The sequence below is a fragment of the Engystomops pustulosus genome, chromosome 1 (genome assembly GCF_040894005.1).
Source record: "Engystomops pustulosus chromosome 1, aEngPut4.maternal, whole genome shotgun sequence".
NCBI classification, from domain to species: Eukaryota; Metazoa; Chordata; class Amphibia; order Anura; family Leptodactylidae; genus Engystomops; species Engystomops pustulosus.
Window position 1 is genome coordinate 228999290 of NC_092411.1, and position 144179 is coordinate 229143468.

At 40.1% G+C, this 144179-nt stretch overlaps 2 protein-coding genes across 4 annotated transcripts; one reads left to right on the forward strand and one right to left on the reverse strand.

Moving 5' to 3' along the window:
• Positions 1 to 1960: 1960 nt before the first annotated feature.
• Positions 1961 to 47604, reverse strand: NPY5R (neuropeptide Y receptor Y5). Of its 3 annotated transcripts, none has more exons than XM_072120365.1 (2): positions 46326 to 46436; positions 1961 to 5530 (listed from the first exon to the last, which is right to left on the reverse strand). In XM_072120365.1, exon 2 carries the CDS (start codon positions 5519 to 5521, stop codon positions 4142 to 4144), a length of 1380 nt encoding a protein of 459 aa, XP_071976466.1. In that variant the 5' UTR covers positions 5522 to 5530; positions 46326 to 46436; the 3' UTR covers positions 1961 to 4141. The 3 variants fall into 3 exon arrangements, with proteins under 3 accessions (XP_071976466.1, XP_071976452.1, XP_071976460.1); XM_072120351.1 differs by lacking the exon at positions 46326 to 46436 and adding an exon at positions 47315 to 47604 and having other exon boundaries at positions 1962 to 5530; XM_072120359.1 differs by lacking the exon at positions 46326 to 46436 and adding an exon at positions 47319 to 47603 and having other exon boundaries at positions 1962 to 5530.
• Positions 47605 to 48885: 1281 nt separating this feature from the next.
• NPY1R (neuropeptide Y receptor Y1) lies at positions 48886 to 90949 on the forward strand. Its single transcript, XM_072120375.1, has 3 exons — positions 48886 to 49202; positions 87318 to 88143; positions 90293 to 90949. The coding sequence occupies exons 2-3, from the start codon at positions 87454 to 87456 to the stop codon at positions 90707 to 90709; spliced, it is 1107 nt and encodes a 368-aa protein (XP_071976476.1). The 5' UTR covers positions 48886 to 49202; positions 87318 to 87453; the 3' UTR covers positions 90710 to 90949.
• The last annotated feature ends 53230 nt before the right edge of the window (positions 90950 to 144179 follow it).

Consider the following 144179-nt stretch of genomic DNA (forward strand, 5'->3'; position numbering starts at 1 on the left):
AGTGACTACTAACACCGCTGCCTCACTGACCCCCTGTACCACTGCTTACTTGGACCTCGGAAGGGGGTTTGTACCCCGCGGCCGGGTTTGGCTCCCGTCCTCGCACTGCTGCCATCCTGCTGACTCACTGCCACAGCAACGACTTGCTGCCTGCTCTGCTGCCTGGCGCGCAAGCTGACACTCTCTTTGCCCGACGATGATGAATCCCTTGCTACACCTGGATCCCAAGTGCAATCGGCTACATCATCAATTTGCGTTCCCTGTCACTGCTATTCTCCTCAACGGTGTCAGTATGCACAGCCTGCCTACTGCACGAAGCAGGGGATGTCTGCCCCACGTCTTCACTGCCAAGCATCTGCTGACTGTCATCAAACACTTCGTCCTCACTTTATAGTGCCACTGAGCCCACTGAGTAGCTCTCTGGCTGAGGGAAAAGAACAGAACAGAGGCTGGTTGAGGATAGGTGAGGGCCGCTGACCTGCTCCTGGGCCATGCCAACTAATTGTTGTATCTGACGAACCCACAGACTCTTGGCTGGGGTTGTCAGGTGTTATATTTGAGGAATTGGGTGACAACCAATCAACAACCTTTGGTTTGTTGATCAACACACTGCTGCTAGATGACAACGGCAGTTCTGGCCTCACAGATTCACCCCTGCTGCGATGTCCCCTTACTGTGCTGCGACCTTTGCCTGCTCCACCTACCACCTTTCTGTCTGACATAGTGGTTAATCAACTTTGTGGATTTGACACATATTTCTTGCTCTCAACTTTAGCAACACAAAAAATATGGGAATTTGCGTTATACAGAAACCCCACAACAGACACCCTGGAAGAGGAGCAGAAATCACTACAGCAGCTGTGCGGATATAACACAGATTTCTTCCTAGTGGCTTCAGTAACAAACAAAAAAAAAACAGCTTTTTGGGGTTTACAGATCCCCCTTAACGCACACACTGGGAGAAGGGCAGAAATTACTACAGCAGCTGTGTGGATATGAAAGAGATTTCTTCCTAGTGCCTTCAGTAACAAAAAAGAGCTGCTATTTGGGGAATAGAGATCCCACTAAATGCACACCCTGGGAGAGGGGCATAAATCACTACAGCACAGTATAGTAGAAGCAGCTGGACATTACAGACAGCACATGCAGTGTGAAATGCCAAGATTGCAAATGGCTGACAGTTTTTATTGGGCTGTGACATCACATAAGCCTGCTGGTGGCTAATTGGCTTACAGGTCTGCATGGGTGTTTCTTTCTCCTTCCCAGAGTTCTCTGCCCCATGTAACACGTTGTGCTCGTGACCATTTAAAAAAGACTTCGTTCCCACGAATCAGCGTAAACTTCAGATTCATAACGAATTGAATTTTCTGTGAAATTTGTATTGAATTCCACTTCATTCGAATAAATTCGCCCATCTCTAATAGACACATAATTATTTACATACAAATATGCTATTACATACATACACAGCGGCATGCATTAACATCCTCAACACACACATAATACACTTAAATACATATATTCTACCACACGTGAACTCACATACACAGACACTTAAAATATACATATACATACATAATTCACATAACAAGATAAAAACAATTGCAGCTGATAAACAGCTGATGCAGAAATTGAAAAAGGGAGGAGAGAGGAACACAGTTTAGTGCTGTACTTACAGCTTCCTAATTCCTTGCTAATCACACAGAGCATGTGCTGTGACCCCTGCCCCTACAGCAGGAACAAGAGCAGCAAGAAGTGGACAGAGATGGTCAGAGCCTCCTCTGCTGCACCTGTAAATCCCGCTCTCTCTTCTCCAGCTCCACACACATACTCTGATACAGGAACGGCAGCCAGAGTCTTAACTAGATGATTATGTTGGATGGCCATGGCCTCCAAAATGGACTAATGAGGACTCCTTTCCCATGCTCCTGCTTTCTCTACTAGCTGCTTCTATTACTTGATCTCTGGCCATTTACCCATCTATCCAGCTATTAGTGAGTTATCATTCTTTTAATTTTTTATTCAATCATTTAGGTTATTGACACATTTCTTTTGCTTATGTATTGTTTAAAATACTCAATTTCATAAACTATCTTTTCCTTCCTGCTTAAAGACAACAATATGACAAAATTGCTGTAAATGAATACATGTCCTCTCATGTCATATCTTTTCAATGAAACAAAGAATAGATAACAATATATCTAAATACAAAAGTGGTTTATGTGTTCAACCATTCACTTTCTAAATCATAAAGTATGAATCTTCAGTAGTTGTTTCATTTAACTGTAGCCTATAAATGTAGAAATGTTTTAACCAGATAAATGCTCTTTTGTTGTAGATTTTCTTGAAATGAAATACTCTCTAATTAACTATTGTGTTAATATAAAGCAACATGATCAAACATGAATAGTGAAATATCTAAGAAAAATTGTCTTACAATATTACAATATATATAATACATTTTATTTATTATTTTCACAGCAAAGCCACATAAACTAAAATATATTTAAAGCTTTTTAATACAGTATGAAATAATTGAAAAATATAAATTACTATTTGACAAGCGCAATTATTTATTCACAATTACAAATGAAGTTCACCCAGTAATGCAGGTTAGAACATTGTTGTTTAGCTAGCAACAAGTCTCATACCATGTAAACAAGACCAATGAAAAAATTAAAGCTCCACTATAAAATGTTGCTTTTTTGAGGATATGTATGTCTGAGTTTTTTGACTCATTAAAGAGAACCTCACATGTAAATTAACCCACCCAAAATTAGTCCTTTATAAAAAACATGATTAAAAATCATTGCCCTGATCCCTAAATGGTTCCTTATCATGGCTGTAATGTAAAAAAAAATCTGTTTGTAAACTTATATGCAAATCACCTGGTGTGAGTCCAGTGATATTAATGGAGTCCTGCATATTAAATTTGACTAACATTGCCCTGCCTCCTTATTCTTGATTGACAGATCTCACTGCTAGGGCATTCTGCTGTATAGAACTTATACTTAGGGAGTGTCTGCCAATATTGAACTACAGATGTATACAGCTCTGTTTACTTATTATTTGATGTTAAATGTTTTACACAGTGCCTTGAGAGAGAGTTTTGTTACATCATTGAGCACTTCATGTCATGAGACCAGGGTGATGTCAAGCTAAAGTATGATGCTATTTAGTTAAAAGGGCTCTATGTAAACCTGTCACTAGCTGTATTTGTGAAAATCTTATGACAAATCCCCTTTAAAACTAAATATGAATAAAACACTCTTTGTAATCCTGTTATATTTACTTTAAAGTTGTTTTCTTTTATTCCTGGTTAAAGATGAGATTTTGCCACTTGGCTTGGGCTCTATTACCAGCATTTATTGCATTACTGCAGCTTCCTGGCCCTGGGCATCCTTAAACTGGAGAGGGCCGCAACTTGAGAGGGTGCAGTCACAACCGGGCCCAAGAGGCTTAGGCGGCCCATAAGAGGTCGCTTTCCCATATGAGAATGCTAGTACGATAAAACATACATTATTGTCGGGTCCCGCCACACACTTTACACTGGGGTCCAAAAGCTTCAAGTTACTCCAATGTATACAGAGTTTTATCGGCATCCCCTGTGTAGGGAGGGTGTACATAAGTTGTGACATCATCCTTTATACTAACTGATATTAGTAGTAATAGTGCTGTTTTCTATGATGTTGTATTATTATCTGTGGAGTAAATGTCTCTGCTGTATAGAAATCATCAACAGAATTGAAAAAAAAATCTTAAAAATATGTTTAACACAAGAACATTTACCGGTAAAACATTCCCTTTAAGTGGTAGATCTAAGGGTGAATGCTTTAATTACATGAAAGGAGATCTTATATAGAGCTATGCCACATATACAGATTATATCAAAGGTAACACCAATTTGCAGAACATTGTCTCTTTTTACAGCAATAAAGAGATTAAAAAAGACCTCATAGAGATCATATGCAGCCTGGTAACACATATACAAATATATATATTTAATATGTAATGTTAATTTTAGCTGAAACCATCCACTTACTCAGTTCTCAAAATATTATGCCATGAAGTAGAACTCAACTTCAAACCCTGTATCCAAATGATATGTTTAAAGAGAAGGAACTGCAACAGCTGGATCAGCCTACGATATCTGGAAACACTGGATGAGTGACATTAAATCTGCTTTTATACCATCATTTAAAAATCCATAGAGTATGGGATTTAGACAACAGGAGACCATGCCAAGCAGGTGGCAGATGCAATAAACTAATTTAAAATGCCTATTGGAAATTAGATTGGCATTAAAGTCAGTTACAAGGTGAAAGAGGTGGAGTGGCATCCAACTGACAGCAAAAGCCAAGATCAATACGGTTAGTCTACAAAAAACACGCCTAGACCTCTTCTTTATCCGAGTGATGGATTTAGATACAGAGTTAAGGTTATTTAGCTCAGAATTCTCGTCAGGCTTCATCTCAAAACATATGGGGACTCCTGGTAGATAAACACTTGAAGGTAAAGTGTGGACACTAGTGTGGATGCTCGTGGGTAAGGTGTGGCTCCGCTCGGTGGTAGATGTTTCGGGGATGTCCCCAGTATTACTTTCTTGGTGTCGTCTTAATATCGCTGGGACAACACTTGCTGTCTTTTTGCTGTAACGTTTTCTATGTTTCCGTACACAAGAATAGCTCCACTTCCGACTGCTACAAATTTCTACCTCTGATTTATTTGTTTTTGGTTGTTGAAGAGTCAAATTGATCATCTCATTATCTTCCACTTTTATCTCTTTGTTTGGTAATCTTGAACTTATGCTCCTGCAAACACTTGTATGACTTATTGTTAGGCAAAATAATGGCAGAATATATTGTACCAGTAATAAGGAAATGGTGAATGCAATTCTGTAGGAATCAGATGGCCATGACTCGACACAAAGATAACTATTCATCAGTGGTTCTAAATTGAATGCTTCTCTCAGGTTTATAATTTTATGAAAGACTGGTAAAGGGGAACATATGGTGAAACCAAGAGTCCAGACAGTGGCAATCAAAAAGTATCCATGATTTGCAGTTAAATTTGTTGAAAGGGGATGTTTTATCATGTGATACCTCACCAAGGCTATAGACATGAGCATTAGTGTAGAGATCAGAACCGAGACACACTGGAGGAAGGGCACAACGTGACACATGACTTCACCAAAGATCCATTGGTCAAGCAACACACATGTCAAGGTAAACGGTGAGCAGAACAGCACAACTAAAATATCTGAAAAAGCCAAATTTCCAATGAGGTAATTAATTATAGTTTTCTGCTTGCGTTTTCTAAAAATAGCAAGGAGGATTAGGAGATTTCCCATAAATCCAAGCAGGCTCACAAATGTATATAGTCCAATAAGAAAGTATCGTATGTCATCTACACTGCTGTTGTAATCCTCCCAAGCTGGAAAATTAGTTGCTGATGTTGCAAAGGTGCTGTTTTCTTCTTTCATAACAGTTCGGTTATTAAAGTCTTTTATGTCCAAATCCATTTCACAGTCCTAAGACACAAAGAAAAGCAATTACTAAACCCATGTACAAAAAAAACCATTCACTTCTAAAAGCTGAAGGACTATTGATTGGTTTTGGGTTCTAGAGTTACAAAAGTCCAATTTCAATAAGATACACATAAAACACAGTCACAGAGAATAGACATAACAAATTATAATTAGGATGCACAAAGCAATACAGCATGAAAAGATGTACACAACCATAGTAACAGTTTAAAAAAAAAGTATTTTAAGCCTAAAAAGTGCACTTATCAAGGAAATTGCTATAACAACCTACAGGGTCAATTTATATAGAGAAAGGATTAGCTAGTGATAAGGCAATGTTAGAGAACAGTCAACATAATGAGCTAGATAAAAAATTCACCTATTCGGGATGGCTGACTGTAGTAGTGAGCTGACCATGTCACACATACAGTATTACAAATCAGTATTTATAAATCTATCTATCTATCTATCTATCTATCTATCTATCTATCTATCTACCTATCTATCTGTCTTGGGGGGGGGGCACACAATTTGGCACACATGTTTGTGAATTCTGTCATATGGGGTCTGTGCTTGGCACCCAATTTTTTAATGGCTTTAATTGTACATGCTGTTAGGTGTTATGCATCTAACGACATCTCTAGTGGGCACACACTTCACATCAGAGAATAACATTTCAACCTTTAGTGGATCAAAATGTGGAGGTTTCCCAAAGTACTCTATTTATTCATAAATACATTTGACCTCCAATCGTGTTTCTCTTAACCTTTTCCCTGCTGGGCGTTTCTGGAAACTTTGTTGCATTATTGGACAGAGCAATATTTACCATTTCAACGTGTACAAATAAAACCAAAAGTACAGCATAAAGAATAATACTGAACCCCAACTTAAATACATTTTCTGAAAACAGGCACTTCTCTCATTTTCAGAATAGCATTAAAGAGTTTATAAACATAGGAACCTTCATACAATTTGCTCCATACCTGCTAATAGTAATAGATGAACATGTGAGTTCACAGATACACAAAATCACTAAAACTGAAATAACCAAAAATTAGATTTTTCACTAGAAATGTTAAGAGCGTTTCAACCTGCAAAATATAGCAAATTAACAGATTAAAAAGTAAAGGCACCTGTAAATCCTATTGTTTTTTTAAAAAAAATCTTTTGATTGCATTTGTTTTTTTTAGACAGTTGACAGCATCATGCAACTTTGTGACAAACACAAAATATTAAATAAAATGCGTCATCAATGCGGAGGGTGACACACAAATACGAATGTAAAACTAATAAGTCAGCAAATTTAAGGAATGTAAATATAATAAGTCAGCAAATTTATAAATACCACAATTCTCAAACTATGAGAATTTACACCCCCAAAAATGCTAAAGTAAAAGCCATTAAATTTTGGATTGCAATGCACAAATGTGTTAAAAATATATACCACACCAAGTAAAGAGCTCCTATCCTGTCAAAATCATATTTTATATGATCACAGCCTACAATGTATACAAAATAATTTTTTTTATTAATACACACAACCACCTTCATGCATCTTTGCAGTAAACTGTGATAAAATGCAAATATTGCACAAAATGAAACATTTCCACTTAAATATATGGACAAATCCAGAATACTTATATAAAGATCAGGTCCGTTTCTTCCACCAAGCCGGAGGATGCCTATATAAGGGGGAGTGGGGGGATTCCTATATACTGGGGGGTGAGGGGGCTGCCTATATACTGAGAAGTGTGAGTAGGAGGTTGCTTATATACTGAGTAGTGGGGGGCTGTCTATATACTGGGGGTAGGGAGGGGTCTTTATACTGAGGATTGGTGGGGCAGCCTATATACTGGGAAGTGGGGGGGGGGGCTGCCTATATACTGGAGAGCAGGAGGAGGCTGTCTACATTCTGGGGGCGGCTGCATTGGCTGGAGCTGCCCGTATACTGGGGGGTGGCTGCTGTGTGCTGGCTCCCTGTATACTAGGGGGGCTGCAGTGTACTGGCTTCCTGTATGTACTGGGGGAAGTGTGTTAGATATCTGTATACTGGGGGGGGGGCAGTGCACTGGATCCCTATATAATTGGGGGGGGTTAGTTTGATTTTAAGCTGCCGTTCTGAATATTTATTGTTTTATTAATTCTCTCATTTTCTCTCTGTGGTGGTTGGGTGCAGATCTCCCATCCTGCAGGGTGATGCCTTAGTGGTAAACAGCATGGGATCAATGATATAAATAAAGATGCATCATGTATATATATATATATATATATAATAGAGAGGGGCACAATGTACCATATATACTCAAGTATAAGCCAAGGTACTTTTAACGCAAAAAAATTGGGAGAATCTATTGACTCGAGTATAAGCCTAGGGTGTGAAATGCATTGGTCATAGCCTCCAGCCAGTATATAGCTGACCATCCCATATTCTCCATTATATAGCCTGCCAGCCCCTGCCCCCCAAAATATAGCTTGCCAGGCCCCTGCCCCCCCCAGTACATAGCATGTCTATCCCCCTAATATATATCCTGCCAGCCCCTGCAGATGCATCATGTATATATATATATATATATATATATATATATATATATGTATATGTATATATATATATATATATATATATATATATATGTATATGTATATATATATATATATATATATATATATACACTCACCGGCCACTTTATTAGGTACACCATGCTAGTAAAGGGTTGGACCCCCTTTTGCCTTCAGAACTGCCTCAATTCTTCGTGGCATAGATTTAAAAAAGGTGCTGGAAGCATTCCTCAGAGATTTTGGTCCATATTGACATGATGGCATCACACAGTTGCCGCAGATTTGTCGGCTGCACATCCATGATGCGAATCTCCCGTTCCACCACATCCCAAAGATGCTCTATTGGATTGAGATCTGGTGACTGTGGAGGCCATTTGAGCACAGTGAACTCATTGTCATGTTCCAGAAACCAGTCTGAGATGATTCCAGCTTTATGACATGGCGCATTATCCTGCTGAAAGTAGCCATCAGATGTTGGGTACATTGTGGTCATAAAGGGATGGACATGGTCAGCAACAATACTCAGGTAGGCTGTGGCGTGATTTGAGTCACTGTTGCCTTTCTATCAGCTCGAACCAGTCTGCCCATTCTCCTCTGACCTCTGGCATCAACAAGGCATTTCCGCCCACAGAACTGACGCTCACTGGATGTTTTTTCTTTTTCGGACCATTCTCTGTAAACCCTAGAGATGGTTGTGCGTGAAAATCCCAGTAGATCAACAGTTTCTGAAATACTGAGACCAGCCCTTCTGGCATCAACAACCATGCCACGTTCAAAGGCACTCAAATCACCTTTCTTCCCCATACTGATGCTCGGTTTGAACTGCAGGAGATTGTCTTGACCATGTCTACATGCCTAAATGCACTGAGTTGCCGCCATGTGATTGGCTAATTAGAAATTAGGTGTTAACGAGCAGTTGGACAGGTGTACCTAATAAAGTGGCCGGTGAGTGTAGACTCCATGCTGGTGCTGTATTTATGTACTAAGCTTTGTTCTGGTGAAGTATATATGTAAATCGCTAGTATAATAATTAATGGAAGACAAAATTGTATAATTTGGAAGACATTGTACATTTTAATCAAAGGGGGGCACTGTATACATTAGAGTTAATTTGGGGGGAGCACTTTCTAATGTAACTTAGTGGGTTAGCATAGCATACAATACAATCCGTGCATAAATACATGTCTCTAATAATTTTAATTTGTGGGGGGCTGTTTATAATAGAAATCGGGGCACATTGTATATATTTTAATAACCTCAGGGAAGAGAGGGCTATTTTTTGAGATTTGCCCTGTACAAAAATTACCTAGAAACAACCCTGATAAAAAATATGTGCTTTCCTAAAAACGGTAAGATGTAAGGCGTTCATATACGAGTATACCCCACATGTGTATATTCACTAAAATATGCTAAATATGTTAAATCCTTGGCCGCGCTAAACAAATTGTGCATGAAATTGCACCAAGCTTCACACAGACTACTGTACATTCCCTTACACAACTATAACCCAAATAAAAAAAAAAACGTTACAACATAAATTTAAATAATGGAGGCATAAAATAAATATTTTATTTAGGAATATGTATGTTTTTCTTGTTACATTTTGGACAAGTTCTGTAGCCACCTTACTCAAAGAGGATTTGTTGTTCATTCTCTCCCTCCATTATGTATAAAATGATTGCTCAATATATGGGAGCACATTGTTAGGGTTACTTTTTCCAAATTTTAGCTACAGATAAAGTCAATATTTGCTTTATCTGTGAGCTGTAAGCTCCTCTGTGCAGCCTACTACAGATTCTTCCTACAATCTGCTGACTTAGAAGCTAGAGGGGAAGGGGGACATTTCAGAGGTCTGTAACTTGTACCTGGCACTTAGAAACACAGAGATATAAACTATTAAAGTGACAGTCAGGAGTGATTTCTATATATATATAGAAGTCACACCCAAAATTGTTACTTTAAACATGAATGTCTCCAGATCCCTGGCACCTAGAAACATTAGATTCTAGGAGCCAGAGATTCAAAGCTATGTCTTCTAGAAACCCGGACATATCTCAAATGTCGTTAGCCATAGAGGCTGTCTTACACTTTTCTCAGAGGATCTATAGCTGATACACACTCAAGGAAGTATCTGTGGCTGGAAAATACACATTTGAGGCGGAATTACTGATTTGCATGCATAAAAATACTCCGGCCAAACAATACGTTCTACTTTATTTATGGTTCAATGTTTTTCATCTTTTTCCTTAAATTGAATTGAATAAACAATTACTACTATACCTAAAACACAAAATGTGTAATAAAATAACAGATTATGTTGTATAGCGGTTTTCTGTAGACAGTATTGGTAAACCTACTGCAATGACAATGTCAAATATTTCCCTAACAGATATTTGGATAAACTTCAACAATGCTCGATAATTTTTGCAGTAACCAAGCAACATTTTTGAGCCTACATCAACTCATGAACAAAAATATGTTAACAATAGCAATTTTTATAATGGATTCGGTTATGATATCTTTTCTCACAGTTACGAGTCTATAAATTTGCTTAAAAATATAGACGAGTAACTTCCTTATCATTATAAACATTACATAGAATATGTTACATACAAAAGAATTTCATAAAATAGTCTATTGAAGGAAAAAAAAAGATAGAACCAGCAATGCACATGTCATATACTGCGATAAGGAGGTAGGTTATTTTAAGTACCAAGCGTTAATACATTGCTTTCTCATGTTATGTAGCAATTGCATATACAGGTCCTTTTCCATTTGCAATCTAAGAAATTACACAGCACTCATCAATCCATAGTAGAAATTTTCTTTATCAGATACTCATATGGTCCATATAAGCAACACACCTGGATGAAGCGTCAAGTGTGACGTTTGTGAAATGGTTGTTTTGTCGACTGGCAGGAGCATGCTACTGTCCTACATACACTCACCGGCCACTTTATTAGATACACCTGTCCAACTGCTCGTTAACTGCTCAGCTAATCACATGGCGGCAACTCAGTGCATTTAGGCATGTAGACATGGTCAAGACAATCTCCTGCAGTTCAAACCGAGCATCAGTATGGGGAAGAAAGGTGATTTGAGTGCCTTTGAACGTGGCATGGTTGTTGGTGCCAGAAGGGCTGGTCTGAGTATTTCAGAAACTGCTGATCTACTGGGATTTTCACGCACAACCATCTCTAGGGCTTGCAGAGAATGGTCCGAAAAAGAAAAAACATCCAGTGAGCGGCAGTTCTGTGGGCGGAATTGCCTTGTTGATGCCAGAGGTCAGAGGAGAATGGGCAGACTGGTTCGAGCTGATAGAAAGGCAACAGTGACTCAAATCGCCACCCGTTACAACCAAGGTAGGCAGAAGAGCATCTCTGAATGCACAGTACGTCGAACTTTGAGGCAGATGGGCTACAGCAGCAGAAGACCACACCGGGTGCCACTACTTTCAGCTAAGAACAGGAAACTGAGGTTACAATTTGCACAAGCTCATCGAAATTGGACAGCAGAAGATTGGAAAAACGTTGCCTGGTCTGATGAGTCTCGATTTCTGCTGCGACATTCAGATGGTAGGGTCAGAATTTGGCGTCAACAACATGAAAGCATGGATCCATCCTGCCTTGTATCAACGGTTCAGGCTGGTGGTGGTGGTGTCATGGTGTGGGGAATATTTTCTTGGCACTCTTTGGGCCCCTTGGTACCAATTGAGCATCGTTGCAACGCCACAGCCTACCTGAGTACTGTTGCTAACCATGTCCATCCCTTTATGACCACAATGTACCCAACATCTGATGGCTACTTTCAGCAGGATAATGCGCCATGTCATAAAGCTGGAATCATCTCAGACTGGTTTATTGAACATGACAATGAGCTCACTGTACTCAAATGGCCTCCACAGTCACCAGATCTCAATCCAATAGAGCATCTTTGGGATGTGGTGGAACGGGGGATTCGCATCATGGATGTGCAGCCGACAAATCTGCGGCAACTGTGTGATGCCATCATGTCAATATGGACCAAAATCTCTGAGGAATGCTTCCAGCACCTTGTTGAATCTATGCCACAAAGAAATGAGGCAGTTCTGAAGGCAAATGGGGGTCCAACCTGTTACTAGCATGGTGTACCTAATAAAGTGGCCGGTGAGTGTAATATAACTATATGAGTAGCTAATAAAGAAAATCTCTCCTACAGAGAGTACCACAAGTTTTTTCTTATCTTCTTGCAAATTAGAAAGAAGTTTATGAAAGCCAGCTTTACAATAGTCTCCCTGGTAATCTCCTCCATGCCAAGCTAAGAGTTTTGTTGGTAGCACACAGCTCATATTAAACCATAAGATACGTCAAGGGGTGATTTTTTAGCAATTTTTTTTAATCCACTGTATAGGGTATCTTTGCCTGAGGCAATCGTGAGAAAAAGGTTCCTTTTCCCCTCTGCATGAAGTAATAGTTTACTAATGCAGGATGCCACTCAATTCATTCTCACAAAAGTGAGTGGCGCTTGTATGCATGTGCAGACAGCCACTCCAAATTATTGACGTACCTCTTTAACTATTCCACATTGCTCTTCTCGCAATGATTAGCAGCCAAGAAGCTACAAGAGAAGTCTATCAACTTGTGCAAGTTCCACTTCGATGATATAAAGTGTGACTAAAAGGAATTCTCTCATCCGAGACAACCGTCAGAACAAGCCACAGAAAATCAGCAGATAGTGGTGGCTGAATACTATAAATATCTGATTTTCTATGTCCAGCACAACTGTCTGAAGCTGCCACTCTCAAAAATCAACCTCATGCAATCCCTCCAAAAAATGATTTCCTAAAGACACGGTTAAAAGGTTAATGTGGTAAAGTGGATCTCTTAGAGTGCTTTCAGAAGAATGTGCATAGGCGTAAATGGGGACTGTGGTACCCAGTCACCATGACCCTGCACAGAGAAATATAGGATGGCTCCAGCCCTGCACGTCTCTATGGAGAGGGGAAGGCTGAGTAGCGCTCTCCAGTGTACTGACTTGTGCTCACCCAGACATAGGAACATGTTCATCCAAATGAGACTTTAAACAAAAGGGACTATCAGAAAAACTTATATTTCTTGCCTCACAATTTTCAACCCAATGAATGTTGTAGAAGTTACAGGACACCGTTTACATAATTAGATCTATTTTTTTTTATCAATTATAATAATTTTGGCAGAAGTCACGGTGAGTACATTTTTGGCAATGCTTGGGAAGACACCAGTTTTATGGTAAAACTGAACTCAACATGCTGAGCCCTAGTGCTCTATTTTCAACCCTTAGTTTGGTATTTTCTTTTTATTTCATTATTGAAGTTCTATATTCAGCAATGTGTCAAAATATGTTGTTAAAGAATGTTCTCAGTGTTTGAGAGTAGATTAATGAACGAAAGCATCAATTTTAAACATGACCACACAGTGTATGTACTGGAGCTGCTAAAATGTTCAAAACTGGCAAACAGCCAGGGCAGTTACTGAATATTGGAGACATTAGCAGAGCTGGCAGGTGATTGCAAACACAGGCTGACAGTAGTCATCTGCCAGATGGATATATGAATGTACAAGAAAAGCATCATAAATTTTATTGGATCATTTACAAATAAACTAAATGTTTGGCGGCTACACAAAATCATTGCTAGCTGCCACAAATTTAGAAGAAATTAATAATATCTTAGAGCATGTAATAGTTCCTTCTAGAACCCTATCTCTGAATACCAGAAGATTATGCATAGAGAAGTACCATTAACATAAGGCACATGTGAGCAACTCATTCGTTCAGACCATTGTCCCTTACCCATAAAATTACAGCCGGTTCCCGACTTAAGGACACCCGATTTACAGATGACCCCTTAGTTAAAAACGGACCACTTTGCCCACTGTGACCTCTGGTGAAGCTTTCTGGATGCCTTACTTTAGACTCAGGCTGCAATGATCAGCAGTAAGGTGTCTGTAATGAAGTTTTATTGATTACCCATGTACACATGACACCACAAAATTTTGATAATCCAATTGTCACAAGGGAAAAAAACAATTTTGTCTGGAGCTACAAATATAAAACATTCCAGTTCTGAAATATTCAACTTAAGAACAAACCTAGAACCTACCTTGTACGTAACCCAGGGACTGCCTGTACCAGAGTTCCCTTTAGACTATTTAACACTTACTAAGTTAATGTATTTAGTGTCCATACAGTAAATGTATTAACAGGAAGTTCGACAGAGAAATACAGAAAAATATTTTTGAAACATATACATTTTTAAAGGTATTGAAACGTACAAAAAAATCTTTACATCTGTGACTGTACTGACCCCAAAAATAAAGGGGTTATGTTATTTAAACAAGTGCAAGCTGTTAAAACTATGCCTTCAAGAAAATGACAAAATTGCTTATTTTGGATTTTTTCCACAGGTTTCCAATACATTGTATGGAATACATAATAGTGAACCTGGAAGTATTATTTATCCTATAGATAATAAGCACTCAAAGAGCTTGGCTTTTACATGGTAGCAAAAAAGGAAACACACAAACAATAAAAGGGAGTCAGCCATTAATAAATTAAACTTTATCTAAAGAAAATTCATCTCCAGTTGATACTATTAACAGTCCTCTGCTAAAATGTCAACTTCTTAAATCCATCTGTAGAGAGACATAGTGGAACGAGTATTTAAAGACATGAGTGAGGAGCACATAAAAGTAAGATATTTGTCCTCAATCTACACAGTTCATTTATCTTATAACCTTCTGTAATATCGCTATAAAATGGCTTTTAAAACCTTACAGTTCTCTGATTCAGCGTCTCCCTACATCTCTTGTTGAACTCATCCTAGACAAAATCAAATTGAGATTAATGGCTATAACCTGCCACCACTATACTGTTTGATCAAGATAATTTAAAATTGTTTGACAGATTATTTGGAGACTTTCCATAAGATTGCCTGTATTCCTGGTATTTTCTTATTCAGCGTAATTAGATAGGAAATACTAACTAGAGGGCACATAAATATGGTAGGAGTTGATTACAGACAATAATTTCTATAATTCAAAGCAACATCCACATAAAATTGGTCTGGCTCATATTCACTCTGTGTTGACAATGTTCTACCTTGTTTGCAATTTCTTTATTTTTTTGTCGAAAACAAATTCAGCTGCGGGGCTGTACATGATAATGTGAATCCAATGTTTAGTTAAAGGAAATCTACCACCAGGATCAGGGATTGTAAACCAAGCACACTTACATGCAGGTTTGTGTCCTCCCTGACAGGATCTTCTTTTAGATTATGCCCTAATTTAAAAAAAAAGGCTTGAAACATTATTACCTGCAGGCTCATTTGCATATTTTTTAAATCTTTTTTTTTTTGTAAAAAGGAAACAAAAGAAGCTAAAAAGAAGCTAAAGGAGTGGAGGGGACACACAAGCGTGTAAGTGTGCTCGGTTTACATTCCTTGATGATGGTGATAGATTTCCTTTAAAGTCAAATTCATTGGATTGTTTAAACCTGCAGAAATAAATTCTCTAAAAAGTATATCCAGTTTATGCGTATTATGTACTATGTAAGTAAAAACAAATGAATAGTTTCAATACTAATATACTCCATGTTGTTATGTGCACAAACTTTGTACAGTAGCATACAGTAGACATACAGGTCTGTAAAGAATGTTTAGACACACTGGGAGAGATTTGTTGAGCCAACCAGACTTCTGGTGTAATTTGCACCAGAAAATGCTTTCTGGCACATTTGTCATGACTCTAAGACCTGTTTTTAACTCTTTCCCGACTTGTCCGACTAAAGGGGCGTGGTCTGTTAAAATGGGGCATGGTCTCTTGGAGAGGTGTGGTTGGGCAGAAAAGAGCCTGTGAGGCCATATATTTTTAGACTTTATGCAACATTTTGCACAGTTTAGAACAACTATATGAAGGTGTAAAGTAGAACATGAGAGTTTTAAACTGCACCAGAATTTTACATCAAAGTGATAAATGTGGGGAGTGAGCTGCTTATTGTCCCTTGATTGAGATCTGGTCCATGCCAGTGATGACCCAATCAAGTCTGTTAAGCAGATTCCTTAAGAGTCATAAAAGACATAAATCCCTGTGACACACAATTTATACTCCCAGACCGTACTTCCTCTCTGAGATTTGAAATTGCCTTTTAATATGAGGACTTTAAAATCTTTCATCTTGTGGTCAGGGCTGCAAAAGTGTTTTGGCATAGAAAAATCTGTCCTGTTTTCTTTTATGTTGTGACGGCGAGAGTTCATCCTTCTCAGTTGCTTCCCTGTTTCACCAACATATAGGCCTCCAGTATGACATCTGGTACACACAATTATATAGACCACATTGTGTGAGGTGCAGGTGAAGAAACTTGGGATGATGTAATCCTTACTGGAGTTGGGAATCTTTTTCCTGTCAGTAGTCATTATGTCAAGACAGGTTTTACACCTTGTTTGGATGCAGGGTCCAGTACGACAGATCTATATAAAGAAACTGAATGCTGTAATAGTTTCCAAAGGTACTAAACATGGAGTGTAAGAGGGTAAATACTTGAACAGTAGAATTATTTTCTGAAACAAGATCAGTTTTTTTCTTGATTATCAACAACTACATTCTATTAACTGTGATTGCTTTTGCAAAGCTCTGTCATGTCAAAGCTTTAACATGGCACTAACAGAAAACTTTGACATCCAATAGTACCTTGGTATCTGTACACATGGCTTACTTTGTGATATTCATGGGAGAGCTTCAACTATCTTCCAATATCACAAGTCATCGAAATGTTTTTTTTTATGACCCTACACAATGGGGCTCATTTACTAAGGGTCTGTTGGACGCATTTTCGTCGGATTTCCAGACGATTTCCGTTAAGTGCCGAATTCCCCCAGGATTTTGGCGCACGTGACCGGATTTTGGCCTATCGCCACCGGCTTGCACGCGACAGAAATCGGGGGGGGCGGGTCGTCGGACAACCCGGCGGATTCGGACAATGCACAAGATTTAACAATTAGAATTGTGTTGCACCAGGAAGAAGCAGGTGAGCTCCGGTTGACCTCGGTGCAGAAGCGATGGATGCAGGAACTCGGGAACACGAACTTAGTGAATCGCGGCAGACCCAATCCTTGTTGGACAATGCACCGTGGGATCGCGACAGGACCAAGTAAGTAAATCTGCCCTCATGTCTATATTGTACAATTTCATAGTGTGAAACTTATAGACATCTATAGCGTCTCAATGAACTCACATATACAGTAGGTACCAATACACATTATATGACAACTGGCTATGGGAGTCTCCCAATCTTACTTGTTGACATATATCAGGGGAAAGAGGGATAATCCAGGTTGGATTCTAGCATGTCCAGTCCTTTTGTTCCCCAGAAGATAAGCCATGGTCATAAATTACTGACAGCAGCCGATTTCTCTTGTCTACTCAGCTAAGCCAAGCACACAACTGTTGGGACAAAAGGACTGGAGCATTATATGTCATACTTGGATTATGGCATATTTAATTCAATTTCATATTGTAATGTATTATGGAGATGCCATACAATATTACTGATATTTCAGTTCCCAATAGTACAAACATATGTTCATCCTTACTTCAAAGCTGTGGTCACAGATTGTTAATGCTCTTATCACAGCTAAACAGCTGTTTTCATGAAACCATATGACAATAAATTGTTAAAAATAATCTATAGCTTCTTGTAGTCAATAATGATATAACATATCCTTATTTGTTGAAAGATTAGGACTGACACCTGAACAACTAAAAGGGAAATATACCAACAAGCGACATATGCTGCAAATATTTAGATTCACATATATCTCACGTCATAGTAATATGAGTAATTTGTAACATTATATAACTAAAATGTTTTTAGCTCAGCATTGAAGAAAGAAAAAATGTCATGGTTTTGTATAAAATAATTATAGAATTAGGTAACTTTATATTCAAAATTTAACCTGATTATTAATTTTACTTTTTCCACCAAAACGATATAATAGACAATAGACATTGGAACATGTTTCATTCCCACAGAGGAAACTATGCCAGGTCAACAAAGCAATAGTAATGTCAGGTCTGGATATCTCATCTTAAATGCTATTCCACAGAGGATTAAACCAAACATGCCTCTCCAGCAACTGTGTCCAAAATCATCACCACGAACATTAAGCAGGTCATAACATTAGGTCTTTCTGCATGTCAGGTACATATTTTATGAGCAGGCTGTCCTCCAGTCACTATGCAGAAGTGCACAAGTGGAAAAAGTGCCTGAAAAAGTTCTCTATCTACGCCAATTACTAACCCAAATACACAGATTTTCCCATAGTCCCCACAGTCTCATTTTATATACCAACATTTTATGTAGTACAATATTAAATTCCTTGGAAAGTCCAGATGTGCAACATCCCCCAGGTCTAGTCTAGAACTTCCTTCCTCATAGAAGCCAGATTAGTTTGACAGGACCGATCCCTCATAAAGCCACGCTGATGCTGGGTTATAAGGTTATGTACAATGAGATGCTCCAGAATAGCATTTCTAACAAACCCATCAAATATTTTACTCACAACTAAAGTTAAACTCACAGATGTGTTGTTTTCAGGATCACTTTTTGATCCTTTTTTGAACATTGACACCACATTTGCTAAGCACCAGTCTTGTAGAACAGAACCTGTTTAGGGAATCTTCAAATATTCAAAACAATTGGTGGTCTATTACAGTACATAATTCCTGTAGTATCTGGGGATACATTGATTGAAAATGGGTGAAAAAGTTGCAATTGGCATATCACTGACCAGGTAGACAGATTGTTGGGTGGGGATGCGGAGGACAAGTGGTCATGTTGTGTATTGGCAGCAATTATATTACAAATCTAGAAATTGATTTTAAGAATTTAAAGTCAAGGCAAGAACCTCAAAAATAGTGTTTTCTGAAATATTATTCGTTCCACATGTCACACGCAAGTGGCTTATGAGCAGGTGAAGGAAGGAGATGTTTGGGTTCCTGGAGAACTGAGTTGACTTTGCCATTGATAACAGGACCTTTGTATTAAGCTAATACAGTTTGGTAGGCAAAAAATAATAAAAATAACAAGAAGGTAGAAACAGAAAACAAGTGTTCAATGGTTATAGGGGGAAAATAAATTATGTAAAAGACAAATACAAGTAGCAAAAATAGAAACTGAAATAAATGGAAATGAAAAGTAATACATTATTTTTCAAATGTATTTATAAATAAATAATTATTTAATGGTCTATCAGGGAAATCCTATAAATTCCAATATACAATTTCCTATTTTACTGAAGAACTTGGGAAGCTTCACATCAAACCCACTAAATTAGCCCAATCACCAGGTGCAAATGGCATACACCTCTTTGTTCTAATAGAATTAGGTGCAAGGGAAGACAGACCCTTATTTCGAATAATTTAGGATTCCATGAAGATGAGTTCTGTTCTACAAGACTAAGTCTTGGCAAATATGGTACCAATATCTAATATGGGAGAAAATGTGAACTCAGAAGCTACAAACTTTAGAGTTTAACCTCTCTTGTGGGAAAATATTTGAGGGGTTCCTTATATAGAAGATTGTAAGTTCCCCTAATACAGCACTTGAGATGAGATATAAAGCTTCCCGTCAGCTAATGCAGGCTCAAGTTGTCTCTCTCTGAACTCCTACTTATTTGCTACCCCCCCCCCCCCTATTGATTTCTATGTACTTATATGTAATATGTTCATTATAGACAAGGACATGTTCAGCATAATGTGGTTGGAGAGGGAAAGGAAAAAAGTAGGTACAGGGATACAATAACATTCACAAAAATATACAAAAAGCTTCTTATGTTGCTTAGGATATTGATTCATGCAATGCTTTCTGAAAAGTAAACTATTTATTAAATATTTTTGGCAATTGTTTCCTATCTTTGTGATAATGTGCATAGTTCAATGATCAGGTAACTGATACAAGTTTACATATGTTATATATTTATATTGATGTTACTTTATATTGTATTTATACTTACATTCAGTATCCTTCAATGAGCATTATCTAGATAGAGCTGACTACAACCCCAATGTGTTTGGTATCATTTTCTAGATACTGCCTGAAAAATGATTATGTACCTCACATTATGTGACCAGTACATAGTAAGACAAGTACATTCACTGCTAATTGCCCTGTTCTGTGACCTACAGTTCTTCAGCAGTTTTCCTGCTACTCGTTCTACTCGAAGTGGAGGGTGTAAGAGTGGAGGAGGAAGAAGTGAGTTTCTCTAAATATAGACAACAGCTAATTATTCAGTGTAACAAGTGATTTCTGTCTACAACCTGCTACTTTGATCTCTCACCAGTCTGTTTCATTAGCCCACATCTAAGTGATTAGCCTTTAATTCTTTTTCTGTTTACAAGAAATATGGAAACAAAAATCAATCAAGTAATCTTCCCATCGACCCATATACAAATGGACGAGTTACACACAATGCTGAAGAGTAATAGTGGCGTTAGAGGTCATTTCACAAAGTAAGTGTTCCAACCATCTCAATCAATGTCTGCACTCCAGTCCACATGTTCTTGTTATAGGGTGAGATTGGCTATGGCATGGTTGTGAGGGTATGGAGCTGTCAGAGTAGCAGTGGAAGTAGTATTTGTAGTAATTCTAGTCTTTTTAAATAACTGATAATCCTAATTCTATTGACTCTTGTTTCTCTGAAAACTCTTGATACCATGTATGTAGTCTTAAAGGGAACCTGTCACTACTGTTTGCAAAAATTTAGTCTTGTGCTGGTTCCAAATAGCCCTTTTAGCATCAGCGCACCCTTTTTTCACTTAAAAAAACTCTGCTCACAAAAGGATAAAATGAACATTGATTCTCTGCCTGGTATCCAGGCAGAGAATCCAGTGAGTCGAAGTGGGCGTAGTCCATATGCTTGAGGCTGGCGGCTTGCTCTCACCTCAAATGAAATCCACACCTCCTTTCCCTACGTCACCCGGCCCAATTATCACACCTACACATTAGACGTCTGTGGCTGCCATGCACGACTTCCTGCTTAGCTTTGCTTTCTGCTTAGTGTTGCTAAGTAGGAAGCCACGCATGTGCATGAGCCGTCCGACACAACCACTCTGACGCTCACTGTGCATGGCAGCCACCGGTGTCTAATGTGTAGGCGTGAGGTGTGGATTTCATACAGAGGTGAGAGCAAGCGGCCATACTCGCTGGATTCGGTGCCTGGATACCAGGCAGAGAATCAATGTCCATTTTATCCTTTTGTGAGCACAGATTTTTTTTGGAGAAAAAAAGGTGCCCTTGTGCTATAAGGGCTCTCTACGGGAACCTGCCCAAGACTAAATTTTTGCAAACAGAGATGACAGGTTCCCTTTAATGACAGTATTTACAATGAAAGCATATTGCAATCTGTTAGCACATTAGCACAGAACTAATTTAGGGACAATCTAAATATCTCATATTGAGTTATATGTTTCATTGTCGTAATTTTTACTTCTATCGGTCTACATGCAGTAAAAAAGCATGTGATGATAATCTCAGTTTGAATAGTAGGCAGCTTGGTTTCCAGCTAGTCTCTGTGCATTTAGTTCCTTTATCTTGACAACAGAAGTGGTGCAAGCTATCTTGGTGCATTTAACATGACTTTTCCATATTCCTCACCACCAATTCAGTAATAACACATTTTTTTACATCCATTGCGGCATCTATAAGAGCCCCAGTTAGAGGGAGAAATAACCCCCTGTGGGAGTAAAGGTCTTGGGCAGACCTGTACTGAGTCTGATAAGACCCAGCTGCTCTGCTTAATCCCTTCACACCTGGCAATAACATAACCGCTGGGTCTATAGAGGCAGTGACCCTGCCTACATTGTGCTCATCTAGGGCTCCAGGAGACTGCAGAAGCAGTAATAAACAACTTCTCTAGAGTCCCAGGCTGCCTCTTATAGATGGAGATCCACACTGATCCTGCAATACATGCAGGAGCTGGAGAAACTGCAGCAATGCCAAAAGACCATGTAGCAGACTAGGTACCTGCACTACCCCTCATGTAAAGACGGTGGGTGGTCATAAACAGACTATTCATGTAATAGTCACTTTCCTGACTAATCACTTAAATTTCTTTCCAAAAGTATTAACATTTTATTATATTTCATTTAGGAATTGCAACTTGTTTTCTTAGTGCCCCATATCAGCCAATTTGTTTTCTCTGTATGAAAGCAGCAGCACAGCCATACATTTAAAGTATTTTAAATCAATTTTACACAAATTTATTTTAGATTTTACCTAAACTCTGACATATCCCTCTCAGAGGCAGCGTACAATTTACAGCGTACAAGGTTGATGCAAAGTGAAAATAAAGATTATTGCCTTTCTGTCAACTTCCATTATTAATTATGTGTTAATACTTTATTAGTCATATATTAACTTTTTCGTAGCAATCACTCATAGTTTTACATCACCTATTGCTGTTTGTTTGTTTTTTTCTGACATTGGTTGTGCTATCACATGCTTCACATTGTCTTTTTTGTGTTCTCAGAACAGGCCAGAAGGTTCACAGCTGGACTAAAAGACTAGCATAATGCCTTGGAAAAGATGCCTGAATTTCAATTACACAGAGATTCTCATCTACAGTAGAAATGGATCATGAAAAATGGAAATGCAACACTCCTGCCAATACATGGTCAGAGGGGTAGGTGTGAACAGTGCCCTCTCTAGGTTAGGAGCTGACAGAGGGAGTCGCGAACCCTCCAGGAAGGTTCTATACCTGGTCATCAGGGGGTAACAGCGGTAGATCCTGCTTGTGAATGCAAGGGTTAACTATGCTAAAGTTAACCCTCAATTGTATTCCTTCATGTGTGTGATCGGAGAGTGAGCCACCATCTGACCAGCGAATAACAAAACCCCTGGACAGGAAGGGTCAAGCTCTCTTACCAGCCTGGAGTTCCAGAAACCTCTGAGAGCACAACCATTTAACCACCAGCTCTTCCTAGAGAGCACACCTTGCTGGTTGTCAGTGACCAGAGAGATAGTGTGACGCACACCTTCAGTGCTACACACAGAACACCCAGGACCCAGCTGCAGCTTCCATATCTGGACACAGCTACATCCCAGCCTGCACCTTCTTCCAGGCTTGTGAATCTATTCCTGAGGATCACTCTCCATGACCACTCCTATGCAGGGGGATGGACCAGCCCTCCTCGGTGCAGCACGGACACCATGTTCCTCCCATTGTCTGTCTGTCACCATGGTTCCGATTTGCAGTTGTCACAGAGAAAACCACACATTGATTTCTTCTTGCATGACGCGGAGCAGTCCCTCCCCTGTCTGACTTCGTCCCAGGCAAACCAGGTGTAGAACCGTATGACAGTGCTGTGCCCTGCACATGTGGTATGATGAAGCAGCACTTGTGGAGGCTTAGGTGGTGGTGGAGAAGGACTTGTGGAGGCTGAGGTGGAGGTGGAGAAGTAGGAGGAAGACATTGGCGCAGCAGCAGCAGTTTGACAAGGTGGAGGAGAAAGCGGCATCTCCTGTTCAAGTTGTCGGTGTGGCTGAGCAGGAAGCACATTCACCCACTGGGCCGTAAAGGACATGTACTGACTCTGACCGTAGTTACAGCTCCACACGTCAGCACTGCCGTGCATCTTGGAAGAAACCAATAAGCTCAGGGACTGGCACACCTTCTGTTCTACATATTTGTGAAGGGCTGGTACTGCCTTTTTGGAAAAGAAATTTTGACTTGGAACTGTCCACCTCGGTTTGGTACAAGCCATTAGTCCTCTGAGGGGTGCAGAGTCCACGACATGGAAAGGGAGGGATTGCAGTACCAACAACTTGAATAGGAGCACGATCAGCTTCTGTACCTTAGGATGGCTGGACGCATACAGTTGTCTCTTTGTAATCGCCTCGTTCAACGACTGCTGGCATCCTGTGTAGCGAGGAGCAGGAACATTTGGACTGGTAGACGATGTCAAAGACAAACAGCTCCCTTTGGCAAAGGTGCTGGAGCCTTGACTGGCTGAAATTGCATGTGTGCCACCAGGTGCTGCTGCTATTACTGCGGCGGCAGGATGGACCACCACATCTGAGACACCTTTCTCCCAGCTAATTGGATGGTGACGCTGCATGTGTTGATGCAGGGCCGTGGTGCCAACGTTAGCTCCCTGGCCACGCTTCACTTTCTGCCCACTGATGCTACATATATACACGTTCGTGTGTCTTAACAAAAACTGCCACAACGCCTAGTTGGTGATTTTACCACCAACACTCTGTACTGAGTGACTACTGGCCACAGTAGCGACTTCTTGCCTGCTTAGCTGCCTGACATGCAAGCTGACACCTTCTTCTGCCGACGATGATGATGAAGCCCTTGCTTCACCCAGCTCCCAATTGTGATTGGCTACATCATCATCGATTTGTGTTTTCCTGTCACTGCTATTCTCAGTATGCACAGCCTGACTAATTGCAAGTGCAACATAACCTCCCGTGCCACTCTCCACATCTCTACTTTCCCACCTACTGCATGAAGCAGCAGATGTCTGCCCCACCTCTTCACTGCCAAGCAGCTGCTGACTGTCCTCAAAGAGTGCATCCTCCTTGTATAGTGGCTCCAGACCACCTAGTAGATCTCTGGCTGAGGGAAATGAACAGGACAGAGGCTGGTTGAGGGCAAGTGAGGGCCGTTGACCTGATCCTGGGCCATGCCAACTAAGGGTTGTAGCTGACGAACCCACGGCCTCTTGGCTGGGGTAGTCAGATGTCATTTGGGAGAAAGTGGATGACCTAGTCAACCAATCGAGTACCTTTAGGTTGTTGATCCACACACTGCTGCTAGATGGCACCAGAAGTTCTGGCCACCAAAGTCACCCCTGCTGCAACGTCCCCTTACTGTGCTGCAACCTGTGCCTGCTCCCCCTGACATCTCTCTGTCTGACATATTGGTTAATCAACTACGTGGATTTGACACGGATTTCTTGATATCTACTTTCTCAACAAAAAACTATTAAAATTTGGGCAATACAGAACCCCCAAAACTGACACCCTGGACAGCACATGCAGAGAGAAATGACGGGATTGGAAATGGCCGTCTGTTTTTATAGGGCTATGACATCACATAAGCCAGCCGGTTGCTGATTGGCTTACATGTCTGCACATGCGATCAAGGGTGTTCCTTTCTTCTTCCCAGAGTTCTCTGCCCCATGTAACACATTGTGCTCATGGCCAATTTGCTAATAAAGTGGAGAAAAAAAAAATTCTTCCCACGAATGACCGTAAACTTTGGATTTGTGCCAAACCAAAGTTTTCATGAAATTCTATACGAATTCCGATTTGTTAAAATCGAATTGCCCATCTCTAGTTAGGGTCCCTCTATGCTAAAAGGAAACACGAAAAGAAAACATTTTATAACATAGGTGATAATTGTCCATATAAATGGGGTACAGTGGTTATAGTATATGTAAGATGGACCAAAAGGGTTGAACAATGAAGAAAGTAATGCTAATCTTGGATTCATCTGCATGTTTTTTGCATATAATTTTTCTATAATGTATGTAGGTATTATTTACTGGGACTTAATTGTGGTTTAGAAATGCACATTTTCACATTTTTTAAACTAGCGCTCTTTCGTTTAGTCTCAGTTTGGGTGTCTATAAAATGATTTAGTCATTTATGAATTGTTTAATCATTTAGTGTAAAAAGGTAATTTCTTTCATGAATGAATGCATCATGATAAAGTGTTTGTGCTAGAGATGATCGAAACGATTCGGATGAAGTGTAATTCAATCTAAACGTCAGTTAAACTTCTATTCATCACAAATGTGAATTTCATGGAAATTCAATAAAGCAAGGTTTCCCAAAAATTCAGCTGAACAAAGATATAAAAAAGGCCAGGGACACTACATCACATGTCAATATGTGCTGAGAGCCAATCAGCAGCTACCCGCCCCCTGTGAGATGTCACAGTCACCTTAAAGGCAAGATTTCCTGGTTTGCTTTGGGAAAGAGACTGTGTGTACGGACATAATAAGCTATAGGGTCACTGTTAGAATAGGATCGGATAGCCTTGTGCCTGGCAGTATACTGGCAATAGTGTGATTGATCACTTAGTGGGTCACTGGAAGCCTCTTAATCCTTATTGCAGCTGCTGAAGATGTTGGCCATGATTTGTGATGTCTGTACACCTATCTGCCTTCTTCATGTTTGTGTGCCCTGTGCCTTGGTGCATTATATTGGGGGTAACCATCACAGTCAAAATACTCTGCATAATCTGACAGTTCCTAATTGTTTGCAGAACTACAGTATATTGGGGTTTATATTGGGGTAGAGTATATTGGGGTTTCGGTTAGCTATGACTAAGGGGGGACTCCCTCAAAACGCGTTGGCGATTTTTGTCTAGCCATGATGTTTTAAACAATGTCTCAATAAAGGAATTTTATTTTTAGGAAGATTTGTGCTGGATCATTGTATGTTCAAGTGGAATTTACACGACCCGCATAAAGTTTTTTCCATATAATAGGATTTAAAAATTTCAATCAGAAAAAGTAAAAAAAAATCAACAACCTTTAGTAAAAAAAATTGCCCTGGTTTTTGGGGCAAACGGCGGGCCTCGGCGCAGCAGCCATACCTGGTGGACATCGGGAGCACTACCTTAGTGGATCACCGGAAGACCCGAATCCTCGGCGGAGAACGCTGGATCGCGACAGGACCGGGTAAGTAAATGTGCCCCATTATATGAGTGTCTCTAGAGAAAACTCTTTACTAGTACGTTTAAAAATATACCTAGATAAGTATACTGCTTATAAATTCAAAAAGTTGTCTAATTGGGTAGTGTTGATTAATGTTTTCTGTGTGACTATTGGCCACTGTGGGTGTGTGACTGTTGGTTACTGGGGCTCTGTGACTGTTTCAGTTAAAGAGGGGACTAGGATCTGCATTTTGCAGCAAAGTACATGGATGGAAACCCACCTACATTATCCCAGGGCTGTAAAATAGTAGTGCATTTTATGCACGATTTGTGATATATAAATTTGTATTAAAAAAACTTTTGAAAAATCTAATTTTTGGAAAGTCCGCTCATCTCTAGTTTCTGCACCTAAATTAACAAATACACTGGTCATCTCTATGACAATCCACATTTTTTTGCCGCCAATCTGTTGTTGACTGGGAATAACTATAGTGTTTCCTATGTGTGTTTACTGTTAAGCTCTTTCCATTAAGGCATACTTCAACAGGCACTGATAAAAATAGACACGCATGTCAATATGCTCAGTTGTAGAGGAAACAAGCAGCAATGCATCAGTTAGTAAATGCATTCACATTAACTCTTTTTATTTTAATTTCAGTACCTCGAAAACAGTGGCTTAAGAGAGAGAGACTGGGCCCCATGAGAAACTTCTGAATGGGACCCGCCCCCCCTTCCCCTGAAAAAAATATATATACATATTTTGTACAAACATATTTATACAATAACAAACATTTATATACTTATATCTCCTTCACGCTCTCCGCCGTACAAAGCTACAAAGGGTGTATGAAGAGGGCTCACAAGTCCACTTTTACACCATTTTACCTCGCATAAAAAGTTATCAAAAGGTCACACAGTCCTCAAAATGGTAGCAACGAAAACATTGGCTCATTTAGCAAGAAAAATGACACCTCACACAGCTCCGTACACTAATGTATGAAAAGTTACTAGCGCCAGAAGATGGTGAAAGTTTTCTTTATTTGTTTGAGTGGCCACAGAGTTTGGCCGGGGCGGCACACAGAGTTTGGACGAGGCAGGCACACGGAATTCAGGCAGGGGGGCACACGGAGTTCAGGCGGGTAGGGGGGTGCAGAGTTCGGGAGGTGAATGGGGAGAATCAGGCGGAGTTTGGGTGGGCTGGCCAGAGTTTACGCTGGGCTGGCGGGTCCCTGGGCCACTCCCAACAACGGGCCGAGTCACGGTCATACCCTCTGTGACCACAATTGTTACGCCACTGCTTGAAACTAACCCTGATTTCTTGGGCTTTACCTGTGTCTTGGTTAAATGCTCTACTGGAGTTAATTAATGCATTGGGAGTATTTTAAAGGACATCTACCATCAGATTACCTGATGGTAAATGCTTCAACTCCCCGTCCCATCCCAATCAGCAGTAAGCTTTTTTTTATCTTTTAGAAGTGCCGTATTTTGTAGAAATAAAGCTTTATAAACTATGCAAATGAGCCTGAGGCACTCCACTGAGTACCTCTTGTGTAACACATACAACAGAACTAAAAGTGTCTATGGGAAGAGTCGAAAGGGAGAAGTTTGTGGACCGGTGGACCCTCTGGACCGCCGCGGGAGATGGTATGAGTTCCGCAGTGGCAGCCAAGGTACAGGGTATGCAGAAAACAGTCCAAGCCTATGGTGACAGCAGGAACATGGAGGAAGACTGGTAACGCTGGCACGGACTAAAGACACCGCTGGACTGGAACCCTGGAAGGCACAGAAGGAAGTGTATGAGAACGCTGGAGACAGGAGACACGAAGGCATCTGGAAACACTGGAAGATAGGACACACCAGGAACCTATGGGAATGCTGGAGACAGGAGACACGGAGGCGTCCGGAAACGCTGGAGGAACACGGAGGCATCTGGAAGCGCTGGAAGACAGGAGCATCTGGGAACGCTGATGGGCAATCACTTCAACAGGAACCGCTGTGGGAAGCAAGGTGTGGAAACCTAGGAAGTTCCATAGAATGCTCAAGATCTGGCCAGGAAGGAAGGGAGATGCCGGATTATAAAGGGTGAGCCAATCAGGAGAACACTGGTCCTTTAAATCCAGAGAACTCGGCACGCGCGCACCCTAGCAGGGGGAGCACGTGGCCTGGAAAGCAGGAGGCGTGCTTCCAGGGACCCAAAGCACAGCCAGGAGAGTTAAGTCTGGGCAGGGGGACGGGGACAGGCACACAGCAGAGCAAGGGTGTACCCGCGATCCGCGATACGGTTCGCGGGAGCACCCATGACATCTTGGTTCCACTGATAAGTATTTCATGAATGTCGGGGCAAGAGGGGGAGGTGAGTAGAACCCTCTACCATCAGGTAATCTGATATATTGATATTTTTAATAAACACCTGTGCATCTCCTCGTTGGGATCCACGTATTTGGATTATCTTCTGTGAGAATTTTACTGGACACGGTAGTGGCTACCTCTCCTGATATACCTACCATCAGTGCACAACCACTCAAGGTGAGCGGCCATTTCAGTTGAAAATCTTTATCAATATACCATAGGATAGGCTTGCACTAGGGAACACTATATCCCTTCCTTCTTTAATCTCTTCAGCTTCAATATTTAGTTTTTGTAGTTTTAATAGAAGGCTGGCAATAAGCACCAGTTTTTTTTAAAGTTTTTACATTTGAAATATACAAACATGAGGAAAACATAACCAGGTCATGGATTATGGGGTACTTACAAGTTTGCATTGCCTACGCAGAGGCATTTACAAGCACCAGTTTTTGAGCACAATATTTATAGGGCATGGTAACTGTATCTTTCAGTGGTAAATAGGTAATATATTTTCATTCTATTATTTACTATATTAAAATGCTGGAATTAAATTGGAATAGTCGATATTCCCCTAGAGATAGGAAATATATTTTAAGCCACTAACTATGACATTGTCTTGTTATATTTATAGCTAATCCGTCAAGTATAATATTGCCGTTTTGTTTCTGTATTTGGATTTATCTAGACAGAATTATTGATGTGCAGCGATGAAATCCTGTGTATAATTTACAGGATACATGTCTGCTTCAATTTCATTCTGTATAAACTGTTATTTAGCTTGTATGTGGGCCTGGAGCTGGTTTTTCTCTTGCCTGCAAATCATTTCCAATGTAATAATGAAGTCTATTCCTGCTAGAACCTTGAGATTAAGAGCAATCACCTCAGTCTTAAAGAGCTAATTACATGGATCCTAGTTTATTCTAGAAACATATTAAATGCCAGTGATTAAATCACTGTTTCTGGTCTGTGTAATAGCTATATTGTAGATGTATTTTCATATACCACAGATGCGCTTTTAATATGGACAATTATGAGTCTCACCATTTGTTATTGCTAGAATACTTGGCATCCATCGAAATCACATGATATCAATCAATGTTGATGGTTATTTTGTAACCCCCTTAGAGACTAAGGCCACATTTACATAACCGTAGGCGGGGCGTATGTACAGCCGCTTGAACATCATTCAAACTACCGAGAGGACAATGATCTTCATCAAACCTCATCAAAGTTGAGAAAGTAGGTCTCAGAAGAAGTCCTAGAAGATTCTTGAGTTTCTGTCACAGTCAGTTAAACCACAACCAAATCGTTGGTGGGATTTAACCAAGTTGTAAAATCTGTGCCCATTTAGGTTTTAGTGCCATTCCCTGTCCATAAAAGTTGCTGATGATACCCTGACAGGTGTCATTTTATTACATTCTGTCTTTGCTTGTCTAAAACCTGGTTTACTCTTTCCTGGCTGTCTTAATTGAATTCCACCATAGCAGTCTGTCTCCTTCTGTCTTTTGTATCTTGATTCTGTAATGAATTGTTCTCTTTTGTCTTATTTTTAGTCCATGTTTGGACTTTTATGACCAGGAGGGCAGAGCTTTATGTGAAACAGAGATACACGAAAGCTGCCAGTAGGGATTTTACAAACATGGATATGATCCTAATCCAGAAGTGATCCACACCGGAGAGACTGGCATCCTGCCTACACTGTACTGGTGTTCAGACATGGTTCACAGGACCCAGTCGGCCATTATTTAAAGGAAAACTACCACTTAAAAGTGGTAGTTCTAAGACACAGATAGATGACACCAGCTCAGCCGGTGACATCACCGAGCTCTCCGGCACACTCGCGCCTGCGCAACTTTGCACGGGGAAACAGGCCATGCAAAGTTGCTGAGACAAATTTTAATATAAACTTGTTTGTTGCTTGCTCTACTTTTTCTGTTTTAAAACAATATTCCTATCTACTGCATTTCTTTTTCTGATCATGGTTAATAATCGTTTTATGGCTACTAATTGTATTGTCTAACTCTAAAACATCTATAGATCTTTCTAGCAAGTCTGCAGGGAAGGATTCTCATTAGAGTAACCTATGAGGCTTTCTTTTAAAAGTTGTTTGGTACAGAGAAAAAAGTGTATATGGCAATAGATATTAACTACGGGCCTTTGGAGGATTGTTTTTTTTTATTTAGTGTCATATAAATGTCATATATATATATATATGTGTGTGTATTGTAATAATATTATATAAACTCAAATACAGCAAAGCATTGTGCTATGGAGAACATTCCAAAAAGCCTTTGGAAAGGTCACCAGTACCTGATGAACAGGAAGGATTTAGAGATGCTAATTTCTGACAGCTTCAAAATTAGGTAGCAGGCTCTATAAATCATAGCCATAGCTAGTTGTTAGAGGCATCTATTTGCCGGACTGGCTGTTCGGCTGCCAACCTGGAGATTCATCCCTACTCTTAGACCATTCAATTTAACGTTTGGAGCGCTAACCCCTGAAAGGGAACCTGTCACATCATTTTCACATCACATTTTGACAGCTAGTGACAGGTTCCTATAGAGCACTATTAATTGACTGACACCCTTCTTTTAGCTAAAAATCATTTGCTTACATCCGCAGAAATACCTTTTATCTTATGTTACCTGGCATCAGAGGGTGTTTCCTGCTAGGCCTGTCCCTCCCATCTACTGCCTACGCCTTATGCCTCCTTACTAGTCACAGGTCATGTTATGTGACCTGAGTGACATCTCAGGTATTTCAGCCTCTTAACCCCTTCCCGACATTTGACGTACTATTACTGCATGGCGGGAGGTGCGTTCCCGCAATATGCAGTAATAGTACGTCAAACTTCTGGCCCCGGCTCCTGAATGGAGCCGGGGCCAGAAGCTGCGGGTGTCGGCTATATATTATAGCCGACACCCTCCTCTAACACCCGCGATCGGAGATTTCTCCGATCACGGGTGTTAACCCCTAACACGCCGCAGTCGCGCTGACCGCGGCGTGCTAGGGGCATTTAACAGGATTCTGACCCCCCCCCCGCGGCGCTTACCGGGGGGGGGTCCCGCTGCTCTGATCGCAGCCCCGGGACTGCCGGTGCCCGGGGCTGCGCGATCTTCTTCCGGGTGCCGGGTCCGTGCCTCCTGGCAGGACCCGGCTGTGACACACTGAGCTTGCGCAGCAGGCTCAGTGTGTCACATAATACAGTGTAATACATCTGTATTACACTGTATTAGGTGAAGAATAGCTTGAACAAGTGATCAGTGGATCACTTGTTCAAGCTAACCTGTAAAAGTAAAGAGAAAAAGTTAAAAACACAATTTTTAATGAAAATAATTAATTAAATAGAGTTAAAGTCCCCTAAACACAAACATTCCCTATACACATCTAATAAATTAAAAATACGTCAGAAACATTATTGGACCCGTACGGTGAAAGCCGTAAAAACAAAACCTGAAAAATGCGCCAAAAATATAAATTTTCATAAAATCCCTTCACAAAAATGTTCTAAAAAGTGATAAAAAAAAAGTTATGTGCCCCAAAATGGTACCAATTGAAAGAACAACTCAACACGTAAAAAATAAGCCCTAAACTAGCTCTGTCAACCAAAAAAATATTAAGGTTAAGTTCCCGAAAAGATGGCGATGCAGAAACAAATGAGATTTCCTCTATATTAGTTTTTCTCCAGTAAAATTGTAAAAATAAATGAAAAACTATATAAATGAGGTATCACCGTAATCGTAGTGATCTATAGAATGAAAATATTATAGTATTTTTAGTGTATGGTGTACGACCCCTAAAATATACAAGAAAAAAGAAACCCCCAAATTGACAATTTTCTTTTCCTCCATACATTAAAGAGTTAATAAAATCTCATCGAAAAGCTACAGACCCACTTAAATGAAGTATTTGTAAAGTGCATCTCATGTCGCAAAAAATAAGCCCTTATATGTCCAAATTGCCCAAAAAATAAAGATTGTATAGCCAATAAAAAGTGACAATGCATAATCTTCTCTGAATGGCGCAGCTTCCCTTCGATGCCCTGGCGTGTACCCATACAGGAGGTTACCACCACATATGGGGTATTATTATACGCGGGAGAGATTGGGGATCAAATTTTGAAGAGCGTTTTGGAATTTTATCCACTGAGAATTTGTACATTTTATGAAAAACATTCATTTAGCCAAATAAAATTTAATTTCGAAATTGCATCCGATTTTGTTTTAACCCCTGTAAACCAATTAAAGGGTTAACAAACTTCATAAAAGTTGTTTTACGTACGTTGAGGGGTGTAGTTTCTATAATGGAGTAATTTATGGGGTTTTACTTTATTTAGGCCTCTCAAAGTGACTTGAAACCTGAGCAGGTCCCTCAGTAGCAGGATTTTGCTTTTTTTATGAAAATGTGAAAAATTGCACCTAACGTTCAAAGCACATAACATCCTACAAAAATAAGAGCATGCATAAAAAACCACAGAGGTATAAAGTAGACATTCGGTGAATGTTAGTTATTACGTTTTTTGGTGTTATGACTCATGTGTGGAAAAAGTAGAAAATTTTGAATTTCGAAAATTGCTAATTTTTCCAAATTTTCACCAAATATCTGATTTTCTCATAAATAAATGCAAAACATACCACCAAAAATTTTTAACTAGCATGAAGTACAAAGTGTCACGAGAAAACAATTTCAAAATCACTTGGATATGTTAAAGCGTTCCAAAGTTATAACCATTTATAGTGTCAGAGGGCAGATTTGAAAAAGTGGGCCGTGTCAGGAAGGTGAAATGTGGCTTCGGCGTTAAGGGGTTAATAATAGCAAACTGTACCCCATACATGCATCTGGCCACGTGCAGTCACAGCAGCCTCCATGGATTTCTACTCCTCTCCATCTCCATGGAGGCTGCTGCGATTTCATGTAACCTCATACATGGTGCGCAGTTTGCTATTCTTAGAAGGCTGAGAGACCTGCGATGATGTTACTGGTCACATGTCATGAATGTAACACAAGGCACCGTGTATAAAGCTTGACACAATGGGGCAAATTTACTTACCTGGTCCTGTCGCGATCCCCGATCCAGACGGTCCGACGAAGATGAAGTCCGGTGCAATTCACGTAGCTCATGCGCCTGATTTCCTGCATGAGTCGCTTCCCCGCTGAGGTCAGCCGAAGTTCACCTTCTTCTTCCTAGTGCTTGTAAGTGCGTGTTTTGCAACACAAATTGGTTTGTTAAATCCAGCAGTTGTCCGCCCCTCGATTTGTGTCACGTGATAGCCGGCGCTAATACACCAAAATCCGATGCCATGGGCCAAAAACCCCTGTCAAATGTGGCGCACATAAGAAATTGTTGGGTATTCCGACGATAGTGCGGACTGGGGACCCTAAGTAAATGAGCCCCAATATTTCCCATCTGTACATAGAGCTTTACTGTATTGCAGTATATGGCATTTTACACAGTATTAATTACAATGAGCCACTGGCTAATTTTTTCCCCATTCCAATGTATTTTAACATTTACCTCTAACAAATCATTAAAACCATCTTGTTATTTTACTGTGATACTAAGCTAACAGATTTACTGCTCCAATCTCTAAGAACTGTAGAATACCCACGTTTCTGATAATAAGCCCCCACATACTGACATATCACAAAAATATGCTGATCTAAAAGGGAACATAACCAAGATTCATAATACCCTTACTGCTTTATATGTTAACGGTGACTGCCATATGTGCATAGCTATTTTACCTTTTCCATATCATATCTGACATCCATTTCTGAGTCATGAGCAAAGACTTCTATGTAGCCGTGGCTCAAATACTGTCACAGACACTGATGAACAGTGAAATTCCTTCATTAAATGAAGCCCAGTTCTCAATGGCTCTACAACATGGTTGAGGTTAAGTGTGAAACAGAGTGTATTGATTTACAGGAATTTCACTTCCAGGTAATATACAAGCAGCTTAAGATAGTGCTATGGTTTCATCTGGGAAACTGAAATCTGTCTTAATCCAACACATGGGATTGAAAATAAAAAGTAATGAATTTTCTATCACTTGGTTCTCTCCCATTCTAGAAATACAGCTCTTCAGTACATAAGAATATACTGTAACCTACTGCAGGACACCAACGTAGTAGCGTCTTTTACATCTGTACATTATGCTATGGTGGGAAGTCTTCTTGTAGTATCCATGTTCTTGTATATGCTTTCAAATTCCTCAACTGATTTATGAATCAGTTCGACTACAGGATTATTGTACCTATCGACATATCGACTTATTCCTAAAAACAGCCAATGAAATTTGTTTCTACAGAAAAAGCTGACGGACAGTGTAGATAAATCCCAAATCATCTTCTACTTCCAATTCTGTGGAGTGGTGAGAGTGTGTTGCTCAGACTGTATAGCTGAATGATAGACTTGAGAAGTTGAGCAATATTCACATTTATCTGTATAAAATGTTTTCGTCAGAGGGTATTAAGATTTTATAAACGTTTGAAATTTACTGCCTACATGTGGTACCAGAATCAAGCTTCTTGAAAATGGGAGTGGTCCCTTCTTTTTGCTTACTGAAGTTAAGGGTGCGGTAACACGTCGCGTTTAGCACATGCGTTTAAAAAACGCATTGCTACTGCTTAAGATAGATTTGCCTTATTAAACAGCTGTTAACACTTGTGTTTACAAAACACAACAGTTAACTCATTGTTGACTCTTCAGCAGTTGTAATACGTTTGTTAAACGCAACGTGTGACCGCACTCTCAGGGACCAGTAGAGGACTTATAAAGGTTCTAGAAGGGCTCTTAAATACATGGATGTTGAGAGTCAGCACATAGGTTTAGGAATTTCAGGGCTCTCTTTATCTCAAGCGGGTAGTATAAAACTTGTTGGGTGGTAATGAGCCTTGGGCCCCAGGCTGCCACCAACAGTGCCCATATTATATTCCATTGATGAATACATATATATATATATATGTATATATATAAGTATATATATATATATATATATATATATATATAGAGAGAGAGAGAGAGAGAGAGAGAGAGAGAGAGAGAGAGAGAGAGAGAAACTAAAAGCACATTGCTACTGCTGAAGAGAGATTTGCCTTATTAAACAGCTGTTAACACTTGTGTTTATAAAACACAACAGTTAACTCATTGTTGACTCTTCAGCAGTTGCAATGTGTTTGTTATACGTGACGTGTGACCGCACCCTCAGGAACCAGTAGAGGAGTTATAAAGGTTCTAGAGGGGCTCTTAAATACATGGGTGTTGAGAGTCAGCATCTTTGTATGCTAAATGAAACTCATTTTATTATAGTGGATTTTTTTCTGAAAGTAAAAGTTTAGCATAGTTTTATATTGCATATCTACCTATCAACGCTTTACAAATCATAATCAAAATTTCAAAAACGTAATTTCTACAGATTATAACTATTATCTCTACACCACCAATTTCAATTTAGCTCAAACATCATTTCTGTTTCCCTGACAATCTAATTTACAATTTCTTTAAATTGCTTCATATTATCCCTGTAAATGACCGTGGGAAGACACAGATCTTACAGATTGCAAAATCACACTTTGCAGCTGCATGTTAGATTATGCAGCTGTTGTAGATGCCTTTTTAGATAGCAGAGTAACCTCAACAGGTTACTGTACAGCTGTAGCTCATAAGATATAACTTTCATCCTTCTACCCCTGCATTTTTTTAAGTATCAACAATCCATTAAAATATGAGTTTGAAATTTAAAAACCTGTTCGGGTCTGGGTACTGAACCCGGACCCAAACCCTGCAGTTTCACCTTAACACATGGGTGTTAACTGTTTAAATGACATTAGCAAAATCACCAAATTGAGACGGCTGCCATCGCTGCTGGCCTCCCTAGGACTGCAAACCACAGAGGCCTCAGGGCACCATAGCTATGGGCCTCCTCACCGCTGCAGGCAATCGCTACGGTGTCGTGGTCATTTCGAAGCCATTGGTGACTTTGCCAGAGGCATTTAAAGACTCAACGGGGGAGGGAGTGGTTGAGCTGAATCCAGACTCAAACTTCTAATGACTGATGGTACAAACCCGAACTTTACAGTTTGGGTTCGTTCAACACCAATCACTGAATTAAATAAGTTGCTGTGTTCAGAATCTTAACTCCTTTGCAACAGGTGAAGACTCTTTGAGGTCTCTTTGAGAGGTTTCATCTTACTGGTTAGTAATATCCAAACAATCTACACATCAAATCTACCATCAAAATCTTGCATGATAAACCTGAGGCAATTACTTATACATTCATGCACAATAGCTGTGATAATATTCTTATATTTGCTAATCATGACCTTGTTCCTTGTACTGTCAGTGTAAAAATAATGCTAATGAGCCTTAAGGGCTTCTGAGGGTGTTACCAGAGCCCCCCTGTGCTGCATATTTACAGACTGTTACAGTGTCTTCCCTCCTCTGGCTCCCTCAGCACTTACTCCTCCCCCAGTTGCTATAATCTCACTGCAGCACAGGAATTTTCAGCACACAGTGGGAGGGGGAAGTACTCCTTGCATACTTTAACAGTCTGTGAAGCTGCAACACGTGGGGGGGCTCTGGTAACGTTGCCAAGAGCCCTTTTGGCTCATTAGCATAATTCTAAAATGTTATTTAGAATGAAGGAGGCCATGGATAACAAATAGTGTCCCTGGTTTATCATGATGGATTTTGATGGTAGATTGGTTTGATTGATTCTATTTGTTTTAAAAAGCCCGCCCCACTTATCACTAGTCACTAATTTATTTATTTATTCGGATAACCCCTTTAACCCCTTCACACTCTGCGGCGGATACACGGGCTGAGCCCTCTTCATACAGAGATGGGCTTTGCTGCATATTGCAGCAAAAAACCATCGCTATCAGCTGCGGCCGATGCTCGAACTGATTGTGGGTGTTAACCCTTTCTTTGCCGGCGGCACTTAAAACATGTTTCTTTCGATCCTCGCTCCCCAGAACGTCATCGGGGGGGGGGGGGGGGGGGGAAGGGGGGGGTGGACGATCGGTTGCCATGACAGCCTCGGGTCTTCATCAGATCATCAGACCCGAGGCTACATGGTTTCTGCAGAATCGTATGCAAAAACACCATATACTGCAATACAGTAGCATTGCAGTATATGGTAGGAACGATTGGACCATCTAGGGTTAAAGGAAACCTACCACTTGTAGTGGCAGGTTTCAGATGGCAATACCGGGCACCAGCTCAGGCTGAGCTGGTGCCGGAGCTTATTTTAGTTAGTGTTTTAAACCGCGGTATCGCGGTTTAAAACACTTTTTAAACTTTATAGCCGGCGCAGGGAGGTGAATGAGAGCCGCGCGCATGGTAAGCGCCCAGCGCGTACCTGCCTGCGCCGGCTATAAAGTTTAAAATACCGCGGTTTAAAACACTAACTAAAATAAGCTCCGGCACCAGCTCACCCTGAGCTGGTGCTCGGTATTTCCATCGGAAACCTGCCACTACAAGTGGTAGGTTTCCTTTAATGTACCCTAGCTAGTCTAAGAAATAGTGAAAAAAATAAATAAATAAATAAAAATCACAAACACATCAGGTATCGCCGCATTCCAAAATGCCTAATCTATCAAAATATAAAACAGGTTATTGACGGCGGTGACCTCCAAAAGTGGAAATGGTGCCCAAATGTCCGAAACGCGACTTTTATACATTTTTACATGGCATAAATAAAAATAAAATAATAAATGTAATAAAAAGTGATCAAAATGTCGCACAGTCCTGAAAATGGTAGGAATGAAAACGTTGGCTCATTTCACAAAAAAAATTACACAGCTCCACGCACCAAAGTATGAAAAAGTTATTAGCGTCAGAAAATGGCAAATTTTGAAAAAAAAATTTCGTACACATTCGTTTAATTTTTGAAAATGTATTAAAACCACCGCCAGACATCTTTGGCAGCAGATTCTCTTCAGAGAGAGAAAAAAAAGAACAATCAAAGGATCAATATATCTCCCAATATGGAAATGAACAAAATATAAAATGTTACCACTAGAAATTACAATTTGTCCTGCAGATAATCTCATATACTTCTGTAAATTAAAAAATAAAAGATATTGCTTATGGAAAGAGGGGAGTAAAAAATGGAAACACTAAATGGAAAAGAGCCCAGTAAGGAATGGGTTAATTTTGTGATTGTAGGTTTTTTACTAGGGGTTGCCATCATGTGTGAGCCTCTCCACTGCTCTGTGCTCTGTTAACAGCATTTAGTGATTTGCTTTACAGCAGTCCCTTGGCCATAAGCAGAAATAGTCTGGAGCCAAATCATTAAGGTCTGTGGAGAGTTTTCCAGGCATCCTCTGTGCAGATACGAGATCTAAATGAGCTGTGCCATCATCTATTACAAGTTGTCGAAGCAATGATAGGGATTTCTATGGAGGTGTTATCTTCTATTGTAATGTTGTCTGCTTTGTCTGTGATATAAATGTGAAACCCACTACATAAAAGGCAAGTGTCTATTATTAAGAGGAATATTGCAGGATATATTACTTCTTATTGAATGTAGTTTCTAAAATATAAAAATACAAACGTGGTTTCACACATGGTTACATATTTTTACAGTGTTATATAAATAGGTAAATAATATCAATAAATATAAAATAATATACAGCCTTATCTATGAGATCCAATTACATTGTCGATCTTTTACCTGGTTAAAATGTCTATGACATTCAAATCCCATTGTTTAATCTCCTGCTGTATAAAATGCATATTGCCGTCAGAAAAGCCTGTGGTAATGGCTGTAAAATTTCTATTGTTGTTCTGTGCCAGAAGTATAATCAGGGCAATTGACATCCCCCATTTACTTCCATGTTAGTTCTATAACAAAAGTCATACATGTAGAGTGCAGAGACAAAGCAACACATTTACAATTTGCATAAACATTCTTAAGCCTTTTCATTCTTCCAATCTAACCGTTTCTGCAGGTCATTGTCCTATGCAGTTTATGTATAATTGCTTTTAATGTACAGTATGAAGATGGACAATTTGAGAACAGAAGGCATAAATGAGGCATGACGTTTTATTTTCAATGCCACCAACAGTAGCAAGGTCGGCCATAGCCTTATGACAACTGAGGTCCTACAATAATTAAAAATAATAATTATTTATTTACTATGCAGAATTGTGGAGAGGTTGTCACCTATAACTTCAGTTTATGGACCTGTCTCATAAATAGCAAATAACTGATCCATATGGTTCAGTTTAAAGGGAGGAGCAGAGTTTGCAGACCCAGAATGTTTGTACCATTTACAGTACTAGGTTCTATTTTCTCTTGCCTTGACTCTCTGCTGTTTAGGAGTCATTTGTAACATTATACTCATATTACTTGTTGCCACAATCAGGCCCTTAAATAACAGTTTGCTTATTTCTATAAGGATTTTGGTATAGATTTATATATATATATATATATATATATATATATATATATATATACCGGAATGATAATTGTGGAATGTTTCTTCAGTAATTTTTTTAAAGAATTTCACACTTTTCCACTTTTGGCGGCTCAACACATGTAATTTATCTTTCTTTCGACTTTTCAGTGGTGCACTGCTTTTATCAAGTGCAACCTTCCGAATTTCAAAACACAAATTATCCAGAATATAAGCAACTTCCAACTAAGCAGGAAGACAGACATTTTTCAACACCATCTCATGGTGTTTCAGAGCATTCATTACACAGTTCTCTCAACTACATCAAAAAGTTGTACATGTGGTTCCAACTTTTGTTATAAACATGGGAAAATTGATGAACTAAGGCCCCTTTCACACTTGCGTTTTTCACGCGCGTTTTCTGTGCATGCTTTTGATGCGTAGGACTTGCATTGCACTCTGACCCATTGTAATCAATGGGTCTTTTCAGACTTGCATTTTTTTTCATGCGCACACGCAGGTTTTTTTAAACGCGCGTTTAAATCTCGACATGCTCTACTTTTGCAAGTCATGCGCGTGAAAAACGCACCATACAAGTCTATGGAGATGCATCAAAAACGCATTGCACTCTGAGACACTTGCAAGTCCAATGCAAGTGCAATGCGTTTTTCACGCATCAATTGCCATAGAAAAGATAGAGCTCAGTCCTGAGTCCTTTTCACACGCATTTTCTGCGCATGAAAAACGCATTGAAATTGCATTGAAATTGCATCAAAAACGCGCGTGAAAAACTGAGACACTGAACAAACTCTGACTGAAAACTGATTACACTCTGATGAAAAATGTGCGTTTTTCACTGACCAAACCCTGATCGCACCCTGATCAAACTCTGACGTGATCTGCAACGCAAGTGTGGAAGGGGCCTTAATTTGCCAAAGGCAGTGTTCATGTTACTTTGGCTGAGACCTTGATAAAAATACTACAGCATACATGGTCCCTGTTAGGATAATTACTTTCCCAACTCCTCTCTTCTTAGCTTCAGAGGTTGTGGAGCCTCATGCTCAATAAATCATATATGGTAGTTGCAATGTTTTGCTCGCACACTGCTTATTATTATCCAAAGTTATATTTGTATACATTATATTTGTATGAATACACACTGCCACTAATTGAAAAACTCCTAACTTATCAGCAGCCCAGGTCAAGGCTGGGGGTCACCAAAATTATGATGTTTGAGAAGATTTTTACAATTTGGGAAGAAAATTGACCTGTTTCTTAAAATGTAGCAAGCATTGCTTGGTCCAGGATACCCTCTATATCTGGTACTGTGGTCCCCTTTAGACATGAGAAACTGGGCTCCACATTTACCCCCCTAACCCAGAGAGTCATTCCCCTTCTGCCCTTACCCCTCCCCTTTCCCTGTAGATGGCCTTTATTCAAGCCAATCTTTATTCAAGCCAAGAAAACCACAATGTTGGGGCAGACATTTAAAAAATTTATAATTTAAATCAATTGAACAACAGGGAATGGTTAATATAATATGGAAACTATTAGGCTAAGGCCACCCCACATGTTGTATCAGGGGGAGCACATACAACATCAGAGGACCCCAATGTTACAAACAAAAACACTCCTATCAATATCAGTTTCCAAATAGTAATTGCTTAATAGCACTATTAAATCCAAGTAACATTCTCACATCCCCGTGGGGGATGGCCTCAAAAGCCTAGCTACCCACACATATTGTTGAATTAACCAGCTTTTTCAAGCGTTATGTCCCATGTCAAATCGTGTGGTCTTAGAAAACTTAAATTGAAATGTTTGTCCAAAATTACCATTGTTACTTTGGAGGAATGCTTGACAAAGGCTCCCTGTGAGCTGAAACGTTGCACACGGAATAAAGACATCCCGTCACTTTTTGACTCTACCTTGGAGTGCTGCCGGTTTTTCTTGAAATATATATATATATATATATATATATATATATATATATATATATATTCTGGTTTTAACTTTATATATCAATATTTATTAATGAAATAGCATAAACAATGGCTGACATTTATCAAAACAGTTTGCTTTTGGAGGGGGCACCAGATTCATCAAAAGAGCACTGCACTTTTTTGGTGTACTTTGTTCATACAGCAGATACACACAGAATTTTGGCACGTCAGTAATAAATGTGGTGCAAACTCTGACTTAGCACTAACAAGCCCCTTTAGGTGCACATTTTTTCTGTTGGACACAGTGCAGCCGTGAAACAAAACTTTATAAATACATGTGCAGTTTGCACATTCTTTTCAGTGCAAAGTCAGACAGAAACTTGGTGCAAACACTTTAATAAATGTGGATCATTATATCTTTCCACATATTCTTCAGTCACTAAACTGAACACAACAGATGGTAAACCATACACAATTTTCCACATGGAGCATCAAATACATAAAAGGAACATGTGAACAGACACTAACAATGAATCACAGAATAAAGACCAGTTGTGGACCAGGGGAGGAGGAAACAACCAATACATGTTTCGTCAATGGCATCATATCCCCAGTAGAAGGCCTTGGTAAAACACATTGTTTACCCTTCCACTGGTCTACAACTATAGCTATAACTAGTCTTTATTCTATAATTTATTATTAGTCTTTGTTGACACGTTCGCTTTGTGTACACGATGCCCATTTTAGTAGGAATCTGTGTCCAGTTTACTGTGTAAATGTGTATATTTGATACCAGGGGTGATGCTTTGTATCAGAGCTTTCTTTGTTCAATTTTATATATTGTGTATTATATTTCCTTAATAAAGATTGATATACACTCACCGGCCACTTTATTAGGTACACCATGCTAGTAACGGGTTGAACCCCCTTTTGCCTTCAGAACTGCCTCAATTCTTCGTGGCATAGATTCAACAAGGTGCTGGAAGCATTCCTCAGAGATTTTGGTCCATATTGACATGATGGCATCACACAGTTGCCGCAGATTTGTCGGCTGCACATCCATGATGCGAATCTCCCGTTCCACCACATCCCAAAGATGCTCTATTGGATTGAGATCTGGTGACTGTGGAGGCCATTTGAGTACAGTGAACTCATTGTCATGTTCAAGAAACCAGTCTGAGATGATTCCAGCTTTATGACATGGCACATTATCCTGCTGAAAGTAGCCATCAGATGTTGGGTACATTGTGGTCATAAAGGGATGGACATGGTCAGCAACAATACTCAGGTAGGCTGTGGTGTTGCAACGATGCTCAATTGGTACCAAGGGACCCAAAGAGTGCCAAGAAAATATTCCTCACACCATGAAACCACCACCACCAGCCTGAACCGTTGATACAAGGCAGGATGGATCCATGCTTTCATGTTGTTGACGCCAAATTCTGACCCTACCATCCGAACGTTTTCCCAATCTTCTACTGTCCAATTTCGATGAGCTTGTGCAAATTGTAGCCTCAGTTTCCTGTTCTTAGCTGAAAGGAGTGGCACCCGGTGTGGTCTTCTGCTGCTGTAGCCCATCTGCCTCAAAGTTTGACATACTGTGCATTCAGAGATGCTCGTCTGCCTACCTTGGTTGTAACAGGTGGCGATTTGAGTCACTGTTGCCTTTCTATCAGCTCGAACCAGTCTGCCCATTCTCCTCTGACCTCTGGCATCAACAAGGCATTTCCGCCCACAGAACTGCCGTTCACTGGATGTTTTTTCTTGTTCGGACCATTCTCTGCAAACCCTAGAGATGGTTGTGCGTGAAAATCCCAGTAGATCAGCAGTTTCTGAAATACTCAGACCAGCCCTTCTGACACCAACAACCATGCCACGTTCAAAGGCACTCAAATCACCTTTCTTACCCATACTGATGCTCGGTTTGAACTGCAGGAGATTGTCTTGACCATGTCTACATGTGATTGGCTGATTAGAAAGTGTAGTGATTAGTAAGTGTTAACGAGCAGTTGGACAGGTGTACCTAATAAAGTGGCCGGTGAGTGTATACAGTGGTGGCCAAAAGTATTGGAACCCCTGCAATTCTTTCAGATAATACTCAGTTTTTTTCCAAAAAATGATTGCAATCAAAAATCCTTTGGTATTATTATCTTTAATTAACTTGTCTTCAATGGAAAACCACATAAAGAATTTTCAAAAAGCCAAATTGGATACAAAAAAGGAAAGAACAAAAGTATTGGCACTGTTTGAAAAGTCATGTGATGCTTCTCTAATTTGTGTAATTAACAGCAGCTGTAACTTACCTATGGCACCTAACAGGTGGTGGCAATAACTAAATCACACTCCATCAAGAAGTGTAAATCCATGGCACTGTGGCGAACCTCCTAGATGTGGACAGAAAAGAAACATTGACAAGAGATTTCAACGCAAGATTGTGTGGATGGTGGATAAAGAACCTCGACTATCATCCAAACAAGTTCAAGCTGCCCTGCAGTCCGAGGGTGCAACAGTGTCAACCCGTACTATCCGTTGGCGTCTGAAAGAACAGGGACTGTATGGTAGGATACCCAAGAAGACCCCACTTCTTACACATAAAAAAAGCCAGGCTGGAGTTTGCCAAAACTTACCTGAGAAAGCCGAAAACGTTTTGGGAGAATGTTCTCTGGTCAGATGAGGCATAAGTAGAGCTTTTTGGGAAAAGGCATCAACATAGAGTTTATAGGACAAAAAAGAGGCCTTCAAAGAAAAGAACACGATCCGTACAGTCAGACATGGCAGAGGTTTACTAATGTTTTGGGGTTGCTTTGCTGCCTCTGGCACTAGAGTGCTTGACCGTGTGCATGGCATTATGAAGTCTGAAGACTACCAGCATATTTTGCAGGATAATGTAGGGTCCAGTCTTAGAAAGCTGGGTCTCCCTCAGAGGTCACGGGTCTTCCAGCAGGACAATGATCCAAAACACACTTCAAAAAGCACTAGAAAATGGTCTGAGACTGGAGACTGGTAAAATGGCCAGCAATGAATCCAGACCTGAATCCCATAGAACACCTATGGAGAGATCTCACAATGGAGAAGGCACCTTCAAATCTCAGGGACCTGGAGCAGTTTGCCAAAGAAGAATGGTCTAAAATTCCAGCAGAGCAGTGTAATAAATTCATTGATGGTTACCAGAAGCGGTTTTTCACAGGTATTTTGTCTAAAAGTTGTGCTACCAAGTATTCGGCTGAGGGTGCCAATACTTTTGTTCGGCCCATTTTTGGAGTTTTTTGTAAAATGATCAATGATTTAACTTTTTTTAATTCTCTTTTGTGTTTTTTCATTGCAAGCAAAATAAATGAAGATATTAATACCAAAGAATTTGTGATTGCAATCATTTTCTGGAAGAAAACCAGTATTATCTGACAGAATTGCAGGGGTGCCAATACTTTTGGCCACCACTGTATATTTTTACTATTTTGCCTAGTGTATGGTTTTTCTATTTCATTGTACAATTCATGTACGAAACAAATATTTAATAACCTGCTAAACATGTCTTATGGGGCAGTAGAAACACAGAGTAATGAGGCCTGTGCCTTCGGCTGATATCTCCGGCTGGTACATTATCAACTGGGGAGCTAAAGTAATGTGTCCACGGATTCCTTACCACATCTTATTCCCCCGACCACATGGAACAATTTATATTCCAGTGAGAGTCAATGGAGATACCAGTGGGGCACATAATATGCAAGCTCTTGTGATCACTACAGAACAACATGTCAAGGAGAAAGTGAACAAAAAAAGCTGCTGCAAAAGAACTAGCATATACCAGATAAAATATTTATCTAAGAGCATATTATTTTGGAGGAAAGTTCATTTCAAATTAACATATTACCTTTCATTAGAAGAAACATCTTTATTTTCATCAGTGTGAATCATTTCTCCAAACAACAGCATCATTTTAGAAGAACCTGAGTGATGCTTCTAAATGATCACCGGGGACAACATATATATGACAACTGCCATTGACTAGAAAGCAAAGTGACACAGACTGATGCTATGTATCTCCTCTTCTCTATGTTCTGAACTACTGCTGAGATTAATATTTTATCCTGTTACCACTTTAACCGAACTAAACCCCTACTTACTATACACACTAAGCACTTTTAAAACTTCAGAATACGTAATAGGTAAGAATAGGTAAGTGCAACCCAAAAGTATAATGACATTTGATATAATATGAATAAATATTATGCAAAATCACAATAAATCCTTGGAAAGAAGTGGAACAAATAAACATGGATATGGAATATATAGAAAGACGGTAATAATTCATAAGAGATACTATATAACTTGTCTTGGAATTAACAATCTAACTGCATTATATATTCTAAGAATAAATCCATGGACACAGTATTATACATAACTAGTTTTCAGTGGTATAAAACTGTTACAGATGACAGGTCCACATTTTAATGCACACTTAGCTCATTGAAAGCCATCTCCTACGCTATGAACACATGAATGCTCAGTCCATTGTACCAGGGATAATGAGAACATGGAGTCTGATAGCCAAGAACTGAACAGCAGCCACGAACACTTTGAATAACTCTGGTACAATGTAGCAGGAAGAATAGCCACACACATAAAGCCATCTAGGTAACAGAGATACTGATATGCAAATCTTTTACAAAGTATGAAAAATGTATGAATGTGCATCATGGGGACAGATGAGTGAGCAGCAGGCAAGTACAGACCACTAACTACACTGGAAAGTAGCAAAGTGCCATCAGATAATGTTTATTGACTAGTAGCTAAAATGCAGAATTCCTAGAAACAAGACAGAGGGAAGAAGAGTTAATACTAGATGAACAAGCACTGTACCTGCCTTGGATCACTGTTTCAGCTGATCTCTGGAGTGAGAGATGGACAATGCATGTAGAGGAACAGAGAGGAAGGACAGGGCATAGCTCCAGTTATTTCTCTGCCTGAGACTGTAAAGATTGTAGAAGATTAAGCGACGCCCCTTAAAGCTGAACTCCACCTTACACCAAAACATGACAAGCTGAGCTACTTACATAGACATCCCCTCCACATTACCTGTCTAGGCTGTGCTGCTTAGTGACCCCAGAAATAATGCAAATACAACCTAAAATAACAGTGAATGCAGCATTGGAGGGCATGGAAGTTTGAATTTCTAAGCTCTGTAATGTATCTGTCTATAATGTATCTGTTCACGACTGCCATCTGGCGGCTAAATACAATAATACATTTATTAGAATCAGAAACACATCTAAATGTAAGACAGATAGAATAGATGTTTGCCCTGTAGTTTATTCTATTTACATGGTATATTCTATAATGAATAGACAGTGAGATACCTGATACAAACTCCAGATTTTAATGTACTGTTATCTAATAGCATTTTGTGTGCTGCACAAGGTATCTACATATCTATCTACCTATCTATCTATCTATCTATCTATCTATCTATCTATCTATCTATCTATCGTCCTAGGTATCGGACTGCACAATATAGGACAGAACTATAATGTGTGATAGATTCTTCCATGTAACAATTATCCTCAGACAAGTATGAGATACTCTAATGAGTCTATTGCAGCCAGTGCTATGTACTGTAATTCATCTGAAATCATCGTGACAGCTTATAAGCATTTGATGGATAGATATGTACAGAGAGTCTGGAAGAGGGGGGATCTGTGGAAATCATACACATTCATTACATATTATAGCAATTCCTGCAGCATACAGTGCTGTATATGTCTTCACATGGAAGGAGGTAAAGAAGACATTCTTTACAATTACGGTTTAACTTCCCTTTTAACAAAATAATATCCATCTGATAAGGAAGGGTCATAGATTAAATGGTCCTTGTATCTGCACAAATAAATACTCAGTGGCTTTGGTTTTAATGAGGGATCCCTTTAATTGGCATCAGGGACTGAGCTGAATTTATAGAACAGAATGTTTGCTGGTACTTGGAAGCGACACGTCTGTGCCTGGCTACAATACAGCCTGGAGCAAAGCATTATCTTATATTACATGATAAGAAACTCATCCTATCAAAGTGAAATTGATGGATTATAGAAGGAAGCTGGAGGTGCTGTCCAAGGTGCTGAAGGTAGATAAACCCCATTGTTTCCTGATCATATCTCTGGCTGTCAGCTCTGTGACCCCTTCTGATTCTGGGCTTGGGCTTTATGCTTCTTTTCTATGATTTACAGCACAGATATATCTATATCTATATCTGTCTTATGCACTGCTGCCATTATTGTAGGAGATTGGACTTAACTCCTACAAATCAGAGTCCAGGTAGCAGAAGTGACTTTAGGAATAGATATGAGAGGAATACATAAGCAGAGCCGCTAGGGGGCAGTGACCTGCAAACATTCTGCAGGGACATAGAAACTGATGGAAACTTGCACAGACTTGGAAGCTGTTGTCAGCTGCTGCAGGATTCTTCTCATGGTTTTAGATCTAATTGCATTTCTCTCAGGATTACTAAGCAACACTCCCCCAGATGGGTAATGTGAAGGAAGGTGATGGCTCTGGAGCAGATCTGCATATGATGCTTGTGTAAGGTGGAGCTGAGCTTTAAGGGGCGTCGCTTCATCTTCCACAATCTTCCCAGTGTGAGCAGGGAGATAACTGGAGCTATGCCCCATTCTGCTTTCCCTTCTGTACATGCTTTTCCCATCTATCTTCCCACATATCCATCACTGGTTTGCACAGGAGCAGGAGTCTCAGCAAGGTACAGTGACTATACCCTGATATTAGCTTCATGTGTAACTCTGCTATGTTCAGGGACATGTTCTGTGCAATGTGTTTACTCCTCAAGTGTCAGATGCATCTTTGTGACATCTTTGTGGGGCTTCCTCAATGTAAAAGAAGACAGTTTCCAGCCTACATCTAGCAGGACCATAGAATAATTGGAAGTAATGTAATGCATGTATGTATATTAGTGAGTGACACTGTGCATGTCAGGTGCAGATACTGTATATGACACCTGATCTGTGTCAGTATTATAACCTGGTCACTCCTTGGAGGGTAGGAAAGTAACAGCTTTCTGATCTATGATTTCTGGGCAAATAGCAATTTCAGTCTATTTAATGACACCTGAATATTATATAGTTCACTGAAAGGATCAGTACACTGGAGTGAATGTATTCCAGGTGTAAATATGATATAGAAACTTATGTCTGTAAAGCATAGATTGTGCTTTGGGGAATTGTCGAATTTCTGTGATTCTCTGCAGATGAAAATATATTATGATATGTAGATTTTATCTCTATTGTCATGGTTGCAAGTATACTGTATGTAATATTTTTATAATATATATATGTATGTATATAAAGAAATATATACATGTATACACACACACACAAGGGTAATTACCTTTTTTCAGTATATTGATTCGGTGCTAGTGATTTATTCCATAAGTTCAGAGAGAACCTTGACCCTTTGTGTATGATGTGACCCTGATCACAGCTCCGTCTGTTATACTGTTGGATGTCGAACATGTCAGTCATTTGTATGAGGTTTATGTGACATGTATTGTAATGACAATCCATTGTGCAAGATATATGGTTTATTGGTAGATCGATGCACTCATTATCATTTGTCTATGTATTTTCACATCATACAAACCCTTGAAAATGGATATTTGTACTATCTGAAAAGCAGAAACGTGTGACATTTTCCAGCTGTGTGGCATGGATGTTGTGGAATTCAGATCTATGGGTAATGTTGGCAACGTGAAAGCTGTTTCTTTCTGGAACTACACAGAGTCAGATATTACAGTTTCCATGTGAGATTGTATAGGGATGTTTCAGCTATTTCCTGGGGGAATTTCTGATTTGGGGAAATGTGATTACAACTTGACCTCTTCTGCCCAGTCTTAAATGATTCATTCCCAAAATTCAGCGAGTGAATAATTCCCAGTAATTGAATAAAGATACAAATAAGCGAATCCTGTTAAGCAAGTAGCGAATTTGTGAGCAGATGCAATGGGTGAGATGTTCATAGTTGTAACCGAGACCATTTAAGAGGAAGCATCTGTCCTGGTTTCATGTTAGAAGTTCAACATGTAAGACATTGCAGTCACCTGGTTATCCACATTATAGTGACATCATCCAGACTCTCATTTACTTTATTTTTCACAAAGGTTTATAATATTGAAATGAAAACATGAAACAGACGGTATCTTGGAATGTTAAGCAAAGATATCACAACCTAAATATTTATATAGACTGACTCTTCTGTCCTATAAAATAGCCTGTATATCTGACTTGGAGTCTTATAAGAATCTACAGATTGAATGACAGTGAACTTCTACATCTTCTATTAATATGTTCCCATATGGTAACATGAATATAAACTAAAACAGACCTCAGGGAAAGGGCAATATGGCGACGTAGGTGGTGTTCCTTTTGAATTTGTTTTTTTCTCATATTTTTTAAAGATTTCATTGCTTACTACATTTTCTGACTGTATAGTACAATATGGAAGCTTTTATTTTAGTATCATCTATGAAATCAAAGTGCCATTTCTGACTGCAACAGTTGGGCACAACAGTGAACACATCCAAAGAATCGTATTTTATATTTTTAATGTGTGGTGTGCTTTTTGACACAAAATGTAATATTTCTAAGATATTAAGAAACATTGCAATTAACTTGAATGAACTTTCAAGTAAGTAAGTATAGGTAAATGTCAATGATGCGAGCTCTGTGGGCCAGACATTGTGAAAAACCACTTTGCAGTTAATTAGGGAATAGTTTACACAGTGAGATTAATCAAATACTGACAGTCCCCATGTTACATACAAGATAGGTTCTTTAGGTTTGTACTAAAGTTGAATTTGTATATTATTTGGAACAGGTATATTTTTTTGTCCCTATTGTCATTGGATTTTCCAAATTTTGTGCTGTCATGGGAACAAGAATTATCACTAAAGCTTCATTACAGGCACCTTACAGCCTGGGACCATAGTAAAGCTTCCAGAGACTTCACCAGAGGCCACAGTGGGTAGAGAGGTCTGTCTGTAACTAGGGGTCAGGCCCGGCGCCAGCACCCGGCCAACCCGGGCAAGTGGCGGGGCCCCGGGGTACTGGAGGGGCCCACTCGGGCCCCCAGATCAATTGTACCAGTGTCGCTAAAAGACACTGGTACAATTGATCACCATCCGGATCGATCACTTTTCTGCTGGTCGGGAGCGCAGCATAGAGGCAGAATCTAAAACTCACCTTTCCCGGTTCCCACGATGCGGTGCTCCGCAGTGTGTGCAACGGGACGGCTCTGAAGCCGTCTGAAGACTCTGGCGCACATGATGAAGTCATCGGATCACATGTGCCGGCTTCAGAGCCGGCACGTACGGGAGGCCCAGGCCGAAGACAGCTGCAGGCGCTGCTCCGGGGGAACCAGGAAAGGTGAATTCTTTTTTCTTTCTCGGAGGGAGGGAGGGGAGGGGTTCAGTGTGTCAGCAGGGAGAGGGGGGAGGGAGGGGGTCAGTGTGTCTGCAGGGAGAGGGGGGAGGGAGGGGGTCAGTGTGTCAGCAGGGAGAGGGGGGAGGGAGGGGGTCACTGTGTCTGCAGGGAGAGGGGGAAGGGGCTCAGCAGGGGGGGGGGTCATTGTGTCCGCAGGGGGAGGGGGGGTTCAGTGTGTCCGCAGGGGGAGGGGCGGGGGGTCAGTGTGTCCGCAGGTGGAAGGGGGGGGGGTTCAGTGTGTCCGCAGGTGGAAGGGGGGTAGTCAGTGTGTCCACAGGGGGAGGGGGGGTTCAGTGTGTCCGCAGGGGGAGGGGGGGTTCAGTGTGTCTGCAGGTGGAAGGGGGGGTGGTCAGTGTGTCCGCAAGTGGAAGGGGGGTAGTCAGTGTGTCCGCAGGGGGAGGGGGGGGCAGTGTGGCCACTGGAGGGCGGCCCAAGGAGGGGTTGTCTGTAAGTTGGGTGCTCTTATGTATGGGACCGTCTGTAGTTTTCATTGAGAATATAACAGTATAGGGGAAAACAATACTTTGCATTTGTTGCTTTGAGAATCTGTTGGCAAACTACAGACTGTCCTTTACAACAGGCTTAATACTATCTGCATAGTTTATTACCTCTGCGTTTGTCAGATACAAAATGTTAATCTGTGTAATATCATTTTGAAATTAGATTTTATTCATTGTGGAATGTTCTTCAATATTTTATTTGAGCTTATTCTGGCCCTTCTACTGCTAATATGTAAAGTGAGGGGAGGACATAAGAATAAATTCACTTCCTGTTTGTTGAATAAAAGTTGATTTTCAATTGTGTAGAGTAAAAATATTATTCTGTGAGCTATGCACAATAGGGCTGATATATTAACACAGGTCTATTCGTGCCAGTCTTTATAATCTGTGTACCCCGGCCCCAGCAGTCCCACCTTTGGAGCAAAAGGGCATTGTGACTTTTTCATGACTCATGATACATGATACATAGGCCCCAATATATTTTCCTTCACTAGATATTAGCCATCCATGTTGGGTTATTGTGCTGGGAGTGGAATGTTAATATATTTGCTATTATTGTTGGAATATTATTGTTGCTGAATTTCCCCTGCACTACTCTACCCTATTACGCGTCAACCCATAAAAATAGGTTTTTTTAGGTCGAATAGGTTGCCAACTGACTTTAAGGACAAGCTTAGTCAGCCAAAGGAAGGGAGGTACTGTGTTGTGGATCTCTGCTGTAGCTTTAAAAAATCAGTTAGATTTTAAGTGTTTTCTTTGTGATAACCCCATTAACAACTTCAAGCTTATGGTATTTTGGTTCTTTAGGGTCAGACACATAATTTTTCAATGCATTAGTCAAAGAAGACCTGTCACCAGAATTTTACCCCTCAAACTAGTGAGGATACCTGCGGATAAAAGGTTAAAGGTCCTCTTCATATCACCTGCCATCTGCCACTGAGGCACTGTAGCTTAATTACAGCCATTTGTCTGATATTACAGACTTTTTTCTGAAGAGTCACATTTTCTCCAGGCTGCCAGTGAACCACGTCTTCTTCTTTTGATCGATAGCTCAGTTTCTCTTTAAATCTCAGCCTTAGCAGACAGGAAGTACTCTCCCTGTCTACTTCCTGTTCTTACCAAAATGCTGTCCTTCTCACTGCATGATGTAAAAAATAAGAGAGTCCAAGGCAGCACAACTGCCTGTATCTGGATGCAAAGTCTGTAAATCTGTGGCAAAGGATCCAATGATAGTTTCAGGAAAAGCAGCAGCACTCCAATTAGTGTTTCATGCTTGGAAAAGGTGGACACTCACTGAAATGTCGCATCCTTGAAATAAAGATCACCCTGCCTTAAAACACTAATTGGAGTGCTGCTGCCTTTCACTGCATGATGTAGTTATCTAGTTATCTATATATGAGCAATGTTTGGGAAACTGCAGATCTTGTCACCAATTGACATCCCTCAATGGGCGGAGCCTAGTGGCGTTGGCCAGAGCTAGCATAGACAAAAGCAGAAGAACTTTGATTTATGCAGATTTATGCTTAGATGCCTTACCAGTGCTTTCCAACATAGGCACTGTTGAAGGGTGTTGAGTAAAGTTTATTGTGCCTGTCCTTGATGACGGGTTTCCTTTAATGGCTATATGTATTACTAATACTAACTGTATTAGTTGGGCTCCATTCTATACATATTTCTCTTTATGTGCTGTGCTCTGCTGTGGAATATAAAAAATAGGCAAGACAGAATTAGTAAGAAGGTCTTCAGTCTTCTACCCAAGATCCGTGAGTGAAAAGGGATCTTGACACATACAGAGAACTCTTGGTATGCAAATATAATACTAAGATGAGGGAAGTGAGCAGTGGCTGTGTATTTTCATTCATCATACTGATGCACTCTTGCAGAAAACTAAGAAGATGGCTTAAGTCACCACCCTGTGAATGTTCCTGTAACAGCACCCACCTGCTTCTGTTTGTTTAACCATCAATTACCTAATATTGGACAGATTTATCATTTTGGTTGGACATGTTCTTTAAGTGCATGTGATAATAGTAGTTAATGGGTAAGAATGTTTACCTCATAGTATTTCTGAGTTTATACCTCTCAAGCATTTATGGACTACTGCAGATTAACTATTTTTTCCATAAACCAAAAATGTAGCAAGAAAGATGCGCCAAGAATTGTTGTATTACAAGTAAGTATGATGTGGATGAGCTTTTAACGCCTTTGCTCTTGGAAAGTATTCAAAAATTCTTTTGTAACTTCAGTAAAAATGCAGCAGTGTTTTTTTTTTCTTATTCTTGGATCACATAATTTTTAGCGATTAGGAAATCATTAATCTACTTTGAGCAAACAGCTCTATAAGGAAAGATTTCATGGTTCTTGTCAGGATCTGTCACCATCTGCAGTGAATCATTTGTATTGTGTATTGAACAGGTCATTCTAATGTCTGCAGATCATCATAAACATGCTGCTGACAGGTGGATACAAAACCTGGTCATTTCTGAATTCAGTTGTTCCATATATAGGTCACATAAAGTATGGTCACAAATGAGATGGTCAATAATAAAACTCATTTATTATTTCAATCTTAGATGTAGAAATTATTTTTTTTAATAATTACTTTTGCATATTAATATTTGAGGGGTCGGACACTTTGCCTTATGAATTTAAGTGTAGAGGCAGAATATTAGGCTTTACTTTATATATCAAGAACTATTAATAGATGTATATTGGTAAATTATGTAAATACTGAAAATACTGATAAGCAGCCACTTGTCCATCTGTAAGGAAATAAATGTTCAGTATGTTTCAGTAAAATGTCACTTGATAAACTTGGTAATTAACACTGTAAGTAACAATATCAGCCAACCTTAATTTTTGTTGTTGTTTTTACTCTTTTTTTATTTTTTTTTGTTGTGAGATACCAAATTACAGAGGGTTGTCTAGGCATAATTAATTTGTCAAATTAATGTACAAATTTAAAGCGAACTAGTAATCAGAAATTGGCCAATGAAACCACTAGCAGTATGTTATCAAGCAGCTGAGCATCTTCTAAGTCGTGTTTGTTTCATAGCCCAGTGTGGTGGCATCATCACAGAAAATCAAGAAGGCGGAGAGTTTAACAATGAAATTTCCCTCTGTATGCTCCCTTCAATGTAATTGGTGATCCTGCGTTCAGGATCATTGACAAGATCTCCTGAAAACTGGTGCATGGTCTAAATCACAGGGTAGGAGGCACATAGACGCAGGGAGAGCTTGACTTAAGAGTTAAACTCTCAACCTCCCTGTCTTTATACAATCAGTTAACACCTGACTTCAATGTTGTTTTTCTGTTTTTCATGATAATGCCTCAAAGCTGGGCCATGGAAGAAACATGATTGAGAAGCTGTTCATATAGATGACAACAAACTGGTAATCATTTATTAGGCCAATTTCTGATGACAGGTTCCCTTTAAAATACCGAAAACTATAAAATTATGTTTTTTCTGAGCCAGTGCAGCACCAATCTCTGTTTGTAGATGCCACATGGATAACACATGCATTAATGCCTCATGTATCACTAGCCTCAGCGTTGTTCAACTGAGGTCGGTATAAGGCCCCTTCCACACTTGTGAGTGTGATGCGATGAACTTGTATCACACTCACAACACGTGCTGCCTGCATCTCCCGGCCCGAACGCTGCAAACCGGATCAGAACTCGGCATGTTAGTTCTTGGAGGATGTCTATATCTGTAATTGTAGTGTACAATGCTTGATTGAAGCCTTGTTGGTCAATTCTTTACTATTAAATGCCCTAGTGCTCATTTACCTTTAATGTCACCCCCACTCTGTGTCAAGAAAGCCAGGTTGCATCATCATGAAAAAAACTTATATAAGGTATTGTTTGTTATGTTGGTCAGAGAACAGTTTTGATTGCATTTTGATTATGATTATACAGTAGAATCAAAAGCAATTCACAGAAAAGAAAATCAAATGTTTCACATATCACTGAAATAAAGATCATACAAACTGATCCAAGGGCAGATTAAAAAACAATCCCTACCGCACTTTCTGGGAGACTCCCGACACCATTGAAACAATACAGTGTGGCCAATCAATGGCTGAGGTGGGTCACTGCTATAACCAATGAATGGGTAAGCCATTTCTCAGGAAGTCACCCAAGGAGTGCATTGCAGCAGGGAATAGGAGTGGCTGCATCAGAATGGCAGGATAGCAAAGTGATTCTTTTTTTTAACTTGTTTTATTGAGCATGTACAAAAAATACAGAAATTAACAATAAATACAAACACCTTAATCATCATGGCATTTGTGTACAAAATATGTGTCAAAGAGTGTGTAACAAAGGATCAAACAAGTACAGTGCTAAATGAAGAAAAAATGACTCTGTTTTTCGCCCATATATCAGATAGTGAAATGGAAGGACGGAACTCACTAATTTCCTCCACATTGAGAGGGGAAGTGGACGAGGGGGCCACCCACAAAAGGGCTATAGTCTTTCAAGCTAGAAATTAAGACTCTCTAAGGAATGTGCTCCTATGGTCTTGCCAATAGGCAGATCTCAGGGGTGAATTATTGGGCAAGACCAAAAGCTCATGTGTCAAAAGATAGCATATGTAGATGTAGAGACAACCTGGGGTTTGCGTCCTACCCATTCGATGCAACCGAGCTAAAGTTAGATAGCATTAGTAAAAAAAGGAAAACCTGATTGACCTTGTTGTTGGGCGATGGAGACACATACATAGAGGACTCTATGGCCTCAGCATAAGACTCATCAGACAATAAGTGCCGCTTGTATTATGTTACAGGACCCATGCAGTGTGCTTTTATCTGAACTTGAAAACCCTTTTAAAATTTCCCTTTCATGGTTCTTTGACCCACTGTCTTGAATGTATTCTTCATTCCTCACTTTGCTCTACGCTTGTCTGCTCCTCACATCACTGCCTGTCTATCTTCTGAGTAATTCTCCACCACAGTGACTCTTGCTCATTTTAAGTCAAAATCTGCTTCCGTAAAAATCATACAACCAACAGGAACCCTGCTCCTTCAGAGGTCTTCTTTAAACACATCTTCATGTAAAATTACCAAGCACTAATAGTGCTCTAAAGAAAATTTATCATGAAAATCCATCATGATAAACCAGGGACCATTACTCATAAATCCAGGCACCGTCACTGTGGTCATCTTCTTTGTTATTTGTTATTCATGGCCAGGGCCGGCTCCAGGATTCAGTAAGCCCCTGGGCAATAGAGCCTTGTTGGGCCCCTTTGCAGAGAATAAAAATTCAGACACAAAGTAAAATATTCCCTAGTTTATCATTCCCAAACAGTCCTGTCATGGTTATTTCATATACAACCCAATCACGGTTCTATTATATACAGCCCCCCATGGAATCATTATATACAGTCTCCCTCAGCAGTGACATCCAGGCTGCAGGGAACTGAGTTTCCTCCCAGCAGCTCTGGGCCCTGACACTTGGTATGCCTGGTGCTGGTGCCTGCCCTGTCCATGGCCTCCTTCCTTCTAAAATCAACTTTAAAATTATTAATTGCCTGGATTTTCAGTAAGTGTCTCCAGTTTATCCATGCTTGATTCTGATCATAGATTTCCTTCATTATAATTGTAAAAATAATATTAGTTATCTGTGTTTCAAATATTACTGAACCCGCTACTTATTTTCATTGGAAATATTTAACTTTGAGAATTCCCTCTGGTCTCTTGAGAATTAATTTTTTTTTTGTTCCTATTGTATGTGAGTGAAGAATGCATTATTAATGAGAATCAAATTATCTAGATTCAATTTCTTTAATTTTCTGCTGCATTTAAGCAAGTATAAGAACTAAATAATATTGGACCTGTACAAAGAATAATAATGAACCATGAAGACCCTGCATTCTAGATAAAGCTATAAATGTAAATCTTTTTCAAATATTTTATTGTAATTTAAATACAAATTAACTAGTTATTTATGGACATCCAAATGAAATTAATTTTATTTCTACATTCTCCTATATTCTCATTGCTAGGCAGAGTTAAGAAAAGATTCATTATAATTTGGCATTGTGGCATTCATATCTAGGAGGTGGTGCTATTCAGTGATTGACAGTTCTTTCTTGTATTACTTTGTACAAGGCTATATGTCAACCATTAAGTCGGACCTCCCAGTCGACTTCTAAGGAATGAGCAATGATTAAATGAATGTAATCTAATATCAATCTGCATCAAGTCTCCGGTTGTACCTCTTGCATTCTGCATCTAAGATGCTGTATTCAATAGGACATGTCATTGCATTAGTTTTATTATATAATTCTTCACGTGCCAAAATTTAATGTGAGGCATTATAATGTGGCATTAACTAAGATGCTAGAGCATCTGTAATTACAAGAACTCTCGACTGTGACACTATTGTGGTTGGTAATGGACTACAGTAAACATAGTTGATACTTTGACTTAATTTGAATTTGGTTTTTAATTTATATAATTGTGGGGCTTCCCTGCAGTATTAAACACTGTCCTTTAGTGAGAATGGTGCTGTTACTGAATGAACGTAGCCATGTTTGTCTGGTCTGGTCACTGTAACATTATAAGGAAGATATCAGATCCCCTCAGAAAAAAGGCTGCGACTAAGGACCATGTCCGGTCCGAAAAGCGTCAGATTATGTGACTTTTGAATATTACGTTTTTAACCCTTTTTCAATAAAGTGCCGGATATTATATTTTCACTTTCTGCCTGAATGCTGGATTCCTTTTCGGATTTCTCCCTGCATATCAGATCCCCTGTCAGGTACTATTACTGATTGTAAAAGTGAAAATATGCTGACAGGTTCTCTTTAATATAGCTTTAGCATACAGTATGTCCTTTCCTTCAAATCATATACAAAATATAATACCCTTTTAGATGTTTATGCTAAGAAAATTATGATTTTGAGGAATTCTGTCCCTGAAAAGTCCCTTGTCACAGCCAGTAAAGTCTAATTCTCTGCTTATATGGATTACTGAAGTTCTTTTCTTTAGGATTCAGGTTTGATTGGTATTACTGTACTATAATATTTCCAAATTCTTACACTTGGAAGACAAACTGAAAGTAATCCTAGCAGAAAAGCAGCGGAAAGATATTGAAGCAAAGAATATGCCTTTACTCGTGTTCGTTTTAAAGGTATAAGTTGGAATAATTGCTCCAAAAAAATATTTGCTTGCTGTAAACTGCTGAATCTTGTGGTGGATGCATTATTTACCACACACTTTAATGTGCCGTATTGTACATTCGGTAAAATAGATTTGTTTTATGCTGTCAAAAAAGCAGAAGGAAATAGTCTTTGCAGTCTTTAAGTGCATTGCAGTAACTAAAATGGTTCCCTACGAAACACAAACATGGAAAATGCAAAATGAGGACTGACTGATGTAGTCCGTTCAATAATTCATGATTCCTTTCTCATCTCAACAATAGAAATAACAAGTCTTGAAATTGAAGTTTGGATAAAATGAATACAGTGGAATAGCACATAACAATTTATGTTGAAAAGTGGATGACTTCAATCGCAGTCAAAGGGGTTGGGGTGTATGTCTATGACAACTCAATAAAGATTTAACTCAATAAAAATTTAGTCTAAACTAAAAATTTAGTTTAGCCTAGCATGTTGCTTACACAGCATTATGTTAATTTTTAGGCATATTAAGTGTTGAAATATATGATTTTAAATTTGTGCATTCATAGCAGTATAGCACTTATACGGGTGCAATGCATGACATACGTAAAAGAAAAACAAAGGGGTCCCTTGCAAACACTTATAAAGGGGGACACTTAATACACTTCAAAAATTGGCAGACTGATCACAAAAACTTGCACTGAAAATACATTGTTCAAAAAAAGAAAACTAATAAACCACATCTTTAATCTCAATGAATGAAATATTCCAGTTGCAATTCTTTTTTTATGAATGCACTGAGGACAATAAAACATAAAAATGATCAATGAACATTAAATCAATGCTATGGAGGTCTGGATTTGGAACAATACTCAACATGGAAGTGGAAAATCACAGTTGGCTGATCCAACCTCAGTTGAAATGCCTCAAAATAAAGAAATGAGGTTCAGTAGTGTGCATGGCCTCCACGTACCTGTATGGCCTCCCTCCTGATGAGGCGAGGGATGCTGTCCTGAGGGATCTCCTCACAAATCTGGATAAAGCATCAGTCAACTCCCATAAGTTCTTGATTGGATTTAGGAGTGTGAACGCAGGCTCAATGCTCTTAACGTTGTGCTGACAGTCTCAGATAACCTTCTTCTTATATTGATGTGCAATCCAAGAGGAACTTCACCTGAGCAACTTCTTTTGGTTGTAGACGATGCCCCCTGATACCGCTAGGGGTGAGAGCAATGACAAAATCCAAAAGTGACCAAAACAACAGACACTGCCTACAGAATCACTGCTTAATAAGTCTTACTAATTGTCTATCATTTCTACCTGTTGTCTTGTGCATTTGCACAACAACAGGAGAAATTGATTCAGAATTCCAGTATTTTACATAAGTGTCCCCTTTATGTTTTTGACCAGATATTGGTTTTAGGGGTCTGAACTGCCTGCATTTTATGTTTGGTGGGCAGTCATTTACCTCAAACATTTAGCTGAATATTTCTGCATATTTACAATTTGTACATTAATTCACATTCAACTACTTATAGTTGACTACTACTTATAGCGCCATCATATTCCATAGTGCTTTACAAATCACAGGGGACATATACAAATAAAATACTACATTAGTACAAACAGTGATATGGAACAAAAGGAGTGAGGGCCCTGCTCGCGAGAGCTTACAGTCTATGAGGGGTGACACAAGACGTATAAGAGCTTGTATCATGGTCCAGCCTTTCTTTATAAGGGAACAGAATTAAATAATATAATAAATAAAAATTCTGCTGCTTTAACCAGCCATCAGCCGCCATCTTATATTATAAGTCCAAAGTCAATGGGGCTGCAGAGAAGCCTGGAGCTTGGTATCTGGTGTTTGCCGGATAACATATGGAAGGAGGACACAGGATGGATTAGTAAAGAGAAATGTCATGCAGCTAGCAAGTGTGATAGGCTTGCCTAAAAAGATGAGTTTTAAGAGCAAATTTAGAACTTTGGAGGTTTTGGAGGAGCTTGAATTAAGGTAGAAATTAATCTAACATCACTGGCAGATCAAAGAGCACGAGTTGGGCGATAAACTGATATGAGTGAAGAGAGAGAGGTGCAGCATTATGAGCTTTGTGGATGAGGGCTTTTATTTTATAATATATTTGGAAGGAGAGGGGCAACCAGTGAAGTGATTGACACAAACTGGAGGTATCCGTGTAGCGTTTGGTCTTAAAGATGAGCCTAGCTGCTGCATTAAGAATGGATTGGAGAGGAGAGACTTTAGTTAGTGGAAGACCAATTAGTAGGGAGTTACAGTAGTCTAGACGAGAATGAATCAGAGCAACAATTAGCAATTTAGAGGTTACAATTGTAAAAAATGGGAGCATTCTGGAGATGTTTCTGAGGTGCACGCAGCAAGAGCAAGCAAGAGATTGAATATGCGGTGCAATGGAGAGTCCAGCACAACCCTTAGACTGTGGGCCTGCTGCCAGAGTGCTATAGTTATCCCACAGACCGGGATTATACAAAATACTCTTACAAACCTACTACCATTACACCAGCCTAAATCGACATGTGCAGGCGGGGAGGGGATGATTTTAAGACTGACCTTTAAAATGTCAGCCTTATTAAATTTCCTCCAATGAGTGTATGGCATTAGGTAGAGTTGTAGTGATATTATGGGCCAACAAATAGTTATCTCAGATTGCAAAATCAGTAGACCATTATGCATTTTATTACTTAGTCCCTGAACATAACTTTATAACTGTCGTAAATGAATACCCTTCCAGCATATACCCGAAGGATTTGTGGATTATGGCCTTTAGACATAAGAGTTGCATACATCTTTATAAATTCACTGATATCAAGCATTTCATGATACTTACATTTTTGGCAATTTATCATTACAATTCATACATACAACAAATAATACATTTCTGGAGTTGTATCTTTAGGTTACATTTCTTTTTCTGTGTAGATAACTGCGTAATATATACTACACAATTTCTTAACTTTCATCTTAGTATTAACCAGAACAGCATCCGTGGTACTTGAAGTGTATGTGTCAATAGAAAGCTTGACTATTCCATCTAAGACCATGGTCACACGTACCGCTAGGTGTCCATTCATAACGCTACGCTAGCGCACAGGGGGTGGTCCTTGACACGAACGCACATGCGTTTCCAGAGAAGCGCAAGCGATCGGCTTAACAATCGCATGCATTTCTCTGGAAACGCATGTGCGCTCGGGCCGAGGACTGCCCCCTGTACGTGTACGCCTGGCGGTACATGTGACTGTGGCCTAACAGCCCCTACAGCGCCTTTCTAATCATTGATTTGCTCATGTGCAGTTTATGTATACCTTCCTTTTAAATAAACTTTGCAGAAATCAGTAGTCCAGTGTGTGTACATTTTCTAGTTTCTTTTTTTCCCTCTACAGGCTTTGTCCATACTGGGTTCCTAGCAGCAAATTTTAATGCTATGGCTCACTATCCCCCCCCCCCCCTCCTCTACTGTAGGTAAATTGCTGATTGTCAATGTACATATCTGTCCATTCTTAACTGTCCTTTTGTTGGAGAAACAACATGATTCACTAACTATGCCATATGTAGGAAGGATGTGGGTGTAATTAAAAAATCTTTCAGTGCTTTTCTATGCTTTACATAGTATTGTATTGAATTAGTTCTATAAAAGACTGGCATCTTCAATCACATTGTAGATCTGTAGATGTATAGAAACATTTGTTAAATATTGCATCTCCTGTTACTACTTACTGTCTGATGGAAACTGCATTGGGAAAGATCACTACTACATTTGTTTCTCCTCCATGCAGTATTACTTAAAGCCGCAGCACACCCCTGTTTACAGAGGGCGTTGTTCTGGTAACAATTTTTTTTTATATAGCAAAAAATATTTGTATTCAGCTGACAAGTGAGCATTTGATCTTTATCAATTCTTCATGCATCTGTTGTCAATTACAAACATTCCTAAGAACACTTGTTCACTTAAATGGCCTCATAACCATCCCTGAGTAATGACTTCAGAAACGACACACCTTTAGATAAATGATGGAATCCCAGATATTTCGAAGATGATATAGTCCATAGGATTTCTGGTGGATGTATATTTGGAGTGCATTTGTCTAAAATGGAAATTTAATGAACATACAGGCGAAAGAAGGTATTCCCATGAAGACAAGAATGAACATACAGGCGAAAGGGGGTATTCCCATGAAGACAAGATTCTTAAATATACAGGCAGTCCCCGGGTTACATACAAGATAGGTTTGTTCTTAAGTTGAATTTGTATGGAACTGTATATTTTATCATTGTAACCCCAGCCAGAACATTTTGGGTCTCTGTGACAATTGGATTTTAAAAATGTAGGCTTGTCATAAGAATCAGGATTAACACTAAAGCTTCATTACAGACACATTTGATAACTGTTACAGCTGATCAATGTAGCCTAGGACTAAAGCACAATAAATTACCAATATCCAGAAGTCCGTTTGTAACTAGGGGTCATATGTAAGTCGAGTGTTCTTAAGTAGGGGACCGCCTGTACTCAGAATAACAATATAGCACATTCTTTAATGCACTGTTATTAAAAAAATACAGCATTTCACAGATATAATTCCAAGCTGTTTCTATAAGTCCTGTTGCTTACAATTTTGGTTGCCCCATGGATCCGACTGTAAATTTTCTCACTATGGTCAGATTGTTCATATGATTAACTTCTCTTGTCTGCACACTGCAGTGCTCTCTGCCTCCAGCCCCTCCCCCCTGAATTGCTAGACCAGCTCAGACACAGGCAAACAGCAGTGTGCAGAGACTCACTCTACAAGCTATAGGCAATATAAGGTCTTTATCCACAGGGAGGCATATAGCAGAGCTGACTCTGTGTGTTAGATGTGAGTTAGCACGGCTGTGAGTGTCCTTGTGTGTAATATGCATCTCATAGATATCATAATCTCTCATCACTGATCTATCTCATCTCTCTCTTTCTATGTGTCAAATACTACTAGAATGTACAGAAGAAGCTAAATGAAAGTGTAAATAATCCCTGAGAATCTAACCACATTGTCAGCACACAGCATCTCATAGCACAGAGGGATCATAAAGTGTGTGCTAAGAGAGTCCCTGTCCACACTCTGGAAGTTTGCAATAGCCCTCACTGAGTTATAGGAGCTAAACAGCAATAAATCTGAGTACAATTGTAAAGTATGGGGGTTAAAATACTCTTTATTGTGTAAACATCACTAGTGGATTGAAATTTGAGAACTTTTTTCATGGACAAACCCCAATAAGAACACAGGAATTACACGACTCCAATAAGAACACAGGACTTAAACAACTCCTAGTTAAAGACAAACCCCTGGATAGTGGTAATTTACTGAACTTTATCCCTAGACTGAAATGATCAGCTGTTAAAGTTATCAAAGGTGTCTGCAATGAAGCTTTATTGTTAATCCTTGTTCTTATGACAACCCAAAATTTTGAAAATCCAATTGATAAAAGAATATAAAACATTTTGTCTGGAGTTGCACTTACAAAATATACCAGTTCCCACGTACAAATTCCACCTTAAAACAAACCTACAGAACCTATCCTGTATGTAACCCAGGGACTGGCTGTATTTGAAAAAATATTCAATATTTCTGTCCTAATTCTCCTTGTTATATTATTATTATTATTATTATTATTATTATGAATATTATTATCGAGTTGTTGTTACAAATAGTAATATTATTATCATATCTTTATTCAAATTATTTGAATAAAAATTGTAATGACAGCAAATTGTAAAAAAAATCCAAATGATGAAAATGTTAAGCTACACTAGTGCATGGGGGAATGAATTTGACCTTTGTCAAGCTACTGTACTTCCCTGTGCTTTATCTTATCAAATTAATAAATTGTAAGCTCTCCAAGGAAACTGCTTTGTGATTTCCTATTCACAACGCAAAGTACATTCTTAGAACTTGGATGGAAAAAGCGATCAACAGTTGTTTATAACCTGGTCATGGAGCTAACAATACAGTAAATCTTAAGACAAGTAGAGTAGAAACTAAAAGCCTACAAAACATATATATGTATATATAGAAACAGTATGCGTAAGAAAAGCTACCGTTGAAGCCTCCATTGTGTAGCTTTTCAGTAACCTATAGGATATGCATGTATGAATGACAGGATAAACAAAGGTATGTTTAAAAGAAACATTTAACCCATATCTGAAATACTGCAGGCTTTAGAAGTGAATCTTATTCAAACAACGTGTATTCAAAGTTGAAGACAGATATGGAAGCTGTCAAATAAAAGAAAGGTCACAACTTGCTAACAGCTGGTAACAAGTTCACATTTCCTAATGGACTATATGTATTGTAAATGAAAAATGCTTAGCAAATGCCGCTTACAGTACGTGTTCCTGCAAATTAAACAAGACATTTAGGTGATAGGGGACAGTAAACATGCGCTCGGTGTCTGAGCTGTTTAAGAAATCGACTTTAGATTGGATAAAAATCTGTCTAGTTTGTTACAGCAACAACCTTGTTATTTTTCTATACGCTATTAAACCATCGCTCCCATTCATGACATTGTGTATTTAGGTTTGAAGTCAGTCTTGCACATCAATATCAGCTGATATGGAAAATAAAGATAGCCAGCAGCTCATTATTGATTCTAGCCTATAAACAATACAAGTGCAATTAGTCTTAATATAGGACTGTTTTAAAGCTGCTCTATTTATTATATTTATAGCAAACACAATTTACTGCTGTGCTCTGTCCACAGATAAAGGTGCACTCTGGAAGGAAACACACAACTTACTTGTTCTACTGATATATTGTATTGGCACAATTCTAAATTAATTTGTGCTTTTAAGGTTCGGCGCCAGCCGTATGATCCCTGATGTAATATAAGAGCAAAAAAAAAAAGACTATAGACAAATATTGACTTCGCTAGACAGTGGTTTTCTTTTTTCATTACAGCTGCTGTTTTAAAAATAGATTTCATTAAAGAAAACCCTTATTAATTTTATGTGTTTTAAATAGAATTTCAATATATTGGCTTTGGTATTATTTAGTTATATCAACAAATCTGACATTACACAGCTGGCTGCCATTTATTAATTAAAATGTTTCTTTTATATAAAACTATGGGGGTCATTTATCTTTAGGTTGGAATTGTGCGCCATTTTCTTTGATGGTTTTCTGCTCCACAGATTTAACATAGTGGTCTTGCCCTTTTGGTAAATCAGAATCAGAGTTTGTAGCTTTTTTGCAACTTTTTTTTAATCCCTTACCAACGTGTGACGTATTAGTATATCACATGCTGGCTGCAGGTGTATGCTTGAACCCTCTCCATACAAGATGGGTGTTTGCTGCATATTGCAGCAGCAAACACACGTGATCGGCACAAAAATGGGTGCCTCCATATTGGCTTAGATCGTCGCTCCCCGTGGCATCATTCCCAATGTTTAACCCCATAATGGAAAATAGTGCCCAAAGTTGAAAATGCATTTTGCTATATATAAAAAATTTTTTTTGTACAGGAGGTTTTAGTTTCTGTAAATGTATGAAAACATTTTAAAAAACCTATATAAATGTAATATTCCCGTGATTGTACCAGCCCAAAGAATAAAGGAGACATTCCATTTGTGGTGCAAAGCCATAAAACCAAGGCCACAAGAAAATGGTGCAAATGTGTTTTTTCACCAATATCACAGCATTTGGAATTTTTTACTGCTTCCCAGTCAGGGGTGTTGCTAGGGTGGGAAAAGATCCGGGGCACGGGCCCCAATGCATTTGTATCAGACTTTCAGTAATGCCCCCTCCTGTACATAACCCCCTCACACGTGGTTGTGCCAATAACAACTTTACTGAGGGTTTATACAGCTACAGAAACACAGGAGAAATCCTGACTTACATCCAGAGACTGCAGGTGACAGGTCCACTTCACCATTAGGCTGGTGGCACACGTGACGTTTTGAACTCGTGTTTCTCAGGCATTTTCAGTCTGTTAAAAACGCATTTGTTTTTGTCTGGTTTTCCCAATTATCTTAATTAAAAATGGACAAAAACGGATGCATTTTCAAAAAACAGACTAAAACCTGGATCAAAACGCCACATGTGCCACCACCCTTAGATCCGGCATCACCACGTCTCCTTCCTGTGCAGTTCACCGCACAGACCTCTTATGTCCTTCATTGTCCCGAAATCTTGGTTCTCCGAAGTTGCGTTCATATATTGCAGTTACAACTGCATCACAATCAGTTTTGAGAAGGTTTTAGGTGCAGTTTTGTTATTTTATCAAGTAAAAGACATTTGTGGAGCAGGTTTCCCCTTTAATCTCAAATTCACCCATTCAGTTCATGTCTTTCACTTGTTAAAGTAACAAAACTGCACCTAAAACCACCTCAAAGCTGATTGTGATGCAGTTGTAACTGCAACTTGTGACTGCACTCTGACAGTGTTATTCTGCTGCTGCCCCTAACACTCTCTCAAAATACTGTAAGGCTGCGCTCACAGGTTTGCATCTAAACAAATACAAGACACCAGGTGCTCTTATCCATCACATAACATCACTGGAAACTCATGTGAGATCAAGCCTAGCCCCTTCCTACTGCCACGTGGGAACATGCCCCAAGAAATGTCCCCCACACAGCCCCCAGTAATGTCCCCCACACAGTCCATCCAGTAATGTCCCCCACATAGTCCTCCCAGTAATGTCCCCCACACCCCCCCAAGTAATGTCACCCACTCATCCCCCAGTAATGTCCCCCACACATCCCCCAGTAATGTCTTCCACACAGTCTTCCAGTAATGTCTTCCACAAAGTCTTCCAGTAATGTCACCCACTCATCCCCCAGTAATGTGACCCAAACAGCTCCCAGTAATGTCTTCCACACAGTCTTCCAGTAATGTCTTACAAACACCCCCCACCCCAAGTAATGTCACCTACACATCCCCTCAGTAATGTCCCCATACATCCAGTAATGTCCCCCAGTAATGAGCTTGCCTGTAATGTCACCACACACAGCCCCCCTGTAATATCCCCAGTGATGTCCCCCCACACAGCCTCCCTGTTATGTGCCTCACACAGATCCCCTTGTAATGTGCCCCACACACATCCCCCTGTAATGTGCCCCACACACATCCCCCTGTAATGTGCCCCACACACATCCCCCTGTAATGTGCCCCACACATATCCCCCTGTAATGTGCCCCACACACATCCCCCTGTAATGTGCCCCACACACATCCCCCTGTAATGTGCCCCACACAAATCCCCCTGTAATGTGCCCCATACACAAATCCCCTTGTAATGTCCCCCTCACACATCCCCCTGTAATGTGCCCCATACAAATCCCGCTGTAATGTGCCTCCCACAGATCCCCTGTAACGTGCCCACACAGATCCCCCTGTAACATGCCCACACAGATCCCCCTGTAACGTGCCCACAAAGATCCCCCTGTAACGTGCCCACACAGATCCCCCTGTAATGTGCCCCATACACAGATCCCCCTGCAATGTGCCCCATACACAGATCCCCCTGTAATGTGCCCCATACACAGATCCCCCTGTAATGTGCCCCATACACAGATCCCCCTGTAATGTGCCCCAAACAAATCCCCCTGTAATGTGCCCCATACACAGATCCCCCCGTTATGTGCCACGTACAGATCCCCCCGTAATGTGCCCCACACAGATCCCTCTATAATGTGTCCCACACAGATCCCCCTGTAAAGTGCCCTACACAGATCCCCCTGTAATGTGCCCCACACAGATCCCCCTGTAATGTGCCCCACACAGATCCCCCTGTAATGTGTCCCACACAGATCCCCCTGTAATGCGCCCCATACAGATCCTCCTGTAATGTGTCCCACACAGATCCCCCTGTAATGCACCCCATACAGATCCCCCTGTTATGTTCCCCACACACATCCCCCTGTTATGTGCCCCACACACATCCCCCTGTTATGTGCCCCATACATAAGTCCCCCTGTAATGTGCCCAACACACAGATCCCCCTGTAATGTGCCCCACACACAGATCCCCCTGTAATGTGCCCCACACACAGATCCCCCCGTAATGTGCCCCACACAGATCCCCCTGTTATGTGTCCCACACAGTTCCCCCTGTAATGTGCCCCACACAGATCCCCTTGTAATGTGCCCCACACAGATCCCCCTGTAATGTGTCCCACACAGATCCTCCTGTAATGTGTCCCACACAAATCCCCCTGTAATGTGCCCCATACAGATCCTCCTTTTATGTTCCCCACACACATCCCCCTGTTTTGTGCCCCACACACATCCCCCTGTAATGTGCCCCATACACAAATCCCCCTGTAATGTGCCCCACACACATCCCCCTGTAATGTGCCCCTCACAGGTGCATCTGTAATGTGCCCCACACAAATCCCCCTGTAATGTGCCCCACACACAGATCCCCCTGTAATGTGCCCCACACACAGATCCCCCTGTAATGTGCCCCATACAGATCCCCCTGTAATGTGCCCACACAGATCCCCTTGTAATGTGCCCACACAGATCCCCTTGTAATGTGCCCCACACAAATCCCCTGTAATGTGCCCCACACAGATCCCCCTGTAATGTGTCCCACACAGATCCCCTTGTAATGTGCCCCACACAAATTCCCCTGTAATGTGTCCCACACAGATCTCCTGTAATGTGTCCCACACAGATCCCCCTGTAATGTGCCCCACACAGATCCCCTTGTAATGTGTCCCACACAGATCCTCCTGTAATGTGTCCCACACAAATCCCCCTGTAATGTACCCCATACAGATCCCCCTGTTATGTTCCCCACACACATCCCCCTGTTATGTGCCCCACACACATCCCCCTGTAATGTGCCCCATACACAAATCCCCCTGTAATGTGCCCCACACACATCCCCCTGTAATGTGCTCCACACAGGTGCCTCTGTAATGTGCCCCACACAAATCCCCCTGTAATGTGCCCCACACACAGATCCCCCTGTAATGTGCCCCACACACAGATCCCCCTGTAATGTGCCCCATACAGATCCCCCTGTAATGTGCCCACACAGATCCCCTTGTAATGTGCCCACACAGATCCCCTTGTAATGTGCCCCACACAAATCCCCTGTCATGTGCCCCACACAGATCCCCCTGTAATGTGTCCCACACAGATCCCCTTGTAATGTGCCCCACACAAATCCCCCTGTAATGTGCCACACACAGATCCCCTGTAATGTGTCCCACACAGATCCCCCTGTAATGTGTCCCACACAGATCCCCCTGTAATGTGTCCCACACAGATCCTCCTGTAATGTGTCCCACACAGATCCCCCTGTAATGTGTCCCACACAGATCCCTCTGTAATGTGTCCCACACAGATCCTCCTGTAATGTGTCCCACACAGATCCCCCTGTAATGTGCCCCACACAGATCCCCCTGTAATGTGTCCCACACAGATCCCCCTGTAATGTGCCCCATACAGATCCCCCTGTTATGTTCCCCGCACACATCCCCCTGTTATGTGCCCCATACACTAATCCCCCTGTAATGTGCCCCATACACAAATCCCCCTGTAATGTGCCCCACACACATCCCCCAGTAATGTGCCCCATACAGATCCCCCTGTTATGTTCCCCGCACACATCCCCCTGTTATGTGCCCCATACACTAATCCCCCTGTAATGTGCCCCATACACAAATCCCCCTGTAATGTGCCCCACACACATCCCCCTGTAATGTGCCCCACACAGATGCCTCTGTAATGTGCCCCACACAAATCCCCCTGTAATGTGCCCCACACACAGATCCCCCTGTAATGTGCCCCATACAGATCCCCCTGTAATGTGCCCCATACAGATCCCCCTGTAATGTGCCCACACAGATCCCCTTGTAATGTGCCCACACAGATCCCCTTGTAATGTGCCCCACACAAATCCCCTGTAATGTGCCCCAGTTTGTTACACAAAAAGAACGCTCACACAGCTCTTTACATGGAAGAATAAAAAGTTATAGATTTTTGAAAGTGGGGAGTGAAAAGTGGAAATGCAATAAAAAGGTCCTGGTTGTTAAGGGGTTAAAAAAGGGGCATCATAAGTTCCAAATTTTTGCACAACCCATTTTAGTCATTTCCCAAAACCATCAGGTGAGTGGACGGTTTTTCACAAAAACTTTTTAAATAGTTGCTTGGGGGAAAACAGACTGCAGCACCTGGATCTGGATGATTAAATAGGCATGATACAAGTAAACTTAAGCATGGAAAACTTTACTGTGAGTGTGTCTTTGTCACAAAAAATACCTAAATCCACCAATGCAGCAAAAAAGTTGCAAAAAGTCACTACTTTGGTAAAAAAAACATTATTTTTAGTTTACCCTGAAGAAAAGTTGAGTCATAGAGTATTTGGGACTTAAAGAGAACCCTAAATGGTTCCTTTCCATTGCAAAGTTAAAAAAATCGGTTTGTAAACTTACATGCAACTCACCTCATGTAAGCCTAGTGTGTATTAAGTGGTTACTGCATTGCCCTGCCTCCTTGTTCGTTATTGACAGGTCTCACTGCTACAGAACATCCTGCTATGTGTAACATAGCTCTTTTACATCTTTGGCCACCTCATGTCATGTGACCAGAGTCATCTATTGTCCTGTTAATTTTTAACAGTCTACCCCATGTCTGTATCTGATCACATGAAATCACAGCCTCCATGGAGGCATGGGGAGGAGAAGAAATCCATGATACTGTCATTTGATGAGATACCTACATGGGTTAGACATTGCAAATGTAACAGGGTAAAGCAGTTAGCTGCAGTTCATGATGGTATCTGAAAGCAACGGATCAATTCTTCTGCAGCACCACTACAGGTGAAATATGGTATTAACAAGTTAATAGTTCATTTGCTGATGGTAAACATACAGTCTGTTTAACCGATAAGGGCCCTAAAAATAAATACCTCTTATTAAAATCCATTGATGGTTATGCAATTGCAAATGAAAATTTATAACATTTAAAAAAACATAATAATTTAATACAATTAATTTGTGGGGATTAAAAATAAACTTATTTCACATATTTTGCTTTTTTGTTTTTTATCATAACAGGTGGTTCTGAGTGGGATATGGTAATTAAAAAAAACTTAGGTCACTTCCCATCGGCTCATATGGAGTAATACAATGGGCAAACGCTGACAGGAAAAAGAAGCCGAGTAGTTCCTTTACTGATTATCTGTGTCATGACGATAACTGATAAAAAGTGATCTCTGCAGGAAAAGAGAGGCTCAGTGGCCAGTGTAAAAGGATTTTTTTATAAGATAAAAATATAAACCCCATTAATAATATAAAAAGAAATTCTAAAACATTAATGAAACAACGGGTCATTTTCCAAATACAGGCAGTCCCCCGGTTACATACAAGATAGGGTCTGTAGGTTTGTTCTTAAGTTGAATTTGTATGTAAGTTGGAACTGTATATTTTATCATTGTAATCCCAGCCAGAACTTTTTTGGTCTCTGTGACAATTGGATTTAAAAAATGTTGGGTTGTCATAAGAATCAGGATTGACGCTAAAGCTTTATTACAGACACATTTGATAACTGTTATAGCTGTTTATTGTAGCCTAGGACTAAAGTACAATAAATTACCAATATCCAGAGGTCCGTTTGTAACTAGGGGTCGTATGTAAGTCGAGTGTTCTTAAGTAGGGGACCGCCTGTATTTACAGTGACTGGAAGATATTGTAGTTTTAAATATATATATAAATAATTCAAGGCATTTACAGATGTGACATTAATTGCTTTGAATTGCAATTACAAGAACGATTAGTTATGTTCCTGTTATACAGAACACCCTTGTTGGCTGGGTTCCTCTTTACTTCTCTTTCATGGCAGGCTTACAGCTGTTTAATTTAGAGACTGCAAGTGAGTAATCTTAATGGTATTAAATTAATCAGAAAGTTTACATATATTTGGAGCTAAATTCATTTAATGACATGGAAGCACAGACTTACTCTGCTTAATTTCCTATAGTTTTATCCTGTTTCATATACATATTGAAAAATATTTTGCAGTGAATTCGGAATAATTCGACAACAATCCTATTCACATGCATGCAGCAACCAGAGAGGCTTCAGATGTGACCTGTAAGGTTCAGATTTTAAAAAAGTAGGACTCACTTCAGAACTTGTTAGCCAATGATATGCCAGAAAAAATACTCCATCAATAATAGCCAATAGCTAGGATTCCAAAAGCCGGACCCCACTATATCGAATAGACAATCCCTTTAAGAATATGAAAACGCTGAGGGTTATTTATCATACGCCAGCGCTTGTGCATTTTCGCAGCGCAATACATCAAAAGGACAGTGGCATCACTGGAGAAACACCCTTGATGTTGACAGCAGCCAATCAGCTGCTGCCGTTGTTCACTCCATACCCCACACTTAGTGGGGAAGAGGAGTCACCAGATGATGTATCCCACAGTATAAGAATATAGTGGCATACGTTGGTGCCATATGTTGTAAGCACATATCGGCAATCTGCCCGACATGTCCTTACAACATATGTAAAAACATGATGTGAACCCATTTGGCGTTTATGTTGTCACAATTTGGTCCCATGTTACTTAACTGTTACTTAATAATCCTAGGGAAACTATTGTAGATGCATGGATATTATAGAGCTAATAATAATATAGAACTTCAATACATGTCTGTTTCCATCTATGCTGTTCCATGGGGATAACACCTATTTGAATAATATGCAGGATGTTGAGGATCCAAACAGATGGTTGCAATGTGAAATACAAACACAGGGCAGATTTATCATACGCCAACGCTCATCCAACAAAAATAAAATTCTGCCCCTCCAGCATAGACCGATTCATCTTAGGTCCTCTGATGTATCAAGCAGGGCGGCCGGGCAGCAAACATATCTACGCTAGGCCTTACCTGGCCCTACTTGGCATAGAAATATGCTGCAGCATGCAACCTTTCACTTGTGAGTGCACAGGCGCCGGCTGCAGCTAGTGCACAGGCACCAGCCCACTTCACCACCGGGTGCACCCTCTTCATGCCCCTCTACTCCCTCTTGGCGTGAAGATGGCATAAAGGGGATAATAATCACAATGCCTAGCAATTCATAAGGCATTGCAATTATTTCTGACATAAAAGCCCTGACAAATTCCCCCCATAGAGGGATATATATTCAAAACAATGCACTGGAATTGTGGTATAATTTGCACTTCATGCCGTGTGCAACATGTATCAACTGTTTTATTTGTAGCATAGTTTGTAGCATAGATAGAAGGGAAAGGAGGATGATTTTACTTTTTTTAACATTAACAATCTTGTAAATTATTTATATAGAAGGAGCATTGCAGCACACATAATGCATATCCAGAGTGTAACAGGCTATCTTACTAAATATCTTACTAAATACACATTGGATCAAAAACCTAAAACATCAGTGTCAAATATTTTTGGAAAGTCTTGTAACGATCCCAAACTCGGTTCCTATCCCCACCCTTAAAAGTCTTAAATAGGACCCCCCAATTTTTATTGCAGATTCAGATTCCCTAGCATACATTACATTGATTTAACAAAGGTCTTCTTCGATTTTGGTGACAGATGCTGCTGTAATCACCAAAAATCTAAATGTGTGCAAAAACATTGAAAAAGGGAATATTTTGATAAATTAATATCAGATTCATAATCTAAAACTAGATGTAAGCAATATTTTTTCCAAAAGCTATTCCTATGTTGCCAAATTTGAGAAATTAGTATACAGCTTTCAACATTTGAAAACTTTGTAGGCAACGAGAAAAATTACCCCTCTCCAAAGCCGTAAAAACTTACGTTAATCAAGCACTCTAATGTGTGAGAGGCAAGGGGGCTCACATTACACCAGACGCAGAAGAGAACAGAAAACTACTATGTCCATGTTGTTCTTCCAGGGTACTGCTGAATGTAGTTTCTACATAAAAAATTAAACACCCCCTACCTCACCCCCGCTGTGTGGAAAAACAAGGTCAACTTTGGTATCATTAGATACATTTTTAAGAAGTATTTGTCACATATTTTTTTGATCCCATGTGTATTTCTCAATATATCCCCATTTTTGAACAATTTACACAGTTTGATTTTTGGCGATTACGGTTAATGAAAATGTCTTGAATCAAAGACTGAATCAGTGTAATTTTTACTAGGGAATCCGAATTTAATCATTTAAAAAAAAATATTTGACACATATATTTTTATTTTTTTGAACCATTCATATTTCGTGAGATATTCCATAGATATTTCTGACCTTTTTTTTTACACCTTTTATAATGTGTGGCTAACAGGTCTTAAATACAGATTGTCGATTGAAATACTATGTGAAGGTAACTATGGTAATAGTCTTCAGTATAGCATCGCACATCCTTGCTCTTTAGTAACCAACATAATAATCTTGTTTTGTAGGCTGTAAAATAATAACATCAGTAATGTTCTGTATGGGTTAACACTTTAGTTACTTATAGCAAGACTCTTATTGTTCAGTGCTTTTGCACAAGGATAAAAAGTTAATGTACTGTGGATAGAAAGAGATCAAACGATGAGTGATAGTGTAGTGAAAGATCTGTGAAGCACAAGAGCAAAAATAAAATACAACCATTTTTTTACTAATTTACACTACCATTGCCTAAATGTATTGTAGAACTTGGTATTTTATATTCTTCATTTTTGTTTTGTTGATCCATGGGTTCTGCTACATACCGTAGATTGTACAACAGATAATGTATGATTGATCAGGTTCTCAAAGTCAGAAACAATGAATACAGCCACCATGGTCTATACTTTCCTTCCACCGCCCCTGTAGGGGCAGCATAGTTTTCCTCTATGTGTAGTAAGAACACTGTATGGTGCTGTGTTAGCTGCCCATGCAGTAAATGTAAAAATGTTGATTTAGATTAATAAAATATTAAGTGTTACTAACTATTAGTGCCATTTTAAACTATTTAATAATTGGCTATTTATAATAAACCAACTAAACAAGACTTATTTAAAAAGTTTAACACAACAAATTACAACCCATTATATTTTTGGTTAAGATTTCCTGATATGTGATAGAATTCAATGCTAACAATATATTTAATATACTCTTCTATTTGAGCAGTGGGTATACCATTTTATTTGGGCTCCTTAAGGGGGTATTGCCATTTCAGCAAATTAATGTTATTGTTTGTATTATAGAATATTATAATAGTTTCCAATATACTATCTGCATCAATTCTTCATTCTTTTCTAGATCTCTGTTTGCTGTCCTTACATAGAAAGCTTCTATGTCTACTTCCAGTGGACAGAAATCTAAACATGGCCACACATGTGCACAGCTCGATAGTATCATATAGAGTAATCAGAGGTGTGTCGTATAACGAGCCGTGCACCTGTGTGACCATGGTCTGATTCTGTCCACTGGAAATAAACATAGAAGCTTTCTTCAGAAAGACAGCAAGTAGAGATCTAGAAAACTGTGAGGAATTGATACAAAAAGTATATTAGAAACTTGTTTAACTTTATATAATACAAACAATAACATTCATTTGCTGAAATGGGAACAACCCCTTAACAGCCCCTGTTAACAAGTGAAAAGTGATTTAATAAAAACTATGTTGAATCTATTGTTTCAGATATGTTATTATGTCTTAATATTATACCATTAACTTTATGGTGCCATACATTCGATAGCAATTCTTCATGGTTTCCTAGATTTTGGTATCTCGTCATTTCCAAAGCACACCTTTGTCTGCACCTCGTGCAGTGTGCATTGTGGATCTTCATTTTCCAGATGTTCCATGCGACTAATCACTTATGTGGTTTTTTGCTTCATGTTGTGACTTTTTAGACATACATCTGCACCTGGTTCTGGGCAGGTGCAGAGGTAGAATTTTTTTTTTCATGGACCCTGTCTTAACATACAATTTAGTATTATTTCACTTGCTTTGAATTCGTTTTTAACAGAATAGAGGCTTCCGCAGTCCAGCACGCAAATACACAGAGATATAAGACAACAATTAGGTATTATGTATTTCATACTAATTCATATTATCGATAGGAATTCTCTCCGCCTTTTTTAATTTTATTTTTATCCGGGTGGTAATATGACTGAACGGCCACTATAAATCATGTTTTTGTTTACATTTTAACGTCACTGTGATGTAACATCCCCCTAACCTCACGCCAAAACACCACTATACAAGTCAGGTATTTTATGCTGTATGCAACTGAGGAAGAGCCCGGTTCGGGCTTGAAACGTGTCTTACCCAGCTTATCCACTAGAAGTAAACTATGAAGATTCCTATAGAATAACAGCAAGCGGAGTCCTAGAAAGCCATGAAGCGCTGAAACATAAATGATATTGAAAAATTGTATAACTTTTCATTATAAAGAAAAAACTAAATTATTTTATGAAATAAGACTAACCCTTTAAAAACAAAATGGTACAAAGCACACAAAATTAGACTAAACTGGCACAAGTGAAAGGAGGACCCTACCATTGAGGGCTCTCAATCTATGTGGGAGGGTAGATCGAGAAACGAGGTGAGAGAGCAGAGCATTGTGTTGTAGCCAATCATAAACTGATGGCTTTAGAGGTCGCTGTTTGGATTTGGAAGGTGGGGGTGTGATCTGTTTTGGTAGAGAGTTTCAGATAATGTTGGTTTGTGCAAGAGATTTGTGAGAAGGGCAGATATTAAGAGAGCAAGGAGATGGTCTTGTGATAATGAGAGCTTATATGTGGGATGGGATTGGCTGATTAGGTCCGAGACATATGAAAGGAACAGCTTTACATGTTTGTCACATGGCATCACAAAGTCAAAGTGACTACCCATTGTTTTCTGAATTGCAGCTCCCACTGTCAGGATTTCATCTCTGCTGTAGTACATATCATCCTATATATCAACTAGCAAAATCCGCTCTTTAATTTATTACAACAACAGTCATGTTTTTTAATCACATTCCATATAACAAAATAATAGTATCAACAAAATTAATTAAATGTTTTTAATAATTTCAGCTCACAATTAAGATTTATTGTGAATCCATTATTAACTAAAATTCTGAAGTTTCTGTGATACTGAAGCATGTGGTGTTTCCATGGAATTAATAAATTGTTCTTTGTTTGCCTGATTAGAGATATTATGCTTACTTATTAACCAATTACAGGTAGCAGCTTAAGTAGAACTCAGATCTCTATGATGGTGAATTTACATGGAATTTTTAATATAGACACTATTATCTTCCCCTTCAAATGACTTGAATGATCGATGAGTGTGTCGGTGAGGTGCACCTATAATGCAGTATGCATAATGGGGCTTATTTACTAAGGGTCCGCGGATGTACTTTCCTCAGACTTGTCGTTTTCGGGTTTTGCGCTCTTACTCCATCAATACAGTTCTCAGTATGGTTAAAGGCTTTATGCAATTTGACAACCCTTTTTTGTTAGACGAGTACCCTAATGATAAGCTACTCCCAGGTTGTCCTGCTACTCAGACCTCAAACATTTAGTAATCTGTGGTGGGACCTAGAACAAATTGTTTAACTTTCCTGTCACTTTGCCGTAGAACACAATTAAACATTACAACCTCTGTGGGTTACTATGTAATCTTGGATTAAAGGATGGGTTTGATTGTCAGGACTAATTTGATAAAGATTACATTGATGTCCCAGCTGTTATATGTGCTCTGTAATGTCCCAGTTAGGGTTACTAAGTGTTGGTTCTGTAGGATTCCACCAGCTTCTTTTATGACCTCAATTGGAAAGAAAAGTGTGACTTTTATAAAATGGGTTGGACACTTATACTAAACTTTAACAAGGTAAGTATAAGACCCTAATAGGGCTACACTGTTAAAGTTTATGAGCTATGGGCCACTTGACCCCTGTGTAGCTGGCAGATGGAGAGGGCCCTGAGTCATTAATGTTTGCAAGCCCCCTCTGCAATCCGGCCCCGGTGAAAGAGGTGAGGGTGCAGGGGTAGTTTTATACTTGTGAAATGCATATCTGCTGTTTTCACTCTTATCTGTTGTCTTCTGTCAATTAATTTATGTCTGTTCTTGTAGAAAAACATTGTTTGATTAACAAATTATATTTGCAATATGAAGGTATGTCTCTAATAATTGTTATTAGAAGCAATGCTTTTTGGAGGATGTAGTGCGTAAAGTGACTGCCATAATATTCATTTTTGTAAGCTTGTACAAGAAATACATCTTATAATATTGTACTCCATAAACTAGCTTGAGGCAACCGGCTTTGAATCTATTTTCTCTTTAGTGTTGAACAGTAATGTTATTTGTCCAAGGTGTAGTTCTGCAGGACAGGCATATTTCTAAGTTTGACATATAATTTACTGAAGGTACAGAAATTGCACTTGCTACTGTTCTGAGTAAACTTTCATGAAGTTACCACAAACATCACCCCTATGATTTACAACTAGACTCCAATGAGAAACATATAGTAGTATTAGGAGAAGTGACCCTAAAAACAAGATTAAACCAAGGCTAAACATAAAGTGTTTTCCAAGCCTAGAATATTAGTGACCTGTGCAGAGAATAGGTAATTAATAATAGGTGATTGGTAGTAATACCCTTAAATTATGCAAATGAGACTGAGGGGTCTACATAGGGGGTCATAGGTGTCAATGGAGCCTGGAACCCTTCAGACTCATTTGCATCATTGTAAAATCCCTTTTTTGTTAAATAAAGGGGCTTAAGAGCCTTTAAGAAGAGCAGATCCTGCCAGATGGGGCACACAGAAGTCAGTCTGCTTGGTTTACAATCCTTCACCCTGGTGGTAGATGTTATTTAACCTCTTAAAGACCTGGTCCTTTTTTGTTTTTTAATTTCCATTTTTCACATCCCACTTCAAAAATCTATAACTTTTTAAATTTTACACGTAAAGAGTTCTGTGATGGCTTGTTTTCTGTGTAACAAACTGCACTTCATAGTAATTGTTTTGAATATTCCATGCAGTGTACTGGGAAGCGGGGAAAAAAATTCCAAATGCAGTCAAAATGGTGAAAAAACCTATTTGCTCCATTTTCTTGTAGGCTTGGCTTTTACTGCTTTCACTATGCGCCCCAAATGACATTTCTATTTTATTCTTTCGGACGGTACGATCACAGGCATACCAAATTTGTATCGGTTTTATAATGTTTTCATACATTTACAAAAATTAAAGCCTACTGTACAAAAATGTTTTTTTGATTTTGCCATTTCTGATGCTAATAACTTTTTCATTTTGATGATGTTCTCAATGCTATAACTTTTAGGACTATATAACCTTTTAATTAGGTTTTTATATATTTTTTCAAAATGGCAAAAAAGTGCCATTTTCGACTTTGGACACTATTTTCCGTTAAGGGGTTAAATGCAGTGAAAAAATGATATTATATTTTGATATATTGGGTATTTTTGGATGTGGTGATACCTAATGTGTTTATGATTTTTACTGTTTATATATATTTATATCAGTTCTAGGGAAAGGGGGGGTTAGGTTTTTTTATCACAATTTTTTTTTACTTTTTTTTTATTTTTACTTTCACTATTTTTCAGAGCCCCTGATCGATCCTACCATATACTGCCATAATACAGTATGGCAGTATATGGGGATTTTCCACCTCATTCATTAAAATGTGCAAATCAAACATTGTAATGAATAGTTTTAAAAAAGAGACAGCCTCGGGTCTTCGGAAGACCGTGTTGCCATCTTTTAGAAGTCATCGTCAGCTTTGACAGTGGCAATTGACAGGATAACACCAACGATCGGTGCTAGCACCGATCAGGGGTGTTACCGGTAAGTCTTTGCTGCAATATGCTGAGCCCTCTCCATGCATCGGGATGCCAGCATTGGGCGTGCCTGGACAAGTGTCGGGACCCAGAGCTGCTGTCAGGCCCACATAAGGCTGTACATAAGGTATCCAAAGGGGGTGAGTAGGTATTTATATAAAATAACCATGAGGGGACTGAATATAATTAAGCTATGAGGGGGCTGTATATAAAATAAACACCAGGAGGCTGTATAAAAAATAACCACGAGAGGGCTGATAAATTAGGGGATATTTTAGGTAACAGGAAACTGTTTATTTAAGTTTCTATATTTTAAATGCCGCCACATAATTTCCTTGTTGTAGGAATAACATTTACATTGTGAGTCACAATAAGAAAAAGCTTTATAGTGGTTGTGAGTCTTAGCTAATCACAACTATAAGAAGATGATTACAATCTTCTAAGCACTTTTTCATTTGCTCTATCAATTAGCTGTCTAGTCTTCAAGACAGCTACGCTAATTCTGGTCAAGCAGCACTCAGTACAGCTTCCGTGTTTATTTTCATATAATTATTTTGTTTTCTATTCTCTTTTCTTAAAATTTCAACGAAAGAACAACTTGACCTAAAATGAATGTTATGATATCCGCTCTTGACTAAGTCATTAGCTGAATAATGTTCTGCCTTTTTATTAGGTAAAAGTACATAGCTTTTATCTAATCAGTATTATAATGTTATCAATAGTATTCACTTTTAGCATATATCAATAGCATATATATATATATATATATATATATATATATATATATATATATATAAATATATACATATATATATATGCAACATCCCCCACCGGGGCCTAGCCCTTGAGGTGAGGCCTGGAGACAGCCGGGGCCCGCGGTACCGGAGTGGCTGGCGGTTGCGGCCTAAGCACGCTATTGTCACGGTGCTTGGTACGGGGGAACCGGAGGGCTGTCCTACAGCCTGGCAGGTCTCCAGCAGGGTGGTGTTGGCAAGAAAAGATGAGGGAGAGGCTGCTATAGCGGATCTCCCTGGGGCAACCCCTTAATGTCCCGAGTGTGAGTCTCTGGGTGATGGACAGGGTGCCGGTGATGAAGGTAGTTGTAGTAGCAGGGACCAGACGGAGACAGAAGTTGAAGAAAACAACTTACAATTCGTTTATTGCAACCGGCAGGAACTGCAGAAAACGTGTCTTTAACAGGTGGAGTACTGGAGAGGTATTTGGAGGGAGCCACAGGATGTATTTCACCAGCCTGGATGTAAGAGCAGGCTGGGAGGCAGCTGTGTCCTTAGAGGAGGCTTCAGCTCGGTCCTGGATCTCTTCAGGTATCACCCTTGAAGGTAGGATGATACCCCTTTTCCTCACTACACTAGCTCTAGTCTAATCTTCCACTTCAGGCAGGGGCTAGGCTCTTCCTGCACTGGTCTGGTATGCTAGAGACTCTGAGCTGCTGCTCAGCTAACTACTCTCTGCTTGTGTCCTGCAGACCCAGAGGGCCTGACTAGGACCGGTCTATTCTCCCTTCTGGGAGAGACTGCTCTCTTCTCTCTCTTGGGAGAGACTTCTCTCTAAGAGCTCTGGAACATTCCTGGCCAGGGGGTTTTATTACCTCCCTTTGGTCAGGTGGTGGCTGCTCCTCCAATTACCTCTCAGTTCACAGAGACAGGATGTAACACAGACATTGGTTGACATTATTACATCACAAATTAACTTCTGCCTTGCCAGGCAGGATTAACCACTGCAATTTCCCCTGTGTGATGTGGTGACATGTTATGGGGCTTATTCGCAAGCACCCACTCGCCATTGCATCGGCGAGGGTGTTGCATACCCCGGGGGCAATTGAAAGAGCCGCCCTCGGCTCGACTACAGATGTTTTGGGGCACAGAGGGGGCTAAGGGCACTTCTGGGAAGTGCAGGCTATGTGAGGTGTAGGGACAAACCGCCCATGGTCCTGGAAACAGGCACCTGGGTTGGTGTCGGACTAAGACAAAAATATGTAGCTGTATGACAGTTGGTCGCTGACGCCATTAGCACATGACAGTGTATAATCTCTTGACTGAGATAAATAAGGGTAAGAGTCTCAGGAAAGTCTCTGGCTCTTTGGGGAAAGTGGAAAAATATACACAATATGTACAAAGGACATAGTACCTGGAGAGGGATACAGCCCTTCAGGGATTAGTCAGTATCGCTGGGTTCAGCAAAGACAGGATCCAGCTCCTGCAGGGAATCCTGTGCATCCTCAGCGGGAGTAGGTACCGGCTGGGGACACCCGGTGGCAGCAGTGGGTACTGCAGGTGCAGCAACATCCTCCGGACCTTCAGGGGGAGGAGCGCTGTCGCCCGGGGTGTCGGCTGTTCCAGCCGGGGGCTCAACTGAGCCAGGGACCACAGAGGGGTCCAGAAAAAAATAAACGGAGTCCAGCGGCCGCGCCGCGGCTCCTTTCAGCTCCGGTTCTTCCGGGGCCGGGTCATCACCCCATTGGTAACCGGCACGGGGAGATGCGGGCCTAGATGGAACCTCCGGACAAGGTTCACTAGCCGGGATGTCTTCTCCCACAGAAGAGCCGCGGGACCTGGCAATGCTCCCGGCAGGGGAGACAGTGGGGGTGGCGCCCTGGATCATGCCCGGCCCATGGATAGCAATGGGACCCGTACTCACAATTACTGTGGATGGGGCATTCACGTGGGTCACCGCCCGGGGACTTGCAGCCGAGGAGGAAGAGGTGTTCGGAGACTCCGGCCACTCGTCGTCCTCATACCAGTCATCCTGCGGGAAGTAACGGTCCTCGTCGGAGTCGGGGATCCGGATCACGCCAGCCGCCCAGGGTCCTCGAGGTCCTTCCTGCAGGGAGAACTCGATGCACTCTCCCGGCTTCAGGTTGTGCAGGCTCTCTGGCAGATCAGGCCTCTTGACAGACCGGCGGGGTATAAATACTTCCCGTCCGGTGTAGTCCTGGGTGGCGAAGCCATAGCCCTTCCGCTTGTCGAAGAACCGGACCATGCCGGTGGTGCGATTCTTCTCGACCCAAGCTCCAGCTGTAGATCGACCGGCCATATACCGCTGGGCCTCCTTTTCTCGGCGTCGCTGGTCCGAGACAGCGTCTCGGAGTCGCCGGCGGGCGGCCTCACCTCGGCCTTGAGGCTGCGGAGGTTTCGGTGCTGGGGCTCGTGGCTCCGGTTCAGGCTCGGATCTCCTTGGACGACAGGTAGGTGCCGGAACAGGAGCAGGAACCACCGGAGGGTCAGGAACCACCACAGCGGGGCTAGCAGGCCGCGCAGCAGGAGTAGTAGGCCTCGGAGCAGGTGGAGCGGCAACACTAGGCCCAGGCGTTGGCTCAGCAGGAGTCGGGGCATCCCCACGTGGCGCCTCCACGTGGACCCGCGGTACCGGGATGGTAGCCGGGATAGGGACGAGGAACCGCCCGGGTGGGATTTGGTATTGCGTCACCGTTTGGTAACATGTCCTGGTGACGAAGGCCCGAGTCAATCCTCGGTGCAGCCGATGTCCAGCGGAGGGTCTTCGGACGGGCTGCGCAGAGACCACCACCATAGTCTCTAGGACCTCATAAAACTCCGGACGCTCCACAGGAGGGAAAGGCGGAGGACCCCACATGGCGTTGTCCTCGCTGTCCAAAGTCCACTCCAGTTCTGGCGCTTCTCTGAGGCAGGGCAGGAAGTCCGCCTCGAGCCAGTGGGAGGAGTCCAAGTCCTTCCCGCCAAGAGCTGTGGCGGGCTCTAATTTTTCCTGCGCCACAGGAGGCGGGGTTCGCGCCCTTCGCGCGTGGGTGGAGCTTGATGCGTCATCTGGGTTTCCCGCCAGTGAAGGTTTTGGCGGGCTCGAATTATTTGCTGCGCCACAGTTCCTGAGGTAAAAATCTTCAGGCACGGCAGCGCCGGATGTAGCAGGGCTGGTACAGTTCTTGCCAGGATTAACCTCTGGAGTGCGGGAGCGGCGCTCGACAGCACGTGGCAGCAGTATAACACAGTTCATTCCAGAAACGCACAAGTCCTTAGGCCTAAACCCGGATGGCAGCAGGGTTAGGCAGCACAGTCTTTTAATAAAGTAAAGTCTTTAATGCCGTAATAAGGCACAGAAGTCTATATCCTGTTCGTGACGCCACTTGCAACATCCCCCACCGGGGCCTAGCCCTTGAGGTGAGGCCTGGAGACAGCCGGGGCCCGCGGTACCGGAGTGGCTGGCAGTTGCGGCCTAAGCACGCTATTGTCACGGTGCTTGGTACGGGGGAACCGGAGGGCTGTCCTACAGCCTGGCAGGTCTCCAGCAGGGTGGTGTTGGCAAGAAATGATGAGGGAGAGGCTGCTATAGCAGATCTCCCTGGGGCAACCCCTTAGTGTCCCGAGTGTGAGTCTCTGGGTGATGGACAGGGTGCCCGGTGATGAAGGCAGCCGTATTAGCAGGGACCAGACGGAGACAGAAGTTGAAGAAAACAACTTACAGTTCTTTATTTGAACCGCAGGAACCGCAGCAAACGTGCCTTTAACAGGTAGGTAGGGTGCCGAGATGTGAGTTGGAGGGAGCCTCAGGAGATAGTTCACCAGCCTGGAAGTAGAGGGCAGGCTGGGAGGCAGCTGTGTCCTGGTAGGAAGCTTCAGCTTGTCCTGTAGGGCTTCAGGTGTCACCTTCAAAGGTAAGATGATACCCCTTTTCCTCACTACACTAACTCTAGTCTAATGCTCCACTCTTCAGAGGCAGGGGCTAGGCTCTTCCTGCTCTGGTATGGGCTAGACAGAGATTTACTCACTCACTCACTACATAGACTGAGAGACTTCTCTCTCTAACTCTCTAAGAGTTCTCCAGAACATTCCTGGCCAGAGGTTTTATTACCTCCCTTTGGTCAGGTGGTGGCTGCTCCTCCAATCACATCTCAGCTTACAGAGCACAGGATGTAACACATATCATTGGACAACAGCATCTTGCATCATACAAAATACTTAACCTCTGCCTTGCCAGGCAGGATTCACCACTGCAATATCCCTATGTCCTGTCAGGACCATGTTGTGTAATGTGGGTATATGCAGGTGGGACGTATTCGCAAACCCTACCTCGCCATTGCATCGGCGAGGGTGTTGCATATATATATATATATATATATATATATATAAAAATGCAAAGAGGGGAGGCAGCACTCGGGAAAAGTTATGAACTCGGGTGCAATTCCCAGGACCTTAACCAAGGTCCATCCAACCATACAACAGCAAAAAAAACGGCAGCAGTCCGAGATTTGTGAAAATCAGAAAAACGTACTCATTTATTCACACATGTGTCAAGGCTACGTTTCGGCTCCTTACATCTGGAGCCTTTCTCAGCTTGAGAAATATATTCGGCATTATACTAGGTTTTCCCTTTGGCTGCATAGTATCAGTATAGGTAACAAGGCTACGTGGTCATTGGCCACTGGCAGCGCCTTAGTGCAGCCACCATTTGATAACTGTGATGTATAGTAGTACAGCCATCAGTAAACAAAAGAAGAATTATTCAACTCGTCTCTGTTAATAACCAGCTCACCTCCACTATTGTCAATCACTGGTAGCACCTCTTTGACTTATTCTAGAAAACTATGTAACAATCTGCTCAATTTCTCCTACATGTTGCTGAAGGCTTACACTACATTTTCTCAATGACAACTTCCCTTTAACATCTGAATGACTATTATCATGACTGTACTGCTAAGCTTTATGGTACAGACATTGTAACCATTTTAACTGCTACAATTCCTAAAGTTATGTCATTAATGACTATGAAATCTTCATTCCTAGTCCTAAAAAAAAGACATCTTGGTTAAATTGTAATATATGATAGAGATAAGCAAATTGGCAAAGTCTCCATAAGGAGGTCTTACCGAAGTCAGATGTGCAATACCTTTATTACATGTGGGTTTTATCATAGATTGCTGCATAGACCAATAAAAATGAATATATCAAATTAAACTTTACTTTGCATTTCATGTTTCTACAGATTATCCATTATTGGTCTCAGGATGAACACTTTACTGAATACCTCAAGCCAAGCAGGAGCTCGAAAATCTTATTGTTCGCAGCAGTGAAGCCCTCTTTTTGTTGTCATTGGTGGTACTGTCAGGACAATTTGCAAAATGAATTTTTCAGCAGATTACATCAATCAGTCAATTAATGAATTATTCTTCCCAAATAGGAGCAGTCTGCTGCCGCCAGAAGAAGACTGTACATTGCCACTGGCAATAGTTTTTACCTTATGTCTGGCGTATGGAGTTGTTATCATACTTGGACTCTCTGGAAATTTGGCTCTTATAATTATCATATTGAAGCAAAAAGAGATGCGTAATGTCACTAATATTCTTATTGTAAATCTCTCATTTTCTGATCTTTTGGCAACAATAATGTGTCTCCCATTTACCTTGGTTTACACCCTGATGGATCACTGGATTTTTGGAGAAGTAATGTGTAAGCTAAATGAATATGTTCAGTGTGTTTCTGTCACAGTTTCTATTTTCTCATTGGTCCTCATTGCTGTTGAGCGTCATCAGCTCATCATAAATCCACGTGGATGGAGACCAAATAACAGACATGCTTGTATTGGAATCACAGCAATATGGATTGTAGCCATGACTGGTTCTTTGCCTTTTATGATATACAATACTCTAACAGATGAACCATTCCGGAATATAAGCATTGATTCCTACATTGGAAAATATGTCTGCATGCAAGAGTTCCCAAAGGAGAAATTCAGGCTTTCATATACTACACTGCTATTTGTCGTACAGTACCTTGGACCACTCTTCTTTATATTTGTCTGTTATACAAAGGTAACATTTTCAGTTTTGTAACATGGTTTTGATTTATTTTTTTTAAGCCAGGGAAACACACATTTTATTTTCTATATAAATAATTCAGCTGTTATTATAGCACATTGTATGGTTCCTTTTTAATGCATCTAAGTGTTTTTATATTTTAAATGTAAATAAAAAAAACACGAAAACATATATTACTTGAAATAAGGATTTAATTAAAAAATACATCACAAAAGCCAATCATACAAGATTCAATCCCTTTGGGATCGAATTGTTCCAATCTGATGTTGCTCCAGTTCTACAAATTGGTATATAACCACCTCTAGTCCTCTAAAACTCAGATTTTTATTCTCATTAAAAGGTCCTAGTTCATTTTGTTAATTTTCCTTAATTTTTTAATTAGGGTTAGAGTTGTAGATAGGCTTAGCATTAACCATAACCCTACTTCTAACCCTAATGCTAAAATAATTAATATAGAAAACAAGAAGAAGAATCTCTGGTTTACAGCACCAGAGGAGGTTATATTCCAGAACAATTAAAGCAACAAAGGTTTTTTTCAAATTTGATTCGTGTCAAAGTCTACGAATCGACAAATAGATCTGTTCATCTCTCTATGGTATATACATATTATACTTTTCTTTACAAAATCAGGTCAAAAGTGTGAGAAATCAATGCAACTGTAAAATTTTTAAGAAGCAGTTCTTTTCATTAATCCTATTATGATTACCATATACTTATATCTAAAACACATTCCTCAATAAATGAGGTGAGGAATGGTACTTGGGTTTTGACTATCAGTGTAAACATTGGTGTAGTATAAAGAGACTTTTTTAGAGCTGAGCCCCAGAAAAAACAACTACCTAATAGCTAATTTCAAGCATATTTTATCCCTGCATAATCTAATTATGCTTTCTGATTTCATTATTTGATCCAGAGAGTTAAGCAGAGGAAAAAAAGCAACTCTTCTTTACAAAAAATTTGTAAAATTTTACAAAATATTTCCTTAATTCCTTATTAGAGATGAGCGAGTATACTCAAGATCGAGCAGTAAATTAATAAAATAAATTGAATAAAAGTATTTTGCAGATGTGTGCGTGTGTCTTCCAATAGGTTCGGAGATACGCGTGCACATCTGCAAAGTGAAGAATAGATTTAAAACATTAAAAACAGTGAACACAGGACCATTTAAGTGCAGAACACATTGAAAGAACACTATTCTTCACATTCCAGATGTTCGTGCACATCTCCTTACACGCGCGAACACCTGCAAATATAAGAATAGTGTTATTTCAATGTGTTCTTACAAGTAAAACATCTGCAAACATCTGAAATATTTTTTTGCACTGTTCTTTTAATGTTCTGTTTTATTAAAAAAATGCTCGGGTCTCCCATTGACTTCAATGGGGCTCGTTATTTGAGACGAGCACTCGAGCATCTGGAAAAGTTCGTCTCGAATAACGAGCACCCGAGCATTTTATTGCTCGCTCATCTCTATTCCTTATCGTTTGCTTCTTAAAAATATATTAACGGCCATTAAGCCTATTTTCTATGCAGTCATTTAAGCTGAAGCCAAAAGATTTTATTGAAAAATAAATAATTTCTATATATTTGCAATTGTTTCTTTCCCAGTGTGGTTTCATCAGCCAGAAAATCTACTTTAAAATGGTTGGATAAAGTCAAGCTCTCCCTAATTTAGAATTCACCATATTTTCTAATTTACGTCCCTGCGTATAGGATTATATTAACTACTCTTTCTCCGGAAGTTTGGTGCATCATGTCAATCACAGCTGAGGGGGCTTTCTGAGTCATTGAGAGCTTGACTTCAGTACTGAGCTCCCCACTTCTGTGACTTTATACAACTACTTTTCTTCTCACTTCAAAGTTTTCTGGATTATGCCACTGCACTGGACTATGACAGAAACATGATCTGCTAAAAGTTAAGCTGCTTGACAACATACAGTTCATTAGATCAATTTTTTTGTGTTAACATTGCGTTATTTTTAAAAAAAATTTTTTTAAAAAAGAAGTGTTTATTCACACTAATAGCAAAATGTATAATTGAATTAAAAAAAACTAAAAGAACTGCTTGGTTCCTTCACTTGTAAGGATTATATTAAGAACAATAAGTGATCTAGATAAATTAATTTCCTTTCTTTCTGTTTAGATTTTTCTCAGATTGAAAAGACGAAACAACATGATGGATAAAATAAGAGACAATAAGTACAGATCCAGTGAAACTAAAAGAATCAACATCATGCTCTTTTCCATCGTGGTTGGATTTGCTTTATGTTGGCTGCCATTTTTTATCTTCAACTTGGTGTTTGATTGGAACCATGAGGCAATTGCAACGTGCAACCATAACCTGTTATTTTTGATTTGCCATCTCACAGCAATGATCTCTACCTGTGTGAATCCAATCTTCTATGGGTTTCTCAACAAAAACTTTCAGAGAGACCTACAGTTCTTCTTTAATTTCTGTGATTTTCGGTCTCGAGAAGACGATTATGAGACTATAGCTATGTCTACCATGCACACGGATGTTTCTAAAACATCTCTTAAACAAGCAAGCCCAATAGCATAAAATGGATGATGAAATGCCAGTTTATTGGCAATAATTGTGTTGAAAGTATGTCCCCCAATAAGCACAAATCCATTTGATAAACTTAACTATCACCAGTCACTTCATGAACATTTGTGTTTGGACCCTGTTGACACTTGGATTGCATCTAGACTCTGGGAGTTTTCTTTTTGCATTTTTACGCCTGCATCTCCCACACATATTAATATATGTGATTTTGTACAATGACACCTACTGCCATATCTTTCTGCTTGTGCTTTTACTTTTTCGTTCTAGTGGATTTGAGTGTCTTTTAACACTAAGAACAACACAAATATACTGATCACTCAAAACTGTGAATGTTACAATATTTTATACTCTACACTTAAGCTTGTATTATTGACGATAATCACAGTATATCAGATGTGCTATTTATTATAATTGTTATTTTTTCATAAAAATGTACAGAAACATACACAAGTATATTTTACAATGCATTACTAAGGCACTGCTTTTTAGGTACAATTCTTTTTTTTTTCTTTTATTATACACTTCATTTGTAGTAGTACCAAGGATAATATTTTAGGGAAGTGTGCCTTAACGTTTTTAAAGTGAGAAAATTAGTATTGTAGATGTGCTTTTCTTCTATAAAGGATATGTTGTATTACTAGTGTATTTCCTAATTATATTCCTGGCTTATTTCCTAACATAGACACTGTTCTTAGAGTTAGGTCTATTATTACAACCATACATATAAAATACCTTTTAATAGTTATAATAACTATAACGTACTGCTGCCTTGTCATTACATAATGTTCTAAAACAAACAAAAAAACATTCAGTAGTAACTGGTCTCTATACCTTTAAAGGAGTATTCCAAGGATAGGTATCCCATCTTGAAAATAGGGGCTACTTACTTTATGGCAGCCCAACTGACTCTTGAGTTTGCCATGGCCTATCTTTATTTAGGTCTGTGGAATAGCTGAGTCTACACACTCTTATCTTGCATTTATGCTATTTTCTGAGAATATGCCATACACACCGAAGCTGGAAAAAACCCTTTAATCATTCGTTTGAATCCTACATAGAGCTGCTCACAATTTTATTAATCTCCCACAGTGGGGAACATGTATCTTACTTTTTTTTCTTTGCTGTATAATTGAAACATTTGGAAGGTCTATTTTGCACCTTAAATATGATCATGTCTTTTTTCTTGTGATACATGTTCAGTTTTTCCCATCCCGGCAGGCGCAACTTTTGGCTTTTTTGAGACTTTTTGTTGCAAATTACTTAAATCCACATGGACACAATCCATCAGAGGGGGTTATATACAGGAGTGGACACTACTGTAAATTTTGGATTTGAGGTCGGGCCTGCATTTTGAAAGACCTCTAATCACACGACAGGAAGAGGATGACCTCATCACAACAGCTGAGAAGAGGAAATTTGCCTAATTACAGTGCTGTCAACATTGCCATCTCATGTGTTAACAATATGTTCACATACACGCTAATGTAGAGTTAACAAACATGTTTGTAAACACTGTATTAACTTATGCGTTAACATTGTGTTTATGCACACGTTTTGTGAACACCATGTTCAAAGCAATGTAATTAGGAAATTCCGCTCTTCTCAACTGTTGTGAAACATTTGAAAACTTATGTGTTAAGGCCACATGTGACCTCACCCTTAGAAGTAACCAATACATTTCAACAAAATGTAAAAAAGCATAAATTTATGAGCCCAAATGTTCAATATCCAGCAGGTTTATGTGCAAAATTTTAAACATTTAAAGCATGTGAAACAATTTCAATTGACATGTTAAAACAGAGTCCATGAAAAAAATCCTTCCTTTGCACCTCCCCATAACCAGTAAAAAGTCACAAAAATAAGTGAACCATTCCCACATCCTCTTTAAAAAGCTTATTGGTAGGGTTGATTGTGGTCTGACTTTCAGTGATCTAATCTCCACTACTCTAATTGAAGGCTATCAATATTAAGGTACCAAAAAACTCTTTAAGATCCTTTTAAAAAATGTATAACCACAATTTATCAGAATGATTTTCAATACCAAAAAGGAAACCCTTAGGGGACTATATTTAATTGAGCATCACAAAATGTAAAATTTTGCTTAGTGGAAGCGTAGCTCAAAAATGCGCTTTTGTAATTTATTATTTTATCAAGGGAGAATATCAACATTCCATTCATCAAAATTTGTGGTATAAATAATGGGAAATGTAATAATTTAATTAAATATATAATTAAAATACAGAAGAAAAGTAATTTGGAAAATACTGTATCAAAATTCTTGTGACTGGACCATTTATCACCATGTCACCCATCTTTGAAAAATTTCCCGGGCTTTTATAATATCTGTTAACAGAACTAGAGCTGATCTTTTTTATGAATGTGCTGGTATGTATGGAAAAATGTTTTTCAGTTATATGTAGGGGTAGGCCAACTTACATCAAGTTTTCTGTATATGTGTCCGGTTCCACTTTTTTGAAATTTAAATTAGAGCCCCTGGTTCAGCAATGTCCTTTCCCTCGTCAGCTGCTATTCTTGTCAATAAAATGGCCGCAGGTAGAGGGTCATGTGATCTCTAACACTCTATGACTAAACAACCTTCCAGGACCTTAATGGAACCTACGATCGCTTGTCTACCTAGTATGGTAGATCCCATGGCAGGTTCCTATACTGGGCACAAGCACTATGCTTTTTTTGTTTAAACTTTTACTGTACCAGAACCTTGTAAAAATCTTATATACATATGCAAATTTTGTCTAGAGACTACTGGGGCATGGAGTAGCTGTGGATTGTGGTGCATGCATAGTTGCTCTGGCTTCGCATACAAGTAAGTGCAGCTACAGCGACATGGTCTCATCTCTAAAGCTGGAGGTTCTGTGGATGCGCAGAAACCTGGCTTCGCAGACGGGTGAAGACAAGATGATAGGAGGGATTGAAAGAGGCTACTGGATCATGAAGTAGCTGTAGCTCCCATTCCACAGCACAACTACTCCGTGCCTGGTGAATATATATATATATATATATATATATATATATATATATATTACATATATAAATGTACAACTTATGATTTTTACAAGGATTTGGTTCAATAGAAGTTTAAAAAAAAAAAAAACATATTGCTTGGGCACAGTATAGGAACGCACCATCAGATCTACCTTATTAGTTAGATCCATGATGGTAGGTTTCCTTTAAGTTTGTAATATCATAAGGTCCTGGAAGGTAAATTGGTCATGAACAGTTCTGTTTGTACCCTTATGAGCTTTAAACTGTTTTCCAAGAAAAAATATATATTAAATATTATATATAATATTATATATAATATTATTAAAAAAGCCTGGACTTTCGATATTTAATGAAAAGACCCCCTGTATTCAAATTAGCAAGGTACCAACAATAAAACGTAACTTTTACTAAATCACTTAAAATCAAAAGGTATGTAAATCGGTGAACTAATAAATGAAGGTAGGATGTTCTTACAAAAATATTGGAACAGTCTTACCATAGCAAGTATGTGGTCTCGGGGTAATACTCTAGTAGGGGAATAGAACATGCCCTCAGGTAAAGACTTACCAAAATTCTATAGACACCTTAGTGACCCCATTTATTACTACAATTATGACCCATCCCTATATCAACGTACTGCTCTTTACGCTTGCATTTAAAACAAATGTGCATCTCTTCCATAAGAATTTCTTCACCTGTTAAGGTGAATCATCAGTGGATCCAATGTAATAGTATTAGAGCAGAATGTGTCACCTCTTTTGCAAAAAAAAAAAAAGACCCCCTGCCATATGTATAGTGAGTAACCAATACTATATGAGATACTCGGGATTTCTCTGGAATTTTTTTTAAATTACCGTATATACTTGTGTATAAGCCGAGATTTTCAGCACAAAAAATGTGCTGAAAAACCTCACCTCGGCTTATACACGAGTCAACTAAGGGGCAAACATAAAAGGGCAAAAAAAAAATAATAATACTCACCCTCCGGTGTCCGGATCCTCGGCGGCAGCTCCCGATTCTTGGCAGCGGCTCCGCTCCCCTCTTCTTTCTTCACTGGCGGCTCCCGGTCTCTTTTCTTTCTTCACTAGCCAGCAGTCGCGTCCATGCGATCTGCGGGCGGGCGCACACTATGATGCGGCGCTGTCGCCGCTGATGACGTCATCGGTGGCGACACTGCCGCATCATAGTGTGCGCCCGCCGGCAAGTCGCATGGACGCGACTGCCGGCTAGTGAAAAAGAAAAGAGACCTGGAGCCGCCAGTGAAGAAAGAAGAGGGGAGCTGTCACCGAGGTTCGGAAGCCGCCGCCAGGACCGGGAGCCACCGGCGAGGACCGGGAGCCGTGCCGAGCATCAAAGGTGAGTATCGTCGGAGGGTGAGTATTAAGTTTGTTTTTTTTATTCACTTGGCTGTATACTACTATTGGGGCAGGCTGTATACTACTATTGGGGCAGGCTGTATACTACTTGGGGGCAGGCTGTGTACTACTTGGGGGCAGGCTGTATGATACAGGGGGAGGCTGGCTGTATACTACAGGGGGCTGGCTGGCTGTATACTACACCCTCGGCTTATACTCGAGTCAATAGGTTTTTCCAGTTTTTGGTGGTAAAATTAGGGGTCTCGGCTTATACTCGGGTCGGCTTATACTCGAGTATATACGGTATTTCTCACCCTTGCTTCCTCAGTGAGTACTTTCTGTTGTGCAGATTCTGTTATGAATCAATAGCTTTATGGCGTTGCCTTAGTTTAATATGGTTAATGGGTATTCGTTTATGCAAAGTTATGCATAAACAGCATTTGAATTCGGTTTAGGCCTGGAACTGCAGGACCCTCGTTTTTTTGCCCTTTCCAATTACTACATGTTAGCCAATCTTAAACATATGGCTAGATTATGTTACAGTTATAGCACTGGTTACATGACCTAGGGTGCATTAAATTATTTAGTATAAGCACAAAACAGCTGTCCCCTGTATTACCTAACACACCACATATCATGTCTGGTTAATGAAATAAACCAGTCGTAATAATTAGCAAATTGGACTCTACAGCAGAATGCTTTGGTAAATAGATGAGTTTAAGGTATTGACTACAATGTAAAATAACCCCAAATTATCACCTCTCCACCATCATATTTAATGATTGCGATGAGGTATCTATGCAGGTATCTATAGGCATCTGTATTGTTTGTTTCCACTGTATTGTGGCATTGTGTGTGTGGTCAAACATTCCACATTGGTCTTGACTAGAGATGAACGCGCACTAAAATGCTCGAGTGCTCGTTATTCGAGACAAACTTTTCCCGATGCTCGAGTGCTCGTCTCGAATAACGAACCCATTGAAGTCAATGGGAGACTCGGGCATTTTTCAAGGGGACCAAGGCTCTGCAATAAAATGTATTATTTAATTGAAAAATAATGTCTTCTGATAAGTTAGCAGATGTATGCAAACATCTGCAATCTCTTCTTCACTGAAGAACACATTGCAGATGTTCGGCACATCTGCTAACTTGTCGGAAGATACGCGCGGAACTGTGTTCGTCAAAATAGTATGTGAAGAACACTATATATGTGTGAAGAACACATTGCAGATGTTTCCATATGTGTTCTTCACATACTATTTTGATGAACACAGTTCTGCACGTATCTTCCGACAAGTTAGCAGATGTGCCGAACATCCGCAATGTGTTCTTCACTGTGTTTTTCACTGTGTTCTTCACTTAAATGATCCTGTGTTCACTGTGTTCACTGTTTTTATTCTATTCTTCACTGTTCTTCACTGTGTTTTTTAATTAAATGCTCGATCTCGAGCAGGGGAAATACTCGTCCGAGCAACGAGCCGTTTCGAGTACCTCAATACTCGAACGAGCATCAAGCTCGGATGAGTATACTCGCTCATCTCTAGTCTTCACCAAAGAACACCAGGGGGTGTATAAGTTCTTGGGAATTTTGTGGAAAAGTGCATTGACTTGAAGTTGCACCAACTGCTTGATATATGGCACGTCTCTAAGAGTAGTAACTCCACTTTCTGTTCATCTACCCTATGGGAATGCAACCAAGATTTTAAGACTTAGCTAGGCTTGCCTTGTAGACTAACTTTACCCACATTCCCCCCACATTGAATTCAATTGTACAAATGCTAAAAACACAAAATGTTTCATAAGTGATCAAAGAACTCAGCTAATCTTTGGATGAATATGCTTAGGCTTTCCACACACTTCGCAGATTATCATACGGGAAATCTGCAAAGGTTTTTATGAGCATTTTTCATGCAAATGTCATGTGGATTTGTCTAATCAGTGTTGTAGGGGGTTTTTTTGCTTGCATTTTTTCCACATCCCTTTTGACTGATAGAATTCTGCATGAAAACTGCAAGTCAATGCAGATATGAAGTTGCGCCACATAATTCACTAATGGTGCAAAGTGTTGAATTATTTGGCACAATCATTGCTGCTATGGAAATTGTGCACACAGTAGCACCTTTTTCTTTTTGGTGCACTTTCAATAAGCGTGTCGAGTAATAAATGTGTTGCAAATTCCAATTAAGCACTACCATGCCACTTTAGGAGTACAGTTTCTAAAGTTTCGGACAAATTGCAGCCGTGACACTAATTTGGTGCAAACACTTCATAAATACCTGTTCAAGCTACAAAGACATTCTTTTTAGTGCAAAGATAGATAAAAAAAAACTGGCGCAGACACCATGATATATCTGGACCATTGTCTATATTACTTTTCCAAATCACATGTACTTTAATGACACTTTATTATGCTGCAGATTTGTCGCACCAAAATCTGCACATCGAATACGTATAGAATCTGCAACATGTGCAGACAGCCTTAGACATCCATTCCTGTGAATATTGGTAACGGTCTTGTATATTTTCCTATTCTAAATATATCTACTGTAAATAGCTTTTTAACCATCTCAGATTAATTGGAACCAACAATTTCCTCTCCAAGATCATTGGTAAGGGGGTTGTCTGACTTTTTAAAAAAATCTGGAAGTGGCTTGGGGGGGCTGTAAAAAAACTAAATATGTGCTCACCTTCTCGCCTGTTACAACGATAGGACACGGGACAGTTGGGCGTGCCAGACAGGCGGAACTTGTCAGAGACCAGATATTTGCCCCGGGTAATCGTACACGGGTCCAGATCAGATACACGGCAGTGCAGGAGATTGGTAGCCGTGGAGATGCTGAGTACACATGAATTTTTTTACAGCCCACCTCTAGATTTTTAAAAAAATGTTGTTTCTCCTTTACATTATGTTAACACTCGTCATAATGCACCAAAACAGCAACTGATAAAACATTATGAAGGTGGTCACACTTGCTGATAATCAATTAAGGACATTTAAATAGTAGCATCTGATTGCTCTTTATCCCCTAAATAGCTATAGAAACAGTTAGGGTGATATTAGTATCACATGACTTTTCCATTTTGGCTAAATTTTTTGCAAATAAGTAATGACACAATTTATTTTATTTATTTGTTCTTTTATTATTTGCTGACAGGGAAAAATATAGAATTTAAATCGGGTTGACATTCTTTTTGCATGATTGTATCTGCACCTAGGCAGCTGGTTTACACTGTATAATTTAGAGGCTGTCACAAAGTTTACTCTACGTACATATGGGTTACAGTACACGTACAGTACAGTACACGTGCTGCTGTGTCTTTCAGTTCTGTTGGACTGTTGGGGATAGGCAAGCGCTATATTTGGCTTCTCTTCTGCTTTGCCAAACAGATGAATGAAGCAGAAGTGCACATTTGGGAACTTTATTCATGGGGAGCTGTGTGCCATTAGTTAATAAAAATTTATAGATACAGAATATTCGCCCCATCCTATTTTGACTACAACTACATTCTGAGATATATTTTAGTAAACTGGAAATAATTATTTTCTTCAATAAACGGCAAAGGAATTTCTGTATTTGCTAGTAGACAAATGCAGGCTAAATGTGGCTGGTAAAATTGCTTACTTAAACAAAAAATAAATGATATTTTGTGATACTGTATTTTAAAGATGACTTAATAATTGCACAGATGCTCTGCCCATACATTATGCACAAACAATGCTCTTACAATTTTAATTTGCAAAGCACCGCTGTCTACATTATTGATTATGGAGAAATACATTATGAAAATGCGCTTCTCTGTGTAAAAGCTTTAAACACCCATACGCTAGAGAGGTTTGCACTGTGCCAACAAAAGCCTAATGTACTGATTCCTAACATACTCCGCTAATGAAAAGACTATATTAACCGACGTGTTTAGTTACTCATTGCTTTATTTATTTTTCCTAATGGATCACATTACTCTGTCCAGATTCCTTGATATGGAAACTAAACATTTAATGTACATGAATAGATTAATAGGACAATATTATTACAGTATACTGGATAAGATGTGGCCAAGAAAAATGTATCATTCTATGGCAAAAGACATATATAACAAAAGCAAAAGGCAGATAGACACCTTGAAATGGGAAGTCTTTGTGATCTTTTTGTGTAACTCGGTGATATCCTGTATTGTGTAACCGTTTGGAATGTTGTCTGTACACATATTGACATTGTCAAATCTATGCTAGCAATGTCAAAATGTGTAGGGACAAGTCTCTAAGAAAAAAGAATGGAAAAGTAATTATAAATTTTTATATGGCAGAACGATGGCTCAGTGGTTAGCACTACAGCCTTGCAGTGCTGAGGTCCTGGGTTTAAGTCCTATCCAGGTCAGCATCTGCGAAGAGTTTGTATGTTGTCTCAGTGTTTGCGTGGGTTTCCTCCGGTTTCCTCACACACTCCAAAAACATACTGGGGCCCCATGTGCACAGGGACTGATTTGGTAAGCTCTGTGTAGCAGTATCTGTTGGTGCTATATAAATAAAGGAATTATTATTATTATAATATAAAATTGATGTTTATAAGAAAAGATGTTAGAAAATTGGCTTTTTAAAGCAAGTTCAAGTATTTACTATGGTTAAAACTCCAGAGTCACCATGTGCCTACAAAGTTCTCCCTAATGTGATTAAAATGTATCTAAATTATTCCATAAGACAGGGAGTATCACTATTTCTATTCTACAAGAGAACTCATATCATCCATCAGTGTTACATGAAATACAACATACATGTCATCATAAATTAAAAAAAGGCTTGACCAATAAGTTATCATAAAATGATTATGTAAACTAATATAAAACTAAATAATATATTAATGACTTTCATAGTAACTGTCAAGGAATATGAATGTTTTGTAAAATATTCATGTAAACAGCTATACTCCATAGAACTATAACTTACCTCATTGAGTATTTTGTACTTTGAGAACCATGTAAACCACAAATGCAATGTTCCTTTGAATGATGTTAAATGGATACATACACAGTACAGGGAAACTAAATTTTAACTTTGGAGCAGATAGATGTTTATAAATGTAGTATATAGTAGCAAATGTATTTATTTTACATGGGGATTTATTAATACTGGTGTCCAGGATAGGGTTATAACCTATATATATATATATAAGTGGATAGATCAGAAAAGGGTTTCATAGTCAGTGGTGGTTACAAGTAATAATGGTGGTGAATACAAGTCATTTTATTGGTAAACAGTATTGAAGTTCCTTTAAAAAGAAAACTCCAATTATGCTGACGAGGAGAAAGTACCCTTCTGATAGGTGCAGCACCATTTTGGTGAGTTTAATTTTAAATTGGTACAAATAATTTTACAGTAGCTATACACTACTCATTGTATTTGTATTCTGTTTTTCTAATACATAAAAACACAATAGAATTTTGTCAAAACCAACAGAGAAACTAGTTTATTTTTTACTTCTACAATGTGCAGGGTAATATATGTCTTCAAGATGTTAGAAACAAATATTTTGATGGGACCTGGAACACAGAGAACAAGATTCTTTTCTCATAGGTTTTGTTCTTTGAATTACAAACAATACTATTATATAGATTTTAAACAATCTACACCATATCATATTTTAGGAGTGTTTTACAATAATAATTCATTCAGTGTGACTGCTCCTGTCTAAATCCAATAAGGCAACCGATTCATTTGAGATGCTCAAAACAATACATTGTAAATGTAAATACACATAAAGATAGAACATAATAATGAGTAATAACAATGTTTTGTTATGTTATCAAATCAAAATGTTCCGGAAATATGTAACGCAACATGTGCAAATGCAAAATGATTTACTTCTGTATTTAAAATGTATTTTGTACATTCTATAAAGGCAAACATCAAGAAACATTGTGTGATAAAATGACTCCTCACCTGCTGAATGTCCCCAATGTATATTTTTCCTTACAATAGACCAGGGGGGAGATTTATATTCTCTCTTTCTAGTTTTCTAGCTGACTAGTTCCTTTTTTAACTAGTTTCTTAGTCTAATTTGTCTTCTCCTTGTGTTAAATTGCACCCGTACCTGATAGTCTAATCTCTTGTGTGGTGGATCCAATTTTTATTTTTTTACAAGTCACAAATATTTGCGCAAAAAAGTCTCACAGATGCCTGTCCAATACATTTCCCGCTTTCTTTATATAATGCTTTTGGTTATATTGTCTGTATATTGTAGCCAAAAGACAGTTCACTGAAAGTTTTTTTTTTTGTCTAAAAAAAATTGCCTCTCCAAAAAACACCAATTACATTGAAAAACAGTGCACCGCGAGTTGTGTGTGAATGTGGAAAAGTCGTAAAATAAGTGTGCAAAAAAGTCTCTACACAAAAAAAAACTGTGAATTTTTTGCTCTAACATTTAGGAGAAAGGCAGTGATAAATCTCCCCACTTGTTTCTTCTTCAGGAGTTCCTTCTATTGTTTTACTGTCATAAAAACTCAACTTTTCTAGGATATCCTATACTTTATGCATTCTGGGACTACTGCCAGCCCTCAAAATGAAGGAGCTGTTGCAATGCAGTTAGTAATAGGTGAAATCATTAAACAATCCAGTACTAAATCAAAATGTGGTCCCTAAATGCCAATATCCTATAATTATGGCATACCCTAGCAATATGCCGTCTCATAATGAGAGCAAAATAACCCTTTAAGTTGTATATTATGGTTTACATTTGCATGTATAACTTTACACTATATACTGATATCTGATAACTAAAACTAATATCATGTGAAAACACAAATATAAAAGAAAAATAGTTATTGTATTATATATTTTATATCCCCTAAAACTATGTGTACTGCCTCCATGGTTACAAGTTACCATGGTATTGAGAGATTCCAGCAAATCTAAGCACCATTATTAGAATAATATAGAAAGCGTTACCTTCAATGTTAAGACACATGATAGTGTAAGAAGCAGATTATCTATATGACCTTTGCCCTAATAAATGCATATTGTGCTATAAATATATATTCTTACATAACCATGTCTATTATTAATTCTGAAATGTGCAAAATATCTCTTCTGTTTTCTAGTATAATGGTTGGTATACAGACTTTCAATCTGACAGTTGTTGCTAAATGCATGTCTCCATAGTAATGTCACTATTGAAATATTATCCACTAATGAAATGTAACAGATGTGAAACATAACACAATGTAATTTATTATATTATTTTGTAGTGACTTACAATTGTCATCAATGTACTATACATACAACCGAACATTGAGTGGTTTTACTGAAAAAAAAAACTATTATATATTTCAGGATTATGAGGCTTTGTCACACCTTTGCCTGGCTCGGTGCTTCTCCTTTTGCACTGCTTCAGAGAACACTGTATTCTCTGTGTTCTGCCTGACAGGCAGAAGTAATTAATTGCTGCACCATCCCCCAGCTGCTGTGTATAAGTCATTCGGCTCAGGTTGATTAGTCCTGTCTGGACAGTTGAGGAAGCTCCGTGTAATGTGTTTATGATTGACAAGCAGCATGCAACCCAGCTTTCCCGAGATACCAAATTTTATAATAGTTTTTTCAGCAAAACCACTCAGCTCAGGGATTCAACAAGATATATTTCTGCATCAGTGTAGCTACAGCATTCTCAAAGTATTTTTGCTTCAGAATGCATGAAATCAAATGGTAGATTTCCTTTAATACATTAACACCATCATGTTTTCTTGTTCACTGTTTTTTTCTGGTATTACAGCTCCAATCTCTTAGAAATTTGGACTGAGGTAAGATACAACACCCAACTAGTGGTGTACAACGCAGCACAATGGAGCAGGAAGTGAAAATATTTCTTATATTGTGTGCTGTCAGTACTGCCTATATACTAACTGTATACTAATGAATATAGTATCAACTGGGCTTTGTGAGAAAACATATCTGCATTTTTTTAAGTGATGATAGTTTTTTTTCAAATAAGTTTAATATCAACTTACGATATCTGAGAAGCCTAACTGACGTATGTAGCATTCATTCTGAGCATCACCAGTGCACTACACTATTCTATACTATGCTACAGTAGCGTGTTACACCTGTTTTGATATTTGAACAGCAGAGTTACTCTCATATTAAGTGACAAAGTGGCACACTGAGAAAATAGCATGGGAAACAGCATTCACTATAACAAAGCTACATCTGTATAGTTTTCATAGTTCAAGGTCAAACCGGTTAATAAATGAGTCATGCACTGTACAACTTTTAAACATAGCATACTTTTATGTCACATTCCCATGTGTCGAAAAAAAAGGAAGCACGTGGGTTAAGGAATATGGCGTTTGGCCAAAATAAGCTATTATTCAGTATATTTATGCTGATAAATATACTAAAGCCAAGTATTTTCAGCAAATAAAATCCCAGGGGAAAATCAAACTATCCTGCACATACCATATAAACCTCTACAAATATATTTCAGGACCAGCATACTTCTTAGGCTATCTTTACAGGATCAATATTACACACAGATTTTAGAGAAGTAAATCCACGGAATGCAGTAGCCACGTGGTGGATGGGATTTTTTTTAAATTCCATACATACATTGTGAAAAAATATTAAACTGATTTGTATTCACTGAAGATTCCTATAGGGAATTCACCTTTTTAATTGCAAAGGTTGAGTTCCAAATCCCACTGCAGCAAAACCGCGTTATAAAGTCCCATTGGGAACAAGCTCTAGAGTCACAATTCCACAACCATTCCTCAAGTTTTTTACACATTTAAAATTAAATATGTTAATCTCTGCTTTTCACTTTAAATTAATATAATGGAGGAAATGTATAAATCTGTATATGCCAGAAAACTGGAATAATTTTCACATGAAATGCCATGCTCCATATTTACTGAAGGTTGTAGACCAGTTTTTGGGTGATGCAACACATGGCCTTTTGAACCCATTTTTGGTCCGTTTTTAAGCAGTCCATCCAAAAACGCATAGTTTTTGACCAGTTTTAATAAAGATAATTGGTAAAACCTGTCAAAACTGATGCGTTTTCAAAAAACGCATGCATTTTTCAAAAAAGCATGTGTTTTATTAACGCATGCATTTTTTAACAGACTGATTAAAAGCGGACCATAAATGGGTTCAAAACGCCATGTGTGGCATCACCCTTAGGCTGTTTTCTGACTTACAAAAATGTAGCCTGTACTCTGTAAAAGGGGGTGTGTCTGCGCCAGAAAAAACCTGTATGCAGCAAATTCAATATTGTGGCGCATCCAACTAGACCCACTAAAAGGAGGTGAAAAGTAGGACTCACCAGTCTTATACTGCACCAGATTAATCATCCAATTTTGTGCTGCAGAGAAGTGTATAGTTCTACTCTGCACTGACCTAAAGACTGACACATTAATAATATGTTTTAGATTGTAGATTGACTAGTAAAAATATTAAAATATGAATCTCATTACCAGCACTCAATTAGATCTCATATCCTATACAGTGAACCATACATAGAAAGGACCTGACACTTAATCCATATGAGTTTGTTCTGTATCTGAGTATTGTGGGAACCAAACAGATGAGACCCATCAAATAAATAAAGAGCATTATTTCAAGCACTTCTGAAGCCTGCTTGCATATTAAAGCTCAGAACAATTTGACCTATTTCACAAGCTTATCTAATGTAGAGGTTGTTTGAAGTAGATGTGTCTCTTGGTCCATTGCTGTAGATTTTATACATGTTTTGAATATTTGACCCTAAAAAAGTATTATCTAATATATAAAGCTGAGTGTATATGTGTTTGTATGTATGTATGTCCACTAAAGGAATCTGTGCTGTTGCATTTACAGTCAAAAAAATTTGCACAGCCGCTCTCTGTGACTCAGGGAATGTCTTAGACCAGGTTTTGACTCGAAATCTTCACCCCATGCTTTCCAAAATCCTCTTATTACCCACCATATACAGGAGCCTTTGTCTGCTACTGTGGCAGTTGTAAGCTGAGCCGTGATTGGCTGCTGTTCTGCCACTGGTCATTTATATGAGCTCAGAGCTGTAATTAGTTACTATAGGCAATGAGTATAAGACTCTTATGTGTGAGGTAAGATGGATAGGGATACAGAGATAGGGGCAGATTTATCAGAAGTGTCTGAGGTAAAATTGCTCCAGTTGCTCATGGAAACCAATCAGAAATCAGCTGTAATTTTATAAGCAGCTGTGCAAAAAGCTCTGATTGGTTACCATGGACAACTAGAGCAGTTTTGTTCTCAGACACTTCTGATAAATCTCTCCATAGACAAAGTTACAGTCAGAGACAGAGACAGTCACTGGAATAAAGTGCCCAAGATAGAAAGAGTCACTGAAATAAGTGTGCCCAAGACAGACAGTCACTGGAATGAGAGTGCCTGAGACCGACAGTCACTGGAATGAGATTCCGTGAGACCGACAGTCACTGGAATGAGAGTTCCTGAGACAGACAGTCACTGGAATGAGAGTGCTGTGACAGTCTCTGGAATAAGAGTGTCTGAGACAGTCAGTCACTGGAATGAGAGTGCCCGAGACAGAGACAGCCACTGGAATGAGAGTGTCCAAGACAGAGGCAGCCACTGGAATAGGAGTGCCCGAGACAGAGATTGGAATGAGAGTGCCTGAGACAGAGACAGTCACTGGAATGAGAATGCCCGAGATAGAGAGAGTCACTGGAATGAGAGTGCCCGAGACAGAGACAGTCAATGGAATGAGAGTGCCCTAGAAAGAGACAGTCAGACACAGTCTGAGACAGTCTTTAGATACATATAAAATATTTTTTGTTAACCCATTGTATTTTGTTACAGCTATGAGAACTTATTTACTATCCCGGGAAACGCCAAGAGCTACAGCTAGTATTACATATATTTCATTTACACCAATTTCGGAAGTCCTTTAAATTTGGGTTGTTCCTTTATTTCTCCAAAATGACTCTAAACCATGTGAATAGGTTCTATCTATTCTATTTAAGAACCATGATCCATTTATGTGCTCATGTTTATGACTGTGCTAGATCTAAATATGTTTTCAGAGCAAAAAGTATTGATGGCCTATACTAAAGATAGAACATCAATCTCACATTGGTCTGTGTCCTACCCCAACAGATCAGCTGATTTCTCTGATATGCAGAAAATAATAACACATAAAGCTGATATTCTCTGCGTAGTTGCTGAATCAACTGCAATTCATTGGCAGTGTCCTGGTCAGATCACCACACCGAGATCAGAGGTATTTCATTCTCCAATTTCAGTGAATAAGAAGAGCCGATTGGTTGGAATACAGTTTTTTGTGGAAAAGTGTTTTTGTGCCCCCATCAATCTTATACTGAGGACCTGTTTTATAGATAGGTCACCTAAATATGAAGCCTACAAAACTTCTTTAAGGCACTTACTTATTGTCAAGGTCATGTCTTGATGAATCAAGAACAAATTGTTCTTTGTATAATTTAAAGTTCTGAGATTTTCTAGAATACTGTCTGCATGAATATTTAAAGGAAATCTATCACTATAATTAACCGTAACTGCAGCAATACCTTTATTATAGATATTAGCAGTTTTAAAAATTAACTATATATTTATCTAAATGTGACAGAAGTGCTTTAGGGGGCATTGCAAGAGCCCCTCCGGCAGGACTTCCTCCACACGTTCTGATGACATCTCCACTCTGGCATACAAGCACATGCACAGCATGTCCTTTCAATGCACTGCCATCTACAAATCGCAGCAGCTTCTGCAAAAGTGCTGGGGGGGAGGGGTTGTGATGCACTGGCATTAATTCGTAGATGTTAATTTAAGTTGTAGATTTCCTTTAACATTTTTTAAAACTTACGTTGCTGTCTCTCAGTAGGAATGATCATTATGTACTTCTACTGGTTACAATGGTAAATTTGTCCATTTCATGTGATGATCACACATATTTCTCATTACTAAACGCAAATCTGATAAGTGTACTGCAACTAATTGTGTGTCTGCCATACACAAGGACATCAAGTACAGATTTTCCCCCGGAATCAAACAATGAATGTTCCCATTGAATAAAATTATACAGGCAATAATTTTGCATTACGCACAACCACTTAACAACATAAACATCAAAGGACATAAAGTAACAACCCAGTCTAGCTCCATATTCTGCCATCACCACCACAAACTGTGTATATAAAATGTTACTATATAAACTACCCATGTACCAATTATCCTCCGTGAATAAAAATTGTTTACTTCTTTGGGATAAAATGTTTCACACTGTATTCAATACAGTGTTGATGGTTTTGTGATTAACATATATATATATATATATATATATATATATATATATATATTATATTATATATTTGTTCTCTTATATGTACTTTATACTTTATAATATTGATTTTGTGCACTGTAAATGTATATGTGTTTAATATTCTTTGTATTAAGCATGCAAAGTGTAAATGATGTATAGAAAATGAAAGCATATCAATTTCTTGCATAATGCACTATTTTTTCATGCTTTTTCATAGTGCTTTATCATGTGATGATGATTGTATTTTATTCACGGCATGAAATGCAAGCAATCCATTTACAAGGCAATAATGTATAATATAATTACTGTCAGCTGGAAAACTATGATGATAGAGAAATATCAAGTTGCTGTATATTGCTATGTTATTTATAATGTATGCAATGTTTATTTGGTAGCAAAAATATGCCGTTCTTCAGACAAGATGAAATAAATTTAAATATTCAGCCAAAGTAAGAAATTGTAACTGATGAACATTAATTACTGTGTTTTATTAAATTCTCTTTATAAATCATCAATATAATTATAATCTTTATACCTATTTACTGTGAATAGCAAAAAAATATGCTTACATCCTGCATTTAGGGACAGTTTAGGGTTGGTGGAGGCCCCTGGGCACTTTATTTGGTGGAGTTGGCCTAGTTACTGGCAGGCTGGCATAGTGGCAGTGGTGTTAGCCTAGCTGCTGGTCTGGCTGGCACAGGGGCAGTGGTGTTAGCCTAGCTGCTGGCCTGGCTGCCACAGAGGCAGTGGTATTAGCCTAGCTGCTGGCCTGGCTGGCACAGTGGCAGTGGTGTTAGCCTAGCTGCTGATCTGGCTGGCACACTGGTGGTGTTGGCCTAGTTACTAGCCAGACTGCCACAGTGGTGTTAGCCACTGGTCTGGCTTATACAATGGCAGAGGTGCTCACCTAGCTGCTGGTCTGGCTGGCACAGTGGCAGTGGTGGTAGCCTAGCTGCTGGCATGGCTGGCACAGTGGCAGTGGTGTTCGCCTAGCTGCTATCCTGGCTGGCACAGTGGCAGTGGTGTTAGTCTAGCTGCTGGCCTGGCTGGCACAGTGGCATCAGTGTTAGTCTAGCTACTGGCCTGGCTGGCACAGTGGCAGTGGTGTTGTCCTCGTTACTTGCCAGGCTGGCACAGTGTCAGTGGTATTAGCCTAGCTGACGGCCTGGTTGGCACAGTGGCAGTGGTTCTCGCCTAACTACTGGTCTGGCTGGTAAAGTGGCAGTGGTGTTAGTCTAGCTGCTGGCCTGGCTGGCACGGTGGCATGGGTGGTAGCATAGCTGCTGGCCTGGCTGGCACAGTGACAGTGGTGGTTTCCTAGCTGCTGACCTGACTGGCAAAGTGGCAGTAGTGTTAGCCTGGCTGCTGACCTGTGTGGCACAGTGGCAGTGGTGGTAGCCTATCTGCTGGCCAGGCTGGCATACTGGTAGTAATGTTAGGCTAGCTACTGGCCTGACTGGCAAAGTGGCAGTGGTTTTAGTCTAGCTGCTGGCCTGACTGGCAAAGTGGCAGTTGTGGTAGCATAGCTGCTGACCTGGCTGACACAGTGGCAGTGGTGTTAGTCTGGCTGCTGACCTGTGTGGCACAGTGGCAGTGGTGGTAGCCTAGCTGCTGGCCAGGCTGGCATACTGGTAGTAATGGTAGGCTAGCTGCTGGCCTGGCTGGCAAAGTGGCAGTGGTGTTAGTCTAGCTGCTGGCCTGACTGGCAAAGTGGCAGTGGTGGTAGCATAGCTGCTGACCTGGCAGACACAGTGGCAGTGGTGTTAGCCTGGCTGCTGACCTGGGTGGCACAGTGGCAGTGGTGGTAGCCTAGCTGCTGGCCAGGCTGGCATACTGGTAGTGATGTTAGGCTAGCTGCTAGCCTGGCTGGCAAAGTGGCAGTGGTGTTAGTTTAGCTGCTGGCCTGACTGGCAAAGTGGCAGTGGTGGTAGCCTAGCTGCTGGCCTGGCTGGCACAGTGGCAGTGGTGTTAGTCTAGCTGCTGGTGTTAGTCTAGCTTCCTCCACCAACCATAAACGGAGACTTAATGCAGGAGGTAAGCATATTTTTTTGCTATTCACAGTAAATAGATATAAAGATGATAATGGCCGACTGGCACAGTGACCATGGTGTTAGTCTATCTGCTGGCCTGACTGGCACTGTGGTAGTGGTATTAGCCTAGCAGCTGGCCTGGTTGGCACAGTGACAGTGGTGTTAGTCTAGCTGCTGTCCAGGATATCACAGTGGCAGTGGTGTTAGTTTAGCTGGCAACCAGTTCAGCCTACCAGTGTTAGGTATTGAGGGGGGTGGTCAGGTATTACTCTGCATGTAGTGAAACTCCTGCAAAGCATGCTGAATGCAGAATGTGATTGAGTATGGTTGGGCTGATTATGAAGAAAAAGTCACTGTCAATTGTATTGAAAATACATTTTATTCCCCAAAAATCACAAAGGTTGAACATGGCGAACAACAACAGACAAAATACACAATACAAAAGGGAAAAACAGTGGCTGATGCATTTCAGACTATATGAAATCCTAGTTCTTACTTATACCTAAATGCTAGCAAATTCCAGACTAATTTATGTAGTAACTTACTCTCAGTGCAAGAATGGGAGGCATATCGGCATGTGACAACAGTTGGGGGGCTGGACAATAAAATCACATGGCTCAAGAAACAATCATATGACTTGATGCCGGCTGATAACATTTCTGTTAATAAAAATACATTAGGCCTTGTTTAAAATTGAAACTTTTGGGGAACCTTAATGGATGTGGTGTATGTTCAATAGTCCATACTGTCACACCCATCACTGAACCATTATGGGATTCTTTAAAGTGTATAGACGCCCCAGACAAACTGTGAGTGCTGGCAAGGGTTTTAGGGTTAACCCCAGTTACATGTTCACTAATGTGTGTTTTTGAGTTTACAGGTGGTACAACCCATATGCTGAAGGTCACATTTAGTGCAGTGTTTCTGAGTGGATTCGCATTTCATGTAAGACTTATGTTATATAAGTTATGTTAGTTGTTCTTTTAATCATTTAATTACAAAGGTGGTAGTGGTTACCACTGCCCTTACAGGACCTCAAAGACTGTTTACAGGAAACACAATATTGCCTAAAGAGGTAGATACTAATGAGACATCATTTTGTAATACATTTTTAAGAGTAGGTTCATGATGAAGAATGGGTAAGTATTTTTTAATAATCTGAGCTGAATCTGATGGTATTGCACACTATATTATCTACTAAATGTCAGTCTGGAAGTATGTAAAATAGGTACCTAGATGTGTTGCCCAAACTGCATTGTAACCTCTTTTTTTGAGTCTTTTTTGTAGTGGTGCATTCTGTCAGAAACATTTTTTTTTGCCTATGGCAACATTGCCTTGCAAATGTAAGTCTTACCTTAGTTTTAGATGTGGATCACACAAAAACTCCTGCCAGTGAGTGCAGTTCTTGAAAAACTTTTTGGGGTGTGGAACAGCAGCATGTTGTATGATAATATGTATAGACATTTTGGCTGAATAATTAGCTTGACCAGGTTTATTCTCCCAGTTACTGATAATGGTAAGGTTTTCCACGTTTTATGTTTCTCTTTAACATAGGTGAGTAGTGGGGTAGTGATGTGTTTACACGCTTCCTGGTGCAGCCAAGTAAGGCGTTTAATATGTGTTAATATGGTTCGGGGGAAGTCATCCCGACTTTAGGATACCTTTAGGGACGCAATAAATTTGGGTTATACAATATAACTTAGGCCTCATCCAGACAGACATGTGCGAGTACAAGTCAGCACGCTGAAGAGGAGGAGGGCTGAATGCTGCTCACCCCTCCTTTCCCCATAGAGAAGTGTAGGGCTGGCACATGTCCTATATTTCTCCTTGTACAGTCATGGTGCGGTGAGACAACGTACACACACTGCGCCATGACTGGGCACCATAGGCGTCAATGGGGACTGGAATCCGGTCGGGCATGGAGCGGCCGGATATCGGTCCCCATTAGGTTTGTGTGAATGCACCCTCATCCTGTAAAAACCAAGCCCTTCTATTTTGCATGTCAAAAACCTCTTATCAAAGGAAAAATGTAAAAAAAAATCTAGTTCTCAGAAGATTCTTAAAATACAGCTACATTTATCATCACACTGATCAGAAACATAATATTAAAATTAAATATAAAAATGTAAACAAAAGATCTGCTCTTGTAATGTGAGGATGAAAACTATAAAAAAAAATGAACATTTTATCCAAAAGCAGTTAAAACAACAGTGACAGGGGTATGAATTTAGGAGATTAAGATGGTGCTTATGAAATATCCCTTTTCCCATATGAATATATAAGTACATGATAAATTATGGAGGCCTGGTACAGATTTTTCATTGTGGCCTAGAAGTTTTACTTTATACCTTTGGTTGGAGGGAACATTTCAGTAATATTCCGTTATGGTCTAGAACAGTGATGGCAAACCTTTTAGAGGCCGAGTGCCCAAACTACAACCAGGACCCGCTTATTTATCGCAAAGTGCCAACACAGAAATTTAATTAGTGATTTATACTTCCTTCTCTGTCACAGTTTTCATTGATACCAGCACCTGAGGCACCAATAAAGCAGAAAATAGTCCCAGGTACAGCTGTCACTTTAAAATATCTCTGTGCACAGCAAGTCCTGGGCTGTCTGGGACTGCAGGAAGATACCTGGAGTCATCTCTGGTGATGGCCTGAGTGCCCACAGAAAGGGCTCTAAGTGCCACCTCTGGCACTAGTGCCATAGGTTAGCCATAACTGGTCTAGAATATTGAACAATTGGAACTGATATTCCTTTCCTATTGACTTGCATGTATCATAATTACCCTTCCATTAGCACTGTAGATAGCATTATTTTTGCCATTATGAATAATGGAACTGAGCCTAAGGTGTTTTTTTTTGTAAAGTAAATACTTATTTTCATACTGTAGATGATTAGGAGTCACAAAACATTACATGCCACGCAAAACTACAACGTTTTTGTTGATAGATATGCTGTAGCTTTTACAGTTGGAAAATAGAACATTGAATAAGTTTTTCCAGCTTCAGGTAAGATATCATTTATACAGTACATGGATGATTACTTGAAATCATGCTGGGAATTCCCGTAGAGAATAAGGAGGGAGCTGTACACCTGCAGATATATATATGGTCATTCATATTCTGCAGCAGATGCCACCCACTATAACATACTGCTAAAATAAATATGTTCCACATTCTAATGATTTTGTATTAGGTGGAAATCTTTATTGTGTCATTTAAAAAGAACACACACCAACATCATGTGTAAACTGATGATGTTTTTGGACAGATGACAATATAAGTGCAGAATCTAAAGCCCCATTATATAGCCAGCCAGCCAGCCCCCCCCCCCCTGTATACAGCTAGCCAACCCCCCTGTATACAGCCAGCCACCCCCCTTTATACAGCCAGCCAACCCCTCCCCTGTATACATCCATTCTGCCCCCCCCCTGTATACAGCCTGCCAGCCAGTCCCCTGCCCAGTACATACAATTAAGGAACCATGTACTCCCCTTTCCGAGGACCCCCTGAAGCTCCGCTACTTGAAGCAGTCTGGGCGGCGTGCCAGCTTTGTGCATATCGGCTGGTCACAGACTATGATGTCAGGCGCTTCCCAATGTCATAGTCTGTGCGACGGTGGCGCACGGAGCTGTCACCCCCGTCTGGACTGCATCAAGTAAGGGAGCTGCGAGGGGGCATCGGAAAGGTGCGTACATGTTTTTTTATTTTTTCACCAGCCCCTGACTAGTCGGCCCACCGAGATTTCTCCCGGTAATTGTGAACATCCTCCATTCTGTAGTGTCAGGTCAGATGATGGGGCCCTCTGACATTGCGGGCCCCATGTCTGCTACCACTGTAGTTACTTCCCTGTGTAAACACTGAGGCAATGTGGACATGGTGATTAAATAGAGAAACTAGTGTGCTGTTAGCTGGAAATGTGCTTGCTATCTCGTATACCAATAGACTTAGTCTTAGTGACTGTGGAACCAGAAGGAAGAGAAAGTGCTTCCAATCAGCATTCACACTAGCCATTGAATATCAACGTCCACAGTGTCTTGGTATGTTGAAGGACATCTTCAACACTCTTAACTCCTGCTGAGCCCTTATAGTATTCATCAATTCAAGTTCAGTATGCTGTTTTGCTTCCTTTTTCAGCAGTCATTTCATTCATATTATAGGCATGATAGATAACACATTCCATTTATAATGAACCTGTTACTTTGAATAAGCATTGTAATATCCAGACAGCATGTTAAAGAGTGAAAGAGGGAGAAACTGAGTAGGTTAATATTTAGATTTCTGCTTGCCCTGTGCCTGCACACTACCTAGACCATGTGAATGTTCACCTTAAACATACGCATGGTGTTTTCGCAAAACTGTAACAGCTAGCAGATGGGATAGGTGTGGCTACTAGTGCAGCCACCTGCCAGAAACATGAAGAAGCCTAAGGCTCTTGAAGTATCTGGCGGTGTCAGAGGGGTGAAGCTTCTATAATATGCTGGTGCACAATCCCATTAAATCTATCCACAGCTTTATATATCAATCAGCTTAGCTCTACCAACTTTATAACATGCTTCATGAAAGTACATTCTTGATTACTTTTGGGTGTTAAAAATTCTAGCTGCCTAACACCATCACTAGGAAAAGTGGAAATTCAGTATACCACATAATAGTCTACAATGATCAGCTTTAATATTATAGCAATATACAAGTGGGACATATTAAATTGAAACTAAAAAGTATGTGTCACAAAAGTGGGCACTTAACAGTTTCTATCCCTGCCTACTTGCCTTTTGTGTGCCAAACTGCATGCAACAACTTGGCTGCAGTCCATACACTAAATGTGTGCACAGAAAACGGATGAAAGGCAAAAAACTATAAAAACAATATATATAGAAATCAGGTCAGAACAAACCAAGCCAAAACACAGGGTGCTGCAAAACACAAAATTGAAAGGCAAAAGAATATTTAAATCTACAGGCAGATATCAAGATAACCATACGTTTATAGCAGAATACATGTAGGTGAGCCAAGATAGACAATCATAGGCCAAAAGTAAGGAGACAGGTGGGTTAAAATGCTTAGATGCTGTTCATGCTGTTCCTGGTGTGGCCCTCTGGCACTCCTATGGGCCCAAGAGACACAACCCCTGCCTAGAGAGGCTGTTCACCTGTTACTCTAAAAGTCCCTAGCTAAACATTTCGTCCAGGTGAAGTAACAGGCCTGGAGAACTCACAGCTGCAGAAATCACATGAGCGAGGACCAAGTTGGTCAGAAGATAAAATATGCAAGTGCAGCTGGGGGGACTGGCCGATATGGGGGGATATCAATGAGGGGGCATGCATATGTTATCTTCGGACATGGCCAGGAAGCGCTCGGCTAGCAAAGGCTTGAGCAACTCCGGCTCATTTGCATAATGTTATAAAGTTGTTTATTTGGTGTAGCAGACGTGCCATAATGTTCCATTCCTTTGGTGACAGTCTACCACCCCTAAATGTGGTGGTAGATGTCCTTCAACACCTGCTTGAGTACAGACCATAATACGTCATCACAAGCAGAAATGAATATGGGGCTATAGTACAGGTAAGCGCTAACATGATACCACAGTCACAAAACCTGTTCAGCAAAGTGCAAATTAATGAGCAAGTGCATATCACCAAAAATGCTTGTGGTGCAGAGGGGGAAGTTGCAGGCCCCACGCTTATCGCCGCACAGAATATGGCTTCCTCAGGGCTAACAGACATAGAAAAGTAAGAACTATATAAAGAAAAGTCTCACATGAATTACATGATGACATGATTACTACTGCATGGCTGCTGGCGAAGCCGGAGGACCAACAGAGCCCGCAATCTCCACATCTCACACCGTCCCTGTGCGCCTGCACAAAGGCAGAGCCAGGGGCAAACAGACACCACAGCAACCCTACGTCACTAGTACAACATGCAAAAGAATAAAGCAATCGATCCAAAATAAGCTGAGGAGCAAATGATTCATGCTATATCATAAAATAGAATCAAACATCATGCAATATATCCTGGCAACGCCCTCCCAATAGATATAAACAAAGTTCATAAAGAGGATCATTTTGACATATATGGACAAGAAAATCTTCACAAAAATTACAAAAGTCCAAATTCATACAGAAACACAATGGCCATGTAAGCAGAAATGGGTTTCCAGTATTGCACAAGAAGTTCAGGTTTCCAAGGGCTCAATGCCCCATAAAGCTAATTGTGCTGTGAACCAACAAATTTGTCCAAATATAATCCAACTCTTCTTTTTCTCCTTTCAGAGTCCCAAATGTATGAAACGTAGCTCCAAGTGTCCATCATTTTAATGACAATCTCCTCATTATTTTATAAGTTTTCCTACAGCCCCAAAGAGTCCCACAGTACATCATGTCTGTGACAATCTCCTCATTCCAGGAATTTTCTTTTCGCCCCACCCACTATGTATCGTTTAAACACATCTTTAAACCTTATATTTATTACACATTTCTTAGGACTTTGCATTTACACATTTTATGTAGTTCACATACAGTTCACAGATTACTAATGGCTATTGGTGGGGGGCAGGATATTACTAATGTCTACTGGTGGGGGGCAGGATATTACTAATGTCTACTGGTGGGGGGCAGAATATAACTAATGACTACTGGTGGGGGGGCAGGATTTTATTAATGGCTACTGGTGAGGGGTACGATATTGCTAATGGTTACTGGTGGGAAGGCAGGATATTACCAATGGCTACTGGTGGGGGGCAGGATATTACCAATGGCTGCTGGTGGGGGGGTATTACTATTGGCTGCTGGTGGGGGGCAGGATATTACTATGGCTGCTGTTGTGGGAGGCTATTACCAATGGTTACTGGTGGGGGGAGACTATTACTAATGGCTGATGGTGGGGGACAGGATATTACTAATGTCTATTGGTGGGGGGGCAGAATATTACCAATGGCTACTGTGGGAGGGATATCACTGATGGTTACAGTGGGGGCAAAATTAATAATGGCTGTGACCTGGCTACTGTGGGGGGCATTGTCATTGGGCTACTATGGGGGCACTATGATTTGGTTACTGTGGGGAACACTGTGACTGTTGATGTCCCGCGCCACGGTCCATCTGATCAGTGCCCCTGTTTGTTTACAGGGGCACATAAGCCACGCATGGAGCTTCCCGGCCGGCAAGGTGGCCAATTACTCCCATCCACTGTAAGCGCTGGGATATGGTGTTGGATAGGAGCTTACAGCCGGCCGGAAGCACCCTGCGCGCCCCTGTAAACAAACCGGGGCACAGATCAGATGGACCATGGTGCGGGACATTGGCAGCGCTGAAGGAGGTAAGTACACATTTATTATTTTCATTACATTTTTTTTCGAAATTATTTCTTCAACTCGGATAAACCTTTTAACTTAAATGAGGACACAACCTAAGGCTTCATGCACAGAATCACTTTTTGGAACTTTTTGAGTTTCAGCCATTGTTTCATTACTTTCTATTGGCTGGCAGATAAGAGAGCAGGTCCTCATTTGCTGCTGACAGGCTGCAAAAAAAACCCTCCAGTATGGCAATATAAAAAACTGAAATGTGGGAGTAGGGTTCAATGTTTTTATGCATAGAGAGGTGGGGTCCCTGTTGGGAATTTTGCCCTGGGGCTCAGAGGACTCTCGTTACGCCACTGACTGCTACATAACATCACTGAAGGCCCTGTTTTTTTATATGCTGCTCGAAATAGTGAGCACTAATATTCTCCTGCATCCACCAGCTACATATCATCTCCTAGTGCCCTCCCAACAAGATCCACTGACCCTCCTCTCATCTTCAGTGTACCTTCTCCAGATTCTCTGACTCCCTACAAAGGCTGTCAGATCTGCTCTCTGCTGCAGCCCTTCCCCCAGCAGCTCATCACACAAGCCCTGTGCATTCTCCCGTGTCCATACATAAGGTGAGTGAGGAGGCTGCAGCCATTTCCTCAGCCCTGCTTGCCAGCCTGCCACACCACATAGTTGTGGATTTACCACTTAACACTCCCCTTCATAAAACATAGTAAGTGTTTTATGACCATCTCTTTCAGTGACTGTTTCTGACCATCTCTGTCTCTGACCTACTCTGTCTTTGACCGTCTCTTTGAGTGAGTGTCTCTGACCCTCTCTTTGGGTGACTGTCTCTGATCATCTCTTTCAGTGACGGTAACTGACCATCTCTTTCAGTGACTCTCACTTACCATCTCGGTCTCTGACCTTCTTTGTCTTTGACCATCTCTTTGAGTGACTGTCTCTGACCTTCTCTATCAATGACTGTTTCTGACCGTCTCTTTTAGTGACTGTCTCCATATTGTGTATGGAGGGAGCTCACGTGCAGAGCCTTTTCCATACAAAATGGGTGTTTGGTGCATATTTCTAGCACCCAGCAAGCACCTATGGCGAGTGTTAACCCTTTACATGCCACGGCTAAGCTGTGACATGCGCCGCAATGTTGGCTGTGATCGTCGCTCCCTGTAACATCATCAGGGAGTGATAATCTGTCTCCATGACAGCCTCTGGTATTTATTAGATCTGAGAATTTTTTATTCATGCAGATCTGTTACAATGTACCAGTAGAACATTGTCACATTGTAACAGATCATATTCAAAACTGCCATATACTGCTATACGGTGGAATAGAAGTATATGGTACGCTCGACAAGATCATCTAGGGTTAAAGTACCCTAGGGGAGCTAAAAATAGTTAAATAATAAAAAAGTTCAAAACACCCCCTTTATATAAAAACAAGCAATAAAAATCACAAACAAGTCAGGTATTGCAGCATCCCAAAACACCATTTTTTTCCATTTTGCTAAAATTTTAAAGTGATCAAGAGGCTGTACAGTCACATAAATGGTATCAATATATATGTCATCACCTCCTGCCAAACATTACACCTGATGCAGCTCTGTACACCAAATAATGAAATCATTGCCAGCGTCAGAATATGTCAAAAATAAAGAAATAGTTTTTATTCAAAGGTTTTAATAGGTTTTAAAAAACAACAGAACCTTTAGAATCTGGTATCCCCAAAGAGGACTGACCCAAAGAGTTAAGGGTAGGTATAATTTGGTGCGCACAATGAAATAGAGCCCACAAGAAAATGGTATAATTTTTTTTGTATTAATGGCAAATCCTGTGCATATCGGTCACGGGTGCTCCTGCGACCCATCGCCCGGGTCACAGGCGCACCTGTGCCCCTCTCCACTGTCTCTGTCCCCCAGCGAGTCTCTTACCTTGCCGCGATCCAGCGCCAACTCTTGCAGTGCACGCCTCCCCCTTCAGTAAATTTAAAGGGCCGGCATTAATTGGTGCTGGCCATTTTTAGAAAAAGTACTTAAGCCTGCCTCTTCCTACACTTCCTGCCGGATCTTTGTGCCTCAAAGCCTTAGAGAAAGCTTCCTAGCGATTATCCTGTATTCCCGTGTTTCTGTATTACCAGTGTTCCTCCGTATTGCTGTGTTCCTGTGTTGCTGTGTCCAGTGTGGCTGTGTTCCCGTTCCCATCTGCCTGGACCTCCTGTTGCTGACCCCGGATTGGACTTGCTGATCCCTCCCACCTGACCCGACCGTGTGCCTGAACCCGACCACGAGACTGTCTTCCGTTAAGGTACCTTGACCTAGGCTACCACCGCGGGCTAATTGCACCTGTGGAAGGACCTGGTGGTACCCTTTTGCAGCAAGTCCATCCCGCTTTGTGGCGGGCTCTGGTGAAGCCCAGGTGCCACTTAGACTCCGCTCCTAGGTGTTGGCTAGTACTGCCTCCCGTGGTGGTCCAGTGGATTCACACATCCCGAATCCTGACAATATGTCATAAACACTAGAGAATCCCTGTTGGGGCCACAATGAATGGATATAAGAGATAGGGTTTTTTCTTGTGCTTTGTATAGCATATGATGAGTATTGTTATTTTTACAGCAAAAGCATGTGGGGGTATTCTGTAAGATCGGATGCTACAGAGAATTTGAAATGTGATTTGGTGCCCATGCCCCGGATCTGTTATGAACCTAGCAACGTCCCTGGCCACTAAAGACACCAGCTGGCAACCACAATTTCATTTTCTGCAGGTGTTTTTATAACGCTTTGTTAATAAAAGAAGAACATTTATTTTGACCTACCTCGAAGTGCCGGGATTTCTTCATTTATCCATATCTTTTTTATGAGTTACAGAGAATTTAATGTACATTATGTCATAAAATCTCTGTAAAATTTCTATTATTAAATAAGTTAAGTTTAAAACCCTTTTTATGCCAAATGTAATAAATGGACAATCCTGTTAAACACCTTTCATAGAAATATTCCATAAATCAGGCACATAGTTTCATTCTTCAACAATCTTTCTGCATTTAATTAGAACTTTATAAATATCATGGCTAGAAGTTCTGGCAGAAAAAAACTGACAATAGCAATTTTTTGGTTGCTAGGCAACACCCTTGAATTGTGGACACTGAACATTTTATGCACTATATAACACCGTACGGATTATTTTTAAGAACTGTGAATCTCAGTTTGATCTTTAGGCAGAAAAATATATGGGGGAAATAATGTTTTCTATAATAATGAGTTGAAATCATAGGCTAGGTGAGCTGTTTTTGAACAATTATTATTAGTATATATTATCCTGTTGCTTATATTAAGGAAACATAATCTATCCCTCCCCCGCCAGCAGCACATCTATTTGCCACTATTACTAAAAGATTTAAGCTGAACATTAACATCTACAACCTGTGCCCTTTATATATCTATATTTGCATTGGAATTGTTTTGCATGCGATCAGATTGTGGCGGAGCTGCGCTGGCTTCCATGCGGCAGAAATCGGGGGGGCCGGTCTGATTCGACTGATTCAGAGTGAGCGCAGGATTTAACTTTAAATTTGTGTCGCAAGACAATACACTTTCATACACCAGAAAGGAGAAGGTGAACTCTGTCAGACCTGAGCAGGGAAGTGACACATTCAGGATATCGGGCGCACGATCTTAGTGAATCGCGGCACAGTGCATTATCATTGGACAATGCACTTTAGATGAACTCCGTCGGACAGGTAAGTAAATATGCCCCTGAGAGTGTGGAAATATTTGTTATTTTTGGCCTCCTACCTCCTAAAATCAACTATAAAAAATATACTAATCAGCCTGAAGAGCTAGAAGGCATTAACCAGAGTCCCTCTATCCTACAGCTTCACAGCATTCCCCCCTTCTAACTGTATGCTGAAAGTTCCTGCTGCAGTAAAATTAGTATAATTTTTGAAGGTAGGAGGCCATATAATAAATATAAGATGATTACACTTTCATGGTGCCTGGATCTATGAGTGAGTGCCCCTGGGTTATTATGATGGATTTTGAAGGTAGATTTTGATAGTAATATTCCTATCCATATTGTTATCATTTCTGTTAGCTTCATCTCCTGTAGGTCTTCCAAGCTGCTGTATCCAATAGCATTGTGTGGGGATGTTATCAATTGTTGGTCAGCTGGTCATGTTGTCAGCTTTTTTTCAGCAGGTAGTAGATGGTTTTTGAAAGTTTGAGGACATGATATAGGAGGAGATGTCTATCAAAGAGCATGGCAAACACCAATAGATATATTTTTCTTCTTTTATTAGTAGAGAATAATATTTACATGGATACGAAAATCATGTAGCCTTCACCATAGTATTAAGAGCCAATTGTATCATGTGGAATGCAGATCAAAATTATATGACGTTTCAGTCCTCTTGACCTCTGTCAAGTTAGATCTGTGTTCTGAAATGGAAGAGCATATGAGTGTCGCTTAGAAAAACAGGTGTCAATTGTAACTACATATGTCAACTTGTAGATACATATAGTATAAAGTAATCATTTACTAGTTTAGAACATACACAAGTTAGTGATGAGAGAATGCAAGTCTAAGGTATCAATTAATGTGGGCCCAGGAAAAATACAATAAGGGTAACAAATGATAATGGGAGGAGTAATGTTGTTGGGGGTAGTAGTTGAACCAGGTAGTGTTAGTAAGGGTAGTAGTTGAAACAAAGATTAGGGAAAGTAGAGTGAAAGGCAAATGTAAAAAGTAGTAAAATATAGGTTAAGAGCTATAGGGTAGGAGGCATGAGCAAAGAGGCTGTTTATTAAAAGAAAAGAGGATTAGATAGAACAGAAAAAAATGACATAGATGTTATGGACAATATGCTGTAGATATATACTTACATAGGTACATGCGCTGTAAAGAGTGGTGAGGAGATGGTAGCATGTGGGAGAGGGTTGGGACCTATATAATGTCCCTAAGTTAAGATTGCGCATGACCGGAAGGATAGACGTCACGGTCATGGCACCAGAAGTTCAGGTTGCCACCGTGACATGATGCTCCCTGAGTATGTATGCGCTGGGGTGTATTGGAATAAAGAGGGGTGTGCCGAGGGAGTTGTCATGGCCATGTCATTTTACATAACAACTTCTTTCTATTTGGGGATTAGTTCTATCTACAGACTCAGGGTACAGCAATGGGGTCCAATGTGGTCCCCCCAATTGCAAAATGTCTATACACCTTGTTTTGAAAAGGAATATATCTAAAACAATAACATTTTTAAAAAACACCCTATCTTTTGGAGTCAATATAGCGAGGATAACTTTTGCGTATAGTTGGCCCATTGGGCTCCCTGCAACTCTTCCATCTTCACAAGTGAAATTCAGTTCACTATACATTCTGATACCCACCAAATTTCCCAGACACATTAGTAATGCAAGATATTGAGGGAAATATTATAGTCTACCTATATGTAAAACCCACTGATTGTAAGAAATGACTAATAAGTTCCTACAAAGGGGTTATCCTCAAAATGTCTTACAAGACATGGAAACACAAATTTTTGCTAATGAAAGAAAGAGACCAGTAGAGATGACAAAACACCCACCATTTGTCAACCATTATCACCCTTCATCCACTCTACTTTCTAGGATCATTAACAAACATTGACCCCTATTTAAGAAAGTGAATCCTAACATTGAGGAATTTCATAGTCCTCCTTTCATTTGCCATAAACGGACATGAAATGTAAAGGATAATTGGTACGGGCTGACATTGGCAGTCTTTCTAAGCTACCTAAACAGTTCTTGCTCGCTACACCCAGAAAAGAGATATACTCCTGCTTGGATTGTTACCAGTGCTCCGCAGTTATTCCGTCACCCAAGAATAATACAATACCTGATTCGTGGCTACTATACCTGTAATTCCAAGTTTGTTATTTATCTCCTAAAATGCCCCTGTGGGCTATTATATGTAGGGGAGACCACAACTCCTGTTAAGGACAGAATTAGCAAGCACAAATCAACCATTCGGACTAACCAGAACCTTCTTCTAGTACCTGCTCATTTCAATTCACATCATCTATCTCAACTGAGATTTTAGGGGATTGAGCAAATTCAGCCATTTAGAAGAGGCAGAAACTGCATAGCCCATCTACACAAACGGAAATCATTTTGGATTCATACACTGCAAACCATTGAACCTTTTGGATTGAATAGTGAACATGATCAGACTTTTTTGTGAAATTGGGCTACTGATTTGATATTGTGATATGTTATGTTTCCTTATTTGTCTTTGACTCTGCTTTGACTTTGCTCCCCCCCCCCCCCTCTTTCTCCACAGAAGAAATAGAAATTGCACTTAATGGGTGGAAATACCTTCACGCTAGATTATCCTGGGGATGGTAAACTAGAATTCCAGCCGTCAGCTAACCATTAGATACAGAGGCTGTGACAACCCTCACTTCTAGTGCCTCGGCCATGATGACTCCCAATGAAGACACCCCTCTTTACTCCAATATACTCTCACTCTTCTTCCTCTGTTTGTCTACAACCCTCAATAAAGAGAGTGTGCAGCAGCCAGTGACGACCATGACCAGTCCTATAAATAAAAAACCTACACATGATATCACAAGTTGGCCCCCTAAGGGATCAGGGCCAAAAGTAATTACCCAGTTTCCCCTTACCCTTTGACTATGGCCTATCTTGTCCATAAAGTGTTTTTCTATAACAGAGCACCTGTAGAATATAAAATCAATTCAATAACATAACAAATAGTTACAGTATTTATACAGAAACTACATTTGTAGTTCAATAAATTTGGTGTGTCAAAATGTATTTAAAAAATCTGTATTTATTTACCACTTTCAGGCAAAAAAACATATTGCAACTGTGCCACCGACAAAACCACAAATCTAAACTCAAGCTTCAGCAAGGTGTTTGTGTGAGATGTCAAATGTGTGACAAGTGTAACACTATAATTTCTGTCAAACGGAGCAAATTATCAGGTAGAGCTCTTGTCATCTGCACATTATGGAAAAGAGTGCAGTCTAGCTTTATTACATTTTATAGGATAAGAAATACAACTCATTTCATGGCCAAGGAAACTGATTCAAAATGTAAAAACAGAACTATTACTGGAAAAAGAATACATTAAAATATGACAAAAAATTGGGAATTAACAAATAAACTAATCAGGGGATTTGCCAATATGATATTGATTTAGAGAGTGTTAGCAGGTGGTTGCTATGGCCAGAGATTACAGGGCATCTAAGTGGTTGCAGCAAGAGGAGTGTCCCTCTTTCAACTGATGAGAACCAGCGTTGCTATGGCATTGGGACACATTAAAAGAACTTGGTTCTCATTATATTTGTTTCTTTTTTTATAGTTACTCGGGTAGAAAAAAGACATATGTTCATAAACTTCAACCATGGAAGTGAATGAACTTATTTAAGGATGCATCTAAGCGCTTTATAAATCTTTATGCTGTCTCTGCTGTGAGTGTCTCCTGAGGAAGAATTCCATAGATTCACAATTTTCATGTTAACCCCTTAAAGGCCAAGTTTTCCGTTTTTCACTCCTCTCCTTCTACAACCCATAACTTTTAGATTTACAAAGCTATATGTGGGCTTGTTATATGCAAGACAAATTGTAGTTTCTAAATGGTACATTTAATGCTGTGTGCTCTGTACTGGTAAGCTGCTATAACAGTTATTAAAGGTGTCTGCAATTAAGCTTTATTGTTAATCCTGTTTCTAATGACAATCCAACATTTTTGAAATCCAATTGACCAAAAAAAAAATTTGGCTGCGGTTACAATTATACGTTTCCAAATTACATGCAAATTCAACTTAAGAACAAACCTACAGAACCTATTTTGTATGTAACCCATGGACTGCCTGTAGTTCAGTTAATATCTTGTATTTAAAAAAATGCTTTGCGTCGCCATATTCTGACACCCGTAACATTTTCATACTTCAGTGTACTTCACTTTTAGTTTCAATTTTTATTCAAAGTGGCGATTGGGGCATTTATGAGCTATTTTCCATTACATGGTTTATCAAAAAATATAATTTAATTATTTTAATATTTTAGTAGAATAGATATATACTTTGCAATATCTAACATATGTAAGATTTTACTTATTTATTTTTAAATCTTTTCTACGTAAAGGATGGTGATTTTATTTTTTTTTCCTTTTTTTTTTCTATTATTTGAGCTCCCCTAGGGTACTTGAACCCCAGGGAGTATGATTACTTATATAATATACTTCAATATAACTGTATAATGCTTCTATATTACAGTCTGTTTTAGACTGTAATAAGTTATCCCTAATGACAACTATGAGAGCCTTTAATAAGCTTCCAGCTATCATTGTGCCGATGCTTAATGTCTTCAGAGGACGCCAACTGCCATTCAAAAATAGTGGCACCAAGCTGCAGTTATGTCAGGTTAACTGCTGCGGTTGGTGCCAGAACCACGTATGGAGAGAGTCCGTGATCCATCTCCATACACCCCTTTATGATATCAAGTCATATATTTATGATGGGCTGTCATAAAGGGGTCAAAGAAGCCTTGTTGCTTCTGGAGATTCCATTTATTTATTTTCCAGAGGTTGGAGTGAGGAGAGGTATGAGCAGCCAGCCTCCTGCACGGATCACATGGGCTCTGCTTCTGTGCCCATGCAATCTACTGCTTGAAGCCATAGTTCCCACCAAACATATTTTACAGTGCTTATCTTCCATTGCAATTAGACCCACAAGGTTTTAACATCCTCACAGATTTTATCCACTATTACCTTATTCACACTTTTATGTTACTTATCATACAGACACACAATCACTTCCTCTTCTATTTGCCTTGTCTTTCTGAAAGATAGTAAAACCTTGAAGTCTGGAACAATTTGTGTAACACTAAAAATCTCATGGGCCTTTAAAGATAGAATGAAAAGTACATCAAACAAGAAAAAGGTATCTACTACTGAAACAATTGATACAATTACATATATAAAAAGCAGGAATAAAAGATTCAGGGCACGGCCCACATATGACGCACACCTAAAATGAGGACCCCTCAGTAACAGTATTGTCAGGGTATCTGGGATGAGAGTCAAGAAGAACGAGTGTGTGGACCCTCTGGACCACCACGGAAGATGGTACTAGCCGACACCCGGGACCTGAGTCTAAGTGACACTTGGTCTTCACTAGAGCCACCAGGCCATTCCACAAGTGCGACTAGCCCGGAGTGGCAGCCAAGGTAGTAGAGATGCAGAGACAGTCCGAGCCTGGGATGACAGCAGGAGAACAGCATAGGAGGAAACACTGGAACTCACAGCAGGACACAGGAACTCAGGGACTAACTGGCACATGGAACAGGAACACAGGAAAGGGACCACTGGAACACATCAGTCATGGGAAACACAGGAACAAGAATACTGGAATCACAGGAATACTGAAGACGCAGGAGGGCTTTCACTTCACTGGAAAATGGCTGAAGATCTAGGTAAGCAGGTAGGGAGGTGGCGGATTATAAAGTGGAGCCGGATTAATTTTCAGAGTGAAATGCCTTCATCAGGTGGTGGAGCTGGACACCAAAAGAGGGGTTTTTAAGGCAGCCCCACCCAAAATATGCAGTATCACTCTTTCAAAGGTGTGATGTGCGCAAGAAAATGCTGTGTGTCAAACGGAAAAAATACAAAATACGGAAAATATACTTGTGCAAATAGTTTATTCAGGGGCGTAACTTGAGGGGGTGCAGAGGTTGCGGTCGCACCCGGGGACAAGAGGTTTAGGGGGCCATTATGGTGTCACTTTCCCATATGAGAAGACTAGTACTATAAACTATACATTTTAGTCAGGGGCCTTGCACAGACTTTGCACTGGGGCCATCAGCTTCTAGTTACGCCACTGAGTTTATTGGATGTACAAAAAACAAAATAAAATATGGTAGCTATGGTCCGCCGGAGTTCACCTTCTTCTTCCCGGTGCATGTAAGAGCTTGATCTTGCGACACAAATTGTTTTTTAAATTCTGCAGTTTTTCCGAATCCGTTGGGTTGTCTGACGGCCACGCCCCCCGATTTCTGTCCCATGAAAGCTGATCGCGTGCACCAAAATACTAGGGCAATTCAGGTCAAAATAGAAATATTCAGGAAACCGGACAAAAGTGCAGCATTCGGACCCTTAGTAAATGATCCCCAATATTTTGGGAGATCTAACCAACCATTAAAACAAAGAATAGGCAAATATATAAGGAACAACAAAAGTGGTTTAAAAAACATACACTGTTGGCGCATTTTGTCCTGTACCACAAAAGAAATCCGAAATATTTATGTTTCACTGTGTTACAGTCTAACAAAAAAATTGGAGGGGGTGGGAACTTTATTTGCTAAATCAAAGTAAAATCCCATGCACTACTGAATTCAGTTTACCAACATGTGTTTTATTCATACAAATAAAAATATAAATTTAAAGTCTCATTATACCATATATGGATACGTTTTGTATACAATACAAGGCAATCTATAACATCACAGTAGGTTATGTGGCAGCTAAATCAACATAGATAAAAAAGAAAACAGTGATAAAAATATTAGCATTTGCATACAGCTTTAGGACCTCATTGCTTAGGTTTACAGGCATGTAGAGGGACAATGAAGGGATAGAGACAATGCTCTCTAATGGCAGTTTATGAAAATATATTTAGATTAGGGGGGTTCATTTGGATGATGGGTTCTCTTTAAACACATGTTGGTAAACATAATTCCATAATGCATGGGATTTTATTTTGATTAGTGGCATTTTTTTATATACCGAGTGACACATGGTACAACCATAGCACACGTGCCTTTAAGGGGGTATCCAATAAGTTTAGAGTGGTCTGGAGTATATTTTCTACTTTTTTTGCTAAGTGTCACACGCTGAATCAAAGTTGGTATATGAGTATGGCAGTAAAATTTCAAAAGGGCTCAATGCAGAACTGAAGATATTTGGTTTGCTTCTTCCCCGGACCGCCCCTTCCACTCCATAGGCCGGTGGTGACTGCCAAGCTTCATGTGGCAGTAACCACCTCCTAGTCCTGCCCCTTCATGAATACGTTCCTATTGTACTTCGCAGCAGTTTCTGCTAGCTAAAAATAGGCTAGCGCTAGGAGCCTTTGTTATAGGTGAAAGGTCCTCTTTAAGGGGTGAAATACTGCTAACCCACTGTCCTGCATATACAGTATATGCTGCATCTCAGGAAATTTAAAGTAAAGAATATCATATGACACATTTATATGTCTCTGTTATAACTTTAACTATTGAATTGTTTATGATAGATACTGTGGATATAAATCACTTTTCATAATTTTCTAAAAACTGTGTGTAAAATCATTTCATTTAAATATCAAATTTGTAACTAGATGAGCACATTTTCAAGATTAAACTGTTTTATGCAAATTTATGCAATTATGTTATGCTTACTTGAAAGATTAACACCTGTTATGTGGTAATTATTCAAATAAATGTATTACTAACATTAAATGGCGCTGTTTTGCATTACTTACAGAGGCCTAATGGTTTTTTTTATTCTATTTTAAACATACATGAAGAAAAAACGGTAAAGAGCAAACTTACAGCAAGATCATTTAAGATACAACTGACTGAAGTTAAATGGAAGGTGTTCTTTTTTTAATCAAAGTTTTTATGCTAAAAATCTTTTTATTAATATTTTTTTTGAATTTTGAATGTTTTTTTGCAATGTCACTATTTATATTTAATGCAAAGTATTGCATCCTGCAATTCACGTTATTGACAAAAGACTTTATAAATATAGAAAGACATCTGCTAATTCTGTAGGGCATTTCTGTTCAGCAGTTACCTCATTTACATCACAGACAAAGCAGAAGATAACATTTCTATAGAAAAGTTAATTATTGGCTCTACTACCATCAATAGATGATGTCACTGCTTGTTAATGTATTGATTAAACTCTTAGCCCTCATGCACACCAAAGTTTTTTCCTCTTGCGATATGGCCATTTTTTGGGGCTTTCCCATAGCGCCATATATTTCAATAGCACTGCAAAAAAACTTGGTTGCACACTATTGTAATTTATTTGCTGCTTATTATTGCAGATTAATTGCTATATAACACAATCATGTGACTTTCCAAAGGGTTGGGACAAGCTAGTAACATCATTTGGATGATTTGATTCCTAAAAACAGGAGACAAGGGGCCTCAAAAAATGTTTATTTATAGATACTGACAATCAGAGCTTAGCTTTCATTTTCCAACAGCTGTTATGAAAATGAAAGCAGAGCTCTGATTGGTTTCCATGGGCAACTAGAACAGTTGTCAGACACTTCTGATAAAACTCCCTCATTATCAGTATCTACAAATAAAATTTTATTAAATCTCCCCCTAAATGTCTATCTTGGGATTCCCATCTTTCTGAATATCTTTCAGTGCTATCACACTCTACAGATTTCCACTCCAAACAAAAAGTTAAAAAACAACTTTTAAATCATCACTTTCTTATAGATGTGAACTGTAATCTTCCTGCCTTTGGCCACATTAGGACAGAGTGATCCTTTATTTTATTTAGCCTTTGGTCAGAATAGAAATTGCAGGTTATACTAATTTTTGTTAAATATCTGACTTTAATAAATGTTAATGGGGGTCTGTAATGTATTCTAGGGGTTTAGAGTGAAGTACAATGCATGGAGATAGCTGCCTCTCTCATTACCTGGATGCATAAACCTGGTGAAAATGATCATCCTGCCAAAATGTTTGTATATCCTGCAGCATGCTGCGGTGGCTGTTTTTCTCAGAACTACACTACAGCACTGCCAAATTTATATAGGGGAACTTGAGATCCAGACCTAGCATGCAAACTTTGCAAAGGCCTAAAGAACAGGCCAGTATGGTGGTCCTCAACTTCTATTTTTATAATATAGCGGGAGAGTGGCAGTAGTTTTATCATTGGGTAATACTGGGCTTTTTGCCCAACTCAGAACACCACCTAGTTCATTATCTGGGACTTACCTCATTTTGGTCTATCTTAGAGGGTACCCTCAGACTTCAAATTCCCCTATTACCCACCACAGAGGAAATGCCTTTAGGGTGGAACTTAGAGTTGCCACACTTATAAGCGCTGGAAGGAACGGAGAGTTGGAGGTGAGCAGGAATACATAATCTAGCAGACATATACAATGATGGTATGTTAGCCTCTTTCTCAGACCTCAGATCAAGATTGAATTTGGACCAGAGAAGGTTTTACAGGTACCTTGAACTCTGACATGCTTCGGAATCACAGTTTAAACACAATCACCATTGATATCTAAATACCCACTCCAATTTGCTGTCTTCCCACACTTAAGTGTGCCTGTCAATAATTAACCATATGACACAACTATACATCTTCCATTAGGCGTACCTCACTTTGTTGCGCATGGAGAAAATGGGTTGTGTACATTCCTCCGCTTGTCCTAGATGTGGCTCCTTGGAAGCTGACTTTATGCATTTTATATGGAAATGTAGATAGTCATCACATAACAATGATCTTCACAGCACTCATAGATCCACAGTTATTTGAATAATTTTGGGAGTTATGTTTTTGTGTGCTATTCAATTGTATTGCTCTAACATATGGAACACGCCTATAATATGTCACTTATATCAAATATACAAGAGCTACTGAGATGTTTTTTGTAAAAGTCGTGAGGGGTAGGATAATTGAGCAATTGCAGGATATGTTTTAAATGTTCAGAATTTATTGGGTCATACAATATAATTGTGTATATCGCAACTGTATTTTTGTATTCTGATACTTCAATAAAAACAGAATGTTGGGTCTCAATGTTATGCTGTTGGTGAGTTGAAAGAAACTTGTGATAAACTCCCTTCTAAGTGACTTTAGAGAAAGTTTTATAACTGGACTGAAAAGTGGTTTATAATTGAGTTTATTCCATTCCCGCCCAGCGCCATACTATTGCATATCGCAACTGACAACCTGCACTAATTTCCATGACCAGAGATTCCTCCAATCGGAACCCCCTGATGATGCATCATGCTCAGTGAGTAATACAACACACTGCAATGCAATTGTATTGCAAAGTGTGAGCTCAATATGAGCTTAAACAAGTAATCAGAGGATCGCATGTTCAAGCCAAACTGTCAGAAAAAATAAAGTTGAAAAAACAGTGAAAAGTCCCCCTAAACACAACTATTTTCTATACTCATCTAATAAAATACACAAAATACTAAATCACAAAAAAATCCACATATTTAGTATAGCTGCATCCATAACAATCTGTACAATACATCAGAAAAATTATTGGACCCGCTCAATGAATTCCAAAACTGAAAACTTGTCAAAAGTATACATTTTTCATAAAATCCCCTCACAAAAAAGTTCTAAACTGTGATCAGAAAAAGTGTGAAGCACCAAAATGGTACCACTGAAAAGAATAACTTATCAGGTGAAAAATAAGCTCTCAACCAGCTCCATCAACCAAAGAAATTCTTAAGTTATGAAAAACTTGGCAGTGCTAAAACAAATGCTGAGATCTCTATTTCAATTTTTTTTTAGTATTTCAATTTTTCTTTTGTAAAATTGGACAAATATAAAGAACACTATATACATGAGTAATCGCTATAATCATTATGATCCATATAAAATATCATTTTTATGGTACAGTGAACGCCGCCCCCCCCTCCCCCCCCCCCAAAAAAAAATGCTGAAAATCCAAAACAGGAATTGATGAAACACTTAAAGGGTTAACAAACTTCATAAACGTTGGTTGAAGGGTGTAGTTTGTAAAATGGGTTTATGTGTGGGGTTTTACTATTATTTAGGCCTCTCCAAGCTACTTGAAAGCTGAGCAGGTATAAAGTATAATTTTGCGTTTTTTATGACAATGTGAAAAATGGCACCTAAAGTTCAGCTGATCACTGCAGCCTGGGACTAAAGTAAAGCACCCAGAGAGCTTCACCAGAGGTCACAGTGGGCAGAGATGTCTGTCTGTAATTAGGGGTCGTCTGTAAGTCGGGTGTCCTTATTTAGGGGACACATGTTTACATTTAAATTATTCAACCTATCATCTAAATATGGAGCCATATGTAGCTGTCATTTATCTTTTTTTTTTAAATAAAAAATAATATTAAAGTTTGTCTTTTATACATATGATACACATATTTTCCTCTGAACACTTGCCTGTACGCCCATGCCCCTGGAACATTGTAGATAATGGGAATACTGCCAGTAAAGACTAAGGCTAAGTATGCTGTTTTGTGAGTTTAGAGGGAGGCACTCGTCGGATGACTGATGGCAATTCACCTTAATTGCTCTAATTACTTTAGTGCTACAATTGATAAGATATATTTAGTTTGGCAAAGCATATAAATAATAAAATAAAACTCTTTATTTGTAAACTCAAAACTCATTCTTTATCAGGTATTGTTTTTCTACTACATGTAAGTTACAGTCTTTTTACAGCTACAAGTACAGATCAACAGGGAACTGTGCTGTGTTCTATTTCAATGACGCCCTAGGAGGACACTATTCACTGTAACCTAGTTTCAGACTTGTGTAGAATGAGCATCTGTTCTCACCTTTATTCAGTGTCTTTGTTCAGCCTGGGTTCACACTGAGTGCCCTGGAGGTTCTTTATCTGAGTATTATTTAACCTTACAACCCACTGTGTTCTCTAACTGTAACTTTGAAATATTTGTGCTCACTGAATTCTCTATCACTGTATGGTTCCCGTACTCTAACATTTTGTGACTGTTGTCTCCATGACACATTGTTTTCACAGACTAGGAGAATTGCGTGTAATACTGTATTTAAAAGGCCTTTCCGCACTTACATGTTTTATTATGGTTTTGTAAGTTACAGTTAAAAACAAGAATAAAATATTTTCAGTAGGAAGAACTGTATGTTCTAGCACTTGATAGTTTGTATGGTCAATGATTACTTTTACTACTTGCGCTCCACTGTAACCAAGGCTCATTTTCAAAATTTTAAAGCCTTTTAAAAAAAAAAAAATAAGAGCATAAAAAGCTAAAAGAAGAGGGAACCCTGCCAGAGGGGGCAGATACAAGCATGTAAATGTGTTTACTTTACAATCCTTCATCTTGGTGGTAAATTTCTTTTTAACACATAGCACACACAGATGTACAAAGATCAGTGGTTCTGTACAGAGAAACAGCCCCAAAGATTGATAGTGCCACCCCCATGCTTCACAATTGGTATGGTGTTCTTTGGATGCAACTCAGCATCAGGGGCGTAACTAGGAGAGGCAGAGCCCCATAGTAGACTTCTGAATGGGGTTCCCTACCCCCTCAGAAAATATACATATTTGTTTACTCACACATTTTTACACTTATGCACACACATTTATGCACTGATATATGCTTTCATACACTGACACAGTTATGGGCCCCCCCTAACACTGCAGGCCCCATAGCAGTTGCTATGGCTGCTACCGCTGTAGTTACACCCCCGTTCAGCACTCACTCTCCTCCAAACACGACAAGTTATGTTTCTACCAAACAGTTCTACTTTAGTTTCATCTGACTGTATGACTCTCTCCCAATAATCTCCTGGAACATCCAAACGCTCTCTAGCAGACTTCAGAACGGCAGGGGCACACGTCTGGCACAGCGGGATCTGAGTCCCTGGTGGTGTAGAGTGTTACTGGCAATAGCCTTTGTTACATTGGTCCAAGCTTTCTGAAGGTCATTTACTATGCCTCTCTGTATGGTTCTGGGATTTTTACTTACCATTCTTGTAATGATTTTGACCACATAGGTCGAGATCTTGCATGAAGCCCACGATCGAGGGAGATTATCAGTGGTCTTCCATTTTCTAATTATTGCTCCCAAAGTTGATTTGGTCTTCATCATAGTGGAGTTTGGAGTGTGGCTGAGGTTGTGGACAAGTGTCTTTTATACTGATAACAAGTTCAAAAAGGAGCCATTACTATAGGTAATGAGTGAAGGACAGAGGGGCCTCTTAAATATGACTAGAGATGAGCGAACATACTTGTCCGAGCTTGATGCTCGTTCGAGCATTAGCGTACTCGAAACTGCTCGTTGCTCGGACGAATACTTCGCCCGCTCGAGAAAATGGCATCTCCCGCCGTTTTGCTTTTTGGCGGCCAGAAACAGAGCCAATCACAAGCCAAGAGACTCTGCACTCCACCCAGCATGACGTGGTACCCTTACACGTCGATAGCAGTGGTAGGCTGGCCAGATCAGGTGACCCTGGGATAGACTAGCCCCTGCCGGCGCTGCTCGGATCATTCTCTGTCTGGATGCCGCTAGGGAGAGAGCTGCTGCTGGTCAGGGAAAGCGTTAGGGTGTTCTATTAGAATAGTGTTAGGCAGGAGTGATTCTACAAGAACCCAACAGCCCTTCTTAGGGCTACAATAACGTTATACTTTTTTTTTTTTTGATTTGCTTGTGGCTGGGCTTGCTGGCACTAGTAGTGCAGCTAGTACCATATTGTGAGGAATTTGCAGGGGGACTTGCTACCGTTGTGTTTAGCTCTTAGTGACACACATATCCACCTCAAACACCGAAGTGGGACAATTTATTAGGGCTTTGATTAGAATTAGGCAGAATCTGCTGATTTATTTTTTTTTTACCTTTATTTCATTTTATAGCTCAAACTCATCTTGCAAAGCAGTGTGCTCTCATTGTAGGCTACAAAATAGCCATAGGAGAACCCCAACGGCTTACTTAGGCCTACAATAGCGTTATATTTTCCTTTTTTTTGTTTGCTTGTGGCTGGGCTTGCTGGCACTAGTAGTGCAGCTAGTACCATACTGTGAAGAATTTGCTGGGAGACCTGTGACCGTTGTGTATAGCTCTTAGTGACACGCATATCCACCTCAAACACCGAAGTGGGACAATTTATTAGGGGTTTGATTAGAATTAGGCAGAGTCTGCTGATTTTTTTTTTTTTTAGCTGTATTTCATTTTATAGCTCAAACTCATCTTGCAAAGCAGTGTGCTCTCATTGTAGGCTACAAAATAGCCATAGGAGAACCCCAACGGCTTACTTAGGCCTACAATAGCGTTATATTTTCCTTTTTTTTGTTTGCTTGTGGCTGGGCTTGCTGGCACTAGTAGTGCAGCTAGTACCATACTGTGAGGAATTTGCTGGGAGACCTGCGACCGTTGTGTTTAGCTCTTAGTGACACGCATATCCACCTCAAACACCGAAGTGGGACAATTTATTAGGGGTTTGAGTAGAATTAGGCAGAGTCTGCTGATTTTTTTTTTTTTTAGCTGTATTTCATTTTATAGCTCAAACTCATCTTGCAAAGCAGTGTGCTCTCATTGTAGGCTAGAAAATAGCCATAGGAGAACCCCAACGGCTTACTTAGGCCTACAATAGCGTTATATTTTCCTTTTTTTTGTTTGCTTGTGGCTGGGCTTGCTGGCACTAGTAGTGCAGCTAGTACCATACTGTGAAGAATTTGCTGGGAGACCTGCGACCGTTGTGTTTAGCTCTTAGTGACACGCATATCCACCTCAAACACCGAAGTGGGACAATTTATTAGGGGTTTGATTAGAATTAGGCAGAGTCTGCTGATTTATTTTTTTTTTTACCTTTATTTCATTTTATAGCTCAAACTCATCTTGCAAAGCACAAAATCCAGTTGTGTGCTGTCAGTGTAGGTTAGAAACTAGCCATAGCAATAGGATAGCATCGTTTTGTTAAAAAAAAATAAAAAACTAAAAAAAAATAAACACAAAAAATTTTTTTTTTCAAGTTTACACTTTAATATGGAAAATGTTTAACCCGAGGACTAGGGGTAGAGGACGAGGGCGTGGACGTGGGCGTCCAACTACTGCAGGGGTCAGAGGCCATGGTCCTGGGCGGGGTGAGACACCACCTGCTGATGGGGGAGCAGGGGAACGCCGCAGAGGTACACTCCCTAGGTTCATCATGTCTCAAGTTACTGGGACTCGTGGTAGAGCACTGTTGAGGCCAGAAAAGTGCGAAGAGGTGATGTCGTGGATTGCGGACAATGCTTCTAGCCATTTGTCCACCAGTCAGTCTTCCACACAGTCCACCCATGTCACCGAAATCAGCACTCCTCCAGCTCCTCCACCTCAGCCTCCTTCCCCCCAGTCTGCCCCCTCCCACCAAAATTTGGCATTTGAACCGGCATACTCTGAGGAACTGTTTTCTGGACCCTTCCCACAGTCACAAACCACTTGTCCTGCTGCTGCTGAGCTATTTTCCGATGCCCAGGTTTTCCACCAGTCGCAGTCTGTGGGTGATGATGACATTATTCACGTAGTGGAAGAAGTGTGTAAAGAGATGTCGGACGATGAGGAGACACAGTTGTCAGACAGTGGTGAAGTTGTTGTCAGGGCAGGAAGTCCGAGGGGGGAGCAGACTGAGGGATCGGAGGATGATGAGGTGACAGACCCAAGCTGGGTTGATAGGCCGGGTGAACACAGTGCTTCTGAGACGGAGGCGAGTCCTATAGCAGAACAGGTTGGAAGAGGCAGTGGTGGGGCCAGACGGAGAGGCAGGGCCAGAGCTGGTGCATCAGCGCCAAATGTTGCCCGTAGTCAAGCTCCCGTGGCGAGGGCTAGATTTTCAGAAGTCTGGAGGTTCTTTAAAGAAACACCGGATGACCGACGGACTGTGGTGTGCAACCTTTGCCAAACCAGGATCAGCAGGGGTTCCACCACTACTAGCTTAACTACCACCAGTATGCGCAGGCATCTGAATGCTAAACACCCCACTCAATAGCACCAAGCCCGTTCACCTCCGGCCGGGCACACCACTGCTCCTTCCCCTGTGTCATCTGCTAGTCAGCCCCCTGCCCAGGACCCCGGCCCAAACACCTCCCGTGCGAAAACCCCATCTTCGCCTCCACGATCCTCCACAGCATCCACCAGCGTTCAGCTCTCCATACCCCAGACGCTGGAGCGCAAAAGGAGGTATAGCTCAACCCACCCACACGCCCAAGCCCTCAACGTCCACATCTTCAAGTTGCTTAGCCTGGAGATGCTGCCCTATAGGCCGACCGAGGCTTTTCGAAACCTCATGGCGGCGGCCGCCCCTCGGTATTCGGTCCCCAGCCGCCACTACTTTTCCCGATGTGCCGTCCCAGCCCTGCACAAGCACGTGTCAGAGAACATCCTCCGTGCCCTGACCAACGCCGTTTCTGACAAGGTCCACCTGACCACGGACACGTGGACGAGTGCTGCCGGGCAGGGCCACAATATATCGCTGACGGCACATTGGGTTAACTTGGTGGAGGCTGGGACCGAGTCTGACCCTGGGGCTGGTCATATACTGCCGACGCCGAGGATTGCGGGGCCTACCTCGGTCAAGGTCTCAAAGGCCTACTATGCCTCCTCCTCCTCCCACCCCTCCTCCACCTCCTCCTCTGAATTACCATCTGTGGGCATGGCGCCATCAGTCGGTAGCTCTAGGCACAGCAGCAGTGCCATCGCTAAGCGACAGCAGGCGGTGCTCAAACTGCTGAGCCTAGGCGATAAAAGGCACACCGCCCAAAAGTTATTACAGGGCATCACGGCGCAGACTGATCTGTGGCTGGCACCGCTGAACCTGAAGCCAGGCATGGTTGTGTGTGACAACGGCCGTAACCTGGTGGCAGCTCTGCAACTCGGCAGACTGACACATGTGCCATGCCTGGCCCATGTGTTAAATCTCATAGTTCAGCGTTTCCTCAAGACATACCCCAATCTGTCTGATTTGCTCACTAAGGTGTGCCGCATCTGTGCGCATTTCAGGAAGTCCAGCACAGATGCGGCCACTCTCAGGGCAGCGCAGCGCCGCCTCCAACTGCCCGCTCACCGACTGTTGTGCGACATGCCCACGAGGTGGAATTCAACACTAACCATGTTATCCAGAGTTTACCAGCAGCGCAGAGCGATTGTAGAATGCCAGATATCAACTTCCACCAGAACTGGTAGTCAGGTCAGTCAGCTTCCTCAAGTCTACGATGAGGAGTGGACGTGGATGTCTGATATCTGTCAGGTGCTGAGTAACTTTGAGGAGTCAACACAGATGGTCAGTGGTGATGCCGCCATCATCAGCCTCACCATCCCGCTGCTTGGTCTGTTGAAAAACTCTCTGGTCAGCATGAAGTCGGAAGCTTTGCGCTCGTCACAAGAGACGGGGGAAGAAGATTCCCTTGTTGATAGCCAAAGCACCCTTAGGTCTGTTTCTCAGTGCATATCGGAGGAGGTGGAGGAGGATGAGGAGGAAGAGGAGGAGAATGTTGGCGAGACAGAAGAGGGGACCATTGTTCAGTCCTTCACTGTTCAGCGTGTATGGGCAGAAGAAGAGGAGTTGGAGGAGTTGGAGAAGAGGAAATGGACAGTCAGGCCAGTGAGGGGAGTGAATTCTTGCGCGTTGGGACTCTGGCGCATATGGCAGATTTCATGCTAAGCTGCCTATCCCTTACCCTCGCGTTCAAAGAATTTATTCCAGCACCGATTACTGGGTATTCACTCTCCTGGACCCACGGTACAAGCAAAATCTTTCCACTCTCATCCCTGGAGAGGAAAGGAGTGTGAGAATGCATGAATACCAGCAGGCCCTGGTGCACAAGCTGAAACAGTATTTCCCTTCTGACAGCGCTAGCGGCAGAGGGTGTACTTTTGCGGGACAAGTAGCGAGGGAGAGTAGGCGACCAGGCAGCTTGTCCAGCACTGGCAGGGGTACGCTTTACAAGGCCTTTGCCAGTTTTATGTCACCCCAGCAAGACACTGTCACCTGTCCCCAGTCTTGGCAGAGTAGGGCTTATCTTTATAGAAAGATGGTGAGGGAGTACGTAGCTGACCATACCATCGTCCTAAATGATCACACAGCTCCCTACAACTACTGGGTTTCAAAGCTGGACATGTGGCACGAACTGGCGCTGTACGCCTTGGAGGTTCTTGCCTGCCCTGCTGCTAGCGTGTTGTCCGAGCGGGTTTTCAGTGCAGCTGGTGGCATCATCACCGATAAGCGTACACGCCTGTCGACTGACAGCACTGACAGGCTGACGCTTATCAAGATGAATAAAGCCTGGATTTCTCCGCATTTCCATTCTCCACCAGGTGAAAGAAGCTGAACCTGAATAATGTATGCATTCCTCCTCCTCATTGTCCTCCTTCTCCTCCTCTTTGTACACTAAAGCAGAGGAAACTGGCTATTTTTTTGCCAGGGCCAACTGGCTCTGGCTATAGTACTCTATGTATTTAATTTTTCTGGAATGCCAACTACCCTGTCCTCTGTTTTAAACAATTTTTGGGAGTGCCCCATACAGGCACTCAATCTATGTAATTTTTCTGGAGGACCAGCTACCTGCTCCTCTGGTTTGAAAACTTTTTTGGACTGCCACATACAGGCACTCAATTTATTTAATCTTTTTGGAGGACCAGCTACCTGCTCCTCTGGTTTGAAAACTTTTTTGGACTGCCACATACAGGCACTCAATCTATGTAATTTTTCTGGAGGACCAGCTACCTGCTCCTCTGGTTTGAAAACTTTTTTGGACTGCCACATACAGGCACTATCCAAATTAAATTGTCTCCATAGCAGCCTCCACACGTCGTCTTTTTAGCTGCCTTCACACGTTGTCTCCATTGCTACCTCCACACGTCATCGCCATAGCTGCCTCCAAAAGTAGTCCATATAGCTGCCTCCATACATGGTCCCCTTATCAAACGAGCTGTGTCAGGCAGAATTTTGGATTGTTTTCATGGCTTCCATGTTAACTTTGTCGCCACCCTGCTGTGTAATCCACAAAATATACTGGCAAACTTTTATCATTTACCAATATTATTTCAGCGTTTCTTGCGCATCTGTTTACATTCCCCTCACCCGCCAGAACCCAAACTTATAAGAACGCTACTACACTTGATCTTATACAAAAGGTTCTTAGAAGTGCTGTTTGGGGAGTAGCCTAGAGACAGGGGCTTGGATTGGCGAAAGCTCGCCTGGCAGCGGAGCGCCAGCTCCATCCCAAGATACAACTAACATAGTTTTAACTGCAGCACCTTTAATCTACTACTAGTTCACTGCCTCCATACATGGTCCCCTTATCAAACGAGCTGTGTCAGGCAGAATTTTGGGTTGTTTTCATGGCTTCCACATCAAACTTGTTAACTTTGTCGCCACCCTGCTGTGTAATCCACAAAATATACTGGAAAACTTTTATCATTTACCAATATTATTTTAGCGCTTCTTGCGCATCTGTTTACATTCCCCTCACCCGCCAGAACCCAAACTTATAAGAACGCTACTACACTTGATCTTATACAAAAGGTTCTTAGAAGTGCTGTTTGGGGAGTAGCCTAGAGACAGGGGCTTGGATTGGCGAAAGCTCGCCTGGCAGCGGAGCGCCAGCTCCATCCCAAGATCCAACTAACATAGTTTTAACTGCAGCACCTTTAATCTACTACTAGTTCACTGCCTCCATACATGGTCCCCTTATCAAACGAGCTGTGTCAGGCAGGATTTTGGGTTGTTTTCATGGCTTCCTCATCAAACTTGTTAACTTTGTCGCCACCCTGCTGTGTAATCCACAAAATATACTGGCAAACTTTTATCATTTACCGATATTATTTGAGCGCTTCTTGCTCACCTCCTTTGGTTCCTCTCTGCCACCCGTTGGTTTTAAGCCTGAGTCCATTTGGGGTATGTTGCCAAGACACTCTCTAGCCTGCCGCTGCTGCCGCTGCCTCTGCATAGTCCCCTATAGTGTCAGGGTCAATTATTGGATGTTTTAGATGCTATCTAGCCTCATTCGGTCACTCTGTCATGGCCATGCTGTTGCCCATAGTTTTGGCATAATGGTGCGATTAAGCAGCCTCAGAGGCATCCATGCATGCTGCCCCTGCTGTTTCCTGTCCATTTCCGTGGTGTTTCCATCCTTTTCTGAGGTTCCCAGGTGCTTGGCCAAGCTTCCCTGTGCAGATCCTTGGTCCCCTTGAAAAATGCTCGAGTCTCCCATTGACTTCAATGGGGCTCGTTATTCGAGACGAGCACTCGAGCATCGGGAAAAGTTCGTCTCGAATAACGAGTACCCGAGCATTTTAGTGCTTGCTCATCTCTAAATATGACGTTACAGGTGTGTGAGAGCCAGAAATCTTGCTTCTTAGATGACCAAATACTTTTTTTCTGCCATAAATTGCAAATAAACTATTTAAAAATCAGACAATGTGATTTTCTGCATTTTGTTATTGGCATTTTGCCTGTCATCATTCTACCTATGGTCTCATTTAAATGCCTTTCATCTTTTTAAGTGGGAGAACTTACACAATTAGTGTCTGACTAAATACTTTTTTCCTTACTGTCTCTATTCATTCATGTGTTAAAAAATTTCTTTTTACCCTATTTTATTTCTATTGTTTAATGTAGGATGAGATTTATTTTTCATATCATTCACAAACCTGCATTTGTCAAATGGAACCTATCATTCCCAGTATTGTTAAGGGATCTTATTAGGCACGGTTTGGTGCACCCTCTCTTTCCTATTGTCATAGAGGTTGAGGGCACTAACTAATGGTTGGAGAACTCATAAACACCTAAACTGGGTATAAGTGCGCCAATAACATTGTGGTCCATAATGCATGGACATTTGAATTTGCATATTACTAAAATTTTATTTCTCTGCCTTGCACCATGTATTTTCTTTAAAACGTTAAGCTTACAGACTTGGGCACAAACATCTACAAGGCAATATGTTTAGTTAATATGAGGCAATGTAGCTGACAGATCCCTCCTAGTTAAAAATAGCCATATTTCAGGCACAGTCACAGGTTTTGGAATAACATGAGAATCACGAGGGGATTAAAAAGGAATATAATGGGACACAATAGCAAGTATATAACGGCAATGTCCTGTCTCAAAGGCATTTTTTCTTAGTGATCCAAATTTAATTATGTTTTATTTCATCTAATAGAGATAATTTGATTTTTAGTCATGGCATAAGTACTTTTCCTAGGAAATTGTAAAAGTGAATACAAAAACCATTTATCCGACCCCAAATGTCCCACATTCCACATTATTTAAGCTTCAAGCAGGGCATTTACCAAAGTAATTTATGTCCAGACTTTTGCAGGCAATTATACAAAGTAGTATATCTTCAGTAACACAGATCGGTTGCTGAGAATCAAGATTGAAAATGTTTACTGAGTTGTGGCTTTTGTTTACCACAATAAAATGTGATGGATATTTAATTGCTTGTTTAATGTCATCTGCTTTGGTGAACAACCTAAGGTGCTTGAAATTGCTAATTATTTTCTTCTGTTTTATAGAAACAGCAGAGAATTCTATTTATAATGTATTTAAATAATGTAGGGTCCTGGAGTAAGAGCAGAGTCTTTTAACATGGATTTATGTGGTACTATCATCAATGTGATTAATAATCCACATTTATGTGGATTTGATCTGCCCTCCTTTTGCCCTTGTGACTGATAACAATGAGGTCCACTTTCTATAACATTCACTTTGTAGAATATAAAATGTTTTACGGCTCTGATCTAGGGGAAATTACTTTGTCTTATATTGTCATCTCTAGAGAGATCTTGATAAAGTCTCATTAAGTAGGATTAGACAAGCTGTAAAGAAAATGAGAAACACAGTTGTTCATTTTAGTGTTTGTAGTTCATGAATTGTGAAACATAAGAGACCATTTTGATCCCATCGTTAATTATATAACGCCAGAAACTACATAGATTGGATTTTTTACTTTTATAATCTTAGATGACTCATATGTCATAGAAAATTAAAAAAATATATGTCAAAGAAGATTTCTGGTTCCCCATTTAATTTTATACTTATGACCTCTACTCAGGACAGGTCATCAGTATGTGGTGGGTGGGGGGTCTGATTCTCTGATCCCACATGGATCAGCAGGTACCAGAGTCTGTGGATAGAGTTGAAAGCAGAAAATTCCATCTACAGCATAGTGAGTAGATAGTATAGAATAAATAGAAGAACAGTCACAATAAATTATGAAAGAAAAGGTCATAGGATTCTCTAATGACTTGGAATCTGTTGAGTGTCTGATGTATTTTTCTTTAGGGCCTTATCCGAAATCGGAGATCATGGAATTAGCATTCTGCTGGAAACATGTCAGATTTTTTAAAGACAGGTGTCCCCATCTTTGAGTCACAGTCCTTAACCTTTTTCATGTTAATGCATTCTGACTATCATATGTGAGCCTCCACATTCCAGATGGCGGTGAAACTATACATTCCCATTAAAGGGAAAAGAGAACGGCAGTTACCTTGATACCAAATTGCAGTACATTGAGGCATCAAATAAGAAATGCGACAATATTTTTGTGCTTAGTAATGTGACACAATTAAATGTTATTGAGGTGACCTGAGAATATTTGTGAAAGTGCAAGTTGTTGGTAGATGATGCAGCCGCACTATACAGCATATTGATAGCAGAATAGTTTCCATGACAACATAATGCTTGTACTTAAAGAGATGAGAGTTATATAATCACAAGCACTCAAGGTCCAAAGCTTTATTATGTATCAGCACTAGGTTTATGTAATGTTCAGGGATGGCAATGTGTGTGGATATATACCCTACCAATGCATCCCTTACATAATAACTAACTTGAGTTGTTTATGAAACTACATAAAATGTCTTTTATGTTTTCTTAACTTCAGTAAGTTGACTTGTAAGGTGATGTAAAATGTATCACCGAGACCATTGACTGACATTTCTTGGTTGCCTTATGGATGGACATGTTTCATATATGTACAACAAGCTATCCAGTGGTTGCTTTGTGAATTGCAGCATCAGAAGCAACAAACATAATTTGAATTACATTACAGATATGTAACACCATACAAAGAATAAACAGACCAATTGCTTGCATAGTGCTTTGAGAGCCAGTAGTAAATATAAATGTCAAGTAATTCCAGGGGTCTTTATTACACATACCATAGTTACAATACTTGAAGCAGCTTCATGAGCATCCAGAATACCCTGTGAGAAAACAAGCTATTGAAAAACAGGTGTGTACAGGATGTCCTTGGTCTGTATATCCTATTAAATGTGGTTATGAAGCTACCTGATGTATTGTAACTAGTGAAGTTACAATTTTAAAATCATGGCACCTATTGTGGTCAACCTCTGTAAGAGAACTGACCAGTTAATTGTCCTAGCCTAGCCTAGACATTGTCCGGTCTAATGATCCTAGCCAAATTTAGTCAGATGCAATTTTATCTCATCCATCTTTTATGAAGGGGATGTCTATGGGACTCTCACTTCTCCTAAGCTTAATTGTCACTGAGGGAGAACCAATCATTGCCTTGCCCCACCCACAGCCATACCCACTTATTTAGAGACCTCTGATGTAAGAATTACATTGCATGCAACTCTGACAGGATAGGCAGTAACAGGGAAAGGTAGAAAGAGGCAAATGGCTGGACCAAGATCTTATCCTTCACAAAAATCTCTTGAAGCCCAATTGGGTCTCCAGAGATTAACTTCTCCTTTGCC

Bases quoted from the DNA above. Each gene is read 5' to 3' on its own strand.
- NPY5R (XM_072120365.1), bottom strand. From the start codon at position 5,521: ATGGATTTGGACATAAAAGACTTTAATAACCGAACTGTTATGAAAGAA.
- NPY1R (XM_072120375.1), top strand. From the start codon at position 87,454: ATGAATTTTTCAGCAGATTACATCAATCAGTCAATTAATGAATTATTC. The intron at 88,144-90,292 runs GTAACATTTTCA...CTTTCTGTTTAG, and splicing joins TATTTGTCTGTTATACAAAG to ATTTTTCTCAGATTGAAAAG.